Source organism: Esox lucius, chromosome 10 (genome assembly GCF_011004845.1).
Source record: "Esox lucius isolate fEsoLuc1 chromosome 10, fEsoLuc1.pri, whole genome shotgun sequence".
Lineage (NCBI taxonomy): Eukaryota > Metazoa > Chordata > Actinopteri > Esociformes > Esocidae > Esox > Esox lucius.
Window position 1 is genome coordinate 6,005,023 of NC_047578.1, and position 127,295 is coordinate 6,132,317.

At 42.7% G+C, this 127,295-nt stretch overlaps 8 protein-coding genes across 13 annotated transcripts; 5 read left to right on the forward strand and 3 right to left on the reverse strand.

Moving 5' to 3' along the window:
- Positions 1 to 2,692: 2,692 nt before the first annotated feature.
- Positions 2,693 to 11,240, forward strand: ccn4a (cellular communication network factor 4a). Its single transcript, XM_013131208.3, has 5 exons — positions 2,693 to 2,984; positions 6,558 to 6,846; positions 7,253 to 7,507; positions 8,831 to 9,024; positions 9,317 to 11,240. The coding sequence occupies exons 1-5, from the start codon at positions 2,937 to 2,939 to the stop codon at positions 9,620 to 9,622; spliced, it is 1,092 nt and encodes a 363-aa protein (XP_012986662.1). The 5' UTR covers positions 2,693 to 2,936; the 3' UTR covers positions 9,623 to 11,240.
- Positions 10,687 to 27,183, reverse strand: ndrg1a (N-myc downstream regulated 1a). Of its 2 annotated transcripts, XM_010891543.5 has the most exons (16): positions 27,062 to 27,183; positions 21,710 to 21,786; positions 21,268 to 21,303; positions 17,466 to 17,571; positions 17,072 to 17,192; positions 16,631 to 16,693; positions 16,320 to 16,380; positions 15,825 to 15,911; positions 15,608 to 15,652; positions 15,353 to 15,456; positions 14,161 to 14,223; positions 13,815 to 13,866; positions 13,519 to 13,566; positions 12,810 to 12,845; positions 12,496 to 12,547; positions 10,687 to 12,146 (listed from the first exon to the last, which is right to left on the reverse strand). In XM_010891543.5, the coding sequence occupies exons 2-16, from the start codon at positions 21,764 to 21,766 to the stop codon at positions 11,932 to 11,934; spliced, it is 1,146 nt and encodes a 381-aa protein (XP_010889845.1). In that variant the 5' UTR covers positions 21,767 to 21,786; positions 27,062 to 27,183; the 3' UTR covers positions 10,687 to 11,931. The 2 variants fall into 2 exon arrangements, with proteins under 2 accessions (XP_010889845.1, XP_010889846.1); XM_010891544.5 differs by lacking the exons at positions 21,268 to 21,303; positions 21,710 to 21,786; positions 27,062 to 27,183 and adding an exon at positions 18,356 to 18,519.
- Positions 27,184 to 44,087: 16,904 nt separating this feature from the next.
- si:rp71-45k5.2 (forkhead box transcription factor) lies at positions 44,088 to 45,476 on the reverse strand. The gene is made up of 4 exons (XM_034294828.1): positions 45,054 to 45,476; positions 44,868 to 44,963; positions 44,283 to 44,778; positions 44,088 to 44,182 (listed from the first exon to the last, which is right to left on the reverse strand). Exons 1-4 carry the CDS (start codon positions 45,201 to 45,203, stop codon positions 44,088 to 44,090), a joined length of 837 nt encoding a protein of 278 aa, XP_034150719.1. The 5' UTR covers positions 45,204 to 45,476.
- A 6,160-nt stretch (positions 45,477 to 51,636) lies between these two features.
- Positions 51,637 to 53,467, forward strand: LOC105022819 (forkhead box protein H1). The gene is made up of 3 exons (XM_010891547.4): positions 51,637 to 52,494; positions 52,593 to 52,688; positions 52,773 to 53,467. Exons 1-3 carry the CDS (start codon positions 52,345 to 52,347, stop codon positions 53,376 to 53,378), a joined length of 852 nt encoding a protein of 283 aa, XP_010889849.1. The 5' UTR covers positions 51,637 to 52,344; the 3' UTR covers positions 53,379 to 53,467.
- Positions 53,468 to 76,586: 23,119 nt separating this feature from the next.
- ptp4a3a (protein tyrosine phosphatase 4A3a) lies at positions 76,587 to 85,060 on the forward strand. Its single transcript, XM_029122765.2, has 5 exons — positions 76,587 to 76,901; positions 77,948 to 78,040; positions 80,048 to 80,178; positions 82,503 to 82,577; positions 83,718 to 85,060. Exons 1-5 carry the CDS (start codon positions 76,797 to 76,799, stop codon positions 83,833 to 83,835), a joined length of 522 nt encoding a protein of 173 aa, XP_028978598.1. The 5' UTR covers positions 76,587 to 76,796; the 3' UTR covers positions 83,836 to 85,060.
- A 1,766-nt stretch (positions 85,061 to 86,826) lies between these two features.
- Positions 86,827 to 98,018, reverse strand: zgc:86598 (STKc_CK2_alpha domain-containing protein). The gene is made up of 13 exons (XM_010891550.5): positions 97,899 to 98,018; positions 92,565 to 92,699; positions 92,095 to 92,206; positions 91,596 to 91,697; positions 91,340 to 91,390; positions 91,154 to 91,213; positions 89,624 to 89,707; positions 89,027 to 89,137; positions 88,684 to 88,785; positions 88,310 to 88,410; positions 87,927 to 88,075; positions 87,652 to 87,741; positions 86,827 to 87,285 (listed from the first exon to the last, which is right to left on the reverse strand). The coding sequence occupies exons 2-13, from the start codon at positions 92,663 to 92,665 to the stop codon at positions 87,170 to 87,172; spliced, it is 1,179 nt and encodes a 392-aa protein (XP_010889852.1). The 5' UTR covers positions 92,666 to 92,699; positions 97,899 to 98,018; the 3' UTR covers positions 86,827 to 87,169.
- Positions 98,019 to 101,438: 3,420 nt separating this feature from the next.
- On the forward strand, positions 101,439 to 105,969 carry si:ch211-133n4.6 (uncharacterized protein LOC797776 homolog). 2 transcript variants are annotated; one of them, XM_034294787.1, is made up of 11 exons: positions 101,439 to 101,497; positions 101,575 to 101,608; positions 102,205 to 102,269; positions 102,954 to 102,980; positions 103,109 to 103,141; positions 103,278 to 103,313; positions 103,999 to 104,031; positions 104,185 to 104,220; positions 104,373 to 104,399; positions 104,619 to 104,651; positions 104,784 to 105,969. In XM_034294787.1, the coding sequence occupies exons 2-11, from the start codon at positions 101,598 to 101,600 to the stop codon at positions 104,948 to 104,950; spliced, it is 468 nt and encodes a 155-aa protein (XP_034150678.1). In that variant the 5' UTR covers positions 101,439 to 101,497; positions 101,575 to 101,597; the 3' UTR covers positions 104,951 to 105,969. The 2 variants fall into 2 exon arrangements, with proteins under 2 accessions (XP_034150678.1, XP_034150677.1); XM_034294786.1 differs by having other exon boundaries at positions 101,443 to 101,608.
- An 8,246-nt stretch (positions 105,970 to 114,215) lies between these two features.
- Positions 114,216 to 124,167, forward strand: stm (starmaker). Of its 4 annotated transcripts, none has more exons than XM_034294781.1 (25): positions 114,216 to 114,330; positions 115,016 to 115,080; positions 115,625 to 115,648; positions 116,076 to 116,108; positions 116,223 to 116,288; positions 116,387 to 116,425; positions 117,118 to 117,147; positions 117,248 to 117,292; positions 117,516 to 117,560; positions 118,399 to 118,446; positions 118,799 to 118,852; positions 119,424 to 119,465; positions 119,772 to 119,828; positions 119,950 to 119,979; positions 120,069 to 120,134; positions 120,227 to 120,268; positions 120,448 to 121,275; positions 121,757 to 121,801; positions 121,923 to 121,985; positions 122,234 to 122,281; positions 122,358 to 122,411; positions 122,566 to 122,613; positions 122,995 to 123,048; positions 123,212 to 123,284; positions 123,392 to 124,167. In XM_034294781.1, the coding sequence occupies exons 1-24, from the start codon at positions 114,320 to 114,322 to the stop codon at positions 123,250 to 123,252; spliced, it is 1,878 nt and encodes a 625-aa protein (XP_034150672.1). In that variant the 5' UTR covers positions 114,216 to 114,319; the 3' UTR covers positions 123,253 to 123,284; positions 123,392 to 124,167. The 4 variants fall into 4 exon arrangements, with proteins under 4 accessions (XP_034150672.1, XP_034150674.1, XP_034150673.1 ...); XM_034294783.1 differs by having other exon boundaries at positions 122,998 to 123,048; XM_034294782.1 differs by having other exon boundaries at positions 114,217 to 114,330; positions 115,019 to 115,080.
- Positions 124,168 to 127,295: the final 3,128 nt, after the last annotated feature.

Consider the following 127,295-nt stretch of genomic DNA (forward strand, 5'->3'; position numbering starts at 1 on the left):
GAAGGTATGAATGTTAGTTAGAGGGTCTAACATCTGGAATCATTTCAGTCCATACGCCTTTTCCCTTTGTTTGGCAAATAGGTGGTTAATGACTCATGTCCTGGATTCCACTGTAAAATAGGAAGTTTTATTTAAAGTTATTTAAGAAAACGTTCCCATGTGAAAGTACTGTATGTTTTATCAAGCAGAAATTTCAAAATGACCTCTCCTTTGTGTTTCTCCTGCTGCTATAAACTGGATTAAGCACAATACTTAAAGCTAAAGAATTTCCAAAAATGTATTTACCTTTGAGGTGTTCTCAGTTCAGGACCAAAGAGCTATGAGACACTAATTAGGGATTTGCATTCACCAATTCTACATCCCAAATGGCGCCCCACAGCACAGCCTTCATAGTGCACTACTTTCTACCAGGGCCCATGGGATCAGAAAGCCATTTGGGACGCACCGCAAGACACTTAAAACTGGACAGCCAACGCTAATTCAAGTCAGGTGATTTATTAAATCGGCTTTCTGCATCGCTCAACCCATCATCAGATCAAACCCCTCTTCAAGTGTCCAAGGTACGCAGTGCCCTCGCAGCCCATTCCATGAAGAGCTGTTCTATCAAACGTCTCAAGGTGGATGAGCTGATATTGAACCCGAAAACACAGATAAGGAGGATCTGATTCCAGATGACCAATCGTGATATTTTAACCGCTAATTGACAGGTTGACCTGTCTCATCAGATCCTTTCAACATACATTATTTTATTTTGAGCAGTCAAATGTCACCTTTGCAAGAAAGATAATCGTATTTGGTCTGCCTGAGTGAATACTGCCTTTTATAAAACAGGCCTCAAACCAAATTAACCGACCCTAGTCATACATTTTATTACCGTTAGTTAGGCAAGCCACGGACTTTAAATGACCTCAGGTTAGCCAAGTTTCACACTGCTTCAGCGTAGCCCAGCCTAAATCATCATCATAGACAGTTATTAGAAGTGCCTTGTGTTTTGCTCAGTCATGTGACCTGTCTCCTTTAAAGGTTTTTCATCAGACTGTCCCCTTTTATTTTTTTTGCCTGATGGTTCAGCGCTTTTCCCAGACAACTTCCCCAGGCCTAGTCGCCTGAACCTCTTTATCTCTTGGATTTTATCAAGGCAGCCACAAACACATGGTTAAAAAAAAGACATGTTTTGATTGACATCTTCATGATAAACCACTTCACACTGACCTCCACTTTGGAGTTAAGTGAAATTGGCAGTAGATGCAGGATGAACCGTTTACATGCATTAGCACTGAGGTCTGAACGGTGTAGTGTTAATGTCCTCTGACGGTTGGTAATGACGACATTTACTGGGCCTTAGATGTTTTGCGGCACTGTGTAAATACTCCTTTGGGTTGGGTGTGTATTGTGATCCAGATCTAAGAGTACATGTGAAGACCCCACAAAGATGTTAATCTGGACAATGGATAGAAAAAAAAAAATGTTGTGAGGGGGTTAAGTGTGGCCATATCATCTCTTCATCTGTCTCTCTCTCACACCATTTTTGTGAAAATAACGTGGCGCAAACGCGCCCCCGCCTGCTTGATCAGCGTCACACCAATCTCCCCAGGGAAGGCTGGCAGCTTCCAGGACCTTCCTGGGGTATGAATAAAAAAGGAAGGTTACAATGCCATAGAAATGTACCTGGCTAAAGGTGAGAACCTTTCGAGTGACCATTTATCCCAGGTTTAAAGTCAGTTTACCAAATTGATGTTGCTAACTCCTACTGTCTCAGTCTTTGTTTGGCCCTGCATCTGGCTCTTTCTCTCTCTCTCAGTCTCATATCGACCCCTTCATTTTGTTCTGGGGGACTTTTACATAGGTTATTTTCCAGCAGAAGATGCCCAGACATGGCTAGGGTGTTGGAGTGTGTATACACTAGCTGTCCTAAAGTGGTAAACAGACATGAATTTCAGAAATAACCACATTTTACACCATTATGTTCCCTTTACACACTGTCCACATTAAACGTAATAAAAAATAAAGACTTAAGACATTTTTAAGACTTTCAAAATTATGAGTGAACTCATTGTGATTTGAATTGAACATCTGTGGACCAGACAGTCAAGTAGTCTAATTAAACAGTGAATTCCTATGTAGGCTTTCAGTGGTTTTCACACTTTGAGGCATAAAAAGTAGCCCATATTTAATCTGTATCCGTGATTTCAAGTTCTTTCTCAGTGGGAGTTATAAAATCATGGTCAGCAGTAATGACACCTTAATATCAGGAAAATGTCTACAGCCTATATTTTTTACAGAATTTACCTTAATGACTCAAACAGATAAAATAGAGGGTTAGGGTTAGGGTTACCCAATTTTCCTCAAGAGGTACGAGGCCTGGCTATTTTCTGTCCTACCTGATTAATTGTTTGCACCCACTTGTCTCATTTCTAAGTCAGTCTCCGGTTAGTCTGGAACAGTACAAAAAAAAAACATATCTGAGTTTATTTTCTGAGTCCCAGATTAGTTTCAGTGGAAACTAAACTTGTCAAAGGAAAACCTCAACCGTCTTTAAAGAATGTTTGTATCCCTTTGTCATTTCAGCTCCACATAATGTTCGCCAGTGTACAACCTCTACTAGATGAAAAACAGTGCCATACCTGGGACGCACATTGCTCAGTGTATAGACAAAGCCACCTATAAGCTCCAGGGCGGGATTTTGCGCGCGAGGGGCAGCAGGTGAAATCGGAGAGCGAAAAAACTGACACGCTGCCAGAAAATGTGGGGCTCGTCCTAACCTGACGTAAGCAGCACCAGCATTAATAACTCCACCAGCCCCAGTCCAAGACAGTGGTCCTCGTAGAGGAGATGTCATCTAGAAGAAGATGCCTGAGACTGGTAAAGCGCAAAACAATTTGGTTTTAGCGAAGGAATCATTCTGGGTTCAATGAATTTAAAATTCCTAACCAGTGATGAGTTGGCTCCTGATGTGGATACTTATAGCAGCCGGGACTCAGCAGGTAAGAAAGAGACAATATTATTATTTTTATTAACAATTTTTTTCCACATTCCTTTGTTAACTGCCAGATCGGGGTAATGGTTTCATTTGAGTAGTAGAAGATGAAAGCATGGCAGTGTTCAAATAACAAGCGGGATTAACAAAGTTGTTACGAAGAAAGTGTTACTGAATTGGCTGCTTAACTTCTAGATTTTAATCATTTAAGCAGCCGTCTCTGATGCTTCCAGTAAATCCACCGAGTTTTCCTGAGTCACACAACCTCTTGCTAGTTGTACTTTACTGCCATCAAGTGGTTGGTTGGAGTTAGGTTGGGACAGTCACTGTCACAATAATGTAATAGAATGAATATCAATATATAGCAATACACCACAAACACCCCAAAACACATAGACAAACACACAAATACATACAATCACGGTGTTAGTGCCCAATCACTGATTTGACAAAACGGAGAGCCTTCAGAAGGCACCTCAGGTTCAGGCGCCACTTTGACCCATGTTCTTCCCTTGGCCACGCTATCCTGGCACTTTCTGATTTGGTACGCTAAAACCTGTAATGTAAGTTTTCCATTCACAGAACAATCGCTTTATTACACAAAAAGATGGAGATGACACTTTGCATTCATTTATGTTTATGTTTATTTTACTTCATCTAAGTTGACCAGGACAAGGTTTCTCATCTAAATAGATAACTCATTTCGGATGTATATTAAGACATCCATTTGGTGTTAATATGGGAATATAGTGATTTATTGTTGTTGTGGTCCATGTCGATTCAATTTCCTTGTGAAACACCCCAAGAACACCCTTTAATGTGTAAAATTACATGTTTCTTCTTTTACCCAGGTCCATAATGTTTAGGGAATAGTCAGCCTTTGGGACATCGTATCTCTGCCAGTTGATATTTTTATTGCTGAGTAGTGACTATATCCTAATTCTTTATTTTACCGGCTAGGGTTTACTGAGAATAGAGATTAATTTGCAGCAACCGTCAACAACATTGTGCAAAAAAAAGTGAGACAATACAAGGTACCATACATCAAGTTGAGTGGATATAATCTGAGCAGGCTTCAGCGGCAGTCCTCCAGAGGACTGTCTCTGTGATATATCATGATTATTCACCACCAATTAACCTCCTGCCCATATATGGGTTTCCTCTTTCTTAACAGAATAAAAGTCTGAATGTTAAATTGACTGATGGGCTGCCAATAATGAGCTTATAGAAATAAATACAAGAAACAAAACAGAATGTTAAGGGTGTTTTTTTCTTTTCTTCTTTCAATTAATTAATTACGGATTTATTGTGTGTATGACCGAACATGGATTGTAAGCTCTTTAGCTTTTATGATATGAAAACTATTGAGGCTGTGAGGTAATCTGAGCGGTATAGTTAAACCCTGTAGTAATCAGTGTTGGAATTTCCAAGACAAGTTCATTTGGCACTGTTGGCAGGACCCCACTGGAGAATGTGGTTTGATGTTGCGACAACATCGATTTGAGGTATTATATTTATTCAGAAGTCCGGTTTCCCGGAGACAGGATGAAAAAATGACTTTCAATGGAGAAAATCACAGAGAAGATGTTTTAGTCCAATACTAAGCTTAACCTGTGACTAGGGAACTGTTCAAATATGTTCAGATTCTGAGAAGAGTTCCCCCAAAACCTATTCAGACATCAAACAGAAGAGTAGTCGTATATGTAACACCACATGAAGCTTTAGATATATGTGGCCGAGCCAAATTAGTGTCTTGATTATTAAGAATTACATTTTAAAAGAGCCTAGAAGTCTATCTGGCAACTTTATTATGTAATAATGAGTGGATCATTCATTGTCCTGACTTATACAAGGAAGTTATGCTCTTGTAATATGGCTCCAAAACTAAGCTTTGTGTTTGTAGTTACAAGCACAGGCTGAGCCAGTTCCCTCTGTAGGGTCTCTTACAGTCTGGATCCAAGACAAACCAACAATTGTTTGGTTGTTAAACTCCCTGGTGGCTTGTTTGGACAGCACATCTGCTTGTGAGAGGTTAAAAGATATCCGTTTTTGATCTTGGCAACCATTTTCCAGTTTGTATAAGCAATATTAATACTGTGAAATCCTGGACACATTTTACTGGAATTCTTATTTATTCTTCTCTCAAAGAAAAAATACAGAAGGTAGTCCATAACCAAACTATTATATAGGCTGGCAATCGAGTGTTACCTTGACTAATTACTGTCATACTGATTACAGCTTTTTGATACTGTTTAATTGTCACTCGTGTTCCTGGTACATCTGAAAGCCATTAAATGGAGGCCAACAAGAGATACATTTTACCACATTCAGGAGGTGCAAGACAGGTGACTAAGGTGTTCAAAGACGTTGAGTCTTTCCGAGTTAATTGTGTCTAGGTGTACACGTGTGAGCGTGATCCATGTCAACTGTATATGCACATGTAGGGAACGTCAGTAAATCCTTCCCACAATGTTCCTTGACAGGTCCCAGCAACAGGGAAAAATGTGATTTCCGGTTTAGAGGTTAGGTTTAGGCAAAAACATGGGCATAGTGTTAGACTTGGGGTCACTTTAAGGTTTAGGCATTACCGGTTAGGATTAGGCGTTAGGGCTAGGTTAGGGTTAGGGTTATGTTAGGATTAGGCGTTAGGGCTAGGTTAGGGTTAGGGTTATGTTAGGATTAGGCGTTAGGGCTAGGTTAGGGTTAGGCATAAAATGTACTTTATTGTATTGGTGCTTCTTTTTTTAAAAGGGGAGAGGTCAGTAGTTGAGTCGTTTTGCAGAGGGGGAGAGGTCAGTAGTTGAGTCGTTTTGCAGAGGGGAGAGGTCAGTAGTTGAGTCGTTTTGCAGAGGGGGAGAGGTCAGTAGTTGAGTCGTTTTGCAGAGGGGGAGATGTCAGTAGTTGAGTCGTTTTGCAGAGGGGGAGAGGTCAGTAGTTGAGTCGTTTTGCAGAGGGGGAGAGGTCAGTAGTTGAGTCGTTTTGCAGAGGGGGAGAGGTCAGTAGTTGATTCGTTTTGCAGAGGGGGAGAGGTCAGTAGTTGAGTCGTTTTGCAGAAGGGGAAAGGTCAGTAGTTGAGTCGTTTTGCAGAGGGGGAGAGGTCAGTAGTTGATTCGTTTTGCAGAGGGGGAGAGGTCAGTAGTTGAGTCGTTTTGCAGAAGGGGAAAGGTCAGTAGTTGAGTCGTTTTGCAGAGGGGGAGATGTCAGTAGTTGAGTCGTTTTGCAGAGGGGGAAAGGTCAGTAGGCACGTTGTGATTCAGCCGTCCTCACAGTTGTTTGCACAGGTTTTAAACTTCTTATCATCTGCTTGTCTGTTCAACACGCTCTTTTTATTGTAAAACAACGGTTTCATCGAGAAATCCCATCTTTTCAACGTGAAGGTTTTAAATTGATAGGCAATTTCTACTTCGTTTGTTCGACAGAGAGGGAAGGAGGATGTGTTGGGAAATTAGAATAAGGGCACAACGCTCATGTACCTATATAGTGGGTGTTAACCGTAGTTATTGCGTTTGACCGACACCAAACGATACGGTATACCAACGTACATCAAGCAGAATCCTCTCTGTTTCCCCTTCTCATCCAGGCCCAATCCCAGAAACAAAGTTCTACTGCCATGCTGCCCCTGGCCGAACCCACCGACCTGGAGCCGTACAACCGCACCCAGTACTGCCACTGGCCCTGCGAGTGCCCCCTGGTGCCCCCCTCCTGCCCCCCAGGGGTGAGCCTGATCACGGACGGCTGTGGCTGCTGCAAAGCCTGTGCCCAGCAGGTGGGAGAGGGGTGCAATGAGGCGGACGCGTGTGACCACCACAGGGGACTGTACTGCGACTACAGCTCAGACAAGCCTAGGTACGAAAAAGGAGTGTGTGCATGTAAGTGTCACTCAACGCACCTACTGAAGACACAGACCATGACCGAGTCTTAGGCTGCCGCCTGACCGTCCCAATACTGATATCGAGTAGAAGTAAAATAGGGGATAAAGATCAGAATTGAGCTTCACGTGTTTTGAAAACACGGCGAGACGAATTAAATGAAACCGCAACGGCAAAAGAGTTAGCAACATAAATGTTAAAAGGTTTTACAATATCATATCGTCCAATTGTTCTTGCTCTTTTTTGTGTGTGTGTGTGTGTGTGTGTGTGTGTGTGGGGGGGGGGGGTTCAGTTTGTACGACACCACAAACACAGGCTTCAGTTAATTGTCTCAGTTACCTTATTTACCTTATTTACCGTGCATGTTCCTGAGGTGTAAGACTGCTGTCCTGTTCTTCCCGGCCAGATATGGTCGGCACCGGCTGCGAACATGACGGTGTCATTTACCGTAATGGCCAGAGCTTTAAGCCCAGCTGCAAATACCAGTGTCTGTGTGTGAACGGGGCCATCGGGTGCCTGTCCCTGTGTGCGGACTTCCAGCCCCCGCGGGTCTGGTGCCAGAACCCCGTCAGGGTCAAGATCCCAGGACGCTGCTGTGAACAGTGGATCTGTGACGAGCCCAGGAAGGGGAGGAAGACCGCCCCCAGACACGCAGTGGAGGGTAGGACTCAGACTGAACCGCCCCGTCCATAAATGAACCATTCTGTACTGGGGGACGGGTGGCACTTTCAATGGGGGGGGGGGGCAGTTTTAGTAATAGTTTTAATGTTTCAAACCATTACTTCTGTTAAATTACAAGTCTACAGGAGGAAGAGATGTCCTTCCCTCACCAGCCTCCACTATAATCAGACCATAAATCAGTAAGATAGCCGGGGGTTGTATTGACAGTCATGTCAAAAAGGAAATGAGTACACAACATGGAAAGTTGTCTCTTTTATTTTTTTTATTTTTGTTTACACATTTTGGCCCACTCTTCTTTAAAGTACGTCTTCAGCTGTGTCATGTTGGAGGAATTTCTTTGCGTGCATGGCCCGCCTCAAGGATGTTCTCAGGTTGTCGATGATCCACCAGAAATTGGAATGATGTACTTCACTTGGAAATGGCTTTGTAATTTTAGCAGTTTTATGTAATGGTTAAGGTACTAACTTATTTCTGCATAAGGCAAAATTGCATTTCTGTTTAATTCCATAAATAGTTCCAAAGTTTAAATTGGGTTACCTTCATCAATTATGTTTGGAATGTACCTCAGATATCCATGTCTCCAAATATATTTAAAAAAAGACAACTTTCCCGTGGGTGTACTTTGTTTTTCACATGACTGTATAGATGAATTCCCTTGTATTGAATCTGTTTTACCATAGCAATGGTTAAGTCATTGTTAATTGTGAATCTGGTGGAGACTGGTCTCCAGGGGTCTTTTGGCATAGCAGCAGCAGGCTGGGTTTTCTGGGATCTTGGAAGCATATCAGCAGTGGCTGATTGCAGGTTGTTACTCCATTGAGGACAAGCGTTGCAGCTGTCTCCATCACTTTCTTTTTCTCTCTGTCTCTCCCTCGGTTTCTCTTTCTTTCTCTCGCTCTCTTTCTCTCTGTCTATTTATTTTTGTCTCTCTCCCTTTTTGTCTCTCTCTTGCTCTCAGTCTCCGTCTTAGCCTGTGTTATGTTTGGGTCGTTCAAGGCCAAGACTGGGCAGAGCCGAGGCAGAAGTTGGATGTACTAGGAAATCATTATTTTGGTCAAGGATACAAATAATGTAGCAATTAGACACTTGAGCAGCTTAACTACTGATCTTGAAGCTAAAAGTCTTCCCAATGGACATTTTTTATTTTGCATGTGAAGGTGCATCTCAAAAAAATATGAATATTGTTGAAAGGTTAATTTACTTTTATCACTACGCATATGAAAGATATTATTCTCCTTCTTTCATTCTCTCCATTAAATTAAAGTTCTTTCTAGGCATGACCTCTCTGTCTGTGCTTGACTAGATCTTCCTGCTGAGGTTCAGGGCCGAAGCAGGAATTGTGTGATCCAGACAACCCCGTGGACCATCTGCTCTAAGACGTGTGGCAGAGGGCTGTCCCTGAGAGTCTCCAATGCCAACGAGAGGTGCGAGATGGTCAAAGAGTCGCGCCTCTGCAACATACGGCCCTGTGATGTGGACATCACGCAGCATATCAAGGTACATTTACACTCTTCAACACGTGCACATGCAGTAACACATATGTCAATGTGAATCTGCATTACATAAAGGTCGGATGTCTGCTCGTTATATTTACCAATTATGTTGACTGGGAACACATTGTAATTTACTAGCTTCAGAGGAAAACCAACAGTGGGATGCAGGCTGCTATGCTAGTATGTTAATGGATTCCCACTGCAAAAGAGATCGCATTCCCAAGAATACAGGGGTATTCCAAAGATATCGACAGCGCTGACTTCATCGTTCAACTCTTTCTCTTGTCTCATTTTAGCCAGGTAAGAGGTGCCTGAACACATACAGAGAAGACCGTGCAAAGAATTTGACCATCTCCGGCTGTGTCAGTAAGAAGCTTTACCGGCCTAAATACTGCGGCGTCTGCATGGCCACGGACGATCGCTGCTGCATTCCGTACAAGTCCAAGACCGTCACCGTGGAGTTTGTGTGTCCCAGCGGGGCCGTGTTCACCTGGCAGCTCATGTGGATCAATGCCTGCTTCTGCAATCTCAGCTGCAGAAACCCCAACGACATATTTGCAGAGTTGGAGAATTTCTACGGCTACCCTGAGATCGTCAACTGAGACTTTTCAATTATCACCCACAAGCTGACTACATTTGCATTTTTATTTCCATCATTGTCCTTTTTTTAACCAGACATTTTGTGATTTTCCCACACATTGTTTTTCAGTTATTCTTCCTAGTTCCGACTAGCACGTGAACACAGCAAAAATGCACCGCCCTAGTCGGTAATTTCCCTCTGCATTCGTGGAAATTACTGTAATTGTAAACACTGCGATTGGAGGATCAAACCTAAATTACCTTTCATTTTATGAAGCGCTGTGGACCCCAGTCAGCTGGCCACAAGTAGTTGTTCTCACGTGATTACACATGATCCCCTGGCTTAGCCACAGGGCCGGCTCCAGGCATCAGCAACAGAAGCGGTTGCTTAGGGCCTCCGACTGCAAGGGAGCCCCCTACCGATAGGGTAGAGGGGGCCCCCCAAAAGGCTAGAGCCGGCACTGCCTAGCCACTACAATGCAGTCAGCGACGAAACAAACTAGTAAAAAAAAAGGTGCATTGCTGTGGATTTAAGCCCCTGACAAATATTTTCCTCACAAGGACACCTTTTTCCTGGTCTTTTTCCCCCATTGGAAAAATATTTACCATAAAATGTCCCTGTTGGCTGTATATGCATGCTTTGGGAGCAGGCTGTGTGTAGTGACTTCAAGTAAACGCTGGGATCCATTTTGTCCATATCACAGAAGTAGCCTACAGTGCAGTAAAAGCACAGTTTAAATGTAAAGGTAATAACTGATTGCGTCAACAAACGCATTGTTGACCGGGGATGAGGTCTCTGCAGAGGGCCAGAACATTGCCTCTATGAACAAGCCACGTCTGAGATATTTTAATAACATTTATTTATTGAAGTAAACCCTCAAAGGACAAACATATTACAAACGCACATATTTTATACTCATGGTAAATGTTTCGCTTGGATGCTGAATTTGAAGTCAGAGAGAATATTGAATGCACGTCCTATGTTATATTTGGTGAAAGATCAGTCTCAGGGCATTATGGTATAATTGCCCAACAAGATAGCATTCAAATAGCAATCATGGAAATGACAACAAAAACACTGAAAAAGTTATGTTTTATTTTTTTAATAAATACAATTACACCATATGTAATGCTTCTCATCTACAGCATTAGGCAGTTGCGCATCCTTATAAAGTAGTATGTCCTACAAAGCCGGCGATCACTTCTGTAGTGTAGTGCAAGTTAAAAGTGGGAGAAACTTTCTGACAAGTTATATGGTCAACTCTATACTGATAACGTTATGTGCGTATGTATCTCTGAAAGCCATCACGACAAAGGAACTCTAGTAAGTCAGAGTGAAGATTTCCATGGCACATAGTCTTCGTCCTGCCGTGCTTGATTGCATAGAAATAATCATTTGCATACACAAAAAAGAAATATCCAAATATAAAAATGTTGCCTGAAGTCTTGATCTGTTAATAAAGCGATATGATGCAAAAAGCCACTTGATTTAGGTTTTTGTGTTTTAACGAGAAGGATATTCTCTTGGAATGTTGTAGAATAGAATGGCTACGATCATTTGATTCCAGACTTGCCAGGACTGAGTAACAGTGAATTCTTTCTGACGGCTGTTAACTCAAAATGGAAAAAACTAAAAAAAAATCTTAAACGTTCAAATAATGTGTTGTATATACACATGACTTCCATTCCCTCCTTTCTACAGTTTCAATGTAGATATAGCAATCAGAGTAAAAGAAAACTCAAATTTCTCTTTAATCCTTGTGCCTCCCTATTGTTAATCCACAGCTAGGTCTACATCTATATCCCCACCAAAAAATCATCATAATGTTGAAAGGTTAATCATGAACAATTACAATGAGAAAGAAAATCATTTACAGTCAGGTACGCATTTTAGGAAATCTGTGTCAAATGTGATAAAAAACTACAGAAAAAGGAAAAAAAACATCATGAGAGATTTAAAAGAGAAATGTACAAACTGGTGTACTCGGAACTCGTTCTTCAGCTACGACTTCCTCTCACATTCTGTTGCGTTAAGTCGCTCTGCTGCGTTGCCCCTAACCACACATTCCACCTGACTTGCCAGACGGGGAAAGGACGGGTTTGTTGGAACACGAATTTCGTATTCACTATGAAGTGACACACTTCCAAGCCCTTACACACACACGCTTTGCATATCTCTTTGGCATAGAGATGTTCTCCAGTTGGGGGGGGGGGGGGGGCAATTGCATTGCAAGTTATGGAGTCCTGTGCACGTGTGGTTAGCAGCAGCGCAGTAGGAATCGGGGGTCAGCGGTTAAAGGGTTGGGGGTCAGGGGTCACGTATACAAGTCACCTAGCAGGACACCTCTGTGGACTTGAGAGCGGCGCCGCTGTTCCCTGTACCATCCATACTGTCCGTGTGGGAGCGGCCGCGTTTCTCGTTGGTGTGAGAGCGACTGCGGTTGCCCTCGTTGGTGTGGGAGCGACTGCGGTTGCCGTCCATGGAGTGGACACTGGAGCCGGACGCCGTGCGAGAGCGGACTAGTCTGGTCATGCTGGCCGCAGGCACTGGGAGGGGCGGAGACGCGAGGTTAGTCAAAAACATCTGGTTACACGGTGTCCAAGCTCAGGTGAATTCCGATTGAGGGCCATTGCAGTGTGATTTTATTATCTTTTAATCATTATGGAGCAGGATAACTAGCTTCCGGTCGATCAAAGGGTGCATTGGGTTTAATCCAATATTTATTGTGTAATCTGAAGGTGCGGTTACTAATGTCACCCAACGGGGGGGGGGGGGACTTGTTCTTACCCGTCAACGTGAACACATTTTCATGAGTTAACAGCAACGGGTTACCAGGCTTATAGGGGTCTACATCCTGTTACTAGAACAGCTCAGCTTGGGTAACACGGCACTTACTGTAGCCCATTCCCTGAATGAAGTACTTGAAAGCCTCGGTCAACTTCCCGGGCTGCCGAGAAAAGAAGGGAGAATGTCAGCCACTCAGTTAACATCCAGATTCCTGTCCTCCCCTGGGGACTTTCTGGTTAAGCAAAGGCGCATGTGTGACATAGCTTTAGCAGCAGAAGGTGCCTGGCTGGGCATTAACTCTAAGACCTGATGTCCGTTCCCCCGATGCTCCTGTCACTAATGCCCTTAAGCCGCCCGCGTATAAACCACCTAACCGTTATCCCTTGAGCCCATGTGAATGTGTCAACAAGCTATAAACACACCTGGTCTACCATGGGAAGGCCTCCGCAATCAGCCATCTGGATGGAGGGGGGGGGGGGGGTGGTTTAGAGACAGAAAGAGAGGCCATGAGATTAGGGTCAGTTAACATGTCACTTATACTGGATCCAAGAGAGTGTCGAGTTAAGGTGACCCGTCAGTTGTATAGCATTGGTCATCCGCCAGTACACTTCGTTACACAAAACACGGCGTTAATATTTATTAGAAAATGTGTCCGAGTGTTAACCATTAGCCTCCGGGACAGTTTAGGGAGCGTCGGTAAAACACCGGGCTTAGCACATCACAGGTGGATATAAGTAGGTCTGGCTGGCAGGACCACTCAGAAGGAAACAACTTTAGCATATTTTTTTTTTTCCAACGCTAATGAGACAGTTTCCATTTCACACAGCCCCTTCGCCATTTCAATCAGTCGGCGTCGATTGGGTTCAGTTATGTCCCCTTGAACCTGAAGAGGCTCATTTTCACGGTCGAATGCGAAAGGCTTTCCACTGCGTGCCTAACGACCAGAACTCAGGGGCCGGGCCCGGTACAGCGGCAGGTATCTCAGCCGGAGGCCTCAAGGGTCCAAAAGCAAAGGCTAGTAAATCAGTCACTTGGTAGTTGCTGAGCTCCTGGAAGCTTATCAGTTCCACCTCCTTTCCACGATTGTACCTATTTTAGGCAGCGTGACGGTGAATGTCAAAAGGCACTCACCTTGAGCAGTGTAGTCTTTGTCGGGTCAAGCTTAGTATTGCACTCCACCTGTGGTTGCAAAGTAGAGTCTAATTCAGTGTCTAAATATTTTTCACTGCAAAAAGAAACGGGCAGATTCTGGCGGTGCAACATTCACTTGCTAGTCTTGTGCCCGCTGTGTTTTTATTTCTTCACCCATTTTGTCACGCGTGAATCATAAACTAAGGTTTGAACGTTCGGCCTGCTACGCAGCAACACAGGCAAGGGGGCGGGGAATGAGGAATATTGGCCAATAGCATTAGAGTGTGTGTGCTCACCACCGCGTCAACAGCAGGGGAGCTGTCTCCGACCACCAACAGGGAAGGGCACCTGAGGACAGGGTAACAGCAGGCCATTAAAACACACTTCAAACACTTCATTTACAGCCCTACATTTTACATTTCAGTAGTTTGGCAAAGGCTCTTATCCAACATAAGACGGTGCAAGGGAATTTGGGGTTAAGTGCATTGCTCAAGGGCACAGCTATATTTTCCACCCCATCTTTGTCAGCTCAGGAACTCAAACCGGCGACCATTAAGCCACTGGCCAAACACACTAGCGGCTAACAGATCTGTCAAAGCCCTGATCACGCGTCCAGGTGTCCACAAGTCTGTTGAAACTCACTTAAGGGTTCTGACGGTGACTTTTCCCCCAGGAATGGGCCTCTCGATATCCAGATCACGTCGGCTGTCAGAGGAAGATGGGAATTAGTAACATACACTGACAATTACATTAGTACAAAAAAAATATAGATACACTAAAACCCGATGACATGTTTCTGGACCCGTGATGAGATAGCACATGCTCAATGTAACATGGCGCATTATTCTACTGGAAGCATCCGTGCGATGAAGGCTGAACTGTAGCTACAAAGGGAAGCCCCGAGCCAGCAACAATGTTTACATACGCTGGGATTAGAATTTTTTTTATGTTTACCAGGAAAACCTCTCCCACTTCCACCAGCCGGTGCTGTTGACCCCAGACAGGACTAACTTATGCCAACCCCGCCATCGGGCGAAAGAGAAACTGCAAGGATTTGTCAGATCAGGCGATGTTTTCCAAAAGTCCATAGCTGGCAATAGTGAAGCTTTTTAGTTTTTTGACGCCAGTAAAAGGAGCCCAGTGTGGTTTTCAGATGCAATAGCCCACCCAAGACCAGAGATGCCATACTGCACACCACAGTTACCATCATCACCACCATTACCACATCCGTTAGCTTGCACGATTCATTCGCTTTAAACCTCTAATTAACAAGCCTGTCTTCACCCACATGATTCCAGCCGGAGAAGATTTCCTTTGGGGACCATTACAACATTCTCTGAACCCTGGACGTGTGTGAAAAGGCCGGGAGGCCCACTGGGCACCAGTGACCGAACCACTTTCAAGGTTGACTAAGGCGGACTGTACTCAACTATGACGACAGACTCCGTTACAGAGGAGTGTAAATACGTTATTAAGGCTGTGTCGAGTTGCAGAGTTGTACATTAATTCTAATGTATTGACTGTTGATTCATTCATGGCCTGATCTCCTGAATAAAAACAAACACTTCTTGGTCTTAATGTCTTTTTTTGTCTTTGGTTAAATATTGTGGAAATTAAGTGCTTATGCACTTATCTAGAACATAAGCAGAAGAGAATATACATCCAGCATTCTCCGCACTGAATGTAAAACACAGTAGATTTAGTTTGTGGAATCGACAGATGCTCGCTTCTTTTCTAGTTTATTAACTGGTTGTAAAACTGCAGTAATATATCTGTACAGTAATATATCTGTACATGCATATTTGTTTGAAATGCATGACTTCTGTGTATTTACCTGTTGTAAGCTTTGACAAAGTGGTGCAGGTTGTATTGGTTCATATCGTTTATGATGTGATGACGGTAGGTGGCGATCAGGTTGTGGTTGTTGGCGATTTCGTCCTGCGGGGACAGAAACAAACAGACTCACAACTCAGACACCAACTCAAAGTCCAACTCAATGCAGCATCAAGGCTGGCTGAAATATGGCCCATCTCTGTGCAGCCCACAATTAAAAACGATTCAGTGGGATTACACACTGTCAACAACTCACCTTCCCAAAGAGATGGCTGATGAGCATTTCGGGCAAAGAAGTGACCTGAAAAAATGCAGAGGAAGTTTAAGAAGTGTGAGGAAATAGAATGAGTAGAACCGACAAATCAGACTTGAACAGGGACACATTCTTTATTTGTCATGTTGCACATTGATATAATCGTATCCAATAAGCAACATCTGGGGCGATAACCACTGGAGACAGTCCTGTTTTGTACCTTGTGTGCAGCCCAGTCCATCCACCCTTCAGCACAGGGGTTTATGTTGACCAGAACCAGGCCCTCTACCAAAGCTGGGTAGTCCAGCTAAAAACACACAAAAATGGTCATGAACTTAATTCAAAAAACAAAAAAATGAAACAGTGCTCACTGAAAACACACAGGAGTCAATTCATCATTCGCCACTGTACACTGACTGAAACCACCATGATTCAGAGCTAACTGAGGTCAGTTAGAATTTAAAACATCCCACAGTCAGCTGAGTATTGGCGAAGTGAGACTGACTCGCCACAGAGCCAAATGTTTTGGTGCGCAGCCACTCTAGAACATTCCACACCCACAGCTTCAGGCTAAATCAATAAGCAAGACTGCAGTCCCAAAATCAGCACGATGGGAACATCAGTCGAGTTCTAATCCTGGTTTTATTAGAATTCTTCATTATGAAAGGGATTTAAGTGTGACTGAATGGGAGAGGAAGGAGGGCGTAAAACTCACAGCAAATCTCGCAAGGATGTAGGCTCCAGCCCCAACACCGATCCCAATGATGGATTTCAAGCTGCGGTAATCAAAATAAAACTTAGAATGAACATATCTGCAGGGCAAGGAAATTAAAACACGCACCTCAAGTAAAAGGATACATGTTCAGGACCAAATCAGACTCCCTGTTCACTATATTTAAATTACTACAAACACTGATCTAAAACGCAGATGTAAAAGATGTGTTATTAACCCTAATTCCTGGGTTTAAACTTGTTCATGGGCAAAGCATGTCATTGAGAAAATACAAAACATTAAAAAGTCTGTACCCAAAGTGTTTGAGAACCAGGGGGAGAGACTCGGGCAGCTGATCCATGGATGGGTATTCGTACCTGGACAGAAAAACAACAAATGTCAGGGCCAAAGTACTTAAATTATCAACACAGGCATCTTATCACTGTCCCCACTCCATTCCATTAACAGCCTTAGTTCAGCCTATGTCTTTCACGTTGAGTAAGTCTCCTATTCAGGTCAATGGTGTCATGGACTCACGATGGACTTGGTCATAAAATGCAAGCAAAGCCATTTATAATTAACAGATCAGTCAAAAGGGAACAACACCGAACGAGATTCTAGGTCAGCAGGTAACAAACTGACAGTCTGACTGCATTATGGTTGTGGCAAAGGCGAGCCTGCCTGGGCGTGGCCTATGGACTAGCCTAGTGGTATCGCCACAGCATGGATTCGGCACGTAGACAGAAGAGGCTTACCCGGTAGAGAAGGTATTGGCCCCCTCGTGTTGGCCTGGGGCATCGACATGACACACCGCAAAGTGCTGCATGATCTCGTGCATGTCCTCGTGCTGGAACATCGTGTCAAAGCAGGTCTTGTCTGAAACAACGGATCGAAGACAGTGACCACTGTGGTCTTCTCAACCTTGAGTGATTCAATCCATCAAAACAAAGTGTTCTTGATGCCGTCCAAACCAACTGAAATTGGTTCTCTAACAAATTAAAACCAGTCGTTTACAATAAAGGACTCACTGACCAGCAGTTCTATTCTGATTCTTGAACTGGACATGCTGAAGATATTACTATACCAAAGGCACACTGGAAAGTCTTACATTGAATAAATATGATGGAAGTAAAGTAGTATGGGGCTTACGGTTCAGTCCAATGTCGTGGAAGGTGAGGATGACTGGGCGGTCTCCTTTGGGCACCCCCTTCATGGTGCAGTGGATCCTTCCATAAGGAGTCTCCACATCATGCTCCTATAGATGGAATAAACCACGGGTAACAAATAAGGTTAACATCAGAAAACAATTTAAACTTTATGATTAAACAATATACACATTACTGAAGACTCTTCTCAACCTGGACGAGGTAAACATTAAATGAAACAGAGTTGAACTGCACCAAGGTGTCCATGCTTGGCAGATAATGGTAATCCATAACACGGTTTACACGCACCAAGCTCATGTGAGCTTGGAAGATTCAAATGTAGAGAAACCATTGCAGATAAACTAGGAATCAACAGAATGAATTACTACTTTCTTTCTTGAGCTACAATCCTCCAATTTCCATTGCTTCTTTCCAATACTCAGCCTATAGTGATAAGTATAAATCCAAACTGCATTGTGAATAAAAGCATGCTTAATTAACCAAAATACATTAGGAACATATATTCATGTTAAAAAATTATAATAATAATAAATATATTTTTTTAAATCAGTAAAACACCATAACGCAGTTAACATTTCTGCATCCAGTGCCTCAAGAAGCCATTAAGCAGAATGCTGATGCCTCAAATGACCAACAACATGACTTACTCCAACACTACACACTGCAAAACATCACTTCCAAAGAAGCATAAAGAACTCAACCCCCCCCCCCCCCCAAAAAAAAAAAAAATCTCCCCTAAACTGATATTCACTCTGGATTTCAATCCCACAAACATAACATAAAAAGCTAAACAAGGAAAACTATCCCAAGACGATCCATTAAAGCACCCTACGAACTAGTCCACGATAGACGGGCAGATCCAGCAGTACTCACGGTGATTTCAAGCTCAGCAACACACTCCATATCTGAGTCACCCTCAAGAACCATCTTTCCTAGTGACTTTTGGTCAAAATCAGTAGTGAAGAGGTGCGGTTCTGCCTTAGATCCAATTGGAGGTAAGCTTCGGTAAAAGCGCTTCTTATAGGGGCTCGTATGTGGGCTGCCTTTTATACCCAGGCAGCTCGCTACGTACGACTCAGCATAAGCCTTGGCCTCCCATGGTGCCTTGCACGGTGGTCAAAACAAGCTAATTCTATCTGGAGAGATCTCTAAATTGGATCAGCACAATGTCAGACTGTGGGGTAGCTTGGGCTTTTTAGAGAGGAGCCGTGGATAGTGAAGAGTAAGCAGACCATTAGATCAATGAGACAACAAAATATCAAGACTAACCTTTGTCACCCTGTCACACACCCAGTCATTTTGGTTGAAAAAAACCCAACAAAAGACATGGCTTTATTTATTAAAATGTCATGTTTTACACTCAAAACCCCTGGCCTCAAATTTTGCAGGTACAGAATGTGACAACAAAGATTTATTTTTTATTTTTATTGTACTGGTATCAGGATATCTTAATCCTTCTTGGTGGATTATTAACTCCTAGTAAACCAGGCATGTCTAGGGCCGAACATTGCAGTGGTTTAAAAATTATTAACTCAGGATCGCCATGAGATACTGCGCAAACATGTCACTTCATTTCCCAACGTTAACCCGAGTAGGGAGATTATCATCTTTATACTACTACTCCAAAAGATAAGAGGAATAGTTTATTGGCTCCTGGGGGTGGTTTTGTTTGCAGCACGTTCAATTTCATAGACCTAGACCTCTGGATCCCAGGATACCGGAAGAATTAGTGGTTCGTCGCCAATAACATTTAACTGCTCTTTAACTTCTAGAAAACCTGGCTGGATAATCCACTAACAGAACTTTTATAAGAAAGGTTGTGAGGTCAGGGTCAACACATCTCAGATCGTATTCCCCGAGTAGCGCACTAATGTTGATCAAATGCCTATACATAGGGTATAGGGTGCCTATACATAGGGTATAGGGTGCCTATACATAGGGTATAGGGTGCCTATACATAGGGTATAGGGTGCCTATACATAGGGTATAGGGTGCCTATACATAGGGTATAGGGTGCCTATACATAGGGTATAGGGTGCCTATACATAGGGTATAGGGTGCCTATACATAGGGTATAGGGTGCCTATACATAGGGTATAGGGTGCCTATACATAGGGTATAGGGTGCCTATACATAGGGTATAGGGTGCCTATACATAGGGTATAGGGTGCCTATACATAGGGTATAGGGTGCCTATACATAGGGTGCCTATACATAGGGTGCCTATACATAGGGTGCCTATACATAGGGTGCCTATACATAGGGTGCCATTTGAACAGCGATCACAGTGCAGGACATAGTCAGAAGTCACATGAGATGCACATTTGAAGGCAGCTAGGGAGCCAGAGTTAAGTTGGCGGCGGTTTGACACAGACCAGCCAATCTAATCTCGTTGAGCTATCTAGCATTGCGTGTCCAAGCGGGGGATGTGGGGAAGGGAGCCTCAGAATGAGCCAGAAGGATGAGGTGTCCCTCCACCTACGTGACAGGGGTGCAGCTTTTAAAAAGAAACGCGTGCCCTGCATGTGGTCTGGGGTCGGCCCGACCTCAGGGTTGGTCTGCTGCAGGGAGAAATCCTCCAGGAGAGCCTAGGCATAACCATCGCTACAAGGACGTTGCGTTTGACTCCTGGGGCGAAATGCATTTCCCTTCAGGACATGGATACGTGGGACATTATTAAGGCACGCAAAGTGTTAGTGGGGCGGATGTGGTCTGCGGTCCACAGTGTTAGTGGTGCGGATGTGGTCTGCGGTCCAGTGTTAGTGGTGCGGATGTGGTCTGCGGTCCACAGTGTTAGTGGGGCGGATGTGGTCTGCGGTCCACAGTGTTAGTGGGGCGGATGTGGTCTGCGGTCCACAGTGTTAGTGGGGCGGATGTGGTCTGCGGTCCACAGTGTTAGTGGGGCGGATGTGGTCTGCGGTCCACAGTGTTAGGGGGGCGGATGTGGTCTGCGGTCCACAGTGTTAGTGGTGCGGATGTGGTCTGCGGTCCAGTGTTAGTGGTGCGGATGTGGTCTGCGGTCCACAGTGTTAGTGGTGCGGATGTGGTCTGCGGTCCACAGTGTTAGTGGTGCGGATGTGGTCTGCGGTCCACAGTGTTAGTGGTGCAGATGTGGTCTGCGGTCCACAGTGTTAGTGGTGCAGATGTGGTCTGCGGTCCACAGTGTTAGTGGTGCAGATGTGGTCTGCGGTCCACAGTGTTAGTGGTGCAGATGTGGTCTGCGGTCCACAGTGTTAGTGGTGCAGATGTGGTCTGCGGTCCACAGTGTTAGTGGTGCAGATGTGGTCTGCGGTCCACAGTGTTAGTGGTGCAGATGTGGTCTGCGGTCCACAGTGTTAGTGGTGCAGATGTGGTCTGCGGTCCACAGTGTTAGTGAGGATGTTGTCCGAAGGCTATCAACACAACGTGACCTCACACAGACACTGAAGGGCTACTGTGGGAATAAAACCTATAGCAATGCTAACGTTATAAAAATGTGTTCCCCCACTTTAGAGAAGAAAACGGAACATCTTTAAATATATCAGAAAATGGGAGGAGAAACGATGGTCGGAAAACACCAAAAAGGCCAGTGATGCAACCACACATTGCCCACCAGATGGGGCTATCCTAACCTAATCCATGACTACATTAATCTGGTTGTACACTACAGGCCGGTTTCACAGAGATGGATTAAGCCCAGTCCTGGATAAAAAGAATAAATCAAGTGCCATAGAAAACTACACTGAGCCTAGTCAAAGCCCAATTTGTCAACATGTACATTCATTGATGTTTGAATGTGGACATACCTTTGTCACCAGTTGAGATACAGCCTCTCTCAACCCCTAGAAATGAAACAACACGTTTATACAAAATAATGCAAGATATTCACAGAACACTTAACTTTCCCATCAGCATCATTATGAAGTAACCATAAAGGAAGCATGCCTGGTGTCCGTAAGGGCCAGTTTCATCTCACAGGACGCACATACCCCACATACAAATATTTTGATTTGGAGACGGTTATCATTTGACTACGGAGTCACTGCAGCCCATCAAAGGCAATTTCTGATTTACCGTGACTGCTGATCTCTGCCTTCACAAACAGTGGGGCCGATATAAAGTCACTGTTTTTGGACTGAACGCAGGCCAGGGTCTGTGCTACATTTCACACAGGCAAATAAACTGCATGTATTTGAACACCGCAAACCAATTCACATACGTGACCGAACTTATCAGGCGTTGACTTACGGGCAATTCCTTGTCAACGAGCAGGGCACCTTTTGATTCAGCCTGGATGTCATCCATGTTTTTCAAGTTGAGGAAGCCTGGAGGGAGAGAAAGACTTTTATTCCAATTGGTTCAAACAGCGGACACTCGCCGTTTCATTGTGTTCCTTGGAACCACTTCATGGGAGATGTAGTTCAACACGTCACACACAAAACTGTGGAGTTCTGATCCCTGTAGTTTACTTCCACAAGTCCAACTGTCTCCAGAGGAACATGTTAAGACTCATTTACAGGAGCGTTGCGTACAAACCCTCACTACACCCAGTTAGCCATTACCACCTGTTTGTTCTAAACAAATAATCAGGCGACAACTGAGACATGAGACAATATTGCCCTCTAGTAGCTTCTGTTGAATTGAACTGACGGGAACGCCAACACACAGAAAGACGTTCACTCTGTGACAAATCAGGCCTTTACATGTACAATATGTATAAATTGTTCTGACCTTATTTCGACATTTCTTTCCCAAATTTTTTTTTACGAGTAAAAGTAAAACTTGTTTGTGTGGCTTCACAAAACCAAAGTCACCAGTCACTGCATTACATTTCCAGTACTTCAATATAATTGCAGCAGCACGCGTCAAGTCCAACCTAAAGTCACAGTTTTAAGAGCATTTAAAAACAAACCTAACAAAGACATTAAACCCAAGGGGGAGACACAGGCTGCGCGCATTTCAGCAGAAAGTGAAGTCAAGCGGTTGTCTGGAGCTCATGCTGCTGCGGATCGTGATGCCATTTTCGTAGGAGAGTTGGGCGCCCTGCTCTGCATGCTAATTTAATCAGAGGGCAGACAAACAGGGTCTTTGTGTCCAACGGGCCAAGGCAGGGCAACCAGGCCGGTACTGAAAAGGCCAGCAGTCAGGCCCTTCCTCTGTTGTGTGGTGGGCTAACGGCCACACAGGAAGGTACTGAAATGGTACCAATTCTTTTCCACTCGCTCACGCTTTCAACTGTAACAACACACCGTCTGATCCACCAATGAGTTGGAGTTTTACCTCTACTGTGTAATCCTGAAAGTAAAAAAAACTATCCGTCAAACACACGTGGAGTGTCGGGCGCCTGGCCAGGTTTCCTACAGAACAGCATCCTGACTCGGCATGTGCCCCAAATGTTGCTCTAGTGCCCTATATTACAGTAGTGCACTGCTTTTGACCAGGAAAGAAGGGCACTACGTAGAAAACAGCGAGACAATTGGGAGGCAGCCTAGAACGAGGCCACAGCCAGTCCTCACAACAGCCCAGAGACGAAGAGGAGTATCAAACAAAAGTTTCATTTTGCTTTTGTAATAAAAATAAATAATACAACATGGACGCCTTGTACTGCATATCCTTTGTTGAAGAAACAGTCTGCCAGCTCCCACTGAAATTCCCACATTTTCTTTATGGTGTCAAAGAAGCTAGCCTTCTATATATCTTATAACTTATTAAATGGGTCAAAGAATGGCCAATTAAACCAGACACTATTTCCAGACCCGTAGCCAGCCTAGGCTCTGAGCAGGCAACCTGAGGCAACTAGGTTAACTGCTGTTTACAAGACAGGATGCACTTTGACCTTCCTAAGCTAATCTTAGACCTCAGGACATCCGTAATGCCCATCTGAAATCCAAAGGGAGTGCCTCACAAGTACAGAGCATGCTTTCATTAATCAGTTTCTTAGCGTCATTAATAAAACCCTCTTGGTACATCCTGCCTTTCTTGCAACAGAATGTGACCCCCAATCTCCCCTCCTTGATCTTGGTCTTTCTCCGTGCCCCCAGTAGGAGCCTACTCCAACCTTACCAATAAGCTCATGAATCTGGTACTAAAACGCTTCTCCACAAGTTCGTTCTAGACCTCGAGGTTCAGCCCTCCGGGGGTGAGGCCAGGCAACACTCAGCTTTTACCCGTCGGCCACTCAAGTGCTTTGTGTTCTCCTGTACTCTCCGTTTACACAGGACTGCAAGGACGGAAAGGGCTGCAGCATCCTGGAGTCCTGACAACAACAGATGTAGGGCTGATCACTTGGCCTTTAAAAATAAAGCGGTGCTTTTATTTTTATCACGTGCAGGTAAGGGTCATTCATAAATGACAGAATTCCAATATTTTTTTTACAATCAGTCTCTTATTATATTTTGAACAATAGCTTTTTAATATACACCTAAGACAGTGATGTGAATTAGTGTGTGTCTATTGAGCAAGGCCGAAAATGAAACCAAGAGAAGCTTTTGACATCTCTGGTGACTGAGCTGTACATGATCCATTTGGGTGAGAAGCTTTTTGAAGATAACACTGCATTTTTCTCATATTCTGGCCCAGATTAATTCAGGCAGACTTTATCGCAGAGCAGTGAGGAGATTCGTAATCCCTCCACACATGCATTTCAATGACATATATACTCTTCTTAACACTCTGTAGTGGTCGAGTGCCATATTGCAGGATGACTCTGTGTTGTTCAGTGCATTTGACAAGTAAACCTTGAAACATTTTCATAGTTTGGGTGGCGGACATTTCACTGTGCGTGAAATTGTTCACAAAGTATGTGACAAATCCAGGTGGATTAGATTTGTTGGCCTCTGAGGAAATTCACACAAAACAACCTTCTAGGCACATCCACAACAACTAGAATAAACAGGTTTACTCTTACTTGGCATGAGTATGATTCACACAGAGAACATGATATGCAGCTTATTGAGTACACTAAAGACTAATGTAAACACTCAGCCTGCTGAAAACGCATCTATGTGACATTGCTTCATGAACCCATCTTCGTAAATGTACAAGCAGTCTCACGTTGCAGTATTTCTATCTTCCAGAGCCTATAGCTTATTTACAAGCATTTTGCTGGTTACTCTTCAAGACAGTAATGTGTATTGACTGTGTAGGAACACCACTACGGTACTGCCACAGAGACTAATGTATCCGGGCCACCATGTCTTCAGCTGGATTTCGGCTTCCACACTTGTTTTCCTGGTTTTCGTAGATTAGCTCAACAACGGAAAAGTCCCTAAAATAATCTCGGCCGGCAGAAGTGGGACTGCCTTACGCAATCATCCCAAAACAGGAAATATTGAAATGATAAAGTGTCTGTGTGACAAATTTTGCAAGCTTTTCCACACTTTGAGAAATTATGCTACAAAACATCTACTCTCCACTACTTTGTTGACAAACCCTGTGCCCTGCTGATTGGATTGGGATGCAGCGTCTCTTTTAGAGTTTAGAATTAAGGCCACTGCCACCCTCCCATTCGCTTTATGTAGGTTTAATCCACAAACCAACCCATCCGCATTTGTAGAAACAATGATTGCTTCCCTAATCTTTCGTTACTCCTTTAATCTGTCCAATGCCCCCGTTCTGATATATTAGCAGAGTGGCTGGTTGTTAGCTAAAAAAAGCTGTTAAATGTCAACATTTTGAGGTAGTCAAATATTTTTCGTATCTAGGTGCAGTATAAATATGGCTAACAGTATGGGGATATGGGTGGTCTGTTCACCACAACAGATTCACTAATAAAGGTCAAAAGGTTTTACCAATTGAAATGGAAAGGGATTCACTTGTGATGCTACAGTAACTGTCAGTTGAGCAAGTCACAACATATCAGTGATCTTCCTTGTTTGTTTTATAGTTTAGATGTTTTAATAATGGTAGTGACTGCAGTTTTAAGACATTATTTGGGATATCCTGAACATATGAAAGTTAGTTTGGTTACTCTAGACTGATTTGCGCTATAGTAGAAAATTTAAGATTTAATTTTACTTATTTAATCAGACAAGTCAATAAAAACTTATTATGTACAAATGAGTTAAAAAGCCTGAATAGGTCAAAGTTTGGTTGATGTCTTTGGTTTGGACAGTTCAAGAGTTACGGTAAGTGGATCAATTTCTACAGAGGTATGTATTCATTTAGTTATAGTCAATTAAGGATAAAAATAACATCCATAAACTAGGATAAAAATAAACCTGTGTAAGGAAGTTTGTTTAGTGTTTCTAGCTTGAAAATTTCACAGCTACCGTCTAAACGACGCACCATTGCAATCATCCCACCAGTGTTAAGCCACGCAAAACCCAACATAAACCAAAACCAATGCATGGCTGGTCCATGGTGCGCGGGTTCCATCATCAACAGATTCGTAAACATTATCCCAGCGCAGTGACTGTATATACGCGCAACTCTGCCAATGTTAACACGGTTAGAACATCAATTGTATTATTTAAGTTGGGTAAAGGATGTAGTAGAATGGATAAGGACTTCACAGTGCAGCCTACAATGCAATATCTCAAGATACATAATTTAATGAGACTGCATAAGTAACCTACTGAGTGATATACTTACGAAGAACTGGCGGGGACTGCGTGCAGCAAATGTGTAACCAGCCGGGTCATCCGGTGAGGAGAGTTAAGCAACATTCTGAAGTTGGGTAGGTTATTTTGCTTTGTATTGATTGTACTTTTTAAACTAACAATGCATTTTAATTCACACAATGCATTGTTGCCAGTGTGGATTTCTTTATATTGGTGTTTTGGTTTGGTTTCAGATGGGGCCCCTGATATTGTTTTATTTACACACAGAATATAGCTCTTTTGGCTAGAGATGGAAATACCTGAACTGTGATAATCCAGACCTTCTGAAGCATGTGCGCGTTACGTTGTGTTCAAAAAAAAAATGTGTATTGATGAAAGACATACGTTTGCCTTTATAAATGTGGAGGAGCCGGAGTACAGTATCTAAATGTTACACTTTGATGCACATTTAGAACAAATAAAGTTATGTTGGTCTTGTAAACATTAACGTTATCAGCAGAAATCGAATACGGAAAAGAATGAAACATCTTAAGTTTTGCTTTTCTTTCAGCAAGCACACCTAATGACGGACAGAGGAGGAACTGACATCCTGGAAAGATTATATTTTTTATAGTATGTCACTGCTCTAAAAAAAATAAAGTAATGTTAACTGGATGCTTTGTATTAATGTATACATCTGTCGAATACACCCTTCCACATTCCATAAGAGTAGAGTACGAAATGTAAACAAAAATCCTTCCGCTTTGGTTAGTCGCACTTGCTCGTGGCACGTGCACTTGAATTTTGATTTGACGCAGTAATTACACTGGCGTTAAAATCAACGAAGTTAAAAACCTGCATTTTCTTCAATTTCATCTTGATTGCGTTGTAAACACAAGAGATCGTTCAACATCTCATCGAAAATTAATTCGTGAAAAAAGCTAAAAAAAAAAACATTTCAAAATGCAATCAATGAATGTACGGTTCAATAATAACTTGATGAAAGGAAAAAGACAAATAACAATAGTCTATTCTTAATTGTATTGCATTAAAAAAGTACCTGTTAAGTTTGATTGTCCACTGATGATAACCCGCCAAGTCCCCTTTCAATCGTTTTTAAACCGCCTCAGTAATATTTCGTCACAGTTTTGTCTGGTTATTCTCTACAATACTACGTGCAGATTAAAGGCGGATGTTAAAGGGCGTTTTTATAGCCTTGGAAGACCTCTGTCCAGCCCACTTTTCCTGCTCAATGTGCTATTGGGCAATTTCTCAACGTTTGGTAATACTGGTACACTGTTTCGAGCGGTTGCATGAGAAAAGGGGATGCCACATATTGAAGTTATAGTAGGCTACAGATGTTGTTAAGTAGAAGTTTCCATTCATTGATTCCTACTTTTCACTTCAAACTACATGCTTTTATCCCTGGGCGTTTATGCATACTGTGATGCTGTGAATTTATGTCATGCATACATTTTAGTTACATTTGGCTTCAGAAGGGATACTTTGGACACAGGTTCATTTACAAAAAGCCCATTTATCTGCCAACTGTTCATGCTTCATGGTTAGGTGATGATTGCTGAGATATATTACTATGGAGCACTTCCACGTGAAGACTGCAGATGGGTGTGTACAGGAATCTTGGCAACCCTTTAGTATTAACGGGGTGCCATCCCAACCAAATGAATCTGCATTTTAGTTTCAGAAAAATTAAGCCTAACTCTTTCAATGTGTTAAGTCCACAAACTTTAAACAACACCTAAAATCAAGGAGTAGGACGAGAAGGTTAATTTGGAAGAAGGAGGAATGCAGACCTAAAGCCATGTGATTTTATTCCCCAGAGAGTAGATGTGACTCATGCCACTAAGTATCACGTACACTAAGGCTCTGAATCAAAACTGCCCAGACATTTGTTCTGCTGAAGTGTGGCTATGGCCTCTGGGCGCCATTCTCACTTATCTGTATACCAAGAGGTTGCTAATTCCCTATAGGGTCTGACCTAGAGTGGTAGGCCACAATTTGGAATGCGCGTGCATATGACACATGATTCATCAACTCTATTTGATCACCAACAATATAGCTTCTTTGTCCTCAGAGAAACTATGCGTACAGTCTTTCACACTTTCAATAGAGCACATGATAAGATTTCAACAGATAACATAAATTCTGTGGTTCCGTCATTAAACGGTTGCATTGGAATGACAGCGTGCGGGTGTGTGCGCGCGTGTCCGTCTGTTCTGTGTAACGTATCGTGGGCAATACAATGCCTCTACTGTGGATTAGTGTAATGTGAGTCCCTCATTTGGAATACATGGAACACAATGGAAGAGTTGGATAGAAAATATAAGCCTGATGTTAATCACAAATTCACTAACGGGACCAGCAATTTGAATGAAGGCTCATTAAGATAGATCCCTTACTAAGCTTCCCTCACACATTACATTTTCACACTCAGAAAACATTATTGCAACAAATCAAGTCTGAAAACTTAAGAGAAAGAAGGTCATGTTGAAAGAGAAACCTTTGTAGCGTCCACTTTTAGCACAAGATGATAAGCTAATTTATTTATTTTAGGTCAAAGAGCGTCACTTGATAAACATTTCGGACTTTTACCTGACTGATTACGGTGTGAAACGCCTGTGTTTGTGTGTGAGAGAGAGAATAGTCAGACACGCCTGTATTTGTGTGTGTGTGTGTGTGTGTGTATGTGTGAGAATAGTCAGAAACAACTTTATTTGTGGGTGTGAGAGAGTGCGCTCTGTTTTCACTATACAGTGGATATAAAAAGTCTCCACACCCCTGTTAAAATGCCAGGTTCTTGTGATGTAAAAGAATGAGACAAAGATAAATCATGTCAGAACTTTTTCCACCTTTAATGTGACCTATAACGTGAACAATTCATTTGAAAAACAAACTGAAATCTTTGAAGGGGAAAAATAAAAAATAAGTATGCATAAGTGTGCACACCCTTAAACTAAAACTTTGTTGAAGCACCTTTTGATTTTATTACAGCACTCAGTCTTTTTGGGTAGGAGTCTATTGGCATGGCACATCTTGACGTGGCAATATTTACCCACTTTTCTTTGTAAAAGTGTTCCAAATCTGTCAGATTGTGAGGACATCTCCTGTGCACAGCCCTCTTCAGATCGCCCCACAGATGTTCAATTGGATTCAGGTCTGGGCTCTGGCTGGGCCATTCCAAAACGATAATCTTGTTCTGGTGAAGCCATGCTTTTGTGGATTGGACTGTGTGCTTTGGGTCGTAGTCGTGCTGAAAGGTGAACCTCCTCTTCATCTTCAGCTTTCTAATGGACGCCTGAAGGTTTTGTGCCAAAATTGCCTGGTATTTGGAACTGTTCATAATTCCCTCCACCCTGACTAAGGCCCCGGTTCCAGCTGAAGAAAAACATCCCCAAAGCATGATGCTGTCGGTATGGTGTTCTTTGGGTGATGTGCAGCGTTGTTTTTGCACCAAACATACCTTTTGGAATTATGGCTGAAAAGTTCAACCTTGGTTTCATCAGACCATAACACATTTTCCCACATGCTTTTGGGGGACTTGATGTTTGTTTTTGCAAACTTCAGCCGGGCTTGGATGTTTTTCTTTGAGAGAAAAGGCTTCCATCTTGCCACCCTACCCCATAGCCCATTGATATGAAGAAAACAGGAGATTGTTGTCACATGTAGCACACAGCCAGTACTTGCCAGAAATTCCTGCAGTTCCTTTAATGTTGCTTTAGGCCTCTTGGAAGCCTCCCTGACCAATTTTCTTCTCGTCTTTTCATACATTTTGGACGGACGTCCAGTTCTTGGTAATGTCTCTGTTGTGCCATATTTTCTCCATTTGATGATGACTGTTTTCACTGTGTTCCATGGTATATCTAATGCTTTGGAAATTCTTTTGGACCCTTCTCTTGACTGATTTCTTTCAACAATGAGATCCCTCTGATGCTTTGGAAGCTCTCTGCGGACCATGGCTTTTGCTCTGAGATGCAACTAAGAAAATGTCAGGAAAATACTACTAGAACAGCTGAACTTTGTCACTTTAAATGATGTGTAATTACTTCTATTTAACATGAGTTTGAATGTGATTGGTTAATTCTGAACACAGCCAAATCCCCAGTTATACGAGTTATACTATTCCAATGCACACTTATGCAACCAGGTTATTGTAAGGTTTTTATTTTTCAGTTTTATTTTCAATTGAATTATTCATATTATAGGTGACATTAAGAGTGGACAAAGTTCTGACATGATTTACCTTTGTCTCATTCTTTTACATCACAAAAACCTGGCATTTTAACAGAGGCGAGTATACTTTTTATATCCACTGTATAAACCAGGACAACGACTTCCTAAAACAGGGAAATGCAAAACTGCTAAAATGCGGACTCAAAAATAATTGGGACATGTTTGTGTGTTGTGTGTGTAGGGGGAGTGCGTGTGTGTGTATGTAGGTGTGTATAGGCATCCGAATGAGGGCCAGGTTTCCGTGGATGGGCCCTAGAAAGTAAAAAAATAACCCACAGACAATCTGATGTCAGTATGCACTGGAAGTGTGTTCCATCAACAAGAGTCTGGGACAATGTAAATACGGTCATGCGGGGTAGTGTGTGTTTTCCTTGTTGTTATCAACATTATGATCTTCCGTGCATAATCCCCCCCCCCCCCCCCCGCCCCATACAAAATGCTCAAATTTGTGTACTTTCAATGGAGGTTCGTAGCGTTCGGTCCGACTGATCGGTGACAGCGCCGGTTATGCATTGCTCTACTGGCTTGATCATCAGCGAAGATCAAGTCCCGCCTCCGTCATCACTCTCTGTAGTGAGATCAAAGGTTTCCGAGGTGTGTAAGAGGGAACATCCTGGGAGAGATGCGAGGAGACCAAATTTTTATTTTGAATTTCTTGAGTGCTTTTCCTTACAGACAGAGTTTCAATGCTTGAGAAGCAAAAAAAAACAACAATAACCAAATAATTGCAGAGTTGAGTAGATCTGGACGGTTGGATGGTCAGCCAGGGTTTAAACCCACAGACGGCCAGTAAAGGGAGAAAACGTATGTCTCTGTTATCTTCCTTCTTCAGAGGAAGGATAGCCAGTAATATCTAAGAGCCTTTTCCTTTTTCCATTTTTGTCACAAAGCAGAAGCTCTTATCCAGAGCCACCTAAAGTTAACACATTCATCTAAAGATAAAGCTAGGTGGGACATATTATTCAATAAAGTAGCTCTTAGCAAGGTTAGTGGAAAAAATACAAGAACAAGGCAAAAGACAAACATTAATTCACCGGAAGCCACATTGTGGTGGGTGGGGTTTGGCTGTTTATTGTAGACACTCAGAAGCTTTGCAGAAGTGTGGGTGTGAATAAGCCTGTGATGATGTCATCACATTTAGGTTTGGACTGGACTAAACCAATCATTGTCTTTCAGGGAAAGCGTGAGGCAACCCCGGTGTAACAACAATGTCTGGTGACTAAGATGCTTGTGACTAGATCTACTATGGGTTGCACAATAAAAGCCGACCAGGTCTTAGATCAGGGGTTGGCAAACTAAGGTTTGGGCCCGAATCTGGCCCTGCGAGGCAATTCCATCTGACCCACGGTAGGTAATAAAATTGTTTTGAGGGGAAGTAAAACATTACTCACCCAGCCCAGTCTTATACATCTGAATCCATATTAAAATTATCTTTGACATTATAATGGAACTACTGAATAGATGTTATAATTATTGCCCTTTTCTGGCCTGCAAATAATTTATGTTTAACGAATTACAAAACAAACGTGGCCTTATGTGGCCCGCGAGCCAAAAGGTTTGCCGTCCCCTGTTTAGATAATGATGTACAATAATAACCCAGTTGGGCTCATTCCATTCATGGAACTTCATTGACTCTTCACTCTTCATTAGAGTATAAAGAACTAAGGTATGAATTGGCCAGTGATCAAGCAATGTTGTAACTGTAATCTCAGGTTTCTCAAACCTGTATTTTGGGGAATCATAAGGGAGATAGATAAGAGAGGGGTTAGGCAGTCTAGACCGGCAGGCTGTTATGCATTGGTCTTATTGCCAGGATGGTTGCCAGAATGGTCTCAAAATCAAACAAACACCAGTAAGTGACAGGGCCTTGTTCCACGTGCCATGGAAAACTCTTTTTTTTTTAATGTAAAACAAAATGCACACTGATGGAACTGAAAAACCAAAAGCAAACTTTTCGACAAGTATCACGCAGGATTTTGGCCGTCGGTCGTAGGGAAACCCAGAAATATGCGTCCACACTTGAGGGAAACTATTCCAATGCAATTGTTTTAAGACTTGCAAAGCTCTGGTGTGGGCTCTGTCGAAAATGTGGCACAGCTATCTTGTAAATTTACACAGCAAAATAATCTAGCTTCTTGAGTATTCTTTGATATGTCTTGTAAAACGTAGCATAATGTAAACTAATCCAGTGAGACTGAATTACTTTATTCATCAATTAATTTATGACTGAATTACTTGACTCACTTAATTCATGACTGTAGTATATTTAAACTGTAGACAATATTTAACTGGGCCGGTTTGTGTCGAAGAATAAACTACCTTGCTAACTTTAATTTCTGTGTCCCTAAATGTTGTCTACCACTAAAGGCAATGTAATGGGTACATTTTTGGGAGAGAGTCACCTTTAGCACTGCCAAATTGCACTCTTTTCCATTTTCAGTACACTAAACATTCCAAATAGGGTATTTAATCTAGATAGAATTTAACATTTCTAGATAAATCTGGTCTGGTGATATTCTACAGATTTCTAGACTTCAACAAAATGTTGATTGACATTCTGCAGATTATAAATAGTAAAACAAGCTAGTCTGGTGTCTGATAAATCAGTCATAATGATGATGATAACAATGATAATTATTATATTAATAGAGACAGACAACTACAGTACTGTGCAAAAGTCTTAGGCACCTAAAAGTCAATTATTTATTTGGATAGTAAGTGTTTATTTGATACAATATATATTATATTATATTAAGGAATTAATATATTATATATTAATTAAAACACTTACTACCAATATAAATGGCCTTAGTTCGACTTTCAGTTGTCCTAAGACTTTTGAGAAAGTATGCCTGACCGTGTGTTTGGGTTGACGATTGAGCTGGTCAGATGTTCAGCAGTGGGATGGCTTGAAACAGTCTCTGAACCTCTTAGCATGAGATCCCATGCCCTGGTACAGTCCCCCAATGAGACCCCATGCCCTGGTACAGTCCCCCCATGAGACCCCATGCCCTGGTACAGTCCCACCATGAGACCCCATGCCCTGGTACAGTGCCCCCATGAGACCCCATGCCCTGGTACAGTCCCACCATGAGACCCCATGCCCTGGTACAGTGCCCCCATGAGACCCCATGCCCTGATACAGTCCCACCATGAGACCCCATGCCCTGGTACTGTCCCCCCATGAGACCCCATGTCCTGGTACAGTCCCCCCATGAGACCCCATGCCCTGGTACTGTCCCCCCATGAGACCCCATGCCCTGTTACAGTCCCCCCATGAGACCCCATGCCCTGGTACTGTCCCCCCATGAGACCCCATGCCCTGTTACAGTCCCCCTATGAGACCCCATGCCCTGCTACAGTCCCCCTATGAGACCCCATGCCCTGCTACAGTCCCCCTATGAGACCCCATGCCCTGCTACAGTCCCCCTATGAGACCCCATGCCCTGGTACAGTCAACACATGGACTTACAGTCAAACAGTCCTATTAACCCATAGATTTCAGTGGGGATAAGACATGCAGCTGGGCATTTACTCCTTCATGGTGCATTTATCTTTACAGTTCTCGTAGGCAAATTCAGACAAGGGATTTTGGATCTGTGGGAAGCATTTCTGAGAAAGTGACTTTCCGCTATACTGTGGTGTACACATGTTTGGAACATTTATTTTTTCCCTTTTTATTTTGATAAATATCAGTGGAATTGTTTATTGTTGTTGATGTACGGATAAAGGGCCAAATTAAGATGACAATATCTGTGAAATTATGCACACTGCAATTTTCTGAATCAGTGTATACAAACCCGATTCAAAAAATGTTGGGACACTGTACAATTGTGAATAAAAACAGAATGCAATGATGTGGAAGATTCAAATTTCAATATTTTATTCAGAATACAACATAGATGACATATCAAATGTTTGAACTGAGAAAATGTATCACTTTAAGGGAAAAATAATTTCATGGCATCAACACATCTCAAAAGAGTTGGGACAAGGCCATGTTTACCACTGTGTGGCATCCCCTATTCTTTTCATAACAGACTGCAAACATCTGGGGACTGAGGAGACAAGTTGCTCAAGTTTATGAATAGGAATGTTGTCCCATTCTTGTCTAATACAGGCTTCTAGTTGCTCAACTGTCTTAGGTCTTCTTTGTCGCACCTTCCTCTTTATGATGCGCCAAATGTTTTCTATGGGTGAAAGATCTGGACTGCAGGCTGGCCATTTCAGTACCCGGATCCTTCTTCTATGCAGCCATGACATTGTAATTGATGCAGTATGTGGTCTGGCATTGTCATGTTGGAAAATGCAAGGTCTTTCCTGAAAGAGACGATGTATGGATGGGAGCATATGTTGTTCTAGAACTTGGATATAACTGTCAGCATTGATGGTGCCTTTCCAGATGTGTAGGCTGCCCATGCCACACGCACTCATGCAACCCCATACCATCAGAGATGCAGGCTTCTGAACTGAGCGCTGATAACAACTTGGGTTGTTCTTGTCCCCTTTAGTCCGGATGACATGGCGTCCCAGTTTTTCAAAATGAACTTCAAATTTTGATTCATCTGACCACAGAACACTTTTCCACTTTGCCACAGTCCATTTTAAATGATCCTTGGCCCAGAGAAAACGCCTTCTGGATCCTGTTTAGATACGGCTTCTTTTTTGACCTATAGAGTTGTAGCCGGCAACGGCGAATGGCACGGTGGATTGTGTTCACTGATAATGTTTTCTGGGAGTATTCCTGAGCCCATGTTGTGATTTCCATTACAGTATCATTCCTGTATGTGATGCAGTGCCGTCTGAGGGCACGAAGATCACGGCATCCGGTATGGTTTTCCGGCCTTGACCCTTACACACAGATATTGTTCCAGATTCTCTAAATCTTTGGATGATATTATGCACTGTATATGATGATAACTTCAAATTCTTAGCAATTTTTCTGTGAGAAAATCTTTTCTGATATTGCTCCACTATTTTTCGCCGCAGCATTGGGGGAATTGGTAATCCTCTGCCCATCTTGACTTCTGAGAGACACTGCCACTCTGAGAGGCTCTTTTTATACCCAATCGTGTTGCCAATTGACATAATAAGTTACAAATTGGTCCTCCAGCTGTTTCTTATCTGTACATTTAACTTTTCCGGCCTCTTATTGCTACCTGTCCCAACTTTTTTGGAATGTGTAGCTCTCATGAAATCCAAAATGAGCCAATATTTGGCATGACATTGCAAAATGTCTCACTTTCAACATTCGATATGGTATCTATATTCTATTTTGAATTAAATATAAGTTTATGAGATTTGTAAATTATTCCATTCCTTTTTTACTCACAATTTGTACAGTGTCCCAACTTTTTTGGAATCGGGTTTGTATTTAATACCATGTAATAATAACCACACATAGAAAAAAACAGTTTTACAATTGATTTGGCCTTGCATGTTCTTGCATGTTCTTTAGCACAGCAGACAAAACCATACAGTCAACCACTTTTGCCAGGATGTGGACTAAAATACGCTGTCCTGAGAAGCTGTGTATTTTCAGTCCATCTTAATCATTTGTATTTTGGAAAAAGTCTGAAAAACAGTAGGTCCCATGACATGCCTTGAGCAACAGCATAAATATATGTCTTCATCCACAACATAAAAAGGTGTCCCATAAGAGTCGAAATTGACCCACTGACCCGGCCGAAAAAGGACATTCTTGCCGCAGCTCATCGCTCCAGTGGATAAGTCGCTAACGGCCGATTGGAGCTCATCCAGGAGCATGCCTGCAGAATCATCCCCAGCACAGTGCAGGTCCTGGATACAAGGACAGTCTAAGCTTATTATCCCCAACTTCACCTGATGAGAGACGAGATACGGGGCTCTGTTAAATGGCGGGGACTGGTTATTTGCCAGCCCGGGGCAGGTGTCAGGAAGATACACTCCAAGAGCCACTCGGTCTCTGTTCCACAGAGCAGGATGGGGAAACATAAGTCATCCATACACTATGCAAACTACTCAACAACAAGTATTTATGTCTCCTGAATGTGCATCTTGTCACTAATTGCTCTTGATTTCAGTATAAAAGTTTTATTGCTTACAGTGCAACATGTATCTCAGTGACCTTGACTAACATGTGGAGATCAGTATCAGCTTAACCCAAAACCCAACCATGATGTGGAAAACATTCCTATCTACCCAATTATATTTTTCCATTAGTAGAGACATTCTTATAATACAGTCTTCTTATATTACAGTGGTTGGGGAACACTAGGGGAACAGAGGGAAGTGGTTGGGGAACTCTAGAGGATCAGAGGGAAGTGGTTGGGGAACACTAGGGGAACAGAGGGAAGTGGTTGGGGAACACTAGGGGAACACTAGGGGAACAGAGACAGGGTGGTTGGGGAACATTAGGGGAACAGAGGGAGGGCGGTTGGGGAACACTAGGGGAACAGAGGGAGGTGGTTGGGGAACACTAGGGGAACAGAGGGAGGTGGTTGGGGAACACTAGGAGAACAGAGGGAGGTGGTTGGGGAACACTAGGGGAACACTAGGGGAACAGAGACAGGGTGGTTGGGGAACATTAGGGGAACAGAGGGAGGGCGGTTGGGGAACACTAGGGGAACAGAGGGAGGTGGTTGGGGAACACTAGGGGAACAGAGGGAGGTGGTTGGGGAACACTAGGGGAACAGAGGGAGGTGGTTGGGGAACACTAGGGGAACAGAGGGAGGTGGTTGGGGAACACTAGGGGAACAGAGGGAGGTGGTTGGGGAACACTAGGGGAACAGAGGGAGGGTGGTTGGGAGACACAAGGGGAACGGGGGGGGGGGGGGTAAAAGGGGGCATTGGCCCCCCAGTTTTGTTTCCACACACTGCAAATGGTATATAAATTAGATATGTCCCCTCATTCATAGAAAATGCCCCCTCAGTAATTTTATCCGGCAACTGGGTCTGACTCGGTGAACAGAAATTATTTGGGTGGGGGTCACTATTTGGGACAGGTGGGGGGTCACTATAAGAGACAGGGTGGGTGTCACTATGGAGGACAACTGGGGGTCAATATGAGGGACAGGTGTGGGTCACTATGAGGGACAGGTGTGGGTCACTATGAGGGACAGGTGTGGGTCACTATGAGGGACAGGTGTGGGTCACTATGAGGGACAGGTGTGGGTCACTATGAGGGACAGGTGTGGGTCACTATGAGGGACAGGTAGGGGTCACTATGAGGGACAGGTGTGGGTCACTATGAGGGACAGGTAGGGGTCACTGTGAGGGACAGGTAGGGGTCACTATGAGGGACAGGTGTGGGTCACTATGAGGGACAGGTGTGGGTCACTATGAGGGACAGGTGTGGGTCACTATGAGGGACAGGTGTGGGTCACTATGAGGGACAGGTAGGGGTCACTATGAGGGACAGGTGGGGTGCCAGACAAACAAGGATTAGAGGATTGCATAACAGTTCCTCTGAAGATGGTCTTTGGTCAGAGCACGAGGACAGGCTCAGACAAATGTAACCAAACAGAGCTGGCGTCTCACTGTCCAGACAAGTCAAAGACAAAACAGATGGGAGGTTGGTTTCGTCCAGCCGACTCCACTAAACATGGAGGACGAGTCAGGAAAAAGCGTCGCCAACCTAACACCCAAAAGTGTTAGTCACCCTTCTTAGTGTGGACAAAATACAGGTGCCTCGGCTGGACAGAGTCTGAGGGAAGTGATTGTGTGGGTGTAGAGGTTACACACATGCTGAACACACAGTCCAGTAGGATGTTTTCATTCCTGCCCTAAAATTCCTTTAAAACGATCCTTTAAAAAACTGTTCTGGATATTTGATACACTTCGTGTTATTCTGTAAGGCTCCACGTACAGCAGGATACGGGTAGATTAACCTGCTTGTGACTGGCGTTAATGATTGTAGTTTGGGGTGGACACTTAGGCATGTGAACATATCCGAAGCGACATGTTGATGAATTCATTAACCCAGCCTCAGAGTCATGAGATGTTTTCAGGTGTTTTTCCTCTGTGCATGCATGCAAACACACACATGCACACACACAGAAAAAGACTCTCAAACACAACAAGTTCACATGTATTACTGCGTTTCAAACCAAAGGTTGGTGTTTTATCTATCATCGTCCCAAGGATTATCAATGGGTTTAGTTTAAGCAGTGATTGATAATATTGAAATAAGACAATGAATAGATTGATAATATTGAAATAAGACAGACTATCAATAGATTGATAATATTGAAATAAGACAATTAATAGATTGATAATATTGAAATAAGACAATCAATAGACTGACAATATTGAAATAAGACAGACTATCAACAGATTGCTAATATTGAAATAAGACAATCAATAGATCTGTATCTCAAAATGTGTCCATGTTACATCTTTTGAAACTACAATACATTTTAGCCCCAAGGATAATTTATTGTGCTGGGAGAGTGGGGTCGGTCCTCCTTCTCCTCTCAAAATGTTCCTTGTCTCCTGCTCCGTTTACACTTAGGAAGACAAGAACCCCTGGACCAGACCTCAGTACTACCAGGCCCGAAAGACGAATAGCTGTCCCTGTCCAAAGTCCTCCTTGTTCTGTTGCAGATCAAGTAACTGACGATACCTGATGATTTTGTCTGCCACTCTGCTGACCATTCTTCCCCCTGATTGCTGTCCCTTTCCTGGTCTATCTGGTCATGCTTCTGACCTGGATTATGTTTTATAGACTCTAGACACAGCCCACATGCATTTATTAGTAATTACAACTTGTACTCTTAAAATGTTCACCCGGCACAGCCAGAAGAGGACTGGCCACCCCTCGGAGCCTGGTTGCTCTCTAGGTTTCTTCCTAAGTTTTAATTCGTTTTTCCTAGCCACTGTGTATCATCCCTGTTGCTGCTTGCTTTTTGGGTTTTCAGGCTGGGTGTTTTGTAAAAGCACCTTGCGACAATGGCTGATGTAAAAGGCTATCGGCTATTGCCAAATATTACCAGTTATGTCAATGTTTGTTTCTGAAATTCCTTTAAGTTACAAAAACCGAATGAGCTACTGTGATAGGCCTATATTTGGTTTATAAAAAATATATGTAAAAGCAATGGTAATGTACTGTCATTCAAAGAATGTGACCTGCGCTTTCGACACAATTCCCGAGGTTATTTTGATTGTGTCTTGATAAGCGCACGGTAGTGGGATAGGCAAGAATTGAACAATGACGTGTCATCAAATACTGTTAACTCGCTGGGTCATCATCATCTCTGAACTGGCTTACCCGTTATCAACAAGGTGTGAATCAGAAGGCGTCGTCCGGACGTGGAAGACGTGCGCAACGTGCGGGTCCTGTGTTTACAGTAATGGGCGGGGCGAGAACCAAGTGCGTAGTGAGCATTTATTATCCTCCTACGTCTGGTCATGTAGCGCTCCTCGAGGAAATCGAATGGGATTTAAGCATGTAAGTGCTTGGTGGTTATGTTTAATGTGTTGAATCTATTGAATTCCTCCAAACATAACAAGTGTATAAAATGCAACTATGTCTCTGCATACGCTGCACATATCTTTAAGAAAAACTGAAAGTTGACAACATTTCTGCCACGTGATAAAAAAGTATAATTTTAATGTTTGTACTGAGTTAAAGTAATAGAACCCCTTGTACAGTAAGTGATTGATTTATCGGAATACTCGTTTCTCTTGAAGTCGTTTCGCTACGGATAATCCTACTGTAGTCCGGGGGCTGTTCCTTGTCATCCTATTCCGTGTCATCCCATTTAGCCACAGTGTTGTGCAATAACATGTTTATGTTTTGATGGATTTGACCCAGTTTTCTCACAGTTCGTATAAGGACAAGAAGGGTTATAAAAAATAAGTAAAAGACTGAAAATAGCATATGAGTTCACTGCAAAAATATTAGATAAACTACAGGACAGCAAACTACTCCACTTGATGTAAACCCACTGAAACAGAACAGCTGTCTTCTGATAAACTGAAGTGGAACATCCACAAATGTCAACAGGAAGAAACCAATGCCATAGTTCTAGCCGTCAACAGGTCAGACGAACAAACAACCAGGAACAGAACACTGCACAATTATTTTTGAATAAGATTCCGTAAGTTATTTGGAACCAAAATGGTTTCTGTGAAAAATCTAAAAATATTCTCCTGTTTTATTTCTGTGAGTTTACAACAAGGGGCCAATCTTCTCTCGGGCTCTGTCCCTCTGTCTGTACTTGTATTGTTATCCCGTATTCCCTGTGTGTGCGCGTGTTACTCAGTCTGTTACATACTTCATCAAACTCAATGGACGGTTTTCAGGTTGGCTCTGTGCGTAATCTCTGTTGACAGGCTCAGTCAGTGGAAAGGGGGTGGGGTTGGAGGGACAGACAGGGGGAGGAGGGGTTGGGGGGAATCAGCTCAGCGAGGTAGGAGGGGTGAGGAAGGCAGGGGGGAGGCTGGAGGGAGTGAGGGAGGGAGGGAGAAAAGGGTGATGACACAATGTAGGTCAGCCATCAGTAATTCCATAGAGTTGAAGCATGCCGTGGCCACCAGAGTGGTGACAGACTGCCCCGGCGTGGTGACAGACTGCCCCGGAGGGGTGACAGACTGCCCCGGCGTAGTGACAGACTGCCCCGGAGGGGTGACAGACTGCCCCGGCGTGGTGACAGACTGCCCTGGAGGGGTGACCGACTGCCCCGGCGTGGTGACAGACTGCCCTGGAGGGGTGACAGACTGCCCCGGCGTGGTGACAGACTGCCCCGGAGGGGTGACTGACTGCCCCGGCGTAGTGACAGACTTCCCCGGAGGGGTGACCGACTGCCCCGGCGTGGTGACAGACTGCCCCGGCGTGGTGACAGACTGCCCCATTAAACAGATGTGGTAAAGAGGACAATGGGACTTTCCTGAAACAATGGAAAGGCGGTGGAGGGGTGGGGGGCATCTTGTTGGCCCTCAAGCAAAACCAGCCTGGTGAGGCTATTGATGTCCACCCGATTTTACTGTATGTCCACGTCATCTCGCCAGCCAACCACATTACAGCTGGAAAGGACGTGGACTACCAGCACTGAATTCTGTGAGCTAGTTTTGTTACCAGCTTTTATAACACCAGGTTTGTGGTTCGAATTCCCACTAGCAGTATGAAAAAGTATGCATTCACTACCGTGAGTGACTTTAATGTAAATGAAGCATCTAACCCTGTTATGTCTTATTCTATGCTCTATTTTCGTGTTACCTATGCCTACAGATCTCTGGTCATTACGCCCATATACCTGGGCCGAGAACAAGGCTTTTCTGACAATAACAATAAATATAATTTGTATAACCGTGACAACCTGAACAAAGACGCCGATCGGTTTTGACCTCATTCAGTGTTCAGTTCCTCCGGGTGTGGTGTCAGCCGTCATACACTTTGGATGAAAAGCAACGTAGTCACATTTTCAAGTAGTTTGCTGAATGACAATATTCCCAACGTAGATCACCTTGTGCTCCTCTTTCATTGGATGGCTATAAAATCACCCACCACCACCTGTGGATTGGTATGGGAACAGGCAGCCAATCGACAACTGGCAGCAAACATCAGACGCTGACAAATGCTTTGCCCCAAATGGCACCCTATTCACTAGTATTGCACTATAATCCATACTGTGGCCTGCCATTTGGGACTCAGGCCAGGTCTCTAATCCAGTCATAAGCAAGCAGAACATCCAAGACCATGCCCTTACAGGAGGATGTTGATAGACTAGGAAACAGTATGTCAGATCCTACCCTCGCCTGCAGCTCCTGTATCTTTAGAACAGTGGATGTGTCAGAACACTGAATACGGTCGGCACCAGTGGGACTACACAACTTACCGGCAAACACTCTCTGGGGAGAGGCATGCGCATGGATATGGTAGTATTGGCCATGAATTGTACTTACTGGCCTGTTGCAGTTTGTTGCTGTTCCAGAAGTGATTGGAGAATCACTGCTGTATGAATTGAACATCAATGTATTAAGATGCTTCAGAACCATAGCATGCATGAATATTCCACACATCAGTATTGCAAAAGTTCTGTGTGAATTCAATTGAGTGTGTATAGCCCTATCATGTCGGCCATCTTGGTGAGTTGAAAGGGCCACGGTTGTCTAATAGATTGTTAGCCCAAAGGCACAAAGGTGCGACCACACACATGTGACACTACTACCCTCTCTTAACCCATCTGGTGTGTAAAAGTCCAAATCAGGTCAGTCGTGTTCAGTCTGGCATTCGCTGCAGACCACTTTAAGGAAACTGAAAACACAGATGTCATTCAATGTTTGCTTACCTTGTTGATGGTCAGGTGGTCTGTCAAGTCTGAATGACATCATCCTTCGACAGTTTCGAGAACTGAAGCAAACACTGAGGTCACCCAAGTCCAGCAAGTTGCTCTGTGTGGTTCCAAATTCATATATGCAATGTTTACTGAAGCCTATTGTTTACTTCAACATGCTCATTTACAATGCATTGCTTCCTTTTTATATCAAGTAGGATTATTTTACACAATACTTGCCTTGTGTTAACTGTCAATTTAAACTGTAGCCTACTTAACAAGCTCCGCCAGGGCTTTGCAGACGGTATTGTTCAAGTCGGACTACTACTGCCATCTAGTGGTAAGTTATTCACATTGTAAGCTGTTACTGTAGCACAGATGTGCTAGTCATAAAGGATATAACCAGACCGGTATCTTAACAGTATTCTCTCAAACGCTTTAGCAATGGGGAATTGCTGTTGGCAAACAAGCTAAAACTTCAACTAAAATACAATCTATGGGCTGATTGAATTCCTTGATATTCGTTACTAATTAATCGATGCTCTTCACAAACAACTTAGTTTTAAAGCAAATGCCTCACCCGCATTCCAATGATTTTCACCCCATTTAACAGTTCGATTGTTTTAGAAAAACGGGGTAATTAAGAGGTTGACTCATTTGCATGCAGTAGACCAAAATGTGTCATTGTTTTCACTGGGGTTCAACAATGGACACTTAGAATTCAAAGCTTTGATATTGCTCGTCAATTAACCGTCCTTAATGGACAAGCGGATTTGAGCGGAGGAAACTACAGGAACCTTTAAAAATGTCCAACGAATCTAAATTATGCTTTGGGTTAAATTCAGCTCCCCGTTTGTGTGGTCTAAATCATGAAGTCTTTCAAATAGCCTATACAAGTAAATGTTCTACAAGATCATGTTATTGTATAATTCCATCAAAATACTGTATTACTGTTTATGCCATCAATTAAAAGGCAAATAAAACAATGAAATTCAACTGAATAAAGAGTGTGTTCGTTCAAATTACACACAACTCTCCAAATTACTCATCCAGCTTTCTGGAATACCACTCTATTCGTCTATTCGTCCCATGCATGTACCATCGCATGACAGTGAACCCAAACACTGACGCCAGAGTTTACTCAGAGGCAGAAAGTGGAACGTTCTTGGCTGGCAAGTGAATATCCAGATTTAAATCAATTTAACAAATGAATTTAGCCAAAATTATTTTCATCTGATTATTAAGGCAATAACAACACCAAAAAAATGGCCCCAGTACAGGGCTAGCAGAGCCTCATCAGAGTTAAGACCCATTGTCTGGTGGGAGTCAATGGGTGGTGTATCTAAGGTACATTCATATTTAGGACATAACATTTAACAATCCTCTTTTGAAGCTTACATTGTGGAAAATTATAGCATAGTTACAGTAAATGATGTCTGGGGTAATATAAACAGGAGAATATTCTGCACCTCGAAGCCAGTTGTTAAATGAAACAACCTACCAACTCCCGAAGAGGTAAGACAAGTGTACAATTATCTTTAAAAAAATATTTCTCTGGTTTATTGAAAATGCAACAACAAGTCAAAAGTGCACAATGATGAATTTGGTCGGGTGTTTACAATAGTAAATAGGGAGCAGGATTGTCAGTAGCCCACACTGGGTAGCCGACTTCACACCTAGAAAAACGGTCGGAAAAACAAAGAGCAACGCCGGGTCTAATGTAGACCGGGTAAGAGGGCTCAGAGCCCATGCGCATCATATTAGGGGCTATTCTACCACCGTTGACGGGGTAACTTTGACGGGGTATCACGTAGCTGGGGTAACTTTCACCTGGGCAAGGAGCACGGCACGTCTCCACTGGTGGACGGTCCCAGCTCATCCCTCTCTTGGTTCCCATACCACTCTCCGCGCACAAAAGCACTTGATCCGTTGGTACGCGGGACACAACTGACAGTTGACGGGCCTGTGGACACAGACGTGAACTGCCGGTGTTCAGAATGGAATCGATGGAGAATGAACTGGTGAACTTCCCCTCAGTTTTTCTCTGGATTGGAGCGCAGTCAAGTTCTTGTGTGGGCGAATGGAGGCTGGCAGTGCGATCTGTAGCCTCGAATTTCCTTTCCCGTGATTCCTTTCTCACTTTGGTGGACAAATCAGGAAAGTGGTCTAGAATTCCCTTGAAGTTGCGTCGCGCCATCTTAGCTGTAATTCGACTCTCGTCGAATTTCCACAGGTTCTTTTTTGAATAGGTCACATATGGATCGGCTGGAACCTGAAATATAACGTAAAACGCGGTTAACTTCATGGGTTGGTGGGTTGAATAAAAATGACTGGAAAACGTTTCTAATGGTGTGGACATACCTTGACAAAACAGTCATTGGATGATAAGCAAACACGGATGTTGTTCTCGATGCCCTTTCTGTCTCCGGAGATGAACGCTTCCAACCTGTCCATCAACTTCAATGAACATACCCATGTTAGCACGTCCCTTTAATTAATTGTCAGTTAAATACTGATTACTAATGTGTGTAGTTTTGTTTTTCTTACCTGAGTAAATGTGAGCATCTTTTCGGGAGAGTCCTGAATTACGTTAGCAACCAGTCCCAGGTAGGTAATGCTCTTATTCTTGCCATAGCGTCGGTGCTTCCTTTGTGGAACACCGTTGGATGGAGCTTGAAGAGAGATTTTCTCGGTCATGTCTGTATCTCCTCACACCGAAAAGCCCTGATGTCGACAACCTCAGTGGAAGTGTGGCCTTGGAATCATGGAGTCCTACCTAGAACTCGGTTTATATGTCCTGACTGAACAATAGGGCATCAGAAGGTGTGCATTCCAGGTTATCTAAGACGTTTTCATATTCGGAGGTGCTAAACGGTTGGGGCGTGGCCCTGCCTATTTTCCGTCACTGGGACAACAGGTAACCTATAATGCATGGGACATTCAACTCTGACCATACGAGAGCCTGTTGGTTTTCTGTTCTACCACAGGATTAATTGCATCCACCTGTCCCAAGTCTAAATACCTTTCCGATTAGAGGGTTGACATGAAAAAAAGGAGTGGAACTGGCTCCAAGGTCCAGAGTTGAGTTTGAGGGCCCTATAGTGCCCGTTAGGATTTGGCCAGTAATAAGAAGGTCATTGGTTCGGATATTGTCAGTGTGCCTTGAGTAAGGAACGTAACACCAATTGCTAATTTGAATGGTTTTGGATTAGAGCCTCTGTTTAAAGTGATTTGTTTAGGTAATATAGTTACCTAAAACAAGCCTGTGTAATTATTTATCATTAAATAAAGAATTGTATGACAAATGTGCCCGACTATGAACTTAAGATATACTTCCCTGAACTTAAAGCGTTTGGATAGGCTATGTGGTGTTTCACGCCGCACGTTTTGCGGACTGGTCGTTTTTCGTTCAAGTGATGACAACGCGTTCTATAGGCCCAATGTTTTTTTAAATCATTAGATTTGGCTTTTCTTCCTTCCCAGGGAAATATATATATTCTATTGACATGAACGTTTTGAATCCAACTTCCACTATTTTCATACGTTGTCAAGACAGTTTTTCAGACAGGCTATATATGTATCATATAAACCAAATGTGGAATGTATAATGCATGTTCATATATATACACAATAACATATAGACTAAGTATACCATATATACTTCTCTGGGCCACAGTTTGTATTTTGCTTAATAATGCTAAGCTTTTCCAAGTCCGATGGGAGATCCATCATTGGTAATAAAAATTGCATATTTAAACTCTTTTGACGCAACATAGGCTACGTCTTCAAATGTTATAACTTGAAGGCGGGCCATTTCAAATGAAAATGTAGCCACTGCTAACCAAATTGATGAGTGCATGTGAACAAAATCAATGAATGACCAAATCACATGTAACTAACGAAATTCTATTTATTTCAGGTGATATTTACGTTCTAAGCTGTTAGTGGATGTTTGTACAGGCTTTGTAAACAAAACTGATGAATGGATCATTTTCACGATGAGATACGGTCTAAGGTCATTAAGTAGGCTATACAACTTTAATTGTCTGATTTGGGTGATTTTAGAGGAGCGGCGGTTTTTTCAATAATTCAAAGGTCCTTCTCACATTCCAATGCTTTTCACCTACTCATGACTTCTATTGTGCCACAATGCGTCCTTTTTAAACAGCGACTCCTTAATAGACCTATGCATTAGAGATTCACAGGACAATAACATTGGAATGTTGTGAAGCGCTTCCGTGTCCTGAATGCACACTCACTGGTGAAGTCTAAGAACTACATGACCGCAGACGTGAGAAATAAATTAGGTGAATGTTTTGCTTTCTGTTTTGTATTTTGTTTTATGGACATCATTGTTTAGGTGCTCTCCATCAGATGGATACAATGTATTATAATAACATTTTAAAGGTTAAATTAATTTGTTTCGTAAATATGTATTTTGTATATATTGTTTTCTTATTATTGCATTTTCGTTAGATTCCACTCCTTAAATAAAGTAACATAAAAACGTATTTGAAAATTTTAAGCATTCAAGGTTATGGCCGTCTGAAAAACAAATAGGCTACATAATGTTGCACGTAAATTATATTTATTTAATATATAAAAATATATATATTGGACAGTTGAAATTAAATTATTATTATATAATTGGAATGTGGTTAGTATCACAAATCTGAACTTCCAGGTTATTTATGGTTAACAGTTTCCAAACATTATCTTCTAAAACAATGTCGAAATAACCAAAATAATTTGTGTCTATCCAATACTAAATCCACCATCTTTTGGCGAGCGCATAAACGATTACATAAAGGACAATGTATAATATATTCAAAAGCACCAAAAAGGTCCATTAAATGTTTCTATAGGCTTCACTGAGTGTACAGCCAGGACGAGCAGCGCTTGACCACATTCCAAACGTTATAGTTCTGTGAATCTGCTAATATGCATAATCAAGGAGCTGCAAACCCCATACATTTCCATGTAATACAGAACGCATTGTGGGACAATGGAAGTGATGAGTAGTTGAAAAGCACTGGAATGTAGGTAGGACATTTGCTCAAATGCTTAAACATAATGTGAATTGACGAGAAACACTGTGCAAAACCACCCAAATCAGAGAACTGCCATATTTTACAACAAACTTGACCTTTTTCTCACCTTGGAAATAATATAGGCCATGCGGGAGAAACTGTAATCCATGGATACATTTCGTTTACAAAGCCCTAACCAACATTCACTATCAATCAATCAATCAAAATTTATTTATAAAGCGCTTTTTACAACAGCAGTTGTCACAAAGTGCTTTACAGAGACACCCGGCCTTAAACCCCAAGGAGCAAACAACAGTAGTGTTGAATTTCAGTGGCTAGGAAAAACTCCCTAAGAAGGTCGAATTTTAGGAAGAAACCTAGAGAGGACCCAGGCTCAGAGGGGTGACCAGTCCTCTTCTGGCTGTGCCGGGTGAGATATTAAGAGTCCAATTGGAATAATAAATAAATTTCTCTTGGCTAAATCCAGAGTATATTTGATTTTAGACTAGGTCAGAAGTATGACCAGGTGGACAAGGACAGGAACAGCAACGGTCTCCCCAAACCAGGTAATCCGCAGGTGTGGACCAGGACCTCATCTCCTTCTAAAATTTAAAATTGGAGGAAACTGAGAAAAGTTAGTAGTACATCCCTCATGTCCCCCAGCACAATAATATAGCAGCGTAACACCTTGGAAACTGAGACGGGGGGGTCCGGTGACACTGTGGCCCTACCCGGGGGAGGCCCCGGACAGGGCCCAACAGGCAGGAAATCAATCCAACCACATTGCCAGGCATCAACCAAAGGGACACCCACCAACCGCAACCCCCCTGAATGAGGGCCGAGTATTGCTAGCAGCGTACAGCCCAACTGCACAAGTGCGCAATAGAGAGTCAACAACAAGCCAGTGACTCTTCCCCCGAAGGGCATTGGAGGGAGGGCATCCCAGTGGCGACGAGAGCCCACCTGGCAAGACAGCAAGGGTGGACAGTATCAAGCCTACTGGTCACCTTCACGCCCCCGGGCCAGGCTACACCTAATTATAAACCGTGCTGTAGAGATGAGTTTTTAGTAGACACTTGAAAGTTTGCACTGAGTTTGCATTTCTAACCTTAATTGGCAGATCATTCCACAGGAGTGGAGCTCTATGAGAAAAGGCCCTGCCGCCAATTGTTTGTTTAGAAATTCTAGGTACAATTAAAAGGCCTGCGTCTTGCGATCTAAGGTTACGTGTATGTATATATGGCTGGATCATTTCAGCAAGGTAAGTAGGAGCAAGTCCATGTATTGATTTATAGGTTAAGAGTAAAACCTTAAAATCAGCCCTAACCCTAACAGGCAGCCAGTGTAAGGATGCTAGGACAGGAGTAATGTGTTCAAATTTTTTTGTTCTAGTTAGGATTCTAGCAGCTGTGTGCAGCACTAATTGAAGTTTATTTATTAATTTGTCTGGATAACCAGAGATAAGAGCATTGCAGTAATCTAATCTAGAAGTAACGAAAGCATGGATTAATTTTTCTGCATCAGTTTTTGATAGGAAGTTTCTAATTTTTGCGATGTTTCGAAGATGAAAATAAGCAACTCTTGAGACATATTTTATATGTTCTTCAAAGGAGAGGTCAGGGTCAAGGGTAACGCCAAGGTTTTTTACAGTTTTTTGGGATACGACCATGCAGCCGTCGAGGTTCACAGTGAGATCTGCTAACAACGCTATTTGTTTTTTGGGTCCTAAAAGGAGCATTTCTGTTTTATTTGAGTTTAAGAGCAAGAAATTCTCTGTCATCCACTTCCTAATATCTGAAACGCATGCTTCCAAAATAGCTAATTTAGGGGCTTCTCCATGCTTCATTGAAATATATAACTGTGTGTCATCAGCATAACAGTGAAAGTTAATATTGTGATTTCGGATTACATCGCCCAGAGGGAGCATGTATAGTGAGAAAAGTAATGGGCCCAGAACCGAGCCTTGAGGAACTCCAAAGCATACCTTTGACTTGTCAGAGGATATGCCATCCACACTAACGAACTGATATCTTTCAGATAAATAAGATTTAAACCAGGCTAGAACATGTCCACGTAGCCCAATATTGGTTTCCAGTCTCTCTAAGAGAAGGGAGTGATCAATAGTGTCAAAAGCAGCACTAAGATCAAGAAGCAACAGGACGGATGCGGAACCTTTGTCTGAGGCCATTAGTCATAAGGTCATTTGTTACCTTCACGAGTGCAGTCTCAGTACTATGATGGGATCTAAAACCAGACTGGAATATTTCATAAATGTTTTTTGTCTTTAGGAAGGCATTCAGTTGTTGGGAAACACATTTTTCTAAGATTTTTGAGAGGAACGGGAGGTTCGATATTGGCCTATAATTGTTTAATATGTCGGGATCTAGATTAGATTTTTTTAGAAGAGGCTTAATTTCCGCAATTTTTAGTGAGTTTGGTACGCATCCGGAGGAAAGGGAGCAATTTATTATGTTCAGCATTGGCTGACCTAGCACAGGAAATAACTCCTTAAGTAATTTTGTAGGAATCGGGTCTAGCTGAGAGTTTGTGGGTTTAGAACTCATTACAAATTTTGTAAATGTGTCGAGCGATACGGTATCAAAAAACTCAAGTGTCCCCATTGACACCTGATCAGGGAGGCTCTGGAAATTTTCCGGACAACCGAGATTTTTAGGACCATAACTATTTAGGGATTCAGTTATTTGTTTTCTAATGGTGACGATCTTTTCATCAAAGTAGTTCATGTATTCATTACAACTAAAGTGAAGACCCACTTCACATGCTAAGCTTTGCTTTTTTGTTAACTTTGCAACTGTATCAAAGAGAAATTTTGGATTGTTTTTGTTCGCCTCAATCAGGTTGGAGAAATAAGCTGATCGAGCAGACGTGAGTGATTTTCGGTATTGTACTGTACTGTCTATCCAGGCTAGTCTAAATACTTCCAACTTGGTGGAGCGCCACTTTCGCTCCAATTTTCTGGAGGCTTGCTTAAGTGCTCTAGTATTGTCGGTGTACCAAGGAGCAAGTTTCTTGTTGCGTATTTCTTTAGTTTTTAGTGGTGCAACTATGTCTAATGTATTTCGCAGTATTGAGTTTAGATCCTCGATTTGATCGTTTACAGATTTATTTACTCTGTCATTTAAGAGCGAACTAGTAAGAATATCAAGGAATTTATTTGTAATCCGAGAATTTATAGTACGGCTTTTGAAACTCATTGTTTGGGGGGCAAGTGAATTTCTTGTTTTAACGGTAAATGTAATTAGACAGTGATCCGATAATCCAGGATTTTGGGGGTAAATTATTAGATCTACAATATCTATTTCTCGTGACAGGACTAAATCTAAGGTATGATTGTGGCAATGTGTCACTAATCATTCAGCCATCGTTAGAAAAAGTCTCTAACACCTGAAATACATTTTATTTGTTTAGATACTACTGAAATGTGTGCATGCCCACACCTGCAACAGCTGGCAGTGGCTTTTGAAAGTTTATAATGGCCTACACACTGTACACCCCTATATTGTGCACCTCGAAACCAGTTTCTCTCCGTTTTTTAATTGTAATCCTCTAATCAGGGACTTATTTGGACCTGGGATACCAGGTGAGTGCAATTAATGATGAGGTTCAGCAGACAACTATCAGGCTAGAGTTCAGCACCACTGAAATAGGCTTATCACGATTATATTTATGAATATTTATGAATCTATCTTTAAAGTAATATAGTAAGATAACGATGGAGAGGGCAGATAAAGATGACAAAATAACACAGTTTACTCCCCATTGAGGAAAATAATTTGAAAGAGCTCTTTTCGACTAGAAAGACGTATTTTCAAAATCCCTTGTGCAGTGCGTCATTACAAATATATTTTAATGTTGTAATAACTATATATCTTGGTTTTTTACTCCAAAAATCCAGCATATGTATGTTTAAAGCACCACGTTATATATTTATTGTAGGATATTACATCTTGTCTGTATCTGAATAAAAAATAAAAAAAAACATCACCAGCGTGAGAAACAAATGCATACCTGTGGGATTCAACATCAAGTTAACTTCTGGTTTTTGGTTCTACCTGCTAGTTGATTGCCTTCACCTGGCATTTCAGGTCTGAATCAGTCCCATTTTATTAGTTGTGAATAAAGACAAATGTTTCGGCCCTCGAGCGGAATTATAGCCCTGGGTTACACCTCTTCAGTAGACTTTGGGAGGAAAGTAAATTTGGTTATGATTAGAAAAAAACTTGCACTGGACTGTTACCAATTAACCTGCATTAAAAAACGGATAATGAAAAGTAGAAATGCACGAACTAGTTCTGGAAAATATGTCAATGTTAATAAGTTGTTAATTTGTGGTTGCACATTTGTCATACAATAAAATTACCAAAAAGTATATCCTAACTTGCAATTACTAAAATGCTATAATCCAGTGGGATTTCACAGTAGTAATTAGTTCCCAAGTGCCTTGGTGAAAGCACAGTTAAATCGTATCTTTACCGTATTGAATCAGTGATCCGAACTAGCGACTTTCCGATTAATGGCCTAATCCTCTAACTGCTCAACTATCGGCCACCCAGAGGAATGGACAAACAGACATGTTCCATCCAGGACCCAACCCAAACGTTTAACACCTCTCAGTATGAAAGGGTCATGCTTAACATGGACTGCACTGATGTCCCATTGTTCTACCGGAACATATATCTTGAGGTCTAACTGGGACTCCATTTCTAATCCTGAGTTCAACTGAGGAGTCTTCTGCTATCAGTGCCATTTGGCGAACAACTCCACGAGGCAATATACCTGAGACCACGATGGAAACATTCCTATCTCTCAAAGCTCCAAACAACGGGGTTCAGCGAAAGAAGAACCGACGTTATGGCAAGCAGAAGAGCTTAACCTATCTGGGACTGATATCTCATGTAATTCAGGGCTCTCCAGACAAGATGCTCACATTTAGTCAGGTAAACATTTATTTTGGGCAATACAGTTATGTATTTATCAATACGGAATTGAAAATGAATATTGCAGCCCAACGTTTAGTGCCTCTTTTCATTTGCAGATAATGGACAAGTTGGAAGCATTTATCTCAGGAAACAGAAAGGGCATCGAAAACAACATCCGAGTTTGCTTGTCATCCCATGACTGTTTTGTTAAGGTATGTCAACAACATTATACATTGTTTCTTGAAACGTTTATGAAGCCTCACTGAAGAACATCGTTTGACGTGTTTCTGTTTCAGGTTCCAGCTGGTCCATATGTGACACAGTCAAATAAGAACTTCTGGAAAGTCGATGAGAGTCGAATTACAGCTAAGATGGCGCGACGCAACTTCAAGGGCATACTCCATCAATTTCCCGATTTGTACACCAAAGTGAGAAAGCAAGCAAATCAAACGTCTGAGGCTTCCGAACGTTTAGCCACGACCGAACCACCAGCACCAGCTATTTGCTGCCCTAATATCCAGAAGAGCAAGTTCACCAGTTCTTTCTCCATCGAATCCATTCTAAACCAAAAGAGTCAACGTTCGTGTCCACAAAACCCTTCATTCTCAGGTGTGTCAACGGATCAACTGCTTTTGTGTGCGGAGAGTGTTGATACCATGAGGAGGAGGATTTGGGACTCGCCGCAAGTGGCGAGGAATCGTGTTTCTTGCCCAGATGACAGTTACCCCAGCTGCGTTACATGGGGACCAACAGTCCATGTCATTGGTGATGGTAGAAGAACCTCCAAGATGATGCGAATGTGTGTTAAGCCCTCTTACCCGAACTACTTTAGACCCAGCGTCGCTCCTTGTTTTGTTGACCGGTATTCTAAGTGTGACGTATGCTGCCCCGTGTGGACGTGACTACCCTGCTCGACCAGTGAACACCTGACCGACTGTTCATAATTACTGTGCACTTCTAACTTGCTGGTAGCTTTTCAATAAACATTTAGTACAGATACATTATCATTTTATTTAGTTGCACATCTGTAGGTGTAGTCTGCAGTGCCTTCAACACTGCATTATCAATATTAACCATAAATATGCCGCATCTTTACAGAAAGGAAATACAAATAACTTATTGCACCTTTCACATTAACGTTAAAGTGAAACTGATGGAATTTTTTTAAATTATTGGTGTTCAAATTTTGCACACAGTAACAACATGATTCCCTTTGTAACAATTTCTGACAACCGTTTACAGATATGAACATTTTCACATTACTTTGATAGAATGCTGGGGAATGAAGTAGAGTATGACATTTGTAAGAAAATCGACTGCAACATATCTCTAACACTGTTCACTACTGACTGTCAAAATGTAACTATTAAAACAAATCACCTACTCGGACCACTTTTCCAAGTAGTTAGAAAAAAATATACACTCATCAAAAAAATACAACACATAACACCAAGTCAATTAAACTTCAGGGATATCATTTTGTCCAGTTAGAAAGCATAAGTGATTGTGAATCAATGTCACCTGTTTTGGTGCAAATGGAAGTGACAACGGATGCACGGGAGAGGCAACAGCAAGACAACCCCGAAAAGGGAATGGTTTTGCAGGTGGTGGCCACAGACAATTGCTCTCTCCGTATCCTTCCTGACTGATTTTTCACTAGTTTTGCATTTTGCTAGTGTCTTTGTCACTATTGGAAGCATGAGGCCGTACCTGCAGCCCATTCAGGTTGCTCATCCATATGATCCCTCCCAAGAAGGTTTGCTGTGTCTCCCAATACAGTCAAGAGCATGGAGGAGATACCAGGAGATGGGCCTTGGACAGGGCCATAGAAGGGGAAATCAACCCAGCAGCAGGACCAGCATCGTGCAGCTTGATTGGCATTCGCCAGAGAACACCAGAATTGGGATGCCCTCCCAATCAACTAGAGTGCAGGTTACTACTGGAATAGCAGATTTTGCAGACCTGAGGTATAGGTGTGAATTGCCCAAGAGGGACTTAACCCTTGTGCACCCCTCAAATGTACTACCCTTTGGACACCTTCGTGGACAAAAATGTACACATACAATAAACTGACATAAAATATTTATTCATTAATATTGTTTCCCGCTTTTTTCCCATAAATCTTTTAAACAACTTGAAACCTCTTCAAAACAACCAAACATTCAATAATTTTCAGGATTTTAACCCTTTAAATGCCAGCTTGATTGTTTGAATTACCTCATTATTTATTACAAAAAATCATTAAAAACATATTTTCCATATAATAAATAGTAGGGGCATGGGGCTTTGGTGGTGATTAGAGTCTTGGATATGTCAAAGATTTGCAACAAAATGTATTTGATTTCATTAGTATATTTTATGTAGTGCCAGATACTCCCTCTGGACACCTTGACTTCCATTAAAAACATTTTTTTTATCTCACTGCCAAGTATAAAACCAAAAATCAAAAATCATGCTCCTAGCTGCAACATAGACACAATGATCCCCAAATCAAAAAAAAAATGTGAGAACATTTTACAAAAATGGTCAAGGTAAGGATGAAGATGTTCTTCATCCCTTGTGTGGGGCTTTCATTCCAACCTGCTACTACAGTATTGTGAGTAATATTTTCATTGAAAGCTGCTTCATGAAGGAGCAATAATGCTCTGGTTCAACCAACTGATGTTTTTTTTTTAAGTATTCAGGTGTAGATGTAGCTCAGGTAAGAAATGATGGTGGTTAGCAGTTATGTTGTAGTGTGGCCAAAAAAAGCCTCTAAGGAAATAAAACAGTTAATATTGTACCGCTTCTACTATGTTTACCTATTGTTGCTAGTCTGAGCTATGATGGCGGACGGATTTTACTCATGAATTACTAGCTATTTTTGACTGACTTTGTTAGGTAATGTCAACATTACAATCTGTCTAAAGCTCATTTGATGACAATATGAGTACTGAGAAGGGGTTTTATACCAAATACCTCCCTGCTTTAGTAATGTCATCATATTTCCAAGCCCCTAAAGTGTAATTTAGAAAACTATGCCCGTGGCGCTGAGGGGCAACTAATATATAGGGGGTCCATTAAAACATTTTGGCTTGGTGTTTTCACCAGAGGTAAAAAAACTAATAATGTTTTTCTGCACAGACCTTTAAATTATTTACAAGGCAACAATAGATCTGTTTTTAAATGGTTGTACCTCCAGTTTTTCTTCTAAAACTCCACAATGCATCACTAGATGGCAATGTTGAACTGGAGATTAACTGGTCATTCAAATCTTTTGGACCAGGTTTTTTTCTCTTTCACAATCCTTTATAAAACATTCATTTTTAAACAAAACATACTAAATTGTTTTAAAAAAGTACAGAAGAAGGAATGAAGAGAACACCATTATTCACCCAAATATACTATGTTAATAATTCAGTATGTTCATAATGATTATGTTCACTATAAAGGATGTTTTAACAGTTGTCAGGTTGGAAAGACATTTAAATAGAGCTTTACTTATTTTTTTATTGCTGGAGTTATGCATATTTTTACTCCGATTTCATGAATATATTTTAACAGGGTTTAAAGTAAAATGCATTCACACATCTTCAATGTGGAAGTGGGTAGTATTGATAATTTACTAATTTGTACCTTGGTCAGCCCTACTGACAGGCCTGGCTCCACGAAGGGGCAAAAGGGGGCAACGTCCCCCCGTTGTTTCCCCATAAGAACAGCAAATGGTATATGAATTAGATATTCCCCCTCATTTAAAAAATAAATAAAAGTTCCCTCATTTCATCATCATTTCATCCTGGAGCCGGGCCGCTTCCTTAGAATATATATACAGGTGCTGGTCATAAAATTAGAATATCATCAAAAAGTTGATTTATGTCAGTAATTCCATTCAAAAAGTGAAACTTGTATATTATATTCATTCATTACACACAGACTGATATATTTCAAATGTTTATTTCTTTTAATTGTGATGATTATAACTGACAACTAATGAAAATCCCAAATTCAGTATCTCCGAAAATTTGAATATTACTAAAGACCAATACAAAAAAAATATTTTTAGAAATGTTGGCCAACTAAAAAAGTATGAGCATGTACAGCACTCAATACTTAGTTGGGGCTCCTTCTGCCTGAATTACTGCAGCAATGCAGCGTGGCATGAAGTCGATCAGTCTGTGGCACTGCTCAGGTGTTATGAGAGCCCAGGTTGCTCTGATAGTGGCCTTCAGCTCTTCTGCATTGTTGGGTCTGGCGTATCGCATCTTCCTCTTCACAATACCCCATAGATTTTCAATAGGGTTGTGGTCAGGCGTGTTTACTGGCCAATTAAGAACAGGGATACCATGGTCCTTAAACCAGGTACTGGTAGCTTTGGCACTGTGTGCAGGTGCCAAGTGCTGTTGGAAAATGAAATCTGCATCTCCATAAAGTTGGTCAGCAGCAGGAAGCATTAAGCGCTCTAAAACGTCCTGGTAGATGGCTGCGTTGACCTTGGACCTCAGAAAACACAGTGGACCAACACCAGCAGATGACATGGCACCCAAAACCATCACTGACTGTGGAAACCTTACACTGGACTTCAAGCAACGTGGATTCTGTGCCTCTCCTCTCTTCCTCCAGACTCTGGGACCTTGATTTCCAAAGGAAATGCAAAATGTACTTTCATCAGAGAACATAACTCAGCAGCAGTCCAGTCCTTTTTGTCTTTAGTCCAGGCGAGATGCTTCTGATGCTGTGTCTTGTTCAAGAGTGGCTTGACACAAAGAATGCGACAGCTGAAACCCATGTCTTGCATACGTCTGTGCATGGTGGTTCTTGAAGCACTGACTCCAGCTGCAGTCCACTCTTTCTGAATCTCCCCCACATTTTTGAATGGGTTTTGTTTCACAAACCTCTCCAGGGTGCGGTTATCCCTATTGCTTGTACACTTTTTTTCTACCACATCTTTTACTTCCCTTCGCATCTCTATTAATGGGCTTGGACACAGAGCTCTGTGAACATCCAGCCTCTTTAGCTATGACCTTTTGTGTCTTGCCCTCCTTGTGCAAGGTGTCAATGGTCGTCTTTTGGACAGCTGTCAAGTCAGCAGTCTTCCACATGATTGTGTTGCCTACAGAACTAGACTGAGAGACCATTTAAAGGCCTTTGCAGGTGTTTTGGCTTGATTAGCTGATTAGAGTGTGACACCAGGTGTCTTCAATATTGAACCTTTTCACAATATTCAAATTTTCTGAGCTACTGAATTTGGGTTTTTCCGTTATAATCATCACAATTAAAAGAAATAAACACTTGAAATATATCAGTGTGTAGAATGAATGTATACATTATACAAGTTTCACTTTTTGAATGGAATTACTGAAATAAATCAATATTTTGATGATATTCTAATTTTATGACCAGCACCTGTATGCCAACATTACCATCTGCGAGCCCACAGGTAGGCTAAATGAACAAATAAACTCATATGGGGCGGCTTCGCAGACAGATTGGGTTTATACCTGGACTAAAAAGCTCAGTAGAAATCTCCATTGGCCGGTTTCGCAGATACAGATAAATCATAGTCTAGGACTAAAAGAAGTTCATTAGAGAAATCCATTGGGCTTGTTTTTTAGTCCTAGGCTATAGGCTTAATCTGTGTCTGCGAAACCGGCCCCCATGGGTATTACATTTAAATCCTGGACTAGTCTTAATCGGTTTTAGTGGAAACCGCCCCATACGGTGCAGTCCATTCCAGCCTCCATTCGAATTCCCGCTCGCACGATTTAATGCATTTCCCATTTGTCCTGACATCACACATTCAGAATCCTTCTCGACACACGTAGCGGGTGGGAGGAACGACTGTGCACGTGAACCCACTACAACTCCGCCTTGACCTACCGGTATTTTCAGACCAGCTTTGATCCGTGAGAAAACGACTGGTGAGTGACCTACTATTCTTAAACCCACCCGAGCATAATATAACTTGGTATGGCATGTGGGTAGTTGCTAAATAATAGCATAAAAAGCGGTGTATATAGCTCGAAATGAACGCTATAATATTATTTTCCGTCAGCCACGCGCTGTACATTGCGCTTTCGGCTCGCAGCCAAGCAGGGTGTGTCTTCGCCTGTTGCTTGGCAGGCAGCGTCTCATGGCAACAGGTTTAGTTGTCGAATAGCAAATAATGTGCAATGAAATCTAAAATGACAAGGTTGAACTAGATTAGCCACTGAACTTGATTGTGTTGCCTGTTCGCACCATGTCTCTAGCTCGATTATTCGAATGAGGCTAACGCCGACGGTCTAGACCGAATTCCTCGTTTGTCATCTTTTATCCAACTGGCAGCGATGTGATGAGATCCCAAAACCTAATGTTAAAATGCAAAGTGAAGTGAATGTCTGGCTACAGTGTTCGAGTAGGCTGTGGACATTTTCAACATTGTTACAATCAATGTCAGTCAAGGCAAAACTAGGGTATTTCTCTCAGCATAACAGCTGCAAATGTTTTTTCTTGGTGGTGTAGACTCCTACAGCTGGCAGGCTACAGTACCATATGGTGGACTGAATTGTTGAGGTGAAGGAACACTCAAGGGTTTTTTATGGATCTGAAGGTAGTCTAGGTGGTAGGTGGTAGGTGGGGTGACGGGGCGTGGTCCACTCTAGTGTTAAATGTTTGTGGAATTTTCAAATGCAGTCATCAAAATCATGTGCATATTTCTCCTACTTACTCAGCCTTGGATTAAAAGATTAATCTAAGTAAGAAGTGGAGTTCATCTGCAGTGTTGTAGTTATAGATCGCTTGAGAGTAAATTAACAGTTTTAAAGCTACAGTACCCAATCTGTACTATAATCTATAATATAATATGCCAGAAATATCCCTGATAATGCAGCGATTTGCCTGCTCAATACAAATTTTGGTGAATATCTAATGCTGTGTGGTTTCCCAGTATTTTTGAATGGTTTTGCACCATTTTATTGGAAATGGGATCTCTATATATACTGGCGCATTTATATTTTGTTGTTGTTGTTCCTGTTAAACAAACGTAGCCACTTTAACACGCTGGTCACTTCCACCAGGAGAGGGACCTCACGAGTCTCTCAGGGAAGCGACCAAGTGCTTGGTCCTATCTGTATAAACCAGTGAGAATCAGCTGCTCATTGCCCACTTCACCGCCACCCATTCTGAACACCCTTCGCACCCACTCCTCTGAAAGGGCGCCTAAATAAATCCTTCTGTTTGACCCAGTGACAGCATGGCTGTCCTCCTCCCACAGATGCTGTCAAGGCAATCTGGGGGAGATGAGCTGGGCACCCAAATATCAGTGACAGGCGCTAACCTAGGGGGGATATTGTGGACTGAGCCACTGATGACGGCGCTTGATTATTTCTTCCATTCTTACCGTTTCCGGTTCTGTTTATGACCCATTTAACTGTCAGTCATTCTGTGCCCGCGGACACTGTATCTGTACTTAGTGTCCAATCCAACCTGGCAGGGGTCTAGACAGCCAGCCTGAATAATGGTTCTCATCAAGGCCAAAGGCGCTATATAGGAATGTACTTGATGTTGGGCCTTCATCGCCAATTTTCATCCCTTAGAGACTGCACAATTTACGCTCTCTGATTCGTCATTTCAGTGTGCATTAAAGTAGTGGAATTCTGTGGGAATTAATTTGTAGACACCTGCGACACACCTCAAGATCCACACTAAATTAAATTGCTGTCTGAAACAGTACACATCCTTCGTCTTCATGTTTTAAATGGAATACATTTCAATTTAATGATGAACAGTTCTGATACCATTTCAGCCAAACTGTGTAGCTTTTTCGGGTTTATGCGTTTCGTGTCAAAAGTGGTGAGTGGTTTTGCTGTCATTAAGACCGATTTCCCCGCCCCCTCTTTTTAGTCCGAGCGTATCAATATAGTATGTGCCTCCTCTTTGTGCCCTCCATAAGAATAAGCCTCCACAGAAACCACTGTCTTTGAACCGTCAGCCAGATCTGATTAACATCCGAAAACACTTGACCCGGGGAAAGTTTGAGATTGTGATATATTTTTGATAAGAGGTGATTAGCCACATGCAGATTGGTGGAGGAAGCACGTTGGACTTCAGGATGTAGCACGGCACCACAAGAGGCTAGCAGCTTGTCTTGTTGTTTACGCCTACTATTAGAATTAATCCCTGGGTGTGTGGAGGAAGCAAGGAACCTTCAAGATAGTATGGTCTGATTCCTGATTCCATTAATGGTCTGATGCAGCCTACTGTAGTTGATGTTACTTGACCAGAAGGTTGGATAAAACTCCCAGATCCCGTAATTGCTCCTAATTTCTCAGAATCTCATCTCATCGTCCCATGAGGTCTCGCTCTTCCTAGAAACATCTCCCATGGTACGTCCCACTAAGGACAATTTCGGACAGACCCCCGTTCCCTGTAAATGTGATTGACTCTACCATCCATCAAGGAGTAAGGAGTTAGTGATGAAAAAAACAGTTTGAAGTGTGCATTTAAATCTGTTAGAATTTTCTGAGTATTGGTGTGCAAGTAACGTTCAATTGTCTCCAGTAGTGTTGACTGTACTGTGAGTGTGTACACACACACAACCTAACATGGCACCGGGGGAGGGTCGGTGGGGGTGGTTCTTTTGGGCTGCTGTGCTGTGTGTATACTCCAGGTTGTCAAGGTGATGATGATGCAACGTTTTAACTAGGCTCTCATTACGTGGGCTCAGCCCGGGGGCCTCATTTCTAAGAACTGCTCTGTGATGGTTGCGTGTTTGTTGGGCTGTAGTGTAAAAGCCAGACCACGAGATCTTTTGTTCCTGGCCTCACTTCATTCACAGTACAAGTTTTATGTATGCAGAGACACTCCATATAGAACGATTGTTGCATCGTTAAGGTTTGTGAAAGGCTTCAATAAAAACACACTCAATAGAAAAACCTCAGTCTCTCCATGGATTCAAACTCACAACCTTTGGCAGAGGATTCAAACTCACAACCTTTGGCAGATTCTATGGCTTTAACTGTCAGTCTGTTTGCTCTAAATATAATATGGCTCACTATTGCCTCTAGTGGTTGTAGCAAATACAACATCATAGTAATTCCAGTTTCCCAGGTTGATTATGCTACGTGTCGTCTCTGAGACCAGGCTGCCCAGAGTGTGCCCTTATACAGGATGGGGTGTTTAGATGGACAATGTTGTCAACACGACAAACACATACTGCAGTGTATTTTGACCTTGAAAGAAAAGAAGAAAATCGGGAATCAAACACATTTTGAAATGCTGCACAATAGCATCACCTGGAAGGATGGAAATGTTGCATACTAGCCATCCGATGTTTTGTCCTCCATAAACTAGAGCACCTCCTCTCATTGACTGACGCGCGTGTGCACGGGGGTACGCGCGTGTGCACGGGGGTGCGCGCGTGTGCGATGCGCGCACACATTCTGGGTAGTGCCAGAAAGCCTGATGTTATAGTGAGAGTTAAAAGTTCTTTGTTTGTTCTGCAGTGAAACAGGGTTTTCTTTGGCACAGAGCGAGTGTTCTGCTACAGTGAGATCTCTGATGGGAGATTTGCACTTTAGCCAATTAAACAGCTCTGGTAGGCTTCCTCCAGGAGGGGGCCTTTTCTCTTCTCATACTCAATGTCCTTTCTACAAGCTTTACATTGTAGGTCACAAATTTGAGTTGTAGGCCTTACGTCACGCTACATTTTCTGAAACCTATCAAAGAATACTCGAGATGCTTGATTTTGTGTGAACTTGCAGTTATTGATAGTTTGAGACGCCGTCTTCTGAGTTAGCGTGCACTACATTTTCAGTAGAGACCTCCCGGAGCTTTAGTGTGTGTGAAGACAATTGTGAAGGAACTGTATCAAGTTTCTATGCAGTGCTCACACATAATGCTAGATTTTCCCACGATTGACAGCCACAATCCTGCGTGGTACGTCTCGAGCATGCCGTTTGTAAATTCAAACTCTATTGCAATTATCATGGAAACCAAGATACGTCTATCTAGTGGCTTATTCTCTCTCTCTCTCTCGTAATGTAAACAAGCTCTTAGATTTTGGGTCACACTGGCAAGTGAACTACACTTGCATGCGCGCACACACACACACACACACACACACACACACACACGTTTAGATGTATGCATGAACACGCACAATCAACATCATTTCCAGGAAAGTGAGTACATTCCTTAACAAATTTTTTGAAAAATGAGAGTTGGCCTAACTCCTTAAGCCAACTTGGAATCACTGCGGCCGTTGTGGGGTGAGGCGCTGTAGAGGCTCACTGGGCTGAGAGAGAGTCCGAATATGTTTCTCAGGAGTTCAGTTCGAAATGTGGAGAGGAGGAGGGGGGGGCAGGCGGGCGGGCTTCCCCTGCCTGGTTCTGGTCTCTCATGAACTGTATCCAAAATGGTGACCTGTCACCCTATAGTGCACTTGGTTTGAGCAGAACCCAAATGTGCCCTAGCATAGGGAATAGGGCGGCATTTGTGCTACAGGGCTGTTGGTGTTTTCTCTGCAGATTGGGGCTCCAGCTGTGGCTCTCTGAGACAGGAAGCTTTGTGACATTGGCCTAGCTTTTTGTGTGTCATTTGAAATCTTCCAGCTGCAGATTCGGGGGAATGGGAATATCCCCTCGAAAACATTGTTGGAATGTAAGCCGCTTCCTTTGGTTTCTGGAGAAACCGTTGTAGAGAAGTCCAGAACCGGTGCAAAGGGGAAACATTGGTGAGATTGTCAAGGTTAAGATCACGTACGCTGTGTAGAATAGGACTATTTTGTCCTTTTATTATCAGTAATGATGTACAACCCTGTTTCCCAAAATGTTGGGTATTCTTAAAATGCAAATAAAAACAGAATGCAATGATGTGCAAATAGTTTCCCCCTATTCTTCATTGAAAATTGTACAAAGACAACTTATCAAATGTTAAAACTGAGGATTGTTATTGTTTTTGAAAAAATAAATTTAATTCATTACATTTAGAAGTTGATGCCTGCAACACATTCAAAATAAGTTCGGACAGGGTCATGTTTACCATTGTGTTACATCGCCTCTTCTTTTAACAACACTCTGTAAGCATTCGGAAACTGAAGAGACCATTTGTTATAGTTTTGAAAGTGAAATGTTTTCCCATTCTTGCTTGATATAGGATTTCAACTGCTCAACAGTTTGGGGCCTCTGTCATATTTTTCGTTTCATAATGTGCCAAATGCTTTCAATGGGTGACATGTCTGGACTGAAGGCAGGGCAGTTTAGCACCTGGACTCTTACTACAGAGCCATACTGTTGTAATACGTGCAGAATGTGGTCTGGCATCGTCTTGCTGAACTAAGCAAGGCCTTCCTTCAAAAAGACATTGAGGGATTAGAACCAGAATGGCAGTATATGTTGCTCCAAAACCTATATATATTGTTCAGTATTAATGGTGCAAGTCACCCATGCCATGTGCACTAATGCACCCCTATACCATCATGGATGCTGGCTTTTGAACTGTGTGCTGATAACAAGCCAAATGGTCCCTCTCCTCTTTAGTCTGGAGGATGCGGTGTCCATGATTCCCAAATATAATTTCATATAATTTTGGTTCGTCAGACCACAGGAACCTTTTCGCTTCACCTCAGTCCATCTTAAATTAGCTCAGCCCAGAGAAGGTGGCAGTGGTTCTGGATATGGTTTCTTCCTTGTCATGGTAGAGTTTTAACTTGCATTTGTGGGTGCAGTGACATACTGTGTTCACAGACAATGTTTTTGAAAGTGTTCCTGGGCCCATGTAGTGATGTCCGCTACAGAGTCCTGTCTTTTTTTTTATGCAGTGCTGTCTGAGAGCATGAAAATCATGGCCATCCAATATTGGTTTTCGCCTCGTCCTTTGCATACAGAGATTTCTCTGGATTCTCTGAATCTTTTAATTATATTATGTACTGTAGATGATTAGATCCCCAAATTATTTGCAATTTTACATTGAGTTTTTCATGAATTGTTGCACTTTTCCCAAGCAGTCTTTCACAGAGTGGTGAACCCCTCCAGATCCTCACTTCTGACAGACCCATCCTCTCTGGAATGATTTTTTAATACAGTCATGTTACGGACCTGTTGCCAATTGACCTAATTAGTTTTGTGATATTTCACCAGATATACTTTTTTTAGCATTACACAACCCTTCCATTCTTTTGTTGCCTCTGTCCCAACGTGTTGCTGGCATCAAATTCACAATGGGCATATGTTTTTCAAGAAACAAAATTTCTGTTTCAACATTTGATGCTCTTTACTATCTTATTAAAGTAATTGACAAATCCTACTACTAAATTAATGTAATTGCTATTCAAATTCATACATATTAGGTGGCTTTTCTGTGCGTATGTGACAAGGATTTCCCTCTGTTTAGGTCTGGGACAAGGCCGTCCATTGTGCTGGTTAGGGACAGTGTTGGTGTGGGACAAAGCCGTCCATTGTGCTGGTTAGGGACAGTGTTGGTGTGGGACAAGGCTGTCCCGTCTGTGTTGGTGTGGGACAGTGTTGTTGTGGGACAGTGTTGTTGTGGGACAGTGTTGGTGTGGGACAGTGTTGGTGTGTTAGAAGGCTGTCCTTCATCACTCAATGCTATTCCAGAGAAGCCTGAGCAGCTCTGTGTTGTGAGACCGTTGTGTCCTGTTTTCATGTGCTGAGGTCTGTTACAGTTCCTTTTATACACCGCCCCCCTGGGGACTCTGGCCACAGTGATTCGTGACGCACTGTCGACCCCTTACTGACAGCATGGGCGCTGGGGGGGGGGGGGGGGGGTCTCTGTGCTGCAAGTGTGTGTGTGTGTGTGTGTGTGTGTGTTGCTGGTATGTCCCCTGGGACAGCTAAGGTACTTCCTGTGGCGTTGTGTCCCGCTTTTCCGTAGACCCCCTCCAGCAAAACCACGATGGGACAATCCTGACCTACTGAGAACTGTGGGAATTCAGAGTCCGAGAGCAACAGAAGCACATTGGATTTTATATTGTCAAATAAGAATGCAGATATTGTGATATAAACCTCTCTGCCTAATCCCTGTCCATCTAGCCTGTATCTAGCGTCTCTCTCTCCCTCTGTCTTCTGCACTCGCTCGACAACTGTGCTCACTCTCTCCTTTTTTCTATATTCCTTTCTCCTGAATCTGAATCTCGACCTTCCTCTCTCCATCCTCCTTAGACAGCATGGCCCTGATGCGCGTCTCCGTCTGGGTCTGTCTGCTTCCTGGATAAGTGGTGCCCTTTGTATGCCAGTAAATTGGCACCTGTTCCTTTGCACGCACAGCCCCTTGCTCTGATGCCGTTAAGTCGAATGAGCACCCGGTTAAATCCATTTGCCGGTGACCGGAATCCGCGGTCGGATTAGGCACTGGCTGGTATGGGAGTCGCCCATATGTGGCCCGAGCGAACTTCGTAACTCTGCTGTGGGCATCGTTGTGACCGATCGCTTGCCGATCCGGTCGCACACACGGCGAGGCCGGTCCATGGTAGTTGACTGAATTTAGAAATGTGGAATAGAGTGAAAATAATGAAAGGGATGTGAGAGAGGAAGGCAGGAAGGATGGCGGGTGAGGGGGGAGAGAGTGAATCATTGTGTCTGCGTTCAGTCACGACTCAGCCTGACTGACCTGTTTTCCTTCAGACTCTATGTAACGTAGTTGCATGCACATAGACCGAAACACGCGCACGCACGCACGTGTTAGTCACTGTGCCACCTAGACACACAAAGCCCCCGGCTTAACACACACCCAGTCATTGTGGAGTTTTTTTTTTTTTTAAATCACTGCTGCCCTGCCAAGGTTTTAATATGCTGCTGTGATCAGCGTCAGAATCTTTGAATTTCCTCTCTCAGGGCCTCCAATCCTGTGCAACTTGAGAAAATGTACACAGTGACCAGTATCATTTTCACTGTCTTTTTCCAACGGGGATTGTCACGACTCTCTTGTTTGAAAGCTAATTTCCACGTCTTGGGAGTCTCTAGGTTAGGCTATAGTTGCTGTGCCAGTGTACAGTCTCATTATAATTGGGTCTGGTTAATCACTCTAGAATGTGTTGTTTGGGTGGAAGTAGTGGATTAGGCTAGATTGTGCTAATAGATTTCCTCTTCACATACCTTTTCAATATGAGAGGTGAAAGGGTACATTGATCCCTGCTGGAAATTTGTGAGTGTTAAATGTCTCTGCCGTCTGCACAACCAACTACCACTCTCACAGCAGGGGTGCGTCTCCAATTATTTTCTCCCAAAATGTGCACCTTTTCTTGAAGTAATTACCTGAAAAATGTTATCTGTCTGCCCAGTATCCAGACCTAATATTCATGGAGATTTCAGAATAAAAGTAGAGGTGTATTGGACACAACTGGTATCTCAAAGACTGCAGGCCACAGAACATTTCCAAAATCAGCCTATGAAGACACTGACAGCCATATTAAGGCTCCCATGTGGGACCACTCCAGAAAACTGTAGTAACCAGCCAGGTGATAGCTGTCCCTGACATGGTGTGTGTGGGTATATGTGTGTGTGTGTGTGTGTGTGTGTGTGTGAGTGATGCTGGATTTAATGTTGGGTCCAGAAGTCCCCACCAAGATGGTCAAACCACAGCCCCCACAAGGGTTTTTAATCAGTCCAATCAAGGAAAAAGTGAAAAAAAATTTGGGGTTTGTCTTGTAATTTTGTTTTGACCAGGTTTAGGCTTTGGGAGTTATAGTAATGCAGAGTTTTTCCTGGCTCAAAATTAGGCAATGGTGGTACCCCAACCTCCGCTCCCCCGCGCTCTACCTGAAACTCCTGTGATATAGGCTACTTAATATAGTATGTGGCTACACACTTGAAAAAAACAATTATTATAGATATAACTCTATAAGGTTTAGTACAGCCTTCAGCTGTACTAAACCTTTCCACGTGTGAGTTTCAAATATTCCTTACCGACCCCCCAGCGTGAGTTTTTTTGCACGTGACTTCAGTACTCACTCCGGCATTTGAACAGTCACCTTGCTAGGTAAGGAACACTACATGCATTGCATTGCAAGCTTCTCTCGTTGACTCGAATTCTAAGAGCTGCAAAAGTTGGTTGATGTATAACTGTAGCTAGCTAGCAAACGTGAGCTAACCGCTAGCTAACAAAGCGGGACCAGTGATTCAGTGCAGTGAAAATGAACTATATAAAAAGCAACCAACGGGTAACGCAACTTCTAGAAGGTTTTTACAATGGTTTTGATCGGTTGTCAGCTCTTCCAGGAAACAATTTGTTAGTGTCTGAAAATACGAAAAGACAAAATGGTGTCAGGTATTTAGTATTAAAGTTGTTTAATAGTTTAATATCACTCTTTTATACATTTAATTTTAGTACAAATACAACAAAATGTATATTGCATACATATGCTTAATACATAACTCAAGAGTGAAGTAAGCCCTACTGTAGGCCTAGAAGGATCAGAAGCCTATTCAAGTTAACATTGTGACTAACACCTATTCAAATTATCATTGTGATTAACATGTAGCTTCTACTATTCTGCCTAACACAAAACAAAATTGAAATAGGTTTAATATATGTAGCCCTTATGTGTAGGTCCTATATGAGCTTTCTTCCCCAAGCTCATAAAATAAATGTGGGTCGCACATAAATTGACAGTGTCGGTCAGAAACCGGAACCAAACAATTATTTTTGTTATGCCCTGCCGATCATTCCCCTCCGAAGACAGCTCGGGCCTTGACTCCAACTCCAGTGGGGAAAATCTGTTGAAAGTTTGGATTTCGCAACGACTCCGGTTTAACTGGTCGACGGCATTTCTTCCCAGTGACCAAGAGAAAGTTATTGCCCGGTTGTATGAGCTGTGCCGGGGGGCTAACAAGATTATCGTTTATTCCTGGTGGCACTGATGCAGTTTTTTCTATTTCTACAGTAAAATAATCCTTGCCTGACATTTGCGTCAGAAGCCGAGCCTCTAACTCTTCTATCTTTTAACTGAAGACAATAGTTATCTTCCTTGTTGTAGCTACAACAATTAGTTAGCTTCGGGTGTTCAGGTGTGAGTAGTTCTGTTAATTATGTCCAAAAATAGTCCCGGTGTAGTAAAGTTGGGTAAGAGGTCAAAATATGGCGTTCGTAAACTCAAAGTAGAATTTGACCAATTAGTTTATATAGAGTAAATTGGAAAAAAGTTTGCCAGGTAGGTAACAGCAGGCAGCGTACAGGACGTCAACGATCCCACCAAATACAAGAGAATCACTCGTGATCTAGATTATGTTACCCCAAAAAGCATGCACGGATGCATACTTGAAAACCCACCAGAAATAGGCGCAATACAACCATAATTAGTTTTATTTTAGGCTTATTATAACGTAGCGTCTGAATGTTGTAGCCAGCGACGTTTGTGTTAATTCGGGAACCAATTCTAATGCATAATGTTTTAACTGCGACGATATTCGAACGTGGGAATTGGTTGTTTCGCAGCCCGTGTCTCTAACCACTACGCTATTCAACAACGTTCTGTCACTCACTCAATCACTCAGCCATTCGCTCTTCTTGGCCGGCTCCGTTTACGTGGTCCGGCAAAAACTGTCAGTATCTCGGTGTTTACTCTGATCATGTACTCAGCCCATTGTCTTAAGACGCGACGGCCGCCTGCTCTCGTAATGACACCATCTGACAGGAGCCGCCGTTGGTATTCACCCGTGACAAATTATGTTTTTCACCTCGGGCCGCTTGCTGATTTGGCCTACTCAGTTTACCGTGGAGAAAATGGCTTCTGTGGTCTCATGTTGCCCTCGTGATGGAATTCAGTGTGACGTCCGTTCTGGTTTGGGAAAGGTTCAACATAAAGTTCAGGTGTCAAGTTATGCAAACGTCAGACGAGAGTATTCAGGAGCCATATTGATGTGACGAAAGGATTTTTTACCCCCAACTGTTAAAAAATAATAAGTAAATGTAACTGAATGCTAGGCCTAGAGTTTACATTGGGGGCATCATCAGTTCTGTGCCATGTTCAGGATGTAGTGAAACATTTCACACCTTGTGTGTTCAGTCAGTCCGGATTTCCTTCCTGTTTTGAAAACGTTTTTTTCCCAGTCAACACAAAGATCTCTAAGGTCTCCAACCTCTGTATGTGCGTTTTGGGCCGGTCGACAGGTTTCAAATGCCTTACAGGCCACCGGCCGTTCGGCTAGATGGCTGTGTGGAGTCTCACAGCTGATGACATCTGGGAAGGGTCTGAGTGTCTTTACTCTTCCTGAAGCACTGCCTTCTGGGAAAGGGCTCTCAGCTGCTGTACTGTGTCAAGGGATGTCTCTGCTCCTCCTGTTTAGGCAGTTCGGGTCAAACCTTTACCCCCAGTGGAAAGTTGCCACTTGGACTATGAACGCTGGCTGCAGAGAGGACTGGCTGCTGTGTTTTGCAGTGTGCTCTTTGTGTACCCATAGGGTGTTAAAGCACCAGTGCTCTGTCGCTGTTTGTTGTACTGCTGCTATGACAACCCTGTAGCTTATTGTTGCTGAATTGTGAACCCATTGCATTCTTTTGGAAAGGATTTGTATTGTAACTCTTGATGGAAAATTGGGTGGCTGTGCTCCTTGTTTTGCAAATCAATGGTGTTGGAAAGCATGATGAGGAAAATGATTTGTTGCTAAAAATGGTTTAAACCTTACGCCTTGTTCTGCGGTTCCATGCCAAGACGATTGACTTCCCTCATCTAGTAGGCCTTTGTAATTGGCATTTTCAGTGTTTGATATGGCAGTGGTCAGTGGAGGGCTCCCACTTCACCAAGGGCGTCTTTTATTTCAAAACAAGCGTGCAGACTGCTTGCCTGAATGCATCAGAAAACGGGGCTATTTTTAGTTCCCATCAGGGCCATGCTCACTGAAATCACCTCACTGAAGTGCATGGTGTCAATACAGCCCTATGGCGGATTGATGCACACACCCTTGAGCAGAGACACACACTCACACCAACTAAACACAAGCACCCCGCAGACTGTCACAACTGCCACCCTGTCACTTGATGCTTCACTCTTTTCTCCTGTGCGTGTGCTTCTGCAACTATTAAACTATCACTCTTTGAATAGGCCCCGTGACCCCCCCCCCCCCCCCGTCTCGGCTCGATCAGGTGACATTCCAAAATAGCAATCCGACCCACCGGACCGACCACGCGGCCGGCCTCCTCAGCGTAGGACACCGACTCTGGGCGGAGGCCTCCTGGCAGGCCGGCGGGCCCCTCCACGACCCACCGTCAAAGTGTGGAAATGAATATCTCCACATTCCAAAGGGGGCGTGTTGCAGCAACGTGACCTGAGCTCTGGGGACCTGCAGGGGGTGAATCCTGACTGGGGGGGAATGGAACAGGGATGGGGGGGATGCACTCGTCCAAAACCTCGTTGGCCCTAAAAGGTGTGCAAGCCCTGGATAGTATTAACAGGGCCCCCCCCACCACCGCTGTTCCTGCAGCGTGGCCTGCTCCTCTCCCCTCCTCCGCAGCGTGGCCTGCTCCTCTCCCCTCCTCCGCAGCGTGGCCTGCTCCTCTCCCCTGCCCCCGCTTCGTGGCCTGCTCCTCTCCCCTGCCCCCGCTTCGTGGCCTGCTCCTCTCCCCTGCCCCCGCTTCGTGGCCTGCTCCTCTCCCCTGCCCCCGCTTCGTGGCCTGCTCCTCTCCCCTCCTCCGCAGCGTGGCCTGGTCCTCTCCCCTGCCCCCGCCTCGTGGCCTGCTCCTCTCCCCTGCCCCCGCCTCGTGGCCTGCTCCTCTCCCCTGCCACCGCCTCGTGGCCTGCTCCTCTCCCCTGCCCCCGCCTCGTGGCCTGCTCCTCTCCCCTCCTCCGCAGCGTGGCCTGCTCCTCTCCCCTGCCTGACTGGCGGTTTATTTAAGTGCCGTCATACCCGGGTCCCAGATGCCCACAGCGGCTCTTAAAATGGCCCGCATAAATATTTATTCGCGTTAAACTTGTGGGAAAAAGCTGGGTAATTGTTCTGCAGGGGATCTAGAAAATGACCACGGCAAACGATGACGACGACGGCGTCGTAGGAACCTGGTGGAGGCCAAAGCCTGTATCAGTGAGGGCGCCAACTCTTATGTGATGAGAGAAGGGTGAAGAGTAATTACAGTTATGTGGTTTTAACAATTCTAGTTCAGATTGAAGCTAGTCAGTCCACCTGCATGTCTGTGCATTTGTGTAAGCATGTTTGTGTGTGAACATGTCAGTCCCATTGCACCTCCTCAAGATGTTTACTGATCTACACAGCCATCCCTCTCTTGTTAATTGCATGTGACTCTTGAGTCTCGCCGACACAAACACACGGTGCAGTACAGCACCACACAATTAAGCACCACTTTGCCCTCACCCTACTGACTTCTGGGAAGCCAGCCCTCCTCGGGGAGCTTGGCCTGTAATTGTGTGTTTCTGTTTGTTTAACTGCTGAGTCAATGGCCTGTGTGGCTCATCTCCCCAGCTAGAGTCTGTCTGTCACGTCACAGTGAAATAATAGGGTTGGACAAGACTGTTTTCTCAGGCGTCATTCATTTCGCTCTGCAATTTACCTGTTTAGCTGCCTGAGCATGCAAGCCAGGTACAGGCCAGAGCCTTACTGCCGGAGTTTAAACGCTGGGGGCTTTAGGGGAAAATTAGAGAGCAACTGGACCGACAAGGCATTGAACGGAGGCAACAAAAACAACCAATGGGAAAGTTAGATCACTTTACTTTCGCTGTTTATTTGGAGTGAAAATGGCCGGTCAAATGTCATGGATGTATTTGGCATGGTACCTGACCCCTTTTAGTGGCTGCTTAAAGGAGTAATCCACCCTAAATTACGCATTTCTGTGTCATCCATAGTCAAGTAGTGCCAATATGACCAATTTGTTGTGATTTTATCATTTTCTGCTTTTCATAGTAAATTAGCAATCAGCATGTGAACGTTGAAGAGATCGGTAGAGACGCCAAACAGTTGACAGTTGGAGTCTCACTCCAAAGACCACACTGCAAACTGTCTAGTCAGGCTCTGGCTGAGTTAGCAGATGTTTGCCTCAGTGGCTTGGAAGAAACGTTGAGTTATTAGAAACCTTATCAACAACAAAATACAGCGTCAATATCAACGTTCAGAATAGTAATATATAGTTGTAAAATCTCCTTAACAAATTGCGCTAAGAATTTAGAAGATTAAAACTTACCATATTCAACTTGGTAAAGATTGTGTTTCTGGCTCAGATAATTAATGTTTGCTACGTGTGTCTTAAACAAATTAAAGAAAGGAGTTCTGAAACACAACGGTCAGTAAATGGTGGAAAGTATGTAATTTCTTCCCAGGAAATGTTAAGAAAATATAAGGGTTGCACGATATTGGAAATAACTGACATTGCGATATTTTGTTTTTCTGCAATATATATTGCAATATAAAACCATACAGGATGTCTTCAGAAAGAGCTTTGGCTATCAACCTTGACCGTAAGTATCGTTCATTCTTCCCCAGCCCCATCCTATACAATTAAAATGTATGAAAACCATGAAAATGGTTATATTTCAGAACAGGTCTCCAGGCAATAATATGTAATAGTATATAGCAATAGTATATAGTATATGTAATAGTATATAGCAACAGTAGTAAAATAGAATGCACAATTGGGCATAACTTACCAACTGCAAGATGCAGTCTGTGGACAAAGCACTGCAATCTGGTCCACTTGTTCAGGGCGGCAGCCTTTCGCCATGTTCGCGGCATTGTCTGTTGTAATACAGACTAGACAACTCTCATCTAGGCCCCAATCAGCTCAAGCTTCTCTCAACCCTGTTGGAAGTCCTCAATAAAGTGTACGGTCAGACTTATGTAGGGCTCTGTTGTCCGGCTGGACCACAAGTCTGTTGTTGTTGTATAATATTCCACTTTTGACAGCTCTTTTTCAACTTGTGCCTTGCATTTCTCATACAGCTCTGGGATGGCAACTTGTGAAAAATCGTAGCGTGATGGCATTACATACCGCTTGTCAAGCGAACGGGTAATGTTTTTAAAACCCTCTTTGGTAACCGTGTTAAGTGGTACCATGTCGTTGGCGACATGAAATGTTATTGAATCTGTGATTTCTCTATGCCGTTTGGAACCTTTCTCGTATGGTGTAATACTGGCAAATGCATCCGAAATAGATTTTTGTTTTGGACGGCATTGAGATGCTTTGCACTGGTCATACGAAGATTTGTGGTGCCGCCTTAAATTATCAAATTGGTCGTGTTGTGGCAACAATTGCAAGGCACTCTCGACAAAGTACCTGTTTGTGGTCAACATCATCCTGTCTGTAGCTTAAAAATGTCCATGTAATTTAGGGTGCATTTCTTTTTGCAACCAAATTCTCTATTTCGGTCTTTTTTTGCCAGTTCCTCGCTCATCATTTCGTTACGCGCTAGCAGAGCCTGCATGACAACCAAGTGCAGCAACGAACTGCGTTTAAAATAATAATAATAAACTGTGTATCCAATAACCCATAAATCAGAGTAAACGTTCTGCAGTGTGACTTTTGCGGATGCGTACATAGCAATGTCGATGCTGAAACGATATATCCCGCAGCCCTCGCAAATATATACTTTGTCGATATAGACTGATGGAGGTGTTGTAGCCGGGTGTGCCCACACTATCTGCTAGCAGATTTGGCATCTTGAGTGCAGTTAATAGTTTTTTCATCACCGTCCAAAATAATTTTAACATGGTGATGCGTTGCGCCACAATTTTCAGATTTTACAGACTGACAGCATAGAAGTTTAATCACAGCTCTCTCCCAACGCTTTTTGTAAAGCCTCTGGGTGCTTTCGCCTTTAGGTCCTCGTGAAGCCTAGGACCAGCTACTCTCTGCAAGTACTAATCAAATTGATCTGTCATGTCCTTCCTCAAACTGTTATATTTTGTTTAGTTTAGAATTCTCTCAGAAATGTGATATTTTCTTAAGGTGCTAGTGTGCTGTATACATATGTAGATTAGGGAGGCATTCTGCTTTTCATATTTGACTCTTCATAACCCTATTTTAAAGGGACACGAGTGCGTATGTAGTACATTCATCCGTGGGGATAAAGTATTTAGTGGCAGACAGTAGCCAACGTTTCTGACTCTCCTGACCAATGTTTATTTCTTTACAAAAGTAAAACAAAAGTTGTCAGGGGTCCAGCAACGTACCGAGATGAGAACTGAAGAGTGGGGATGGTTGGGAGAGGTGGCAGTGGGCATCTCTCTCTCTCTCTCGCTCTCTCCCTCGCTCTCTCTCTCGCTCTCTTCTCTCTCTCCCTCCTCGCTCTCATGAATAGAGGAGGCTGTGCTGCTCTGCCTGGCTGTGATAGGAGCAACCGAAAAACCCAACAAGTTGACAAGGCTAGTGCTCGCCGTTCCATAGATCAGTCTGAGATACGGACGTTTGGTGCCCGACTGTAGCCAACCTCCTGTTATTCTCCACAACAGGCTGAATTTCCCAGCAGGGAGGGCAAGGTAGGCTGTAGTTGAGCGGCACGGATGGGCAGGGGGCCAGAGCGAGGGAGCGCTGGAGGCTTGCGCTTGAACTCGTCTGGTGGTGTATCTCCTCTCAGAGCCAGCGTGTGCCTGTTTTTTTCAGGGTTGTGTCTGGCGTTGTCACCCGCTCTGTGCAAGTTGAAAGCGTTTCTGCAGGAGAACGTTTTGGCTGTTGGTTGTCTGCCTGTCTCATAGGGTTAACTTGTAAGTCGTGTAGCGGTCAGAGGATTTCTCCACACCGGGAATTTTAAATCATCTGAGTGAGGAAATCATCTGAGGTGATTTTAAATCATCTGAGGTGCGTGTGTTATTACTCTGACGCTGATGGTCTTTTTATGGCACAGATTGGATTAGAATATTTGTGGTTATCATGGTGTTCGTCTGTGTGTGTCTCTGTTGGGCAACATTTCATTGTGGTACCATGTAGGCAAGGTTAAAGTGTGTGTGAATATTGTAAACAATATTTGTCAGACATTGGTTTTTATTACATACTCAGTGCTGTAGGTGGTAGAGCAGAAAACAACCAGCTTTCTGTGATAATATCCTTAAAATGGCTTGCTTGTTATTTTGACCCGCAGCATGACTTTCAGCATAGCATAGGCTATGATAAGAAAATGAAAACATTTATTTGAAAGTGAAATGAAAGCCCTTTGTGTATCATTGAAACATTAGGCCATTATTTGCTGCACTTCATCTCGAATAATGTTTTACAAAATGGTGTGGGAGATTTTTTCCAAAATGTAAATAGGAGGAATGATTGTTGACATTTGTCTATAAATGCATAACTGAGAATGATTCGATCAGAGTTGCCATATTTCACATTGAGGATATACTCTGTGTAAATAACAAGGTTCTGGAGTGGGAAATGTTTTAAAGTTACAGCCCATGTTATGCTGAGTTATATGTTTTATGTCAAATCACCAGCAGAGGGCTTGCATACCTTTTGGACCAGAATATTTTTCACTTTCGGTTGGTAATGTTTACAAACTGAATGATAATAACTGAGAGGAGATCCCACTTCGGACCCTTTGATAGGCACATAACAATATCCTGAGAAATTTGCCAAAGCAAGGAACACATTTTCAATATATTTTCATAAATTATGTAGGATAAGTGTTACTGAAATCCAAACACTGTCCATATTACAGAAACTCCCTGGAATCATGGTGGATATTTCCCCCCCCTGTTTCGTATGGAGTCACTCTAGTGCCAGTCTTGTAGGTGGAGAGTGAGAGAGAGCGAGAGAGAGAGTGAGATCTCACTGGTAATCTGTTCTCCAGTAAGCCCTTCATTAGAGGCCCATGTCTCCTATTACTCAGATTTGTCTTGCGTCGTGTCTAACTTCCATGTTTCTCTTTTGGCTCCATGCACAGTTTTACACACTTGGCGCTGTGCTTTTGATGGCGTTCTTGCAGAGGACTGGAGATTACTGCCACGCTCAACATCCCAGGGCATAGGCGGCCGATCCAGTGACCAGGGGGAGGATGACCACTGCTCTGCCCTCACCGCAGACCAAGCTGCACTGATCCCTGGGTGAAACAGGACCCCCCCCCCCCCCCACCCACCGCCCTGTAGGATTCCACCCAAGCCCCTGTCTCAGGAGAACTAATGGGGTGATTGGAACAAACTATTCCACTATTCTTCAGTGAAGTCCTCTAGGCCGCAGCAGCGTTCCACCTCGTCTGAACCAACTCCAGGGATCACCCGGGTGAAGGACGGCGCTTCTTTGCGTCTTGGGCTCTTCTAGAAGGAGGGAAAGGTCTGGTAACACCTTCCGGTTTAAACGGTAATCTCCCGGTGGCGTGTAGCCCGACGGCGACAGTGGCGGCTGCGGTCGGCCAGCTGGTGTTGCCCGTGCGCCCCTGCTCGTGTCGCGCCGGCTCCCCGGGCTGGCTGACGGTGGTCAACATGGCCCGTATGAACAGGCCGGCGCCGGCCGAGGTCTGCTACAAGAACATGCGGCTGCTCATCACCCACAACCCCACCAACTCCACCCTCAACAGCTTCATCGAGGTGAGGACCGCTGCGGTCCGGGTCTAACGCAGGGCCTCTGTCCGCTCCCCCGCGCTCATTTGGCCTCTTTCTTTTCCGCTGCACCTGTCGTTAATGTCTGTTTGGTGTAACAAAACCGTGGTGGACGCTGCTTTGACGGGTTGCCTGAAAAGTGTCGAGGACATGCGCTGGCGCGAGGTTTCTAGGGCCCTTAAAGATTATAACGAGGGTAATAACATACACCAGCAGACAGGGCCCGGTGATAATGGCACTTGGCACACTTGCTTCCACAAAGCCTCCGTTTCCATGGCGATGCGCCACGGCGCCCCGGTTGGTCGCGTGTCTCAGGCGGGAGGTGGAGCGAGCCTCGTAGTCCGACACCTCTCTCCAAGTGTGTCATTTTTTTAGGGCTGCTTTTCAATTGGTTGCTAACAGAGTACTTGACGCTCCTTTTTATGTACAGCCCCCCCCCCCGTTCATTGTTGAATCGTTTTAAAAATAAATCTAGAAACGAACGAGACGTCCGTCAGAACGGGAGTGTGACGTAATGTAAGCTGTGGGTGTTTGGAAGCGGATTGTCTGCACATTGTCGTTGGCACTGGCCATGTCTTGACTGAGCAAAATGTCACAACTAAACAAAACAGGCCAGTGGGAACTAAATGCGTCGAGAATGAAAACAAGATAAAATGGGTAAAATGTTCCCTTTACGGACACTGGTGAATGTGTTTGATCATGTCCGTAGAGATTGAAAGAGCTCTCATCTGTGTACCCATGCAACTACAGTTGTCTAGTTGGCCATGAGCTGCCCCAAGTAGGCCATTTTCCTGTTAGAGTGGTACTTTTCCTTGTTATGAACTGGCCGATCCCCTCCTGATAACACAAAGTCGTCCGTAGGGATAATGCTGGAAAGCGTAACCCTTTTGACCGGGTTTAATGCCTTCAGTGGCCACATGTCCTCTAACCAGCTCTGCTGTCACACCCAAAGACGTGCATGTGATTTGGCGCCCTTAATACCTGCACAGGAGCTACTCCTCCCCCTAACTTGGCCCCTCCCCCCCCTTCCGTAGGACCTCAAGAAGTATGGAGCCACGACGGTGGTGAGAGTGTGTGAGGTGACCTACGATAAGACTCCGCTGGAGAAGGATGGCATAACTGTGGTGGTGAGTATAGAACAGTGTTGCATGTCCCTGGCACCTTCCTGTGAAGTGTTATTTATACACCACACACACACACACACACACTCAGTCTATTTGTGTGTGTGTGTTATCAAACAAACTGTTCTATGTGTTCCTTGGGGAAGAGGAGAGTTGGGGGGGGGGCGGGTTCTTGGAACAGCATGCCATATCCTTATATGCCCTTAAACAGACACATGCATATGTAAATATGGATCTACGCCCAGCACATTGAGAACAGCCACCCCCTTTTTAAAGACTAATTTGGGTCACCCTTAAACATGCTCGATTACACACACACACACACACACACACACACACACAGCTTGTACCCGTATCTGAATTTGAGCTGTAAGACACACGTGTTTCTGATTACTCGTTCGTCAATGTTCCGTCGTTGCCATGGCAGCTACAGAGCCTGGTTATTCTGAACCACTGTGGTTTCTCCCCCCCCCCCTTTCTCGATAGAGAGAATCGAGAGAGAATAGTCCTCGGTTGTAGAAAGAGATTTAAGAGGGCGTGTTGTTACAAAAGCGCAAGACCCTGAATTGCTGTTTATGTAAATACGTCCAACCGAAGTGTTGTGAAACACTGGGGATCATGGCGTTTGATGATAGATCTCCCGAGTACAGAGAACATTAAGTGCCTGCAGGGATGTGAAGGCAATATCTTGAGCTTGTTAGCTGATAAAGCCATCAGCTGTCCATACAGCCAGGGGCCAGGCAGCGTGGTAGGGCTGTGCTGCATCATCATAGCCATGCCGACTGATGCAAGTGTGGAATAACCAGTGTTTCTAAACCCAGAGGTTCCACATCACATGACCTATGGGATCGACGTGACAAACGGACTCCGCAGACCAGATCGGGGGTTTGGGATTTGACAGGAAAATGGGAGAGGTGAAAAATGTGCCCTTACTTGTTTATTCTGTGGATCCAAATGCTAACCCTGGATTCAAGCCGATGTCTTATGTAGCTGCGTCTCTAATTCAGCTTTTTCCATTTTTCCGCCAACGGCACAGAAGCTGCCGCGCACTAACTCTGCATGCGTGTCCTTCAGTGCCTCGGTGCGCCAGGACTTCAGTGTGTAACAGACAACGCGAATTGTCTGAAACCCCAAAATGAAAAGAGAGGCTGTTTTTGTGGTGGCCGCAGCCCCAGCTGTCTGCCACACATTGGGTGGGTGAGCTAAGCCGCCTCCAGTGGTGTGAGGAGGTTATCTGTCTGTTCCCAGTCCCCAAAGTCCCAGTCCCTACATTCTGAGGCAGTGTCACTGTGTGACAGTAAATGGCAGATTACTGCCCAAAACGGAATTTGCGACTGTTTCTCAGTGTTCCCCTTCTTGTGTGTGATGTCGGTCTGCGTGTGTCCGTCTGTCAGAGCATTGGGGATTTGTCGTAGCTACGTGGGACTGTCGGTAAGAGTCAGCGCTGCTTAGTAAAAGCTGCCTGTGCTGCCAGCCATGCTCGTTCCCCTCCAGGGACGCAGAGGGTCTGTAGACCCTCTGGTATTCACGGTCTGACACTGGTCTGCTGTGATTAAGCCTCTTATCAGTTACAGGCTGGCCCTGGTTCACATCATTACTGCCCTCCTGCGTCACCCCCCCCCCCTCCCCCTCCCCCCTCCCCCATACATACGTGTTCCTGAAGCCCCGAGCTCATTGGTCGGCGCGTACGTGTGTTTTGTACCCTGCGTGTCCTGATATGCGTGTGCCTTGGTGTTATGGCCCCGGGCGGCTGTGCTAAACCAACAGTCTTGTCACTGATGTGGACCGTATGTGACTTGCACTCGGCCAGAGATACAAGGTTGTTTTTGTACGTGGAGCTGGGAACACAACAACCAACAGGGCGCTGGCAACGCAACCCCACAGAACCATGTGTCGGAGATTACAAACCACACTAGTTCTCAGCGGTAGCATCTTGTTCTGGTTATATCGAACTCTCACACCGTCCCACTCCCTCTCTCTGTTTCCCCCCCCCCCCCCCCCCCCCCCACACAGGACTGGCAGTTTGACGACGGCGCGCCCCCCCCCTCCAAGGTTGTGGAGGACTGGCTGAGTCTACTGCGATCACGTTTCCTGGAGGACCCAGGGTGCTGCGTGGCTGTTCACTGTGTGGCCGGACTGGGCAGGTGAGGGGGGGGGGGGTGCTCTGTGGGTAGAACGTGGCTCTTCCTACGGCTGGGATTGCGGGTTCACGTCTTATTAACCACGCAGCGTGACTGTGGGGTCTCATTAGATGATGGTGTTTATCGGGATTTTACGAGTTATCCCGAGAAGCGGGGATCCGAAGAGGTGTTGTGCAAACAGTCACGGCAAACAATGAGCTTTGCACAGTGCTTATTAAGTTAATCTGACCCAGTCGGAGGGTTAAACCCAGGTTCAAGGGGGATCATTTGGTTGCCTTCTGCATTTCTTGCACACTACACAGGGAAGACTGTCATTTGGGTGGGACACACACTCGCCCTCATCTTTGGTTAATCTCCAGGATGAGGAGAGGCCATCTAAGACAGATAATGGAAGGGAGTGTCGTTTTAGCTAAGAACACTCCGTGCAGTCCCCGCCTGGATCCAGATCTGTTTCTGCTAGCTAGCATGACCAGTGACCATAGTGGTTGGTGAGAAATCACCAACAGATGTGGGACCAGGCTAATCCCATTGCACAGACCCGGAAACCCCCTCTCACTCCCTCCTGTGAGGGCTCGCCAGTCTGGTAATGGGCCAATGGCAGCCAAGGCGTGACATACCTTATTTAAAAAATATATATATTCCAACCATTGGTCTTTTGAGCTGATGCGAATAAAGCTGATAAGAGGTTAAAAAAACTATCAGTGGAAACCAGATCAGAATTGGGCTGCCTGTGTGGACGTAGCCCATCAGTTCCACTGGTGCTCCCAAGCTGCAGTGAAGCCAGTAATCTCACCATATTACGGGAGGCGCAGGAGGTGAAATGTGGAGAACAAAACATGAAGGAGAGATTCTGAGATTTTTCTTTTCTTTTTTGGTCCCCTCAACTGTACTGTACTGGACTCTTATGACATTTTGGGATCAGGTCCGTTTGGGCCGGATCAGGGGGCAGTAGCCTACAGTTGAATCCAGTCCGTTTCAATTTAGGGTTATATAGTGCCCCAGCCCAAAAACCCGGCGTCAGACGGATGGTAAGATAGGACATTGCTCCTCTCCCTTCTTTCAGACGTTGTGGGGGGGGCAGGACTAGCTGTTGAAGCTAGCAACTACCCAGCTGGGACAGTCATTTCTGAACAGCATGACTGTATGATACCGGTTAATATTTGTGTAAATTAACACACACACACAGCATGGCTGCTGCTATTAGTCTTAAAGAGCATGACACACACTGTGTAGCTGCTTGAAGTGTGTACTTCAGGAGACACACACTACACACTACATCCAGAATGCAGTGGGAGAAGAGCAATGCAACAGTGATGTGTGGGGAGGGCCCCCCCACCCCAGGCGGTCTGTTTTTGGGGGCGGTGAAACTCCATCTCTGACGCATGTCTCCCTCCTCCCCAAGGAGCTAGCCTCAGCTCCTGAAAGGATGCCAATGTTTTCTTGGACCAATGTATTTATTTTCCTTCGTTTCGGTTGGGAAACACTCTTTCAGCGCCTGTACTCTTTTGCTGAGGGGGGGTGGGGCTCACAGAGTTTTTTTTGTATTCTTTTTTTGCAGGCTTCTGTTTAGGGGAACTGTTTTGGATGTGTATATCTAACCGAAAACCTCGATGGCCGCAGATTGATCTGTTTCGAAACGTTCGCAGGACCGCCTGTCCCCGGTGATTCCGAGAATTGCCCAGTTTCTGTGGCAACTTGAGGCGTGTTCATCCCCTTCTCCTTGTCAAAGACCCAAAACGTTCCCGTTCACGGGCGGAACGAGCCCCTTTCACTTGACCGTATTAGGCAGCGGTGTTGCGCTGAAGCTTTTGTGGATCATGTGGGTTTCTGAGGGCTTCAGCTTGTTGAGCTGAGAGCACATGGTTCCGTCTGTACCCTGCCAGATGTGTGGGTGTGTGGGAGACTTACATAGCAAGTCTACAGACAGGGGCTGGCTTTTCCTTGTCCCAATAGCCCCTGGTTAAAGATTTATCTGGGTTCAGAGATGGTTTTCAACACCGACCTCTGGGTCCATAGCTTTCGATGTTTCAGTTAAGGTCACCACTAAACACAGCCTGGCTCCCATACCCTTGGCTCTCATATTCTCTAGGACTCAATAGGCTAACCCAGGCATGCTTTTCTGTTCTGTAGAGTCAGGTATTGCTAGCACTGTGTGGTCCTGGCCATTTTGTGTAGTTTGGTTTAAGTTCAACTCTGTAGCACCCAGACAGTGTTCGGGCTAGGTGGCCTCCGTGGCTGCTTTGGGACGTTTTTAGCATTCTATCTTAAAAAAACGTTATCTATAAAGGAATGTAACTCTGAATGCGGTACATGTCCTGTCTTGGCAGAGCTCCAGTGTTGGTTGCTTTGGCGCTGATTGAAAGTGGGATGAAGTATGAGGATGCCATCCAGTTCATCAGACAGTGAGTATCCTTCCCTGCTCATCCCTCCGTCTGTCCCGCCTCTCCCCTGTTCTGTTGAACCTTTGCCTGATCGTTTACTGCCGTCGTGTTCCGACACTTATCATTACATAATAGTTGTTGTGATGACCAATCTCAGAGAGCACCCACAAGTGTTCTGACCAGTAGTATGTGCGTTAGAGCATCGCTTGCTCATGCTTTGAGATGTATTTGTAGTGGGGTTTTCTGAACAGAGACCTTAATAATTGAAGTTAGTAATTGTTAGTTTTATGGTTCATCATATAGCCAGATTTTTCCAGGTTCTGACCATTAGGTGGTGCTGTTTCTGCTAATTCAGCCCCCTTAAAAAAAAAAAATCTAGTTAGAAGTTGCACATCCATTACCAATTCACCATAATGGTTTAGATCTAGAATGAAGATTGGGTAGCCTCAGACTTTACGGTTCATTGCCCACACATTAAGTTAGGTAATGCCCAATTTGGCTTAGGGTTTTTCAGCTGTGATGGAATAGGAAGAACGGTAAAAACAGAACCAGAGAAAATATGCATTTTTACAGAGAATTAAATGAAAAATATCAAAATAACTGAGTAAATGATACATCCCTTGCCTTAAAGTTTCCTTAAAGTTTGAATTGGTCTTTGGCAAACAATGATGAATGTGCAAGCTTTAGATTTCCTATATATGCTGTTAGGCTGGGTAATGGATTGAAATAAAAAATAAAACATGGACTTAATGGTGAAATTCATGCATCCAAGTTCTTTAGCAAGGTCAGTTTCATGGTCAAATAGAGAAGACACACAAACATCCTCTGCACATAGCAGCAGGAATGGGCCCATTTAATAGGGGAAACCATATACATGAACTAAGTAGCTCCAGATAAGAGTGTCTGCTTAACGACTAAACTATAACCAAACTGTAACAAACTTGATTGTATAATGGGCATTAAACATTATCACCGGATTCACGGGATATATATTATTTATAACATCAATGCTCCATGCTCTTATTATTTTATAGTGACATAATAATGTGGTTACTGTGTGGTTAAGTGAACACATTATTAGAGGATATGAACCTGTTTAGGTGAGATCTATCGAGCTCACTGCTTTCACACCCTGAGATTTCAATATTCCTTGTCCTCCAGGAAGCGCAGGGGGGCGATCAACAGCAAGCAGCTGACCTACCTGGAGAAGTACAGACCCAAACAGAGACTGCGCTACAAAGACCCACACATCTTCAAGAACAAGTGCTGCATCATGTAACCCCGCCCCCCCCAATCCCCCTCTTCCCACCCCAGCCAATCAACCGCCTGACACCGACCGATCTGACCCAAATGGACGCCGAAGAGGACGGACGAGCCCACGGGCCGATGCGCTTTGGCGACAGAACTCCCGAGAACTTCAGAGATTATAAATCATGACCTACACTGAGGTGTTTCGCCAGTGGATGGACACAATGCGTCCCTCTGGAGACCAGGGCCTGTTCTCGTACTGAGAACGCCGATGGATCAGTTCGCCTCCTGGAATCTGACTTTTTAAATCCAAGCTTGGTGTGGATGGTGGGTGTGGGAAACACTGGCCTCCATTGTCACCACTGATAAGGTGGCGGCTCGCTGCAAACGACTTGAGTTGTAGAGGACTTGGTCGCGGTACCTCTCACGTGGTGGCAACGCCTCAAACCGTCGTCTGAATGAATTTGCAACCTATGTGAATAATTATCTTTGGGTGCCTGGTTAACCTTTTCCTACCCGGACTACGGCAGGGGAACTGGGTCGCCTTTCTGTTAATTCCTTGTTCCAGTGCCCTGAAAATGTGTTTACTGTAATATATTTGTCATGATGCCACTTTTTAGCTTTAATATCTCTGCGTGTTTGCGGACGAGAGCCCGAGGCGGTGGGATGCTGGTGATGGTATCGTTTTAACTGTCGTTTTAGACTAGGCAGGACTGTTCACTCACTGGCTTGTGGTGATGTAAATGGCTGTAGGGAACGAATTGGGCTAACGTTGCTCCTGGACGCTGGTTTTGGGTCAGTTTTGCCTTATTTGAATGGATAGGGAGGGAAGGCTGCCCTTTGGGGTGGGGTTACCCTTTAAAAACCTGTCCCTCTTTTTGTCCTTCCCTGTGCTTTGTTATATGGAAGCTGTATGGTCTAGTTACGTGGACTACATTTTCTTTGTTGATCTGTAAGGCCAGTGTGGCCTGTCGAAGCACTTTCATTTGGTCCCCCCCCCCCCCCCCCTTTGCCCATATTGGCATTGCTGGTTAAAGCCTATACACAGAACGAATGCGAATCACAAGTTGCTGTTTTCTAAGGTTACTGGCCCAGCTCCTCTATCAGGTGACTTATTGTACAGGTGTAGTAAGTTTACACCTCAGCAAACAGACACAGTCAGAGCCTTGTCTCTGTTCACTACACTGAAATCCCCTTTCTGCCTTCTGAAGAGTCTACTTACAGTTTAATTGAAATAATAAAGTTGGTTTCTGTCAGATTGCTTGTTCCTGGGGGTTTGGTGTGATGATGAGTAAACCTAAGTGGGAGTAATGTGTGATTGTATAAATGTGGAGAAATATGAAGCAGTCATCCAGTTTTGTGAGTCACTACTTTAAAAGTTATCCTCTGTTGAAGCAATGCTGCCACCTGCAGGACACACCGATTGACTACAAGATGAGAATTAATGTATTGGTGGCTCAATTGGATCAAAAAGTAATTTATATTCTTAGTAGAAATCTCTGAGAAGGTGTATGACAACACAGCACATTTACAATATTATAGAATAGTTATTCAGAGCTCTGAGGAGTAAAAACGTGTTTCGCTAAGTAGACCACACCAATCCCTGTTTCTCCGGGGGTCCACAGACATGGCTCCCCCCGCCTCATGACCAGGGACACAGAGTTCCAGGGGTTGTTTCCCCGAAGACAGTACCATGCCTCTGGTTTGTTTTTTGCCCTAGCACTGACACCTGCTTTGTATGTTACCCCTTACCCAACTCTTATTTAGCACACCTGATTCTAATAATTAGCTGGATGAAGAGAACCTACAGGACAGTAGATATCCAGGAACAGGCTTAGGCAGCCCTGCCCCACCACCTACACACAAATCATTGACGTAAATCAACCTAGTCTTTAATTTGAATCAGGTGTGTGAGTGCTCGGGCAAAAACATGCACCCTCTTTGGGACCAGGATTGGGAGACACTATCTGAGTGACATTTAGGTGGGTGCTGTGCCAGTAAAAGGTCACCTGGATCAAATGAACCAAAAGACTCGCCTCGTAAAACTATCCTCGTTGTACCAGCGGTTATCTGTGTAACAGATTATACCGCTGCAGTTGAATGCACCCGATTGTTAGCCTGCATTTCCATGACCACAGGTTCCCAGGCTGGTCCACCTGGGTGACGTTCAGTAAGGCCACAAAGACGAACGTGGAAAAACGACAACTCATTACAATCCATTCAGTGCCTTCCCCATCTACGTTGTCTATGGATTGAACTGGGGCAGGTAAAACTGAGGTGCAAACACGAGTGAACTTAACGCTAAGCGCCGGGTGGGAGCGCGGCGCGGAAGACGGCAGACGGGTTGGTTTCTGTGGTGACACGGACGGTAACAGGATGAAGCTGTGGCTCACTGCTGAAGCCGTATCGTTGGGATTTTATAGGGATCTCTACGGCTGAAAACGCCGTTTTCGTTATTTAAAATCGGTCCCATGGAGGATTGAGACAGAAACACAAGCTTGTGGGTGATCTGTTATCAAGCTTACTGGAATGTTTCCATGGTATCCACCTATCCATTTTAGCTTCAAACAAGTCAAGAAACCTAAAATGGTTCAGTGTGAAGTACTGTAACCTACACACCATGCAATGAGTGAGGTAAAAAACACCATGGACATATTCAATACATTTTATAAACAGTCAGATTTGTCACCGTAAATCTTGTACAAAATATTTGTTCAACGAGCCTCAAATAGCCACAACTAAATAACAAGCATAACCACTGCAAAACTGCCTTGTGATAACAACATTACGGATGACATGGAAAATTACTACCGGAGGATGATGTTCTATGGAGAGAAATTCAATGTTGAAATTAAGAGCAACAAAAGAAAAAGTAATCAACAAAAAGTGGTACAAGGAGCCTGTGTGTCATCTTAAGCGACCACTAACTGCTAATAAAAAATAAACATTAGAAAATCAAGACAAATGACCATCACCAATAAAACAACCTCTGACCCATATAAAACTTCGAACAAACTTGTACTTAGGGACATATAAAATAAATTTTATTATCCATTTTGCTTAATTTCTACATTGTAGTTGCATTTCTAGACACCGTCATCATGAAAGAACGCAGCTACAGTTTTTATCCGGACTCAGGCTCAAGTAATAGTTTTCTCTCGTTGTGCGCCCGGGTCTCAATATATAATTATTGTGCGGAAAAAGAAAAGGGGAACCTAATATCTTTTTTTTTTCCTCTCTCTCTCTTTGTTATTATACTCAACATAAAAATGGTTGTTGCCCGGCCTGGGCCCGGTGGAGGCTGGGTAGGCCCGGCCAGACAGGGGCTGCGGGTCCATCCCTGTGCCCCAGGCAGAGAGCATTGTTCAGGGCTGGCCCCCGGCGGCGGCTGGGACCTGAGTGGCCAGAGCACTGGGGGACGAGATCACCGGAGATCCAGCCACATTAGCCAGGGGCTGTGACGAGGACATGGAGGTTATGCCTGGGGAGGAGGTTGAAGAACAGGAAAACATGGTCAGAGGTAGAGGCTAGGGGACTGGACCGCATGAAATTCAGGAGGCCATACTATCAGAAGACTCTTATGAGCCTTGCCACCAGTTCTCGTTACAACCCGTGGGCGAGTTACAGACGCCCGTTATCGTTACATCCCGTGGGCGAGTTACAGACGCCCGTTATCGTTACATCCCGTGGGCGAGTTACAGACGCCCGTTATCGTTACATCCCGTGGGCGAGTTACAGACGCCCGTTATCGTTACATCCCGTGGGCGAGTTACAGACGCCCGTTATCGTTACATCCCGTGGGCGAGTTACAGACGCCCGTTATCGTTACATCCCGTGGGCGAGTTACCTGTCATCATACTGGAAGAGCTGACCGGGGTGGAGCCAGTAGACAGCCCTGACGTGGAGCCCATCCTGGCCTGGTCTTTGACTATAGGGTCTGGAAGACGAATGGCACCAGGATTAATGACCACCAAGAAAACACCACAAACATATCGTACGGCAATCACCCTGTCCAAAGACGGTACCACTAAAGCTCAGTTGGGCTGGCTCATTGAAGCAGGGCTGGTCTACAGTATATGTGTGTGTGTGTGTGTGTGTGTGTGTGAATGAAGAGCAGCTCACAGAAGTAGGGGTGGTCCATGGCTTCCCGGGCTGTGAGGCGGGCGTGGTGGTCGTAGCGTAGCAGCTTGTCCAGGAAGTCCAGCGCCTCGGTGCTGACCAGGTGCTGGTTCTCACTGTGCACAAACCTCTCCCACCGCTTACGGGAATGCCTGGGAAATAGACAGCATGTTAACGGAGACCGCAACGCAGACACCAAAACGTCTGCCGGGCCTTCTGGGAAAGAAGGGAGCATTCGTGGTCACGAGGTGCTTTGTGAAAGACCGCTGTGCTAATCGATGACATGCAAATCACATCGCGTTGCATAGAAATGCTCCTTACGCCTGATCTTGCTCAACTGGGCAGCTTTCAGACACACAGACTTTCAGGGTTTGGGACCAACCTACCTGCCCAGAATGTCATTGAACCGTGGATCCAGCTCGATGTTGTATTTGTCGATGTAGTCATATAGGTCTTCTGTGCCCAGGACTTTAGCGATCCGTACTAGCTGTAAAATGTGACATGCATTAAACACTAGGGGGCGGCATAGGTTTTACATACAGTACATCCTCTGTGTATGGTGAAGCAGTAGAGGAGTTCTCCTTGGACACTGATGTAACAGACCATAAAGTAATATTCTGCCTTCTCGTTTTTAATGGGTTTTATACGACCAGCCAGCTTATTACTCAAATCCCTGAGGCAAAATATTTTTTGTAAAAAGAAAAAGAATAAAATGCAGTTGACAGATATGATTGACTTGATAGGTAATCTGAGATCTCACCTGGTCGTAGTTGTCATGGCCATGGAAGAAGGGCTCCTTCCTGAAGATCATACTGGCCAACATGCACCCTAAGCTCCACATGTCCAAACTGTAGTCGTACATCTACACAGGGGACAAGTCAACGGGGAATGGCATCAGAAAGGCGCCGCAGAAAACAAACAACGTGTAAAGGAAAAGGCGACAAGAGTAAAATGGTGAAAAGGTGGGTTATTAAAATTAAATCTCCTGGATTCAAGTATTTGAAACTGCTACTGTTCCGACTACTACTTTTTCTTCAAAGCAATGAAAAAAAAGGGGTGATGTTCAAAATGATTTAAAAGCAGGTAAGAGATGACTGACTCACCTGGTAGTCAACCAGCAGCTCTGGACCTTTAAAGTACCGAGACGCCACTCGTACATTGTACTCTTGAGCTGGGTGGTAGAACTCTGCCAAACCCCAGTCTATAAGGCGAAGCTAGGAAACAAAAAGCAGAAATACACAACAGGACTTAGACGCCGATAAAAATACATTGTTACATACTGCACCTTCTTAGTCACCATGGGGACCAAACTTAAGGATCATTTACATGTTTTTTTAATCAAATAAACCCGAAAACTCTCTCCAAAATATGTCTTACCACAGGAGTTTAGCACAGGAAGCACCTTACCAGCGTAACGAAAAAGTCAAAACAAACCCCTCAGAATGGCGGGGCAGATTTCTACTGTGATGGTTAAACATTCACACACTCGTCAATGATTGGCTAAATGCCTTGTATGTAACATTTGGACCAATCACAGGTGAGACGGGGTGCTTTGTGAGCTTACTTACAGCGATAGCCGCACACTTTCTGGGTTATACTCCGCCCATAAGTTGGTCTCAGAGACCACCCAATCAGAGACCACGGACCACCCAATTATCACCGGTCACGGAGAGAGGGAAATGAAAGCAACCGGCCGGTACCTTTCTGTGTTCGTGGTCAATCATGACGTTATGTGGCTTGACGTCTCTGTGCATGATTCCCATACTGTGGCAGTAGTCCAGGGCCTGGAACAGAAATGAGACAAAGAGCTGAGAGCTGGCTCGAGTTCACCAGGGCAAAACCTTCCGCAACAAACAAAAGCATCCATTATTTGTCCCATCACGGTCCTACCTCGTTTCCCCTCCCAGTGTCGTTCTCGGTGATGTGTTAATAAAATGTTCTTTCCCACCACCAGTCTAACCCTAAACCCACTAGGCAATACAGCATTTAAACTGACTTCATAACCTAGTTGTCTGTACAGTAACCATACTGAACACCACTGGTCCTCCTCCACGCTGCTCCTGGTGAGACACGGGCTTCTGTCCCCAACCGGGGATCAATACTGTTCACTATACTATTCCGGAGGCCAACAACCAAGGACCGTGATTCTTATACTTAATCCCATCTGATCCTTAACCTAGGCAGGGAGAGGGGGCCGGGGAATTTACCGGACAGATGCTCTACTGTGCTGGGCTGCTAGGGAGAGCCCCCAGTGATCCGGCTTAACACACCTCAGTAGCGCGGATTCACGAGGCCTCCGACCAGTTCAACTGTAGCAGAGCGGCCAACCACACTGAACCCAGGCAATTATACAGAGACAGTTATTTTTTTAATTTTTTTTATGTCATGCATGTTAAGGGAAACAATGCTGAAGAAAAGTGCACGTTATGCGCTGCAGTGTCACTGAATAACACACTGATCAAGCCCTGTTGTTTTCCTGCAGCTCAATGAAAAGCACCAGTGTGTTGTAGAAGTACACTGGAAACAGGAGGTGTGGCTGGGGCGGGGCAAGAAGCCTAATGGTTTTAAGAAATCGTCTCCACAGGGGTCGCGTCTCCCTCACCGGGCCGGCCGCACGCCTCGGCGGAGGAGGTCCTCAGCATTGGTGTCACCGAAAATACAACTAAATCTCTACCCAAGCTCCCCAGATCGCCCATGTCATCCTGTATCCACTACAACTCGATGGCACGTGCCTCCTAAGCAGCAAGGGGAACTCCCACTCAGAAACCTCCGGGCTCTGCACAAACCCTTTACGTCGGGGCCATTAAACCCTGATCCCAGAAGGCACAGACACTTCTGGTTTTCATCCTCTCCTAATAATGTGACTGACTGCAATTAACTACGAGGTAAAAGCGTAAATAAGAAGTGTTTCGGCCTTCCAGGACTGCAGTTGAATGGCCCAGTCTTATATGCTGTCTTGGTTCTGGCACCTCTTGTCTCTAGCCCAGCTGCCCCAACCGTGCTTCTCCTCAACCAAGTCCAAGCTGTTCTCTGTGGCACCCGGATTTTGGGCCCAGCTTCCCCCTTGAAACTAGGACAGAGGTTATGTCCACAGCCCTACCGAACCTCTAGTCCACTCACAATGACTTTGCTGATAGCACATAATCTTTTTTTGGTTGGCTTACAGGGATATTTAAAACAAATGGGCCAACTGTAAGTCGCTAAATGACAAAAATGTAAAATGTTCTCACCTTTAAGATCTCGTACATGTAGAACCGTATGTCGTAGTCTGATAGCGTCTGATACAATTGCTGGAAGAAGGCGAGACATCTCACATTTAACCAGAATATAACTCAGAGATACAGTACATTACATGCGTGTGGTCCAAGCTAAGGCCTTCATATGGAACAGAATCAAATAAAAGCGATGCTACTTACCTTAAAGTCTGTGTTGTTAACGTGTTCAAAAACCAGGGCTGGAGTGCGAGACTGCAATGAAAAGAACATTGGGCATCTTCAAATGTGTGTTCACAACAAACTCGGGAAACAGACATGCTCGTTAAAAAAACATCATTTGATGGCAGATGCATACCAGATTCAGGTGGATTTTCAGCGAGAGTGGTATCCAAAATATCATTTCATATGTACGGAGCAGAGTGACGATATGTATTATTGGTAGGTTGAGAAAACTGACCACGGGATCCTTGACGATGTCTAGAAGTGTGATGATGTTGGGACCGCCGCGCAGGTTTTCTAGAATCTTGATTTCTCGCTTGATTTTCTTCTTCTTCACTGGCTGTTGGTCACAGGCGACAGAAAGAGAGACGGGCACAGTGAGGAGGATGGCACTGCGGTGAAATGTGCAGTAAAGATGGCCTATGGAGTCTCATCCAAGAAGATGAAGTATTTTGGCCAGGGGAAGACAAATGGCTGCATAGCTGCTAGCGTGCGTAATGAAGCCAGTGTACTGTCATGTCTGAGGCGTAGAGGCTGTGGTCAAGCTGTAATGTCTATCCCCAGCGGAGACTGGGGTTCAATCCCCATCTAAACCCATATTATTACCGGCCCGCCCCTCTATTTTCTACGGTCTTGCTGAAGTTTCAGAATTACTGAAACAATTTATTTTCAGAAGAAAGTTTGGGTCTGAGTAGAAAACAGTCAATGGAGTGAAGTCCAAAGTCCAGCGCCAGTACCTTGAGTATTTTGACGACTACTTTTTCGTTGTTTGTGATGTTGATGGCTTCAAACACTTCGCTGTATTTCCCCCGGCCCAGCTTTCGCACCAGCTGATAGTCATCTTGATTTCTGAGGGGCAGACGGAGAGCAAATACCAAGAGTCTTATTTACAACCAGTTTAAGACAGATACACTCCAAATCCCCCGACAGATAGTTAACCCAGATACGGGATGATTAAGGTGACTGGCTAAACAGTAAGTAGACAGAGGTTATGTAATGTTAGAGCAGACTAAATTCCTAATTCTACAGGTCAGAAAGACATGTTCTACTTCATATACATTATTCAACATTGCAATTCCACACCTTTGCGCACTGATAAGCGGCACTTTGCCCAGATAAAAAGCCCAGCATAGGTTAAGCTCTGTAATTGCGTGTGTGATACTTAAGGGGGTTTGGGCGTGGCGATGCTGCAGCCCGTTCAGCTTACCCCCACTCGACGACGTGCGACTCGTAATCCCAGTACTCCCGAGGTCTCTGGGTGTTCACGTCAGGGTAAACCCGAGATCGACTGGTGACCGGGCCAGACATGTTCAGCTGGACGCAAAGGCTCTCTCCTCAGGACCTGTGGGTCGGCCAGGGGAGTAAGGAAAAACAAACATTGAATTGCATGAAACAGAGACAGAAACACGTACGAGTGCTTACATGCATTTCCTCAACGCACAAGAAATCTAATGGCCTACTTTTGAGTCATGATCCCATATATTTCAATGCATACATCCAGGTTTAAGTGATACAGGGGTGTTTCCATCACTGTAAACAGTCATAATGTGGGAGTTGGATTTGGCAACCGTATTCCAAATTCAGATGAATTCATTGGCAACTGGACAAAAAGCAATGGCATTTTTAACAATATACTTAGCAACAGAATCAATACATTGCGCTCCACAGCCAACCTCAAAGAAAACACGTTATAGCCTTTTCCAAGGTTTGTTGACAGTACGGTGACTTTATCCACTCTGTACTGCAAACCCAGTGTTCTAATAGCGGTAATAGATTGGCTATAGCACGACTACAAACCCAACAGCTTCACATAGTAAGAGGCTTGTCCTGGCGTGATCACATGCGCTAATGTCCGTTTTGTAAGTATACAATGTTTGCTGTTTACTTACAAAACGGACAGTGTTGCTTCACAACGCCAGGGTTGTGGATTCCATTCCCACAGGGGGCAAGTACGAATATGACATGAATACAAGTTTACACCCATTTCACACTTCGAGGAAATTAATAGTCCAACTTTTCAAAACAACATTAATTGTAACTTTTATTGAGAGGTCATGGGCAGGTTCACAGGCAAACATTTTGTTTTTTGGATTGCAAGGTTGGATTTTTAGAGAACTATATTTTGCCTTAACATTGGTCAAGTAAATAAGAAACCTAAACCTTGTTTAAACTTCCTATCCGATTATTCCATAGTATAGTTCTGTTCTCCCTTTCATTATTAGGCCAGGGTTTTTGTTTAGGCTATTCAAGAAGACCCTTCTAACACGGAACAACCTATATGCCCTATTGATTCATTCTGAGACTGTTCACGAAAGAGCACTATGATATTCTGCTAAGACACTGCAATGATCCCCGAATATGGGGTGAGAAGCATTTGGGCCCGTGTCACATTTGGGCCCGTGTCACATTTGGGCCCGTGTCACATTTGGGCCCGTGCTCGTCTCTGCTCTTTCTACAATCTACACTGTTCTCTTGCATTGTGTTAACAGTCTAACGACAACACGTGTTGAACATTTAGGGTTTGGCCAATGGTTCTGGATTTTTTCCTTACTCATCGCTTTCAGTTCTGCACGCTGCATGTGTCCAGACTCCAGGGGTGTGAGAAAGTTAATTCCAAAATAACATTACAGAAAGATCAATTTTTAAGATCAATGAAATTGGGGCCGAGAGGGCTTTTTCTGTTCCCATGGTTATGAGCCAAGTTCCATAGGTTTTTTCCAACAGAACTTTAATAGCATATCTAAGTGGATTCTCTAGTGTTGACTCAGATAACTGCAGTGCCGCCACCAAAAACAGGCATCAGGACGTCTACGCGAGACATGAAAATCAGCCAGCAAGCGTGAAGCAAGCTCATTCTCTACTCTCCAGCGGATAATATTACTGTATTGAGAAATAGATGAGTTGCCACAGAGATCAAACACAGCACTCCTATTTTTTTTATTTTATTTACTAAAAACACATCAGGGCAGGATATATGTGAGCTAGCTAGGAGCTAAGTAGCTAACTATTTGACCTGACAGCAAATATTAGCTACGATAATTAACCCAACTCTTTTAATGTGATTTTAACTTGCTGGCTTAGCCATTTAGATGAATGCAGTGCTAGGATAGCGAGCTAAATCATAGTGAACGTCCACTGCTTAGGCAACAAGCCTATTTCACTGGTGGTGTACTCATTTGTCTGCTGATCTAACCAGCCACAATTCTATTTGTAAATTTGAGATAAGACTGTCAAAACATGGAAAGAAGAAAGTGTAAAATGCCTCAACGTATGACGAAAGTATTTTGAAGACGATGCTCTAGGCTACATGTGTGTTCTCACCATGGGCAAAGTCAGTCAGCTGAACAGAACACGCATGTTCATGATTGGCTAGAAAATACAATTGCCATCGATCTGCTAGTACACAGTAGTAATGATTGTATAACATTTGTAAACTGTACTGATGTTAGCAACAGGCAACAAGAAGTGAAACCAACAAGATGTTAGTCGCACCCTCACTTCATCCAATTATAGCTTTTTGATAAAGTTACAACCTGACAATTTCTTGACTGATGGTTAAAAACTAGTGAACTGTGTGTTTTAGAATCGTGTTCTGGATGCTCTGCCCACAGCGTCAGAGACGTTCAGAAAATTTGTTTTGACCGAGTTGTGAGAGCAGTATCCTGAGAGCTGAGAAATAAAAGGTTTTCCTGATCACAGAAAAATGTGTATACATATCCTGATGTCAGGTTTCAATCTGCATTGTAAATGTAAATTATAGATTATACTGTAACAGCCGTGACCTTTTGATGTCCTTTCATAGAGACATGAGATGCTGGAGTGATCTTTACTACTCTTCTTAACTGGTAAAACAAATTGTACATTTATTTTCTTAGCATTTATTCTACATCACTAATAAAAAATATCTTATTTTAATAAGTCAGACTACTTCATTCATGTGGCATTTAACTGAAATTATCACATTGCCTGGCATTAATATTTTCTAATTTAAATGTTACCAAATACCAACATTAAAAAAATCCAGGCATTAGCCATTAAGAAAATCAATGTCAATCATTTTCTATTATGGACATCCTCGTGTAGTCAGCGCCCACAACGACGGTCAATCATCATCACCATCAATAGTACTGTATCTTTGCCCAAACCTATGGGGAACAATAACTTATCCTGGTGTGTCCAAAAGGTCAAAAGGACAACAACGCAAAAACCAAACCCCATTCAGGATAATCCATACAATGCATTATTCATAGAGTCTATTAGTTTGTATAATATCCATAAGAGAAACCCCTGTTGTCTCATAACAGCTTCACATGAAACAAGTACAGACATTCCACTCAAACCAAAGGAAACAAACAGAAAAACAGAACCGACTTGCACACCGTTCACTCAGAAACAACAGCCATGCATCATAGCTTCTTGGTTACAACATTCCAGAGATTCCAAGGTACCCCTTTCCAAACAGCCTTGTCTGCACCCTGGCCTACCGAGAGCCAGTGGAACGAATACTGTAAGAATGCCATTTCTAAATCTACGCCATATATTAAAATAAATGTAATTTGTAATTTTTAATTCAGGCAAATATCACTAGCAATACCTGAATGTCAACACCAACTTAAAGTGATCAGTCTTGAAAAGCAGCACCATGACTTAATTGAACTCAGATCACATGCAGGCTAGCTTAGTGAGAGGGGGGCCATAAGGTCTGTGCAAGGAGCTTTAAGGCAGATATTTCTTCATATAGAGATACAGGGCCAAATTTAAAATACCAAAGAAATCCAGAAGAAAGCCAGGGCATGGGATTTCAGTCCAAGTATTTTGGATTGTATCGTGTGAGACCCAGGCTTAACCAAAGAGCCTGTTAAGACTACAACAACTGCCCTGAGGTATGGCATAAGGCTCGACATGTTTGCACGCAGTGCTTTGGCCTCCTGTCCTAAAAGGCGTATAAACTCACTGGCTATGTCGTTTACCCGGTTACTGCCATGCCATTTTCTGTTAAACAAAAGCCGTCGCTGGTGATAGTAGAATGTTTGAAGTGAGACATCGTCTTTAGACATCAGTAAACGTGGAGAGTCACTTGGAATAACTTAGCCTTCCAGGGAGCTGGTAAATTAGTTGATTTCACGTTCAACGGTAGAGGTAGAATCTACTCAGTCAGGGCGAAGGGTTGGCAGGAGTGTTCGGGTTTCAAATGGCATTTCTTTGGGAGTCTGTTCAGTAAGTTGTTGAACTGTGAAGCCTGTCTAGATTCATAGACCATAGTTTTGGTGGGTGGGTGAGAGGACTATCATTAAAGCTACAAATTGCAAACCGCAAAGTAATAAACAGCCTACAGATGAGACGCTCTACGACACAGACCTTCAATAATTGGGCTACATGAGTCATACCTAATATATTACAATGCTACTTTTCCAGTATTACTTGGAAACTTGGTTCCATTTCTTTACTTTTCCAAGCAGATGTTAGGCCCAACTCTAATGTTTACTGTACAGTGCAGGAGCTAGATAATTTAATACCGAAAGACAAAGCCTAACTAGCAGTCCCCTATAAATATGCAAATTGCAGTCCCACTTAAAATATCAAGCCAAATCTTGTGATCATTTGAATAGTTGTATTAACTAATTGCATCACTTTTATTGAAAAGCATTAAAACTACTATCTTGATATTCTTCCAACAAAATGTCCTCTTTATATCTTAAGACTGACTCAATAGTTATCAGAATATCAGCTGTCAAAATGTGACTACCCAGCTAGCTAACTAATGTAGATGACTTGGTCATTCATTATCATAATAAAAGTAATTTAACCGTACACAATACAGTTAAATCAATAGACCCCTAAATATCTATATTTCTAGCTCAGATTATTTAGAAAGATAAGTAATTTTCTTTCAGCATCCACTAGCTAATGTAGCCTGCTAGCTAATCATAAATGCTTAGCAAATTCCTGCAGTAATTACAGTTATAAAATTCAAACATATTTAAAAGGTTAGCACACATGAGGCACTCACATTAGTATTCTCGGTACCAAAAAACTAATTTCATTGATTAAAAACCGCACGGTCATCAGGCCAGAAGACTAGGCCAGAAGCCTGGGGTTTTCTTAACTAAATCAAATCTGTCTCTGGGATTAGTAAATGAGGCTAGCATAGCCAGTCTAGCTAAACCGGTAGTTCTCCATAGTACATTTTTTATATTTGGAGACCTCAATAATGAATCACCTTTTCAGTGATACTTTAACATTCTCAAGGGAGTAATTTTTTTATATCTATCGCTGTCTTGGTTTACGCCTTGATACAAGAATAAGGGATAACTAGCTAACCTGCTAACGTTAGCCGCTTACTATCAAGCCGTGGCCAGGGAAAAACTCCCATCACAGTAGTTACAGTTAGCTAGCTAGTAAGCTACCACATCCATTCCACGAGATGATAACATGCGCGCGATAGAACAATGTTGAAATCGAATCTACCGGTAAATATGTTTTCTACGTCAAAATAAACAATTACACGTTCGTGAAATCGATAAAATATAAAATATATTACCTCTTAGAGCTTCGGGATGAGAATATGGCGACACTGGACTCCAGCAACCAGCTATATTGTAATAAAGGAAGGCAGTTACTACAGGACTCCACTCCTCTAGGTGGGGCAATGTATGTCTGTATTCACTGAAAAGGCAGTATTTAGAGTTGGTTTAAGTACCAGGGCAGAACCGGGCAGAACCAGGTGTGGAGTACCAAACAGCATTCTAGTAAAACCCACACAGAAATATAGGAGACTGTGAACAAACAGTTTATTACCCCAAGACTGTTTTAGCTGGCCAAGCTAAAGGCATCTTCCCCCTATTGCCCCCCCCCAACTGAACTATTCCAAGCCATTGCACTTACTTGACCAGCACAAAATCGAGTGTATTGTCTGTGTGCTTTAGTTTGGCCTTCAACAGAGCAATTTTTTTCGTACTGTGCCAGAAACCCTCCCAGCTGAACGTATCTGACTCCATCTGCCAGTGGATCACAGATTTTCTGACCAAGACAGATCACTTTAAGCTGGGAAATCACCTCTAACGCCGAGTAGCACAGGGCTGCATGCTCTTGCTTTTTAACACTCAAGTGCCTGAACCTTCAACAACACACATGTCAGTTGGCTGATAACACAATCTTGGCCGGTCTCAGGCAAATGCTTTAGGACTCTTATAACAAACACCACTCTTCACCTGTTAGGTTACTTACCCCACGGTGTTGTGTTTATTAATAGGCCATCGGGCTCATCCAGGACTCACGCTGTGTGAATCGTCTCTGTATTCTCACTTTTTAACCCAGAAAATCCCAGATGTTGTTTATTTTATTATCTGTGTTGACTTTGTTAACTTGTATGTTTTTATTCGGTTTGTATAGTCTGCTTTCACAGATGAACAGTGTCTCTCTGATTCTGAATAATTTTCTGGCTACGCTAACCTTGAAAACCAAAGCATGTAAAAAGCTGAAACTAGTGATGTTCTGCAACCCAATTTTCCCCAAAAATATTGTCTGTACACAAAAATGGAAACATCAGTACTTATAATATACTATATACTATATTATATATTATATACATTATATCGACATTAATTATTGGCTGGTGTTATATTCATAAAACTGAGTTGAATGTGTCACTCAGCACAATGGTTAGGTAAATCTCTATACTTTATTGTTCATTAAAGTTGGTGAGCATTAGAAACATAATTCAGTGCATAGATTAATCACATTTACAATAAAGGCAATATACCATGAATCAGGTTCCATTGAAGGCCTATGCATGACACTATACATTTAATACCATCCACAACAAATCCGGTCTGGTATGTGCTCGTCTCAGGAGAGCTCTGAATCACTATGCGCAATTTGCGGAGTTGGCACGGAATGATCTTATTCAACAGTAGACAATCTGAGACTGGAGGACACTGGAGATCTGATAGTGTTGTGCATTTGTGTCATCACATCGTATTCAAAACAGATTATTACGGTGAAAGTTGAGATGTATCAGGAGCAAACCAATATGTTGTCTTGAAAAGGATACTATAATTTGTAATGAATAGCAAAGATACTGTCATATCCTTTCCCCAACATTCGAAGTGACCTAGGTAAATTACTAATAATCACTAATTTCACTAATCAGAGCTAGTGAGTGGCAGTTTTAGTGTTTACTATCTTATGAACTCCCCCAAAGCCAGGTCACCGCCACTGACATTAACTGCACAGTACCCTATTTTTCCCCTTACAGTTCAGGAATCACTGCTGTACAGTGAAGCAAGTGCCTAGTCCATTCAGTGTCAAGGATGGAACCCTAGGATTCTAGTACACCCATGGGTGTTCCCCTTGCAATGCACATGTTAATCTGACCTTACAGGCTTTCAAAGGCTTTCCAGGCCAGTGTTTGCCTTGAAAAGCAGCCCCAAATGCCCTGACCAACCACTCTATAATGTGAGGGAGAAATGGCTAATTATCCTTCACACTTAAAGAGAGAAATCCTTTTAGTGGGAGCATACAGAGGACTCCTTTGATACCCAGGCCAGAGCAGACCTAAATACCAAAGAGAGGTGACGTGTGAGATGAGACTCCACTACAAGGGGACTGCTTTCTCCCATTATCAGTGCTCTAACCTCTGTTCTGCTCTGGAAAGGTGCTTTCCTTTTTTGCATCGGTTCCCCATAGAAAGCCAGGAAAGGCAAACTCAGATGGGGTGACTTCCTGTCTTGTCTGACGATGCCCAATTCATTTCCATTGGCATTTGTTCCGTCTGATAAAAAGGCAAAGAACTCAGCAGATCGGATGACAGCGGTGGACGAGATGCGAATGGAGGAGAGTTACAAGGGCACTAGTCTTAGCCGCGTAGGCTTGTGAAATCGACCGTGTACGCGTAGGTAGTGCCGGATTTCTTTCTCTCCTCTTACGGGTTATTTTGGATGCACATGGGACAAACCTCATCGCAGTCAGGGGCTGAAAGTTGCCTTTCATCCTCCAGAGAACAACGCCAATGTTTCCTTGTATTAAGACCAGGGGGCAACGAGTTCACAAACAGCTCCTGTACTTTTATCACTCTACATATTCCCTAATAACCACTGTCATCGCCAGCTGTATTGTGCAGTTTTTATTCATTAATATTTGATTTTGTAGTGAAAACTGCTGTAACACATTCCCACAATATTAAACTTGTAATTGGATTTGGCAGCTGTGTACAAAAGTGTGCACTATGTCCAGACCAGGCCCTCTACATACAATAGTGATTCCATATGGCTACCCTGAGACAACAAAAGTCTGCATTGTAAATTGAGTTTCTCTACCTAGGTCCACTGCACAGAAAATGTCATATAGCTATGGAGTTTGAAGAGGAATACTACAGGATAAGGTTTTGCATGTGCCAGGTTAAGACCCTTAAGTTTGATACAATCTCGGATCAGTCTGTCAAGCCCATCCACGTTAACAAAGTCAATGGGACTACACTAGAACCAAGCAGGCCCTTATTCCATCAACTCTTTTGGATCAACATCAACTTGTTTCTCCCGACCGTCATCTATCGGGAGTATGCCTTACCTATTTAAGTGGGTTAACATTTCATTCCAAGATTTAAGATGAGGAAATTCCCCCTCTAAAGACGCTGCCTTTCATTAGTTTAAAGGGCAGGAAAGTACACACATTTTTTGGGCCTTCTGGGCCCTGGTCAAAAGCATTCGACTAAAAAGGGTAGGTGCTATTTTGGGACCCAAATCAGGTTTAGCAACAATTCCACTGTGCTTTTTCAGTGTGATCCTGCTAATTGGCACTGGTTCCAAACACCCCCTCAGACAGGCAGTGTAGCGTAGTGGCTGAACTTTATAAATGCCGCGGCGTCTAGTGTACCTCAAAGAAAAAAGAAGAAAAAACACAGCAAAGCGAGGGAAATATGATGTAAGCAATACCTTCATGTCACAAAAGGTTTTCTGTTGTTTAGCCTTTAAGGGAATAAGAGATTATTTTTGTGAGAACGTAGGTGGTTAGGAGAAGCCTTACATCAAGCCACGCAATTAATGAAATTCAATAGGTATGAAACCGTTTTTTTTTTTCTTTCACAGGTTGTCCACAATAAGCTGGCCACCCCTCTTTCGTACCCAATGGACTTCAAGAAAGGTATAAAAGCTCCACCACCACTTTCTGTCTCAGAACCAGTTGAAGTGCAATATTGAAGTTTGTACTGTACAATTCAGGATCCAGATTCTAACCTCAAGACATGTTAACCAGGTAAGTGTATTATGGTCAATGTGAATTTGTTTAAGTGTGCAAATGCAGAACAGACAGATTCAGATGTATTTGCGAATGTATTGGTCAGATCTGCTCTGATTCTGGTCAAAAGATAATTAAGATCATTGATAAGATAATTGGGCAAAAGTTCAGAATTGGATTGCGTATGTAAACACTGCTAAAGTGCAGCCTACAGTTGAAGGTTTCCACCTTTCATTAATATGGTTTACATATTTAATATTCATATTCATCTGTGGTTTATTCCACCACATCTTTAAAAAGGAACATTAGGATTGGTTACTTTTGTTGCAATGGCCATGAGATAATTTATTGAAGAAACCGATCTGCCTTAAGGTCAATGGGTGAATGTTCTGACTCATTTCAATGGTCCATTAGCTGGCATTTCAGTGGAGAGATTCCATTGTAGCCAGTTGACTGGGAGGATTTTGTGCTTGGGGACTGGAATTCAGCTTGAGATCAAATGACTGAGAGATGCATGAAGTAACAAGATTACAGAGTCTGAGACAGATAAGAGTGCTGTGCTTGGACCCGTGCTCCTTTGAAAGATTGTGGCCTCTTTTTAATATATTTTCCAGGGATTTTCTCATTCTTTGCTCTCTGGCAGTTCTGCTGGTACATGCTGACCGTAATACTAATAATGGTAAGTGTCGGGACAGAGACTAAAAACAGTAACGCACACGTCGTCTCAAATGCCAAATAGTGAACAGTCCAATGATCACAAAGTAGTTGAATCCTGTTGTAAAGGATGCTGCCAGGCACAGGTGGAAAAAGGACAGAATACAATCGTAGTTAGAAGCATCTAACTACGATCCAAGTAACCAGGTAAAGGGAGTTCAAAATAAACAGGAAGAGTGTAAATGTTTTATTAATGTAACTGGTTACTTATGAACTCTGTTTCTTTGGTCATTTTGCCCTAGCTTAGGAACTTCCCAAAACTAGTGAACACATCCGAGTACGTTTACTTTGTACTTTTTCCACCTCTGCTGCCTGGGATGTTAAACGCTTACAAACGCAGCACATTTCTCATGAACTGGAATAATAATAATAATGATCATAATACATTGTCTTTGGAAGATACTTTTCATGACACAATACAGGAAGTCTTACAGAATCAAAGGCTTTTCTTCATATATTGCACACAAAAAAAAGACCTGACATTATACGAAATGGCTGATGAAGTACTCAACCGTGTGTTATTTTCAGGGAGTTGTTTTGGCTTGTGAGCACTTACATTCAAAAATACAGATGAAATGGCCCAGATGCTTTGGAGCGTCACATTGTTTCATAGTGTGTACAAACGTGTATCTCTGTTTGGTCCTTTCAGATCACACCGCCCAAGCCATAGCCACAGGTAATCACAGCTTCGGCAGAAGCCCATACTTTGACCTTAATGCAACTCTAAGGCTATTCAGTGGCCCCTTTAAAGTAACTCCCCAATGCCAGCTGGTTCTGAACCAAACTCCCATTTTTCACAAACAGATAAGGACTCAACCTCCGATGAAGCACCGACGGGTACGAGCACCATCTTCTCACTGACATGGTCTTCACAACCAACACTCTGTGAACCTGCCGTCTAAATCTGTAGTCTGCGGTCAATATGTTGTATGTACACCAATGCAAACACACATCCTCTCTGATTCCTCCACAGGGAGCTTGAATGCCATTTCCTCGGACCAGCCCAAGGGTGAGCACAGCAAGGGGAACAGGGGTCCGGACATCACCCTGTTTACGGGAGAGCGGAGACTCCTGGGTCAATGGTCAGACTCAAGGAGCACCAAAGTGCACATCAGAGAGGGCATTGTATGAATGCAACCTCTGGTCCACACTAGATGTGGGTTTGGTGTCGTTGCTCTGAGACACAGACCTGGACAGTGGTGTACTTACTGTCTTCTGTAAACGAGTGCCCTCTGAAAGTTAGATAAAGTGGAAATCTAGATTCAAGATGAGTAGTTTAATACATGATGGATTTAAAACGTGATGAATGTCAACTTGACTTGAGAAATGCACGTGATTCTGAGGTGTTCCTGACGACAACCCATTGAGATTAGATCTCATCTGTCATGGGAGAGGCTAGACAGACTTTTTTTAAACCAACATTCTTAGATAAAGTAGTTCAAATGTCAGAAAAGCCTATAATGCTCCTTTTGTGCCTCTATCCAAAACAGAGAATAGTTTACTGTAATTCCTTATTCTGTGGGAGATGTACCTGAATGTTTGGTCCAACACCCCCACCTGGTGGTGCTACTTGAGTAGTGGAACATTTTCTCAGCATTGTGACGCTGGCTGGCACACAGTAGAACATTTTTAACACTGCAATATTATATTTTTCAAAAAATGTCTTATGCAATTTTTATTCATTGTATTTATAGATAAGTCACAGTATTACAAAGGAGGAACAGCTGGTAACGTCTTTTTCATTATTTTATGCAGTATTAATTATTTAGCAAATAACACAAGATAAAACTAAATGCAATTGTTATTTTTTTATGAAATAATTACTTTGCTTTTCAAAATGTATGCTTTTCTCTGAAACGAGTCAACTTGTCTGATTTTAGATGTAAGCAGTACAAGCATGGAGGTTGGACAAGATGGTGAGTTTAAATCTTTTTGTGATAACAGCAAAAGCTTTAAATGGAAACTGTGTACAGCAACTACAGTAAATTAACACTGGTACAAGAATGAAGAAGTAAGCATGATTTTGTGGATACCTAATGTATGTGTAACATTTATCACCTTTTAACAGCTAAACCTAACCAAGTGGCTGCACCTGGTAGGTGTAATTTTGCCATGTTAACAGTCACCGTTTCAAGGCTTGATGTTTTTTGTTAGCGCAAATCAAGCCTGAATGTTTTAAAACTCTGAACATATGGAACTCAAATGAATGAGATTATATTGCACCTGAAAAGGGCTAGATTGTATGCCTGTGAGGGAAGAAATGACATTACTATGAATGTACTTCAATTCCTGTGATCCCTTGTTTTTCCAATAGGAGTCGTGGGAAACAGCGTTGAAGAACAGGACGGTAAGAGACTACATTAAAACACCCAAATGCCCTACCGCGCACACACTCAAAATCCCTCATCGTGTCAACAGTTAAGTCATACATTCAACGCGGACAAAAAATGTATACATATTGAATGGATTTCTCTTTTAGACATCGAGAGCTCAGATGAAGGTGTCAAAAAAAGAATTGTCCCTCCCCCTCCTCCCACTGCTCCACAACAAAAGGCTCGGAAGTTCACTGGGCCACGCGGGAACCGGAGAAAGGCTGCGGCGCCGCAGCAGAAGAGAAGATCGCGACCCTCTCGTCGTCAAGCTTGAACTGTTACAAAGACACAGAGGCAAACATTTACTGTTAGTTGATTACATAGAAACCCCTACAAATATTGTATCCTATTAATGTATATGCCATTACACGGACGCGTTAATAACCGTATGCACAGGATGAAGATGTTTTTTAATGTGTTTTGGGCAGTAGAACAAGGCCGGAATGACGAGATATTGTTTACTGTAATGCCTGTGGGGAAAACCTCAACGTTGTGTTAAATACAAACTCACGGGCATTTTCTGTGAATTTAATGTAGCATGAAACCTACCATGTAATGTTTTGATTTATGAAAACAGGCCAAACACCAGCGAGAGAGCGTTCACACGTTCGTTATAACCTGATGTGAACCAAGCGGTACTGTTGCATCACTTTGGAGACTGACCATAAAAGCCTCAATTCGCCAACCTGTTTAAAATTAGCAAGGACCTCATTCCCGAGAAAAATACCTCCATTTCTAAGAATGACTTCTGCCATTTTGTCACTACCCAGTTGGTGACAATATGGAGTTATGAACTGGCAATACATTCACTACTAAGATTTACATTTTTTTATATATATATATAATTAGGTTTAACTGAAAAGTTATACGCTATTTGTCTTTTAGTCGTGTGCTGAAAAAAATATTAAGAAATCTCAGAATCCTTGTGAGTTAAGAAGGGTTACCTTTGACTGGTGCTACCTACCCGAAGACTGGTAATATAGTCAGCCATGGCATAGCTGTTAGTGGATAGTCTGTTTAAGCATCCATGCTGTCAAACACAAAGCCAGTGTTTCAATCAAAAGTATTTCTTTCTTTTTTTCTAATCAGCATTTTTATACACACAGTATTTAACAAATTATGTATGAAATGTGTTCAATGAATATCAACTTCAAAACATGTCTTGAGTGTAAACCTTTATCTCTTACATAATATCATTCTAAATAAACTTAATGTGAGCAAAATTTCCACCTGACCATTCTTGAAGCATCTGTGATTGCTAAAAATGAATCAAATTGAAATGATATTCCCACATAAAAAAGGTAAACATAATTCCAGGTGAAAAGGATACTGGTTAACTTGTAAAATCAGATATGATATTAAACAGGGTATCGACTATAAAAACTGACAGGAAAATGTGAGATTTAAATAGAGTCAAAGTGCAAAGAAATAATAGGCAGTTATTCTGTTATTGCAATTATCCATAAATATTAATACCTGCGCTGTACATGGAAGAGCCCCCACAACTCACACATTCCTGTGTTTCTACTTTGAAGCATGCTGTAAAAACCCCTCAGGCCTGGTCCCTACACGAGTCTCTGCTCTGCAGCTTTATATTTGTCTAGAGTGACAAATGCACCGTTTTCAAGGTAACCACTAATACATTCAGAAACACTGTACGCGCGGGAATCTTTTTTTTTGGATTAAATATAATGAGCATTTACGGTTGACGTTGTCAGTACTACTGGATGTCATTGTGAACTGTGACACCTAACAAAGCCAAAGGGGCTGCACATATCAATGAAACAACCCAATCAGACATAACAGTGGAACAATGCTTCTCTAATAACATCGGCTGAACTACTGGATGTACAGACTTCAGTGATTCCATTACCCGGTGAATGGCCAATGGGGTAACCTTACCTTACCCGAGGTGACTTCTGGGAAGGTTTTTTTCTAAGCAACACTAAATATCGTCCCGTTCCCAATCCCCACGCTAAACCGTCAGAGGGAGGGATCGCCAACACAACAGCAGGACTTGTTCCATTCCCTCCATAAAGGGCAGGCCGTTCTCAGTCCCCTGCTGAAGACCAAACCCACCCCTCCACAGGACCAGTACATTCAGCATGGGGGGGGGCCAGAGAGGGTTCTTATCGGATGGATAAGCCTCAGGTTCCGGCCCCCCAGCCCTCCTCAGGGAGGGGCAACTAGGTTCTACGTTCTCCCTCTCAGACAAATCTCAGATGAATCTCAAATGAATCTCAGACGAATCTCAGACAAATCTCAGACGAATCTCAGATGAATCTCACACCATCAGTGTGAAAGTCTACATGGCTCAAGCCTCCGGACCTATCCTTAAAACAAGCCTGTCGCCCAGTAATCCTCGACCCCATCCCAAATGATCTTCTATTTTTCCGTGTGGGGTGTGACTACGGTTGGACACAATCACACTCAGCCCGGTTCCTCTAGACATCATGGTTCACTGGTCTCTGGTGTCACCTTTCTCTGCTGGGTTTCCCTTACCTCTCTATCGCCACAAAACACTCTCTGTTGCAGGTATAATTCACTGAGGTGAGTTCACGCCATGTTTAGCCCTCTGTGCAAATACTGTATAAGCGAATAAACAAAAAGGAATTGGAAAAAGGCCACCAAATTTCCAATAACATTTAGAAGAGAATCCCTCAGGCCTGGTAGGAACTCTGTTCATGTTCCCACCAGAGGGATTCCTGCATTTGGGAAATCGTTTTATGGGCCTTTAGATTCCTCTAAAACCTCACGCTTGTGTAAAGGATGGTTCGCATTAAATGTGTAAATGAACTTCCCCCAGACCGTCGAGGGCAGCAGTTAGAGACCATGTGGTGACAGAATGCTTTGGGGCTGTAGAGGCCTTTGTCAAGGCTCTGAGTTCAAAAGAAATACCTCAATATGAGTTGGGAAGAGTTTGGCTGTAAAGAGTTCAGGAGTTATGAGCCAGAAGTCCCCCAGGCATGTAGTTATTGTGACAGAACGCAAATGTTCTGGGAAATCCGTTTTTATTCGGAATTAGCTACCCTTCTCAACCGTCACCACATTTGTCGAACGAGTACTAATGTGTGAGGGAGCTCCAGACAGCTGAACGGAGCATAGGGTCATCATAGCTGAGTCTGACCCAGTGGCCCTGTTTGTCTCTTGACAATTCCACCTACGGTCCACTGGATTGGCTGTCCAGCAAAGACTTCCAACCTTTGTGCTCATTTGATGGGATGAGATTTAAGAAGAGCTCCTATGAGATTTAAGAAGAGCTCCTATGAGACTTAAGAAGAGCTCCTATGAGACTTAAGAAGAGCTCCTATGAGACTTAAGAAGAGCTCCTATGAGATTTAAGAAGCGCTCCTATGGGGAAATATCAAATGTTCTATCTTTGCTATGGCTTGGATCAATAGGTTACAACCTAAAATGGCTAAAAAGGTAAACCGACCAGCTAAAGTTACAGGGACCTTCACCGAAACTCAGTGCCGGTTCGGAACACAACCCCTTAAAAGCAGTTGAAGGCTTCCTCTCTCATCTGTGTGCTGGGTCACTCACAGGCCTCCTTCACAGGCACTAAGTGCAAGAAAGACAAAGACACTCTGTTGGAACCCACTACTGGCATTTCTTTCACTTCCCTTACATGAGCGAAAGAGGATAATGTGAAAGAGGATAATGCAAACACGAACGCACTTCCTGAAATTTCAGTCTAACGTCAAAATAGTGCAGGATCACGGAAAGGTCTAATGGACGTTGGTGTTTTGTCCTGGTTTTTGCAGGGGCCCCGTTCCGAACCTGATCCAGATTAGGATGTGGCCATTATGAAGTTCTGCTGAAGTCACATCCGGTGTCATCTGAGTGAGCTCATGCAGAATTCACCTGGGCGGTAGTATCATGCCCCCTGCTGATGCTGAGAGGAACTGCAGACAAGTGATACATTGCCACATCTTTTCCATGTCACCTTGGCAAGGCTGTATTAGTTGTTTGTACTTTCGAAAAGACAAAAACGCAGCAAATACATGTGAAACAATGAGGGAAGAACAAACACTGTAATCACAACATAATAAATACTAGGAAGGTTTGTAGATATATTTGTATAAGTAGGGTTATTTCTATGGTGGTATTTAGTAATGCCATAATATATTTTGTATGTATTTGGGCAGATCGTCCCATTCTTAATTAACTCATTTGGTAGGTAAATTACATAATTCTTAAATTATAATATTGTACCACCAGGATTAATTATGTGTTTTACATTGTTTTACATATGCATGACTATAACACTCATTATACTAGTCATTTATAATAGATGTTCAATAAATGTTCAATAGATAGTAGTGTTATCAACAAACGGTCAAAAAACTATCAGTTGATAAGCAATAGCTTGCTAAATTTAGGTTCAGAAGATTTAGGGTAAGTGTGTAAACAGTGGGAAAAGCCAAATGGTTATTCCACAGTAGTGTCTAGAATCTGTGCGAAAATCTGTTTTCTTTGTATGTTTTATTAAGTAAAACTGAAGTAACACTGAACATTTAATGTCATATATTTGTTATTTTATAGGAACAACATTTAAGAGACAGTATTATCAAAGTCGTGTTCTAGGCCGGTATAAACTGCAATGTTAGAAAGGTCTAGAACAACTAGGTTGTTAAAAATAAAACAGGGAAGCCAGTTGCCCGGTGAGTGACTTCACCGTCATTAAACACAGTCACTGAGGTATGTTCGATTAGTGTGTGGGAGGGACGGGGGGCATTAGACAGAATGATCTGGTAACTTATTTTCTCTCCGGACGCATGCCTCAACCACCCAACACAGTTGCTATTGACACCGAGCCACAAGGTCATGGGTAAAGTTTGGCAGAGAAATCTGCTTTCCAACATCACCCATATTAAGCAACGAGTATCCATTAGGCCTATTGAGAAAGGGAGGGATTCTTGTTAACCTATACCTCAGATATTCTGGCAAATGAAGTAGGTATCGTGTGGTAAATATATGAAGGCTCCAGGGGTTTAACAGGTCCTGAGTTTTCTTTCTGTCTGTCTTTCTCTCTTCCTCTCTCTCTCTCTCTCTTTTTAACTGTCTCTCTCTCTCTCATTAAGAGCTGTATGCATGCATACCACAGACCTCTTCTGTGAAGAAGGAAAACAGAGCAATGGACAGAGTTTGGCTGGCTATCTTGCTTGTGCTTTAACTAAATGGCCTACGTCTTTCAACAGGACTGTCTGTCTGGAAGATTTACTTTTTTATTTTTTGTGGATCCTTCATTAAACCCCTTGTTTCCCTAAATGACCTTTGTGGTCTGTTTTCTGGGTTTCCTGTCAAGGTATGTTGTGACTATAGCTGTATGGCTACTTAGGACATCCATGGCAAGCAAGCAGTAAGTTAGAAGAATAGAGTTTTCCCCACACATTCACAGGCAATGGGCATGTGTCCAAAAAAGGATTAAGTTATTCAGTTCAAGGTTTCAAACAAGGGATTTCTCTCTTCATGACCAAAGAGCCAATACAGCAATAAAGAAAGTGTCTAATGAGCAAGTATTGAGGAAAATGACTAGCAAGTATTCTCTGAACATACCCATGAATCCTCATTGAACGTGTTCTTTAAACACTGTTACAACAGACACAACACCAGACTGTGGATCATACGAAATACAAACACAATCCGTGTATCCTTTAAGCCCGGCGCCAACACTTATCAACAGATAGTGTCTAGCCTTCATTTCTGGTGACCATTCTGCTTGCACAAACAAAGTAATTGTGTATTACAAAAATATAAGTATAATACATTGTAAATGTACTGTGCACTGACCTGTTTCCTATTTACATTTGTCCCATTGTAGCCTTCGCTGAAACATTGAATGCATAGATTGATGCATAAACCTCAAAGCAGAAGTAAAAACCATTCACTGCGACAGCAAAAAAGTTGTGAAAAAAAGATGCATGAAAGATGTTCATGTTCACGTTGTTTGTGATGAAATACATTCTATTTGAGAAAGTCACAAAAGTTAAGGACACAAACATCTCAAAACTTCCCCTCTTTTTCAACCATTAGATAACATGCCCCGGAAGTCAGCTGACAAGACATTTTACAATGTACATCACAATATATTAATGAATGCTGAGGGGATGGATTTGTAATCAAAAAAGGTGCCTTCTTCTAAATATAGATTAGGAAACAAAAATTATTTCCTATCCTGTGTAACAGAACAAATGGATAGGCATCTATAACTGCTCAAACCCAACTGATGCCTTCCCTTTTCAAGCACTGATATGAATGGTAATTTGTGCTAAAACACTTCAGGCCCCCGTGACCCGGGCCCGGATAAGATGAAGATGATGATGATGACACTTCAGGCTATAACAGTGGACATGTAGATATTCCAGTAATAACAGTGTACATACATATATCCAGTTATAATGGTAGACATGTAGATATCCACTTCTAATAATGGGTTTATATAATGTTTATATATCCAGTTCTAATAGTGGGTGTTTATATATCTAGTTCTAATAGTGGGTGTTTATATATCTAGTTCTAATAGTGGGTGTTTATATATCTAGTTCTAATAGTGGGTGTTTATATATCCAGTTCTAATAGTGGGTGTTTATATATCTAGTTCTAATAGTGGGTGTTTATATATCCAGTTCTAATAGTGGGTGTTTATATATCTAGTTCTAATAGTGGGTGTTTATATATCTAGTTCTAATAGTGGGTGTTTACACATCCAGTTCTAATAGTGGGTGTTTATATATCCAGTTCTAATAGTGGGTGTTTATATATCTAGTTCTAATAGTGGGTGTTTATATATCTAGTTCTAATAGTGGGTGTTTATATATCCAGTTCTAATAGTGGGTGTTTATATATCTAGTTCTAATAGTGGGTGTTTAAATATGCAGTGCTAATAGTGGGTGTTTATATATCTAGTTCTAATAGTGGGTGTTTATATATCTAGTTCTAATAGTGGGTGTTTATATATCTAGTTCTAATAGTGGGTGTTTATATATCTAGTTCTAATAGTGGGTGTTTATACATCCAGTTCTAATAGTGGGTGTTTATATATCTAGTTCTAATAGTGGGTGTTTATATATCTAGTTCTAATAGTGGGTGTTTAAATATGCAGTGCTAATAGTTGGTCATAATGGTCATATCTTCCACCTGAAAGACCACATCCCTGGACTGTTTTTATTTGATAGTGGAGTGTCAAGGCCTGTCAAAAGACAAATAGTGAGCACTGAATAAGGCACAATATTTCTTGTGACACGATTGCAATTGAATCTACACCACAATATGGCCATTGCTCATGACACAATGGTCTTACTGCTCAACCTCTCTGTTTGTAGGAACCCTTTCACACAAAACCTGGACATCAAACAGAAACGTTTAATGGGGGGTAATTATCCAATTACTCCCCCCCCCAGATTGACCCTGCTCTTTGTTTCATAGACTCTGGACACAGCCCACATGCAAAATCTGCCTTATTTGCATTCAAGCATTTCCCCTGGAAAGATTCCATTAGATTGAACTGAATCACACAGCTAGCATAATAATGCTGAGGCAACAGCCTATCCAACAACTGAGTTCAACTACACATTAAAACAATGTTTTGTTGTAAGACTGGAAAAACAACAAGTTGGTCAAGGTGTTCTTCCAAATCATCCGAGTCAGAGAGGAGCTAAAAGGGAAGAGAAAGAAACCAAACACTTAGCTTTCACACAGACTCATTGACTGCCACTATGTTGAATGGTCTACAGCTTATCCTGACATTGTTATGCGCGGCTTAGTCCTAGTACATGATAAAAAGCCCCTTCTAAATAATCTAGGGGGGGCTCTTTGTGGACCCCTACCACTGCAGTGCCAAAATAAAGGAGCAGTAGAGTTAACAGCAGGGAGTTAATAGGAGTGGAAGCTAGCTAATAATCTTCTATTCTGTTACACTCATCATCTATTAGTTGTGCATCACTTGCCATCCTGGTAGGATCAGATTACCATCTGAAAGAACCAATGCCCGGCCTTCTGGCCAGTAAGAAAGAGACTTGATGAGACAATCACATAATCCTGCCAGTGGGTTTTCTTTTCATGAGACTCATATATTCACTGAGGAGAACAGTTTGGTTTGACTGTGACAAAGGAACATTGGGGTAAGCGTGCAAGAAGAAGTTTGATTGGAACAATGCAAAACAAAATTGTGTTCAAGTTAAAATGAGGGTGATGTAGAAATGGCTTCTCCTTGGGGATGATTCTGAAGTCATGCACGACTGCCCATGTTAATCATCACATCAGGTTAAGTAAAATGCTGAATCATAATCACAAGAAATGAAGTCACTGACTGAGGTTGGAATAGAATCACAGACGATCATAGAAAGACACAAACACTGAAGTCTTTAAGGAGCACCGTGTTGAATCTTGCCTCTAAACAATTACATGACTTATCTCTTCCTCGTCTTCCCTTACTGAACGAGACTTGAATAGTATTATCAAGTCCAGCATGGTTTACGGATAGTACTACAGGATAATACTACAGGTTAGTACTACAAGATAGTGCTACATGATAGTACTACAGGATAATAGAGTTGAAAGCGAGTATAACAAGATTACTAGTCAATGCAAACTAATAGATGGACCAACGAGAATGTTTCAATGGCTTGTATGTATGCTAGTTGCACAGTAACAATCTTAGATATTGCCCCTTTTATAAAAATATTACAACAATATCAACCAGTTGCAACAATTTCAACACTACATGCACATATTATTTACAGCCATGTGAAAAACAAAGAAAGACTTGAAGTTCCTCAACAAACTCTCAACCAGTTACAACAATTTCAAACAGTTACAACAATTTCAACACTACATGCACATTTTCTTTACAGCCATGTGAAAAACAAAGAAAGACTTATAGTTTCTCAACAGATCTATAACTTTAAGTCTCTGCTCAGCAAGGTTTGGGTTAATTACATTTCAATTCCAGTCAATTCATGAAGTACAAAACATTTAAAATGCCTTTACTTTCTGATGAAGACACATTAAAATCAAAGTTTGTTTACAATACACTGGAATTTGAATTGAGGTTTGCTTTACCATCCCCTGAAATTGAAATTGAACTCACCCCATCTATATTCATATAGTTCATCCCATGGCAGAATCCACATACTTAAATGATACAGTACATTTTAATGTATTTGTTCATATACGTTGACATTTCCAGGCTACATCTTATCTTTACATTCAAATGCTGGGAAACAACTGCAGAGAATTATTGTCTGTCCCGGTCTTTTCCAAACAACACAATAAAACCCCATCATCAACAGGCCCAAGTGATATTCACAGGGTGCTTTATGACATGGGGCAGGACGAGCGCGTGGGAAGATTTGGGGGATTGATTCAGATCAGAGGTGACCTGAACTGTTCCGGAAACACCAGAGAGGTGTCAGACCCTCACTATTGACCCTGTTTTAAAGGAGAGTAGTTTTAGCAACGCCTCAGTTTTGTCTTTCTGTCTCCCTACGTGGATCTGTGAGGCTCAGGCTCTGCCCCCTAGGACCACAGGGAGGGGTGAAGGTATAAAACCGCCTGCATTTCCCCCAGACTGACTATAGACATACGGGAAGTTATAGAGACAGCGGCGCGTCTTCTCACCTGCTAAACCTATTCAGTCACAATGCTATCACGGTAAGTGAGCAATAACACAGGACTTTTATTTGACTCGCTATAAAAACAGCTCAGTCTATTTCACATATTTAGATACATATCTGTGGTTATGTGTATTTGTCAGCCTACCTGAAACCTTGAGAAATGTACATTGGCTGGGGGGGATTTTATTGGTGGATGGGATGGGAAAGGTTCAATTAACGTTTTTTTGAGGGAGTTTTGTGTTATTTCTAAATGTTGGCAATGTGTTATTAATTATTTTTATTTCAGATTTCCTTTCATTTTATTTTCTGAACTAAAAGAACGGTGATGAAACTGCCAAGAGATATAGTAATTAGGCTAAAAAGGTTTTAACTATATTAAAATGATGAATTGTATAAATATATCAACTTTTCATGGATTATATTTTCACTGATTTCAGTATCATTGTGAAATATCTTTATGGAATATTGAATCTTAATGAAATATTGAACATAAAATCACCAATTATCACCCACTGCTGTAAGTTCCACATTGAAATATGTCATAATATTTAAGCACAGGAAAAACAAATGTTGTCCTACCTTCTATTCAAATTGTTATTTTTGCTTTGCATTGCCCACAGTCACTAACAACAATCTGGTGCCTTTCATGAGTCTTTACCTCTGTTTGAGTAAACTATAATTGTTAAAATTCAGTAGTTGCTTTGTTGTGTTCTTTATTCTAACAGAAAATTGATTGTGCCTTTGATCTTGGCTTTGGCTGGTCTTGCTCTCTCAGCCCCCGTTACTGGTAAGATGTTTTTTCTACACAATCTTGCAAATATAAGGGTGAATTTGAAATTACTAACCATTGTATCTGAGTAATGTACATTTTAATCCAACGTGCTAGTGGATGGTTGTTCCTTTATTTACATTTTTACATTCCAGGTTCGACACCTTAGCAAAACAAGACGTTAATCATTTTATGCTTCACCTTTCAAGCTGTCCAGTCTTATCTATGTTAACCAACACTGTAAAGACAAAGCAAGCAAATACATCGAACAAAATTGCCATTACACAATGTTTGAGTCAGCAGGCATTTACAATGTATACACCATGGTCCGTCCGTCCCATCCAATCACAATGGGAGTACTCTGCTTCTCCACAAAGGCAGTGTAATCAGAACCCAGGTCTCTCTGATACAGATGAAACAAATGGGGTCTGTTCTCCAAGAGCCTGTAGTGGGACAGAGGAAGAAGAAGTGGGCCTAACACATGCTCTCTTTAAATTGAACTACTCCCACAAACCACTGATCACACAGCCCTAACGCTCTCGAATGAATCTTTCATTTACAGATGGAACCGACACAGACAATGATGGTAACGTGCACATTTTGTTTTTCCGGTCAAAATATTCAGGATCACCACAGCAATATGGGGGTGATAAGGGATGCACATTTAGAAGTAAAGGTGTCAGAAAGAACTGTTTTATGGTTTGAATAAATCCAACCCTAGCGAAGCCTTTCCAGGTTTATAGAGTCGCCTGAGTAACGCCTCAAAAAAGGTTCTTTAAGGAACCAGACTTTTGTATGGGAAGGGCTACATTTTGATCCTTCGAAATAATATCAATATCCTGATGACATATTGTAATAAACTGTTAACTATTTAAACTCTGACATTTCTGTTAGTGTCACTGAAGCTACAAAACAATGCCTACAATACATGTATTTGTCTTTAGTCAAAACCAGTGTTCAGTCAGAACTAGTGTTTATGATGTAACGATACCATTCATTGTGTTGTGTTGTAGAGATGGCAGCTGCCTTGCTAGCACACACTAATGGTAAGCTCCTCTGTTTCGAACCTTACACATATCACAGGTGCATGCTTTTTCCTCAGATTGACTTTAGCTGTATGAGCTTGGGAGATCTGGCGCTGAATATATTATTTGTCTCAGGTGCTGAACATGACGATGCCCCTACAGGTAGACCCATAGTTGAATCAGCAACTGAAGAATCTGCAGGTTTGTACGGACCTACAACCTATCTTCCTAAAAACTATGTGAGGTATGTGCGATTTGATACAGAGTCAAACTAATGTGACAATTGGTGTTGCTCACAGGGACCACCGATCGGGCTGACTCTGCAGAGCTCACTGGAGGTATTTAACTGTCTGGGTTTGGAACTTGGGATGTCTGTCTTTTCATCCAGGAATGAGGAATGTTGTTCTTTCTAAAAATAAACTTTTATTGGAGAATCCTCTAGGGGTTCTTCTCATAAAAAAAAGTGTGTGAACCCATATACAAAAATGTAAAAGGTTATTTCAAAGAAGTACTTCAATGGAACGGTTCAATGAACCATTCCAAGAACACACAGGTGTAGTTATGTTAAAAAAGTGAACTCCAAAGGGTTGTTCAAAAGCTTCTTCAAAAGGTTGTTCGAGAACGATAAAAAAACTCATAGGGTTTCATTTTTGAGGAACCCCTTGAAAGATCATCCAGGAACATATTCTTTTCAGAGCATAGAAGCAAACGAATTTCTGAGAAAACCTGTTTATAAAGACAGAGCATGGTTATCTCTCCTGAAAGTACCGGTAAAGGCAGTTAAACATGAGACACTGAAAACGCTTCTGTTGACTATAAAAACTATAAAAACATCAGATGTCTTAAATGTCTAAAGATACCCGATTTGAAAATACAGCAAGGCCAAACAAAACCAATTGCCAATCAAAAATAAAACAATAGCTAATATTAACCTTTTCTTGACAAATGTAAAGAATCCATGGCAAATACAAGCTACATTGTCAAATGTCTGACTTGACCTCAGCCTATTGTTCTGTCCTTCATTTATCAGATTCCAATGATACGTCCACAGACACCAACAGTGAGTCACCATTTTTGAATGGCAATAAAAACAAAGTAGAGTATATTGCGAGGATTTCATTCAGGGCGAGCGTCATACTCACCCGCCTTTTTTCTCCCAGATGGTGAAGCAAGCGTGGAAACCACAGGCCATCCTGAAACCCCAGGTGAGCCCTAAAAAGTGTTATACAAACAAGCCTATGCTAACAATATTTCTAACCATTTTTCAATTACAGCAAAGTGTGGAGGGCGACATCCTGTTGCCTACGCTGTCAGTCATAAATAAAAAATACTTTCAGTGTCGGTTGAGATCAGTGGATGCTAAAACAGTGAATTTCATCATGTTCCTTTCAAGATAAGACAAGAGACACCCATTCTATCATGTTTCAGATGCAGCGGACTCAACAGACCACACAGACACAGTGGATGAAGCTGGTGAGTGAAGCGATACATGCTGAGAGATCTTCTAGCCACCCAAGGTCACTGCTGTCCCTGTCTGTTGGGAACTACTGTTACTTCCAGTCTTAGAGAGCGTAAACCTGCCACTGCAGGTCTAAAATGTCTGCACCAGGTGTGTGGGAATTTCATGAAGACCTATATGACCAGGTCAAGTTCATAACGTTTATAACAGACTTAAAAAATTATCAATTAAAGTCACTGGTCAGTTATGGATGTCTGTTACCTGGTCAGTTAGGTCTAAATAGGAGCCTACCTGGTGAATACAGTTCTTTCAATTTCTTCAAGAACTGACTTGTCAAACATAGTGGAAACTCAATGCTTCAGCAAACTCTCTGTCTCATTGAACATAGTTTGCTGAAATAGCAGTAGGCTGTGGTCTAGGGTGGTCTGTCAGTCTAAGCCTCTGCCTCCAGGGCACAAATAGCAGTAGGCTGTGGTCTAGGGTGGTCTGTCAGTCTAAGCCTCTGCCTCCAGGGCACAAATACCAGTAGGCTGTGGTCTAGGGTGGTCTGTCAGTCTAAGCCCCTGCCTCCAGGGCACAATTACATTTAAGAAACCTAGCAGACGGTCTTATCCAGAGCAAATTACAGTTGTAGTGTACAGTACATACATTTCCATACTGTGTGTGTTTCTGTGTGTTTGTGTGCATGCATGTGCATGCTTGCATTCACTTAAAGCGTACATATAAATGTATCAGAGGTTGACTAGGCGTAGTCAAGTTGAGGGCTTACCAATTGAGGGAATGAACCAATGGGGCCTCAAATTCATGGGAATGAAACCCACAACCTTGACTCAAATGTAATATGTCTTTCAGATGCCTTTGCGGTTGGGACAGAGACTGTAGACTCTGCTGATTCAACAGGTGGGGAAGAGACATCATGCAGAATTTTATTTCTTTGTCAAATCATTTTAAAAGTTGCAATATTTACCTTTAATATTTACCTATTATTTATTTTGTCTTTTGAACTTCTATCCTCACAATTTCTCCTTTTATTAATTAAACATTTTCATATAAGAGTCATTAATATTAAATGAAGCTGTTAATGTTACAACAACACTTTAATAACTGGCCTGTTTAAATGAAGAAAAGCAATGATTCAAAACCATTACAACTGAACAATTTAAGTAATTCTTCATTTAATATGAATGACTTTTACATGTTTCATTAACCATAAGTATAGCGATACTGACCCAGTCATTTTGCTCACTGACAGACACCAATGCAGATTCAGAGGCTGTTAAACCTGAAGCGGCCAAAGAGACTGTTGGTAAGTGCAGGTCAAATGTAGTCAACTATATTTAGTTTAATTAACATTTATTTACGCAGCAAAATATCTTTGACACTCTCTTTTGAAGGTATCTTGATCACACCAAGAAAATAACAATCAAGTATTACAAAATCAAGTTGCTATCTATAGCTTTACATTTGGTCATGGAAAAGTCAACACAGGCATATTTTAAATTATACAACACACAGTCACAGTCAATTTGAACATGAGAATTCACAAATCAAGTTGTCCAATAGAAACTAAAGCATCAGGTTTATACCATAGGTCATTCCATGCCAATGGAGCACAGCAAATAAAACCTGTTTTATATGTGCAGCATTGAAAACGAACCAATCTTGTGATTGCATCTGACACATACTAAATTGGCAAGTAAAAAAGATGTGCTTTGGTATGACTGTTTATGAAGAATTGCTTGTACATACAAAGACCAGTTCCAGCAGTTACTGACATCCATTGTAATTGCAACAAAAACCACCATAAATTTAACATAGAGTTTTAAAATATTTAAAAAGAGAATAATACATCTATGTTGCTATGAAATTGATTTCAGACTCAGCCGATGTGGACACATCTCCAGAAAATGTCTCCACAGGTAAATGTTCAAATCAAACACACACACACACACACACACACACACACACACACACACACACACACACACACACACACAGATTCCACCCCACAACCCCAAATCTGTTACATGCTCAAATCAATTAAATAAACAGCTTTACATCAACCTCTATAAGATAAAGCAGACTGACAACCTGCGGGGAGATGCTAAAAATATTTTTGTTTCCATCACTAGACTAAGTGCTGCATTTTCGTCTAAGCCCTTTGGTTTCGTCTAAGAACAATTATAGACTTTGTAGGTAAATAAACTTCTGATGTCATCATACAGAACAGGACGACCAGGTTGACAAGGACGACAACGTCAAATCAGACGAAGACACAACAGGTACATAGCCTCCCACCACTCATAACCTTTATAAGTAGACAGTGCATTCCTCTAATGAAAAACATGATAAGTTGCACATGATAAAGCACAAACAACCTTGTGTTTCTTTTTCTAAACAAAGCGGTGACAGACGTGCAAGCTGACACTGCTGGTGAGTATGAAGCCGGTTCTCATCTGACTGTAATGCAGACGTCCTTCAATAGGTTACAGTTTGATAACATGAATCGCCTGTGATTGCAGATGTGACCAGTGATGAGACAGGCGAGGCCCCGGATATGGACCAAGACGATAACAAAAGTGACGCAGGTGTGTTTCGAAGACTTTTATGAACTGGACATTCAGTCCGAGGTGTTCAACACTTAATTCGTTCATAATCCGTTTGTATAATTTTCCTCTAGAGGATGCAGATGAAGACAAAACTCTAGGCACTGACCCTAAAAGTGAGTCTGCTCCGTGTTCCTCACCCTAAAGGGTCCTCATAAGTTAGGGCTTCCCATTGGTGTCGCCCCTGGGCCTAGTGCTAGGACCCTTCTTGTTCTTAAGTTCTTATTTCACTACAATAACAAAACAAAAAAGATTCATGACCAAGATGTCTAACCACTGTGTCACTTGCCTGCAGATGCTAAAGCAGACGATAGTGAAGAGGATAAGGACAGTTCACATGAGCCTGAGGCTGTTGCTGAGGGGAAGAACAGTGAAGAAGAATCAAAGGAAGAGGCGGACGGCGACAGCAAACACGATGACACTGACTTGGATTCAGACAAGGCCAAGGACACAGACGAGGACAGTCAACAGGACACTGACACAGGCGACAACAGGCCAGACACAGATGACCAGAAAGATAGCAAAGAGAGCAACGAAGAGGGACCATGGGTCGTGAAGGAGGAACCGAAAGATCGGGGAATGGAAGAAAAAGACAGCGAGAGCCAACAGGACACCTCAGAAGAGGACAAGAAGCCAGACACAGATGATGAAAAAGACCCCAACAGCGCACTCGACAGTAAAGACAGCAGCGAAGGCCAGGCCCGGGTGCCGGAAACAGACCAGGAGGAGAAAGCCACGGTGGACAGCCAGGAAAAGCCTGAAACAGCAAGCACTGAGGAAAGAGGTGACTTGAGGGACCAAGAGGTCAGTCCTGACGACAGTGTGGAAGAAGGCAGCCCTGTAGGGGGCCAAGATCTCAAGCCTTCAAAGGATTCAGATGAGACAGAGCTGGTGATGAAGGAGATTAACCCCGACATGACAGAGTCTGAGAGTAAGGAGAGTACGAGGGACAGTGAGGAAGACAGCCCGGAGGAGAGTGAGGATGACACAAGCAGACCTCAGACTGAAGCAGACTTCAGTGTTATGGTTGGAGTCAGCATCACCTCTAAACCACAAGACGATAACAGTGAAGATAACACAGAAAACCAGCCAGAGGATGATAGCATGATGAGAGAGCCAGAAGGTGTGGTCACTACTACTAAACAAAATGTTTATGTCAGGTCACTTGATCATATTTCTTTTTTTTTAAACACAGAAATCGTTAGGTGACAACTCAACCCAATGTAAATGTTTATCAAGGAGGTCTGTGCCCAGTGAGATGCAATTAATTTATGTAATACATTTTATGTATTGTTAGTGGTAATGACAACTTATTGTAGTAAAAGTATTGACAGTGGAATTTACATAATATTCTGTTAGTAGTATTGCTGGTGTTAATGACATCATATTGTGATAGTATTATTGTTAGTGTTAATGATATCATATTGTGATAGTATTATTGTTAGTGTTAATGACATCATATTGTGATAGTATTATTGTTAGTGTTAATGACATCATATTGTGGTAGCAGTATTGGTAGTGGGGATGACATCATATTGTGGTAATAGTATTGTGAGTAGGAATTACATCATATTGTGGTAACTGGAATGCTTCTTCTGATGCAGATTCTAACAATTCTGACAAGGATGATAAGGACAAAGATGACTCTGGTATGTATCTGCAGCTTTCAGTTGTTTTTCAGCTCATCCATGCAGTACTTAATTAAAAAGAAATGCATCATATGAAATGATCCATCATTTCCGTCATATTATGCACATTTTGTTTTGACAGATTCAGATGATGATGATTCACATGCAGAGACAGACGCAAATTCACACACAGGTTTGTACTCAGGTTTGTACTCTAAATGTCAGTAGTTCTGTTCTTGAGCCATTCAAATCTCCTCAGGTTTTCTGTGGACCCAAGGAAGAGTAACTGCCCCAATTGCAAATCCTGATTAATATCTGATAATGACAAAATATTGCAGTCTCCTGCAATGCTTTCAAAAGCCCTATTAACATCAGCAAAGTGCTTTTACAGGTAAATCTTTAATGTTTTGGACGTTCAGCTTTATTATATTCTGTAATTCATCTACTCTTTAGATGAGGACGAGACAGATGAGGATTCCCATGATGAGTCAATGGCAAAAGGTACGTTTGAGAGTCAAAGCCATACAAATATCTACAGTGTAAAATAAGGTCTGAGTCACGTTTTTTCTTAAATCAGATGACGATATAGACGAGATGGACGGAGTTGAAACAACAACTCGAGATTCAGACGGTAAGGCCCAAAACTAACTCTGGATAGTCACAAACGAGTGACCTGACCATTTTCAGAATTTGACCAGGGCAAGAACTAGTAAACATGACTCAAGAAAAAGATACCTCTGTTGTCCCTGTGCCTTTTCTGATAAGGTTTCTGTGTATTTGAACAGAAACAATGAAGTCTGATGAGATGGATGTTGCTGATGACAAAACAGAAGGTATAAGAGAAGACAGGACAGCCCTGTCAGAAGCCTCCCACAGCTCAGAAACAATAGACATTATGCAGACAAAAAAAACACACCCGCACACACACACACACACACACACACATTTTCATATGCATGGAGTTATCTGACTGAGGATGCGTATGAGCCGAAAAAAACACTCATACAAAAAGTGCATGAAGTAACAGACTTATAAGGTTTTCAGAAATCCTGGTTGGAGGTTTCCAGACTTCCTGCTTATTCCCTTCTGATTCCAGGAATCTTAAAACCAGGATTTCTGGAAACCAGGAAATGTAATGTAGTATGCAGAATGTTTTTGTTGCAATCCCTAGGAAAACTGTGGATTGCTATAACTGTGTTACTTTATTGTCTAAGCAGTGGCAGCTGTGGTTCCAGACCAACCAGATCATCTGGACGACATGGCGCAGGGTAAAGACAGCCAGTTGACTATGAAGCTTTTATTATTATGTTCAATAATAATAAATTCTGTTTAGCAAAGCTACATGGAGCTCACTTATTATTCTGTTTGATGCAGTCAGTGGTCATGGTCATTTTCTGAGATAGTGTGCTGTATTTTTCATTTGATTTCCAGTGGCTGAGCCTGCTGCCACCGTCCCAGTAATCCAGTCTTAGCAGTGTAGGTGGAGCCCAGAGGAGTTTGAAAGGTAATCAAAGTTGTACCTCTTGATATAAGAAAAGGACAACCTTCACATTGTAAATACTGCATTGATTAATATAGCCGTCTCACTTCAATCTGTCATTTTTATTCCAGACCCATCATGGTGAATCCCACGGAAATGTTATCCTGCAGTCAGCAACAGCATCAACAAAAACTATAGTGAAACGTTTGTCTTAAGTTCCTTAACCCACTCTTGCCCCTCAAAGAGGTGAAAATGTCAACGTGGCTAAAACTATTTAAGTGTTTTGGTGAACATTACCTTTTTACCCACATGTTTACATCTAAAGGGTACTTAGATTTTTCGTAAATTGGCAACATTTTTAAACGCAGTTTTTGTTACAAACAGGATATTTAAGTTGAGAAGTCTTCATTACACTACTGTAGCATACTGATCAAATCTTCAAAATGTTTCTTTTACAATGCCCATATGTCACTTTTTGTAAGATAGCATTTAGTCATTCTAGGTTTGCTATGTTTCTGCAGGTTATGGGTTTCTACAATTTATCTCTTGCCTTCATATTATGTGTTGCTGTTTCATTCTTGGCAGAAAGCTGAACTGGCACTTTGTCCTTCTAACCGATAATGGCTGCTACATTTGAAATATAACTCCAACTGACTCTCAGTACAACATTCCTTTTAAAATTGTAAGAAAAATAAGGTCATATATATACAATTAAGTGTACATACATGTTATTACATTACTATGTATTTGATAAAGTATACAACAAATCTAGAGAAAGTACTAGAAAAAATGTGCTTTAAAATGGTTTGGAAAAATTGTAAAATAACATTTGAATAGACATAATGAGACCTTTTTAATATTACACAGGGGGAAAAATCAAATAAAGATTGAGCTGTCAGAGACATTTTATTTTGCCAGTTTTTTGGGATAAAAAGTTGTGTGTTTGTGTGTGTCTTTGTGTGTTCTTTTGTTAAACAACGCCTTGGTCCTTCAGCGCGGTTCTATAAATGAACTTAGCATTAACATGGTGGAAAGAATAACATCCCTTACTGACATTTGGACGGTGGCGCCTGGGACGTGCTTTGTTTATGCCACATTTGTACATCTGTAAAGGCAAACTGCTGCTTTTCAAATTCCCCCACAAAACTTTCTCTGGGGATGGTTTCCTACAGTCATTGTAGAGGCATTCTGTAAAGAAATCCTGTTCATGATGCAAGACAAGTCACTAAGCGACCAGAACTGTCAATCAAATAACATTAAGTTGCATTAGTGCAGCCTACTGGTCTGCTGCCCAGGTGATATTTAGTAAAACATATTTAGTAAAACAAAACCATAGCATACCATAACCAAACGCTATAAAAACAACCAGTAGCAATTGATCCACAAAGTTAATGGTTGATAAGGAAACAATACTAAACAGCCTACACCAAAGTAGAATTATCTTGTCTGAAAGCGTAGAGTCTTGGCTGAAAAATGCTTTTGATGCTTTTTTTAACTGTCTGAAAGGGTATCAGTTGTCGACACATTACTGTAGCTGTACTCTGCATCTAAAAAAGGTATTGAAACTGGGTCATATTACTTTAATAATGTACTTAGCATTAAGACACGTTTGAGAAACAATGGCTTAGTCCTATGATTTTAACATTAACATGCTTTCAGAAAACCAGGCCCGGTAAAATTGTCCAACAATCATGTCAAAGCTTTCATTCACGAAGGATGAGTGTACTGAATATTGATTGTGTTTTTTCCCACTCTCCATTCAATGAAGCCATTGTCATTTTCATATAAAAAAGCATCATGTCATGAAGCTGACATGAGTAATCAAAAATGATTGATAACGACCAAACGAAACATTTATTTAGGACATTTTACAGATATAAAAAAAGATAAGTGTTTATTATAGAAATTTGAATGAAAGAAGTCTGCTAATATGTGCTGTTGCTCACAGGAAATATATACACCTCCAAAATGTAAGGTAGCATAAGTAGTAATAAGTATAAATTGATAGTTGAATAAATCATTGTCAGTCAATTTATCATGAAAGTATTCATCAAAATCCCCCAGCGCAACCATGTCATTGAAAATGCTTGCTTCTTTATCACTGGCCTTTTACCTTGCTCAGAGTCAGACCAGGCAATCTGGCACACATGAAATCAATGAAATCAATGCATTCTTATTTTTCTAGTAAATGTACAATGAGAATCATATGCCTCTTGGGCATTTCTCAGGTATTTAACACTGGGGTGAAACCAGACCGCACAGAAGGTTTTTGGGTATAATATTTTATCTATAAAATATATCATATATTGTACAAATGAAAACAATCTAAAAGTGTAAGCTGAAGCAGTGTCTCTCAGCGCATGTGGGGGAAGTGCTGAATGGGATCAACTTACGATCCTGAATGGCATCAACTTACGATCCTATGGATTACCTATGATCACATCTAAATTAGCGTGTTTTGAGTCCCTGCTGAAATTACTGTAGATGTCAAAGTACATTTTGGAGACACTTATCTCACGCTCATGACTTACAGTAGTCAAAGCATTTCTACTTGTGAACACCAGCCATTCCATATATTTAAAATATTCACAAGCTATCAAACCTGAATCAGCCGGTCAACAAATGAAGGCCCTTGGCTGGGTGAGTTAGAGAAGTTAATTCTGGGGGCCGACAACAAAATTGCAAAATCTGTGGGCCTGGAGGTTTGACAATCTCTCCTTTAACAACATATGACCATGAAAGTCTCTCTGTCATGAGGCACAGCACTGCCATGAGCATGACATCTTAATGACACTTTTCCACAATGCACCAGTGTCCACTCTGACCTGAGCAGAAAGAGAGAGCGCGAGGAGGACACAGGATATTATGTTCTCCACATCCAAGAGGACTACATTGCGTGACCCAACCCCAGAAGAGCGGTTTAGTGGGGCTTACCTTTCAAAGGGCCCCTAAATCCTGGGGGCCTTCTTAGGTTTCAAATAAACCATACTTGGTGGTCCACACTGGACCTAGCCTGCACGGAGGAGGAGACGAAGGACGAGACAAGGGGAACAAAATACAAAAGCCTCCAAACAACTTGGAACAAAAGGGCCTGTGACCTGCCATAAGAGTCAGTACAAGGTTACTGGTTTCCCTTCATGCGATTGGCTTGTCACCTCTAACTTCTAACTCCCCAAACCACCATGTACCCCCAACCTGTATCCCAGTACGTTAGCAGCTACCCCCAGATAACTAATGTTACACTTTAATTTGAGGCGTCAGAGGTTGTGAACACCTGCCACTGAAAGATTATACACTGCAAATGTTTATCCACAAAGCATCAACAGAAATGCATCTTTATAGTGCGGAAGAATTACGTACACCACTAGTTTAAACCGTTGGTGCCCTGTGGCCTGAAATAACTTCACGGTTCTTGTAACTGATTAACATGAGGCAGCAAAGCAGACCCCAAACCACACCGCCTGCATGCTTTACGGCTGGTAGGATGGACTTCTGTTCAAATGCAACGTATCGTTTTTGGCAAACGAGGTGTCTGGCATTGAAGTCAAACAACCTCACACTTGACTCATCCGTCCAGAGCACATTGTTCTAGTAGTTGTCTGGTAAATGTCTACAGGTTTTGTCTGGCAAACGTCAGTTGTGTCTTGATATTCTCTTCTGCCATGCAGGCCTCGTGATGGATATCAGAGCCCTTGATCTGTCCAATGTAGATCGCTAGAGATCTGGAATTGGAACAGTTGACTTAAATACTTTGCAATTTGCGTTATGTTTCGGATGACGAAAATGGGTTCTGTTTTAATGGGTCAGGTAATTCGTTTTGTAAATGTGATACACATTTTTTTTGTTCATCCGGGATAATACATTTGTTGTGGAAATCTTTTCCCCTTTTTCCCGCCAACAATCTCAAATAACTTGGGAGTTTGTGAACTCAAAAGTAGACTTTAATGACGTCGTAATGCCGTGGTGATCTGCAGAGCAACCAAACCAACAAATGTTTATACAGTATGGTTATACAATGATATTAGGTCCTCCCAT

Coding starts and splice junctions, on each gene's coding strand:
- zgc:86598 (XM_010891550.5), bottom strand. CDS start 92,665: ATGTCTGGCCCGGTCACCAGTCGATCTCGGGTTTACCCTGACGTGAAC. Junction 88,411..88,683: donor GCCATGACAACTACGACCAG/GTGAGATCTCAG, acceptor CACATTTTACAG/CTAGTACGGATCGCTAAAGT. Junction 87,286..87,651: donor CTCTTCCAGTATGATGACAG/GTAACTCGCCCA, acceptor CCTCCTCCCCAG/GCATAACCTCCATGTCCTCG.
- stm (XM_034294781.1), top strand. Junction 117,561..118,398: donor AGACACAGTGGATGAAGCTG/GTGAGTGAAGCG, acceptor TATGTCTTTCAG/ATGCCTTTGCGGTTGGGACA. Junction 120,135..120,226: donor CGATAACAAAAGTGACGCAG/GTGTGTTTCGAA, acceptor ATTTTCCTCTAG/AGGATGCAGATGAAGACAAA.
- si:ch211-133n4.6 (XM_034294787.1), top strand. Junction 104,032..104,184: donor TTACAAAGGAGGAACAGCTG/GTAACGTCTTTT, acceptor GTCTGATTTTAG/ATGTAAGCAGTACAAGCATG. Junction 104,221..104,372: donor CATGGAGGTTGGACAAGATG/GTGAGTTTAAAT, acceptor ACCTTTTAACAG/CTAAACCTAACCAAGTGGCT.
- LOC105022819 (XM_010891547.4), top strand. CDS start 52,345: ATGGAAACATTCCTATCTCTCAAAGCTCCAAACAACGGGGTTCAGCGA. Junction 52,495..52,592: donor AGATGCTCACATTTAGTCAG/GTAAACATTTAT, acceptor TTTCATTTGCAG/ATAATGGACAAGTTGGAAGC. Junction 52,689..52,772: donor CCCATGACTGTTTTGTTAAG/GTATGTCAACAA, acceptor TTTCTGTTTCAG/GTTCCAGCTGGTCCATATGT.
- ccn4a (XM_013131208.3), top strand. CDS start 2,937: ATGAGTTGGCTCCTGATGTGGATACTTATAGCAGCCGGGACTCAGCAG. Junction 2,985..6,557: donor TAGCAGCCGGGACTCAGCAG/GTAAGAAAGAGA, acceptor CTTCTCATCCAG/GCCCAATCCCAGAAACAAAG. Junction 7,508..8,830: donor CCCCAGACACGCAGTGGAGG/GTAGGACTCAGA, acceptor GTGCTTGACTAG/ATCTTCCTGCTGAGGTTCAG.
- ndrg1a (XM_010891543.5), bottom strand. CDS start 21,766: ATGGATGACATCCAGGCTGAATCAAAAGGTGCCCTGCTCGTTGACAAG. Junction 16,694..17,071: donor GCCAATACCTTCTCTACCGG/GTAAGCCTCTTC, acceptor TTTTCTGTCCAG/GTACGAATACCCATCCATGG. Junction 12,147..12,495: donor CATTCAGGGAATGGGCTACA/GTAAGTGCCGTG, acceptor CGCCCCTCCCAG/TGCCTGCGGCCAGCATGACC.
- si:rp71-45k5.2 (XM_034294828.1), bottom strand. CDS start 45,203: ATGACCGAGAAAATCTCTCTTCAAGCTCCATCCAACGGTGTTCCACAA. Junction 44,964..45,053: donor AGATGCTCACATTTACTCAG/GTAAGAAAAACA, acceptor TGTTCATTGAAG/TTGATGGACAGGTTGGAAGC. Junction 44,779..44,867: donor CCAATGACTGTTTTGTCAAG/GTATGTCCACAC, acceptor GTTATATTTCAG/GTTCCAGCCGATCCATATGT.
- ptp4a3a (XM_029122765.2), top strand. CDS start 76,797: ATGGCCCGTATGAACAGGCCGGCGCCGGCCGAGGTCTGCTACAAGAAC. Junction 80,179..82,502: donor TGTGTGGCCGGACTGGGCAG/GTGAGGGGGGGG, acceptor CTGTCTTGGCAG/AGCTCCAGTGTTGGTTGCTT. Junction 82,578..83,717: donor GCCATCCAGTTCATCAGACA/GTGAGTATCCTT, acceptor CTTGTCCTCCAG/GAAGCGCAGGGGGGCGATCA.